Source organism: Denticeps clupeoides, chromosome 15 (assembly GCF_900700375.1).
Source record: "Denticeps clupeoides chromosome 15, fDenClu1.1, whole genome shotgun sequence".
Lineage (NCBI taxonomy): Eukaryota > Metazoa > Chordata > Actinopteri > Clupeiformes > Denticipitidae > Denticeps > Denticeps clupeoides.
Window position 1 is genome coordinate 12,691,982 of NC_041721.1, and position 121,896 is coordinate 12,813,877.

Consider the following 121,896-nt stretch of genomic DNA (forward strand, 5'->3'; position numbering starts at 1 on the left):
TCTGCAAGTTTTTACCCTCAGCTCCTTTCACACAGGCAAAAACACACTTTCGTCTTGCTCCACATGCACTGTCCGCAGTCCTGAGAGTGTGTGTGATCAACCCTCGCCTCGCCTCACCTCTCCTGTTTTAGCGCATGCATCATTCATGCCTCGCCGCTCCCATTCAGCTCCCCTCTGAGTAACTGATGCATACCTGATGCCACACCCCCCCTCCATCAGATGGTGACATTTTTTCCCTACATCACAGCACCTCCCGGGTTTCCTTGGCCAGCAGCAGTCAATGAACCGAGCGTGGACCTCACTGAGTGTTTGTGACGAAGCCGGCGGTGCGGCGGCGTGTGTTTTGTGTGTGTAGGAGGATTAAAACTCCAGACTTTTGGCGTCGCGCCTGTCTCTCCTGTCAGGGCGGCTGTGTTTTGGGCTGAGAGTCGATGTTTCTGAAGGGGAGATAAACCAGAGTTCCTGCGGAGCGCCTCGCCTCGCTGCCAAAAAGGCCTCGCTCGTGCTGCACAGGCACAGGTGCCTCTTCCCGCCACACTGCACTTGGCATCGCCCGGCCAACAGTTGTAAGTCACAGTGGGTGTCCGTGTGTGTCACGGGCCTCAATCATGAGAGAGAGAGAGAGTGTGTGTGTGTGTGTGTGTGTGTGTCTGTGTGTCACCTCCCGATCACGATTGTTGGTTAGTGGCTGTGCGCGTGTGTGTGTTTATGTGTCACGTGTGTAGGAGTCAGAACGCATCTGCGCTCCAAATCCTGCAGCATACATGTTGAATCAGGTCACACGAATGTGCAGGAATCTACAGCTCTCGGGTCAGTATGACAAGTTAACGTGAAGTGATTGTCATTGTGAAACGCTGCAGCACAGCGCACAGTAAAGACATCGAAATGTGTCCTCTGCTTTTAACCATCACCCTTGGTGAGCAGTGGGCAGATATGACAGGCGCCCTGGGAGCAGTGTGTGGGGACGGTGCCCCTCAACCTGCCCCTCGGTAGAGACCAGTAAATACGCATTATAGTGTACTGTACAAATGTCAAGCAAGGCTTCGTTTAAATACTTACATTTGCTGATTACAGTTGTACCCTACAATTGGCAGCAAATTAAATGATCTGACTGGTTTGAATTTGCTTTACAAGTAAAAACTATTTTCTGACCTGAAAATGTCTCAAAACTCCAAAGTAGCTGGAGAAGGTAACTGGCTGAGGCTGATGTGGACTTGACCATTTGGTGGTACATCTCTACACCATTAAAATATAAATTAAGAGAAATAAATCCCTGAGATCTGAGGTGAATGATCGTGGACATCTGGCACTCACACACTTTAATGTTTCTTATTCAATTCCTTCACGTTTCGATTCATTTAAATACACAGATTTTTTAAAAGTGACTTTGTTATACAATAAATGTTCCATTAGAAATATAACGACCCATTAAACGTTTAACCGAAATACATCATTTGCTGAACCCTGAAAACATGTCCACGTTTTTAGTGCCGGTCATGGTGAACCCCTGACATCTGCTGGCGCAGCATGAAACTACAACCAGAAACTTGACTAAGAAACCTAAAGGAGTCTCGTTTTTCTAACAAAAGAAATTCATAACTTAACTTATTGTTAAAGCACTATTGATAGCATCATCTTAACCTAATGTTCATATGGCAAAGGATAAGACCATCAAATATGATGTGCTGCAGACGCTCAGGCACAGCTCTTGGATCATAAACAGAGATGAATGTTCATATTTCCATAAAATCCATGGTGAGAAGACAAGAAATTACAGGCACAAATTAAAAGCAGATGTCACTGTTTGCCATATTACATCAAGGCAAGGATGGAGCTTGCTGTATAACTGATGCAAAGAGCCAGTTCAGAAATGCTAATGAAGAGGCGCATCAAGAACTTGCAATATTCCCTAAACGCTCTTCGGTAGCTGCAATTCCTCGGGGTGCACTTGATTAATGGAGTTTGGAGATTCCTTAGATGCCATTTTGGCTGTGCAGTAGGCACATAATTACAAGCAAATTAAGTGTGACCCGAGGAAAGTGTGCAGGAATTCGTGGCTACATTTGGCAACATTTCTTGTGTATTCATGGAATTCATGTTATGGCTTTATTATTTGATAAATGTTTGCAAAAATACTATATATATATATATATCAACCTACTCAGAGTGTGGACACACCACACACCATGTAGGGACAGTGGTGGCGCAGCGGTTAAGGACGTGGCCCCATAATCAAAAGGTTGCCGGTTCGAATCCCGATCCGCTGTGGTGCCACTGAGCAAAGCACCTCTGCCCGCTGCTCACAAAGGGTGATGGGTTAAACGCAGAGGATAAATTTCACTGTGTGCACTGTGTGCTGTGCTGCTGTGTATCACAAGTGACAATCACTTTGTTTTTTTTGTTTTTTTATTCAAACAAGAGCTCTCTGTAACCATATTTAATATATATAATTTATAATTATTTAATAGTGTCTAATTATATCACTGACAGATTTCAAAACTGGAATAAATATTTTTGCACTTTGACCTTAATGCTTACACTTACAGCATTTAGCAGACGCCCTTATCCAGAGTGCTTTACAATCAATAGTTACAGGGACGGTCCCCCCGGAGACACTCAGGGACACAACGGTATTAAGTGGGGTTTAAGCCTGTGACTTTGTCATCTTCTGGTTCATAGGCAAGTGTCTTTCTAGGCTGCGACCACCATTGACCCCTGAAAAAAGTTTGGAGGCCACCCTCCTTGACTTATCAAAGATGCTTTTTTTTTTTTTTTTTTGATCACGTGATGAACAACACAAGAAACAGATCACAGGTGGCCAGGGAGAGGGCGACAGAACTGAGGAAGAGGAAGAGTGTAGATTCAGGTTTGCTGTGTCGCATCAGCCCCACTCTTCAGCTTGACAGAAGCTTCATAAAAGACAGGAACCCTGCAAGGTGAAAATAGCATTGTACCAACATTGATCCTGACAACACGTTCTCCCCACGATGATTCGCCCTGCTGCTTCCTTCGTAAACATGGCCGATCAGCTTGTTCCTGTGGGTGGGGCGATTGGTTGAAAGTGGTTTTGACAGCCATTGAGAACACAGTCAGGGTTTGTGCTCCTCAATTTGGCTAGAAACCTCTCATTGGTTTTCCTGACTGCCATACGGGCCTTCAAAAATAAATGTGCTGATGGCGATATTAAATAAAGGCACAAGTGTGGTCTTGCAGAACTAACAACACGGTTTTAATTTTATTTAGTCATTTTATAATATTCTGTCTACTCTATATGTGCTTAAATACGGTTTATTATTAATATGAATGATGTCATCTGGTATAAAATTGTTGGTTTGCTATTAGATTAGAGTTTATGACGTTTTTCAATAAAAAGTGTCTTCATCGCCTGCAAACACGGAAAAACTCTCAAGATGGCATTTCCATTTCATTTGTTTGCCCTCAGGGGACCACACAGATCTCAGCTTCTTCTTCATCTGTGCTAGCCCAGTATGAGGTCCATATATCATGTTTCCCTGTAAAGCCAGTCATCTTTTAGGTCACTCAGATGGAAAAAATACCAGGTTTCCTCTAAGCCTGTAGGCCTGTTTGCATTTTTTCGGTCTGCATCCCAAGACCTTATTTAAACGCGCAGTGAGAAATGTGATATTTTCAAGGCCAAACGTGCTTTAGATTATTGTCACTCCCAGTAGGTGCAAACACACCCGTACATGTGGACGAGTTAGAGCTGCCAATTCATCTACACCTTTGGACGTTTGGTGGAAACTGGAGAACCCGGGAGGAAATGCACGGCAACACAGGGAAGACTCTGAGATTACTTTATTGTTGATATACTGTGCCTTGAAAATGTATTCACAACCCTTGAACATTCTGAAATTCTGCCACCTTACAAACACAAATATTTTTTTATTGAGATTTTATGTAATAGACAAACACAAAGTAGCACATAATTGTGAAGTGAAACATGATAATGATTCATGGTTTTCACATATTTGAGCAAAAGTGTGTCATATTATATTATTATATAATTATGTAGGGGACCATGCTGGGTGAATCTGATCATAAGCATGCACAGGTCATGTAGCAGGGATGTAAGAATCTTCTTTGAATATAAACCTAGGATCTGGAACAACTTCCCCTCTCCAACAGAGATCCAGAGCACTTAAATGCCCCACTTCCTCTTGTCCAGGGATGGAGCCCAGCCAATAAACCAAGCGTACTCTGACCTTTCTCTAAAACTAAGATCCCAAGGACCCCGCCATAAACCACTGATAAGGAAAGTGACCAGATGACCTCACACTTGCTTTTGATGGGATTCCTACACTCAGGACTGTCAGAAACTCAGAAACCTTGCAAATTTATCAGAACTGAGCCACTATCCATCAGCCATCGTATTTTTAATGTATTTTATGCTCTGTACAGAACTTTCATGGCCGGTGCTGTGCACAACTCAAAAACAAGGTTTTAATGCACAAGACACTAAAACAAAGAAGGCAGACATACCGGGTGATGATGAAAATGCTGGACCATTTATAACAAGGTGATATCAATTAAGGTACTTCAAGAACGCCTGGAAAACCGGGCCAGTTCGGCCAGGACAAAAACATTAATGTTTAGTACCATTCAGTCTGATAATGAATGGTGAGAATGTTAGGTGCAGTGGTGGCCTAGTTGTTAAAGAAGCGGCCCCATAATCAGAAGGTTGCCGGTTCGAATCCTGATCCGCCAAGGTGCCACTGAGTAAAGCACCGTTGTCACACACTGCTCCCCGAGTGCCTGTCAAGGCTGCCCACTGCTCACTCAGGGTGATGGTTAAAAGCAGAGGACACATTTTGTTGTGTCAATGTGTGCTGTGGTGCAGTGTGTGACAATCACTTCACTTTCACTTTTTTGTGTGAAAGAGAATAGTCTTCGAGCTAGATGGTTGTGGCAGGATAAGGGCCAGTGGTGGCCTAGCGGGTAAGCAGCATTTCACTACACATCATACCATGACAAGTAAAATTTAAATTTGAAAGGAAGCAGACCTGTAATTGGAAGGTTGCTGGTTCAAATCCCAAATCGCCAAGGTGCCACTGAGTAAAAGCACCATTCCCACACACTCAATAAGGTGATGTCGCCTTAGGGCTATGACCAATGCAGAAGATAAAAGGACTGACACACCTTCAAATGAAGTCTTCCATTCTTCCTTGTTTATGTTTTACTATTTTTTAGAAAATTGAAAATCCATGTTGTAGTGAAGCTATTTTTTAAACTATAATGCAGTCATTTAAATAACATTATAGGCTTCACTAATATAGGGCAGACGTTTATTTTGTGATTCAATCCTTTTATATGCATGGATATGTTCTTAAACTTTTTCCAACAGTGCCTACTGCTATCTATAGAGACATCTTCATTTCTTCCACATATTTTGTGAGCCGCTTTGAATAAAGGTATCTGATGAATGTTGGGTAATAACAATAGCCATATAGATTTAAAAGAAAACCTTACATTGCACTAAATATAACATTCATATAAAGGCATTATTACATATTCATATAAGTGTAGTGCTGTACAAAATGTAGTCAAACTTGTTCTCAGTCTCAATAGATAAGTAAAAGTACATAGAGGAAGAAAAAGGGGGGGGGGGAGAAGAGGGAAGGAAAAAAAAAAAAAAAAAAAAAAGCAGCAGCATCAACTGTACTGGAACGCTAGAGAAGAGATGGTGGGGGGGGGGGGGGGGGACCAAAGTGCGGCACGTGTTGAAATGGTCTCCAAGGAAACAGACATGCCGGTTTGTTTGAGAAGAGATCCTAGAACAGCAACAATGTCCATAAGGTTGACATACAACACACTGAAAATAGGTTTGAACAGCTCATTTGACAGATTTATTTAATATGATTAACAGCACAAAAAAAAATAATTACAGTATCACTCATTTATACATTACAAGTGACACCAAATAGGACAATGAGAGCTTAAAAGTGTTTAAGTAAAGAAAGATAGATAACCACTTTGTACACATTAACAAAATCAAACTATAAATTACGTAACAGCAAAGGAATCTTCATTTAAAATTCCCCCATGTCTGTCCTCTTGTCACGAACTTTGTTCCTGGCCTTGGTACGAGCTTTGAACACCGCTGCATTGTACAGATGCTGGAATTGAAACGAGAGACCATTACAATGCATGTCAGAACTTCTAGAGAAGAATTTTCCCAGAAATATTTCCCACAGGGTTTCTGCAGGCTTAAGGAAGCCAATTTTAAGCCTTTTTTTAAAGGCCACTATTCAAATTGAAGACCTTGCATCAGGATAGTAAACATTTGTCCAAGGGCCAGAGTTTTTTCCCTGTAGACACTGTGAGAGTCAGACGCCTTCTAAAACACAATATTATTTGATCTTAAGTATTAGATTGTTATTTAATATTTTTAGCCTTTATTTTTTAGTCGGTCAAATGTTACCAGACTCATATTGCCTATACTGCTGCAAGCCACTAGGGGGGTGACTGCAATATTTTCGGTTTGTTATATGAGAATGATTTCCAGTGGTGGATTTCCAGCTCTGGCTAAAGAGAATCAGAATTGTCACAAGAATTGTCTATGTGGTTTGTTGGAGAAGCGATATCTGGCTGGAAACCTTGGCAATGTGTTGGGGCAGGACAGCAGGGTTTTCTTTTTTTCTTTTTTCTATTTAATGCAGTAATTTAGGAAAATATAATTTAAGACTAAAAATCTGTGAGAATTTAAGACTATAAGGACAGTCCCAAAAGATAACCAAAACATACCCTTTCTAGACGAGTGCTCTTCATCTCCTTCAGGGTAGCAGAATCAATCAAGATGGGGGGTCCCAGATCAAACACATCCCGTATGAATTCATTTGCCTAGAGGGGAAGGAATAAGTGATTTTTACGTAAGTAGCCCATTAACAGAGTGTACATGCATACTATTTAAAAAAAGAATAGATAAAAATCTATATTCACATGTTCATTTAATGAACTAGCATATATTTTAATAAAAAACATTATTATAACCTCCTCTACAGTCACTATGCTTGTAGTCAGATCAGAACTTTGCTTAACGCTGATGCAAACATAATTGACAGAAGCGTGTGGAAAGAATACTTGAAACAAGCCCTGTTTTCTGTGCCCAAAGGATTCACGAATGAGCCTTTAGTGCTAATCTGTAATTTGCAAGAGGCAGTTGGCATGGGAGGGGAAGCAAAATCTGATTCAGAAGCCCTGGGCTCCAGTTTGGCTAAAACAGTGGTGCAATCTTCAAAATCACCTGAAGGTGGTAATTCATGCCCGAACCCACAAACTCTCTGAAGGCATCGTACATCCTCTTCTTCACCCAGCTGTCAATGTTCATGCGCTCTGTGCCGAACCGGATGGACTCTGTTTGGAAGTCTCCTTCCTATCATGAGACAAAATATACATTCACCATGGGCAATTATACTATATTACCAGAATCCGCTTTAATCGTAAAAAGATCTGTTACTGTTCCCTCACCTCCACAGCCTTCAGAACATCCCGAAAGACAGACCTCTGCTTCCTCTTGTCAGTCTTGGCACGATGTTTGTTGCAATCGGTTGCCAAAGCAGTCAGTTTCTCACAAAGAGGCTCCCAGCTCTCATGGTGAAACTCCTGGAAGCCAAAAGAAAATTATATTTATGCAAACAGGGACTAAGAAGAAAACTGAAAAGTTGCTAGTAGGGAAGCTTACTGGGTCAAAGTCCCTAGCCAGTTCAAAAAGCAGGGCAATGGTTTCCCCGGCAGCGATCCTCATGTTGACGTCATCGCTTTCCAACAGCAAGGGAAGCTTGGGAAGGTGCCTGAGGAAGAGCAAACACGTTACAGCGTCCAGAAGTAAAACACGGCGCCAAAGAAATAAGGAACTATGGCTGTGATCCGTGCTCACTTGTGCAGGATTGCTCGGATTTGGCTGCCGGTACAGATGGTCAGGAGCAGGGCCCAGGACAGGAGAGCGTTGGTGTGCAGCTGAGCGGTTTGTGGACTCAGACTGGGACGGCTGCCGTCGTCCCTCACGTAGGATTTGGTGAAGAGGCTCTCGAAATATTCCATGGTTGCATACACATCCTGAGGAGCACAAATATAATATATTTAATATATATAAATATATATATAATATACCGTTCCACGCATCTACAAGTGACAGTTCAGACTTAGTAATGCTATCTAAAGTCAGTGGGTGGAAAAGGAATTAAGTTGAACAAATTCACAAATGGGTTTACATAACCTGGATAAAACCCATTGTTGATAATTGTACAGAATTACACAACCATGGTCAATGGTCATAAAACGGCATTTTTATCTGGTGTCTAACCAAGTAAACATTTGGGGAGAAAAAAAAAAAAAAAAAAAAAAAAACCCTTCAGGAGGTTATTTTCCTTATCACAAAAGCCAGGAAAAGAAAACTGATATCCATGGGAGCAGAGTTTAGGGAGCACATGCTACAAATTACCAAGATATCATCTTCTGCAACCAGGGTGCACAGGCCCAGGCTTGTAGCACACTGCAACAAGAACAAAAACATTTTATTACAGGGACACCTCACACAGACAGATATCCTCTAGACATTAACAAATCTTGTTGTCCAGGCCACTCTACAATGACAATCTCAACCACTTGTTAATTTTTTTTTATTGGAAATTAGACCACTACATAAAACACTTACATTTACAACATTTATCAGACGCCCTTATACAGAGCGACTTACAATCTGTAGTTACAGGGACAGTCCCCCCCTGGAGCAACTTAGGGTTAAGTGTCTTAATCAGGGACACAATGGTAGTAAGTGGGTGAGTGTGTTACCCACTAGGCTACTACCACCCCACTTCATAAATACATTTGTTTAAAATAAATAAATAAATAAATAAATAAAATAAAAAAATTCAGATAAATAATAAAAATGTTGAGTTGGGAAGATGCTCTCACCGACTGTCTGGCCGAGATGTTAGCAGATCCATCAGACAGAATATTCTTAAATATGGGTTTGAGGGTTTTGAACACCTCCTCGCTCTCGATGCCAGAGCCCAGTTGAATGCACAGCAAACATGCCAACGAGGCAGCGGCACGCTGCTCCTCGCCTTTACCTGTCCGAGAAACGCTGAATGATTCCAAAGCTTTCAAACATATCATGTAAACATGAAGGGAGAAGATGGGAAAAATAAAAATGGGAACAGCAGCAATGCTCTGCAGACAAACCTTTCTTCAAGCAACGCTCAATGCTGTCTGTGATGGTCATCCTTTGCTCCAAGATGAACTCGTACAGAATCTTGGATGCCATGGCAGTCTTAAGTCCATCAAGAGCACCCTGTCTGGTCTTTGCACTAGAAAACAAGCAGGGAAAGGAGGAAGTCTTTTGCGGAACTGTGTTTGATTAATCTAAACTAGTGCTGCACGATTAATCTAATCGCAATCGTAATCGCGATGTCAGTCTGTGCAATTACATGAACGCAAAAAGCTGCGATTTAAATTATTAGTACATGGATTGAATCGGCAACACTCATTCTCTCAAAGTTTGAGAGCAGACTGAAGTCTCACTTCAGTTGAATGTGACTTGTTTGGTCACATGACTTTCGATTTGGTTCAATCCTCAATCCTTCAAACCTCAGATTCGTGACTCGCATAGACATATGGGTAGACGCCGCAAGCTATGCATCCCTGTGTCAGCCTCCAAACAACGTTTTGGTTAAACGTAAGAACTATAATATGGGATTTTATAATGGCCAAATATAATCAAGACAGTTGTTTAGCCTTACCAGGGTTTGTCGTTCAACAGTAATGTAAAGAGTTTTTTGTGATTAACTTTGCAGAATATTGTATTTTGAAAGCACTGGGCATTTCAAGTTATAAGTAGTTTGTACGTTTCACTTTTAAACTAAACATTTCACTATTAGTAATTTGTATGAGAAACTTCATTGATATACAAGCAAGTGTCCTTTATCATATCGCAATATTGATCTCAATAATTACAATATGTCTTTTTCCCCAAAACGTGCAGCCCTAAACTAGTCACAACTCAAACTCAAATCAAAACCTTACCTCTTATCCACAGTACTGTCAATGTAAACCTTCAGCTTGAACTGGAGGTCCTGAGTGGAATACTCAGCTGAGTCCACCCCTAGAATAAAAATAAAGAAATGAATGCCACGTGGTTCAAATGTTCTGACCTTCACGGTACACACTAAACAAACACCCTGCGAACAGACCACTGTGTGTACACACACACACACACACACACACAGACACACACACACCTTCTTCCACCACACTGGTTGAATCACTGTAGCTACTGCAGTGGCTGAGTGTCTCAACAGAGGAGTCCTCGTCGCTGAAAGGCTGCACAGCTCCATGCCGGCCCCCTTAAAGGAAAAAATATATATGTATTAATAATTATTATTTTAATTAATAATAATTTTACTAATAGTCCACCTTCTGCTGTGACAATGCAAGTTTCCCCACTTATGGGGCTAATAAAGGATCATCTCGTATGTTAAATATCCAGCAGTATTGACACTGGAAGGTTGGCCTTCGGATGAAATTGTACAGAGTGTTCTCCCTTCCTGTTGCAGGGACGCGGTGACGTCGTGCTCCTGACGCAAAGCGTGCAGTAGAAACACGGGACGGTTCCTGCACAAGGCTCTTATTAAAAAAAGGTTTATTCCACTAGTGGGTGAATTGGTGGACCGGCGCTGTCGTGACGCGCAGCGTGTCAACGTGGCTGTTGTCGCGCAGTCACGTGGCAGGCGGCGCAAACCCAGTGCGTGGTTTTCATTTTAGATCGTGAAAAAGATTGGCGTCACGCGCTTAGCGATTCGAAATAAAATATAAAATAAGAATTTGTTCTTATATATATATAGGCGGTTTAAGGGCCAGCGATGAAAAACTTATTTGGACAGGTCGTGAAAGCGAGACGCACCGTGAACCAAAACAAAACCAACAACCAGAAGACAAAGTAGCAGCACAACACGCAGTTCCCATGGCTGCCATGTTACTAAGCAAATGTTTCGCCAAATCTCGTGGCCGTATCGTAATGATCGGCTAAATAAACAACGTGCGCATGGGAATTGTAAAATACTACGGCGGTTTCATACTTCTAGTTGTCACATATTTAATATGTAGACTGACAGACGGCTGGCTTTTGTTCCTGACCAGCTAGCCAGAAGCTAGCCCCCTTAGACTCGGCCGGGCTGTCATATGGCCGACAGGCCGAGAAGCACTGGGGGTTGTAGTCAAATATGACAGAACCTCAAATTCACTTGAACGTAGCATGCGGGCGTACCGAACTACAATATCCACAATGCCCTTAGGGAACTTGTCCGAAAGGCCAAAATAACTGATCGTTACTACATTTGGCAAGAGCTTGCTTTCAGCATATTTTATAATGAGACATATTTTAGACAAACGGCCAAAATAAGATATCTAAATCCACGTACCTTTATTATTCCTCCTCTTGGGTCTTGGCATCTTCTTTTTCATATGAAACGGTAGATCCCAAAATCAGCCGATACAGTTTTTATCTGACCAATCTCTACTGTGATGTTTCCTAAAATAAAGTTGTTCAAATGTCACAACTGACAGGAAAGAGAAAACGATTCCGATAAAAGACCGTGAACAAAGCCGACACATTTTCCCTCAAAAGACAGGGCTGCGCCTCTTGCGTGCCGGGAAAGGCTTATATACGAACCGGTGTCACGTGGGGAAAAAAGGGGCGGTACCGATTCGTCACTACAGTCCCGTGGTGCGTCACCAACTTATGGAAGGCGGTTTTTTTTTTGTTTTTTTTTAACTTATAGCATGAGCAATAACAATATTCTCAAGAGTTTATAAAAGAAAACAGCTCAAACCAATCCCCATCTAGACCCCAATAAAAAAAAAAAAGAAAAAAGGAATATATATACACACACACACACACACATACATATACATACATAGAGATACTACACTAAAAAAGAAAAACAGCCTACAATCGCCCCCACAATCAACCTATGTAAAAATAAATTACTAAATTACTAAATTACTAAATAACTAAATAAAAATGAAAACCACCACTCCACCGAGACATGAACTGTATCTCCCAGGAACAGAAGGGAAATAACCAGATCGAGAAAAGGAGCCCAAATATTTTTTAATTTCTTAAGGGAACCCCTAAGTTAAAGTCTTAGTTTTTCCAGTTCAACGAAATAAAGAATATCTTGTGTCCATTGAATTTGGCTGGGAGGTTTAGAGGATTTCCAGTTTGTCATAATTAGTCTTCTCGCCAGTAAAGTAGAAAAGGCCAGCACGTCCCTTTGATGGGCAGACAGTGAAGGAGATGAGGAGAAAACCCCAAACAATGCCCCGAGCAGGTTGGGCTCTACTCTTTTCCCCACAAATTCTGACAACATGACAGATATCTCAGTCCAGTACTGGTGTAAAGAAGGGCAAAGATCTTAAACTGTATGAGGCCATGTCTAGCGCAAATGGATGATCCATGAACTCGCAGCAGAACCTCCTCCTAAATCTCATCAGGAATTGCTAATAAAACCTAAAATGTGGTAAGGCTAACCCACCAAGTTTTCTTGGCCTGTGTAAGTACTGTCTGCATAGTCTCGGAACCTTCTTGTTCCAGATAAACTTAGAGATCACAGAGTAAACTTTCTGAAAAAATGACTGAGGCAGAAATATTGGTATGCTTTGAAATAAGTAAGAAAAACGTGGTAGAATATTCATTTTCACCGTATGAACGTGTGCAGTCAGGAAGGCCGTTTGTATCAAAATTCACATACCCTTTAACAGGTGTTTTTAAAGGTCCCATATTATGAAAAATAGCTGCTTTTATATATGTCTTATTGGTCCCCTAATACTGTATCTGAAGTCTCTTTCCGAAAATTCAGCCTTGGTGCTGAATTACAGCCAGTCACACAATGAGATTTCAGCAGGATGCAGGGGAGGGTGGGAAATTTACTGGGCGGACAAAGCATGAGAAAGGGGAGGTAACCATTCCCATTATGATGACGTAACGGGTGACATTCCAGATACGACCGTTTGAGCTACCGCTCTCTGACCAATCGGGAACACCTATCGCAATAGGTGTGTCACCAATCCATTGGCCTGGATGCCTTGCCATATTAATAGAGATTGTGTCTTACCACCCTGGTTTTGTATTTGTATAATGTAATTGCATATCAATCAATCAATCAATCTTTAGTTGTATAGCCAGGGCTCTCTCACGAACTGAGCATACTTCAAACCTTGAGAGGCTTGTAAAGCACTTTTTACAACTTAAACTGACACAAAGTGCCTCACATTAGAACAGTGCTCAAGACCCCTAGTGAGCAAGCCAATTGTGACAGAGACATGTTCTTTTAGCAAATACATAAAAGCTACACAAATTATATCCAATTACCATAATAAACGTATTAATAAACATAAAAAAATAAATACAATGTGTTAAAATCTTTAATTTACCAAGCACAGGTTTATGTAATAACACTACAAATATGCTATGACAAGGAGGATGTGAGACCCTTTTCAGCATAAATCCGCAGCACGAGGATGTGCATACTTAGGGATTCACTCGCCTTTGCAAGCACTAAAGGTTATGCTGTGGCTGCATATGATGATAATTGGTGGCTACCTATGGCAAGCACTTCATGGATCTTCATCTCCATCCTATTCTGTCATAACCTGACTTTTCAGGGTGCTCTGGTTCTGTGTTCTGGACCGGAGATTTGTGTTCATTGTGCATATCCCTGTTTTTCTTCTTGTATGGAGGTGTTTGTAAGTGTATAAATATCTTGTCCTTGTTCAGTCATTGATTTTGCTATTTGTTGTGCCACTGTGCCATGTCTCCTTTTGTTTGATGAAATCCCTGTATTTGTTAGTCCTTTCTTCTCTGCCCTGACTGTTCTCGGACATATTCCTTCCCAAATCATCATCAGGATGTGCTTTTAGTAAAAAAATGTTCTTATAGTACTGCTTCTATAAAAATTATTACATGGCAGAAGTAACGCACTTCAGTTGCCACATTTAAAGGGACAGAGCTTCACATGGATGGGACGTCTGGCGACCTACAATGACTACTTTTACTCCATGTATATATGTTGATTTTCTTTAGCAATTTAGCTCATTACCCCCAGGCTGTCATGAACAAATACATTAGGAACATTTCTAAGGCATAGTACAATGGTGACAACTGTAATTCAGAACAATTCAATTGGTATTTAAATTCGAATCCTGGCCTGCCAAGGTGCCACTGAGGTGCCACTGAGCAAAGCACCGTCCCCACACACTGCTCCCCGGGCGCCTGTCATGGCTGCCCACTGCTCACCAAGGGTGATGGTTAAAAGCAGAGGACACATTTCATTGTGTCACCGTGTGCTGTGCTGCAGTGTTTCACAGTGACAATCGCTTCAATTTCACTTAATCTTTAGACTAGATTGAATTGAGAGCAATATAATGGTCATTCTGAATCAGCTTTCCAGAAATTAATATGCTTGTATTGTTTTGAAAATGACTACACACAGCAATGCAAAACACGAAATCCCAGTCTGGAGCACCACCACAAAGCTTTATTCTGAACCCAGTTTCTGAGTACGCATTTTATTATTGATTTGATAAATACGTTTTATTGTATAAGGACATTATTAATGTGCCTCCGAACCCAAATACTTGCCATTCAGGCAAAACACGGATTTAACAGAGCTAAAATTCTGTATCTCAAAACTTAACAAAGTGCCATTGTATCGCAAAGTGTAGTAATAACTGAAAACTGAAGTCTGTTACGTACAGAAAATTATAGAAAGCTAAAAAGAAAGATCCTTGCTCAACTTAATCATAATAATAATTCTAAATTAGTATGTGATTTAGATATATGGTGCATATTCTGTCAGCAGTTAACATCTGACATTTTCGCCCTCTCATGAAGCCATGGTGGCTTTAAAAAGCAGCTTGTGTGGCCAGCAGCAGCTTCCTGTGGCCTATCTCCCACTGCAGAGTGCCAAGCAGTGATTTATGACGTGTGGGAAGCACAAGTGTGAAAGGCTAAATGGTTCTCAGCAAGAGAGAGAGATTGTGCCATGTTGCCCCAGGACTGTGAACACAATAACTAAATCCATTTTAAAATGGAGTTTGCAGTCTAGGCAAACCATGTGAGTTGTTAGAGTTGTTTGTGGGACTGTTGCTTGCGGGACCGTGTGCATGTGATGCCGAAAACCAACGCTAGTTTGGAGGCTGACTGGTGTTTAGTTAATGCAAATGTCACTGTTCTGCACCAGACTAATCAAACAAGTCATGAAAATGTACGTGTTCTAGGACACATTTTAATGAAAGTTGAGGAAGATACATGCAGATAATATGAATGTTTGACTTTATAGTGGCCCTTCCAGAAATTGAAATAAGTGAAAAAGTGGCAAAGGCTGAATACTGAATAACACATTGTCGTGTATTCACTCATGAAATCAGAATACTCATTTGTTGTGAAACATGTGTAAAAAGGCTGTGATGTATCATTATTCACTTTTTTCTTGGTTATTTTCAGTATATCAGCATCCACATGAATTAAGCATCAATATATTTATTATTTAGAACTGCTTGCCATTGTAACATGACGCCACATCCTGTTTTGTCTCCCTGTTTTAGTAATTAGTCTGCAAATTAGACCTTCTACTTACATCCCTATCCACAGTCTCATCTATGGTGCATGTGTATATGTACTGTCTGAACTCACTTCAGTTTAGACCATCCTTTTAAGTTCATGTTTTCAGTTACTGTCTATGCATGCGGCCTTCAGGTGGGGTTTTTAGTGAGTTAAACACGATAGGGGAATTTATTGCCTTGTACAAGTATTGCATTGTAATTTGTAACCTGAATACATCACCTTTGTAGCCTGATTACGTATCAGTGTCACGTGTATTGTCTTACATTCCAGGTTCTGGGATTGTTGATCGCATTTACTTCTGCTGACACCCACCTGTGGCCAAAGGTTATTAAGACTGTTTCCTATGTGCTAAGGCTACAGTTTACTACCAGGAAAAACTTAACACTGTCAAAATCTAGACGGCATTTAATTCTGGATTTCTGTTTTGGGATTCAATAATGCTGTTAGTCTCTTTAAATTTTCAATCTTTTCGCAGTACTTTTTTAATTAGATAAATATTAATCCAGACAGATGCCTTAATTATATCTTAGAGAGACAGTCATATCAGTGTTGAAAGTATTCATAGATAAATACGGTTTAAATAAATGAGGTTTGTTAGAATTAGAATTATTTAGGCCTGTGGGGATGATTACATTTTAGAACATAAAGCAAATACCACACAAACATGTAGGATAGCTATATTATTTGAAACAGAATCATCTGGAAATACGTGGTAAAAAGAGAGCTTTGGTTGGGCCACTAATCGATTGCTGCTAATCTCAGTTTGCGGCTTTAGTGAACATGTGGCACTAGAGGGAGCCCTTCTTTAAAAGTCACCAGATTTCCCCAGTGCACAGCCAATTGAAGCTCACTGAAATGGAATGTAGATAGATTATACAAGTCAAAAGGACCTGTTAACTTTCTGGTGAATGTATCCATTATAATAATTTTTTTATTGATTAATTGTATATGCATAAATATTATATTTTTAGTGAAGACACAAAAGACTTGCAGCACTATTTTCAGTTTGCACACTTGGTAACCTACTCTATTGTCCAACCCAGCGGACCTTCTGCAGGGGGAGCTGTGTCTGTGTGCCAGTCACGTTTTCTTTATACGGGTGCCAACCCCCACTCAGGTGAAGAAAAGACTGGCTTTGGGCAAACAGGTCATGAACACTCAATGCATGTGATCTGTGTTCTATAATTCATAAGACAAACGCACATCAGTGTTTGGGGGTTTATGTATGGACCCAATCCCCCCATTTTAATTTTTTTTCATGCAAATACATTTATGTATATTACATAATATACAAAAAGCATTAAATGAAAATGAAAAAAGATTAAAAAAGCAATGTAGAGCACTGGTCACAAATGACAGACTGTATTAAATATACAGTATATTAAACGTATATATTAATACCTTGCTATACCTGTGTGGAATTTTAACAGACTAAAAAATATCAACATTGAAATCTCTACTTTATTACACTCTTCAATGCTCCTTTCCGTTTTAAAGTGCAGGGAAATTGCATGCAGATGGGATCTTTGCAACTGTGGCCATCTCCATAAACCCAATATTGGAAAATGATACTGGGAGGCTTGTTCAAATTGACAGGAGAATACTAATGTGTGCTCATATATTACTAACAAGCAGGAAAATAAATTCACATAATTAAGGGAATTAGCCTTAACCCTTGTCCCGCTAATTTAGATGTGTCTGCTTTTGAAAACACATTTTTGGCAGGAACATTTGGTTGCAGCGTTTTCCAGGTTTCCACAAAATGACTTTTCCTGGGCTGTGATTCAACGGCGGGCAGAACTGTGCTCAGCTCGGTGACTTCTATTTCCTCTGACACCCCCATCACTGGAATTTCCCCTTTCTTCCTCCCCTTCGTCTGCTTCTGCATGCAGCGCAGGAGCACGTAACCTTTGGCACGCTGAGTTCGACTTATTTGGACAAAAAAAAAAAGGTTAATTGAAAGTCAATCACCAAACATTTTATTAGCCGGTGCTGATGCTGTATTGGTTGAAGGTGGTTAGGTTTAACTATGAGGTGTTTGGTATTTGAGCTCATGGATGAAACAAGGAATTAGTCTCAACAGGGTTCTGCAGTCCAGATAGGATTGGAATAGCCAATCATAATTATATCCTGAAACCTGTTAAGCCCCATCACCAAAAATGAAAGGATTGCTAAAACCAGCATTTGCTGATTATTATGGTGACCCACATTTGTGTAGAACAGGCAAAACCATTTATGGCTTAGGTTTGCTTATGAGTGTAATTAAGTGTTTGCTTTTTAAATAAGACAAACAGCTGGTGCAAAATGACGATGCTTTTTCATACCAAAATAAGGACTTGCAAGGTGTCACCACAGAAGGTTGCTTAAGAATGCAGAAGAAGCAACATTTCTTTCTTTCTGCAACACTTACTTCTAATGATTCCTATACGTTAGGTCGCAGACTCTGTGCACATCACTACTACTTTGGGCTATTTGCTCTGCTTCTGGCTAAAAGTTACATCACCAGGGTCAGCTAAACAAAAATCTGTGAAATCTCTGTATAAACCATGGAAGAATCCCATCTCCTCCATCTGAATCGTGGCACCTGCCCTTAAAGTGGGGCGACTGCTTTATCTATCCATTTTTAAAAAGCTTGCCAGGATGGGGGGGTTTAATAATGCATTTCAAATGGATGCTCTTGTTCCATTTCTTTTCCATTTTCTAAGTGACAATGCAAGATAAAGACACTCGGGGTAACGTTTTTCATCATTACTTTAAATGTACATTTTCCACCGTGTAAAGCATTTAGAAAAGAGTTAATTTAATGTATTATAATAGGTGTAATTAATAAAGTATTTTTATTAATGACGCAATCATTATGGTTTCATAGATGAGATTCTTGCTTCCTGGACAGAATCGATTAGATTCTGATTGGTTTGACATTATTCACGTTGATTGGAGCCTTAGGACCTTGGTCACAGTCACACTGGCTTTCCAGTCTCCCTGCAGCTCTCAGGCACTGCACGACCTCCTGGTCCTTTTGGAAAGTGAGAGGTGGGAATAAATAAAACGGCGATTAACAGCATCGGTGGATAGCGAGGGATGAGCTGTCTGCTCCTGATCTTTTCGCTTTTTTGTCTTTACAAGAGACAGCGCAGTCTGTGGAATTCTTCTGAGACAGTTGTTCATTAGACACTCACACAGCCAGCGCTGGTCATTAGAGTAGATAACGTTGCAATATTTGCATCAAGAGAAAAGATCCTCTTACGGAGCCTTGTCTGTGTTCTCTGTCTGTCAAGGCGACGCCATGAAGTCATGTCATCTACTTTAAGGAAGCAGGAGAAACTCCATTTTCTATTTTGGTCCAGACTTCTCATTTCTGCAGAATTCCAGTCTCTCAGTAATGGGGAGAGAATGGCCAGGGCCATCTGAACAACTGGGCCATGATCCTCTTGACCAAATAAAGTTCCATTATGAGGAACTGAGAACACACTCACCTGGCTTTCTGAACAGGTCTATGACTGTTTCTTTTTTTATGGTGATGACATTGGCAAGAGTTCAAAAAGATTAGCACATGATAAAAAATATGGATGTGTTTTCTTCAGAGACAATACGCAATGTTGATTTTTCCAGCAGGAGGAGAAAATCTGGAAAAAAGAGCTGTCTCAAGCATGCATACACACACACGCAAATCACACAAAAACAGGGAAACGAACCAAGAGCGCAAGTGCATCAGAGGAAAAGAGTCCTTTCCAAACCTCAGCCATGGTTGGGGGCCTGTAGAGCACAGCTGCTGCCTGACCCCATCTGGCCCCCTCTCTCTTTTTAGAAGTGACTGGCGGTCCTGTCTCTCCAATCCAGAGTGTACGTTGTGCCAGTCAACCCGTAAGTTGAAATGGAAAGTCTGGCAGAGTTAAGCAGATGGGCAGATCTACAACAGACCTGTAAATAAAGTGCCATTCCCGTTCGAGGTCTGTTGTATAATGCTGGAACAAAGCTTTTTTTTTTTTTCAAATCCTATACTTCATTTTTTTCTCCTTCCATGCCCTTTTTACTCAGGCACTCTGGGGATAGCAGGAGTAAATAGTGATAGTGAGGGGAGGGGAGGGGTGCTGGTGGTGGGTGTTGTAGCTGTGGGCACTATTTAAATGAGTCTGGCAGTCAGCAAAACACAGCTGACTCTGAATTAATACCTCAGTGTGCCCGGCCGAGCTGTTTACTCTTGAGGCCGAGGCGGAACACTGGCCTCCCTGTAATCCGAAAAGACAAAACTGCGAAGGAGCAAGGGTACCGCCACAGCGTTCTCTCTCTCTCTCTCTCTCTCTCTTTCTATCCCCAGTTTTTCTCCAGACTTCTCTAACCGAATAAGACGTTGTCCAGGCACTGCTCAGTAGACTCCTTAACCCCTGGGCTCCCCTGAGATCACAGGCTCTCCCCAAATACTGATCAAGGCTGGCAGGGCCTGTACAGGTTCACGTCGGTTCACCCCAGAGGCATTATTTATGAATAGAATGGATAGAAAAAGTGTACACACCCCTGTTAAAATGTGAGAACACAATAGAAATGAGAACACAATAAATAATAATAAAAAAAACTTTAATGTTACCTATACCTTGAATAATTAAAAAGATATAAAGAGAATCAAAAATGTATATGTTTGTATGGTAGATCAGCCACTGGTGAAATGAGAAACCCTGTTGTGACACCTACGCACACACAGAGAGGACTAATTCATGCTCGCTAATCTCGCGGTGAGATTACTGCCCGCTGAAGACGTAATTCCACGATCAAGCCCGATGGTGTGAAGCGCCCGTAACGGCTCATTCATTACAAACTGACAATGGAGACGTCCCTATTCACTGAGCCACGCTCTTGCTTTAATGAAATGATGTGTTTATCTTCAGCGTGGTAACAGAATAGCTCATCTTAGTGGAATAACCTTCCATATGCCCCTATTACACTGGACTTACATTTAAAGTCTCTTAGTAGCAAGACCCAGCAGCTCAAAGACACCCCAGGAAATATATCTGTTCTGAACTGTTTGCGTGGGTAAGAAAGGCTGCTCTTATATATAAATATAACAGTGCTTCCATGTTGGCTGCCAGCGGTGCGTTCGCGGTAGTGACACTGCTGGGCCAGGCAGGAAAAGCGTCTGCAGGGTTTCCCTGTAAAACACCTGGGCGGCTATTTTTCATCCTGTTCTTATTGATCGGCCAGCCAACACAAACACAATACTCAAGGAGCGGCTTTCCTGCTCCCACAGTGTGATAGACCGACCCTGATGTTAGGATGCCAGCATGGGGCTGTGTTGAACCTAAAGCTTCCACAAAAGTGACCCTGTCATGTTTATTTTTCGAATCCAGAATACAATTTGGTGCATTATTGTGTTTTGGTTTAAATAATGCATGTTCTATTCTTGACAAGTTAGGCCTTATCAGGGCTCTTTGTTTTCTGACTCACAATCTATGGAAACCGAATGAGAACTGCTGGTGTCTTCTCCTTTTAAGCCGCTTTGGATAAAAGTGTCTGCCAAGTAAAGTAGAGTAAAATAAAGAATGTAGCTGCATATACCTTGCCCCACAGTGGAAATGGACAGTGCATCATTGATGAGAGAAAACGACGCCGATGAACATGTAACACACCAGGCAAAATTAGTCTGTTAGACTTTTCCCTGTCTATTAGAAATAATAGTGAGAATTGCTTTGGTGTGAGATTTCTTGCATGGCCGTGAGAGTGTGAGACTGATGGTGAGAGTCTGAGTCACACCAGATGCGTTAGAGTTGAGAAATCTTAGAATTACACAAATGTAAAAAATAAAAATAAAAAAAGGAAGAAAGCAGATTGTTATTCAGTTCGGCTCTCAGCCTATCATAAAGTTCAACCACCCCAGCATTTATAAGACTGTTTTTTTTTTTATATTTATTTAAAAAAGAAGAAGATTAATGACCGCTGAATTTTTGGGCCATAAATCTGGATTACGGCATAGATACATTTTGGATTATGTCAAAGATGAAAACATATAATGTCAGAGGGCAGATTACGATTTGCTAAACAGTCACATAATAACTGCAGTAGCCTAGTTATAGCATCTTGAAGAAGTGCTCCGTGCATCCATAATTAATCTTCTGCTGTCCCCTCTGAATAGTGGTGATGTGTGAGTCTTTTCTTTTTTTTTTTTTTAGGTAATGCTCCTACGGCTTCTATTTGAAAATCCACGCGACCTACATTTTAAAGTAGCAGACAGAAAAGATCAAGGCCAAAGGAGAATGTTTTGTGTGACAAACACAATTCATACGGTGTAAGCCTCGGTACAGTGTGCGCATGGCACAAAGGGAAACCGAACGGCGGCACAAACCATTTCATATCTCAGACTTATCAAACGCTGCAGCTTGCATGATGGAAGACAGCGAGAAAGAGAAAGATCTCACGTGAGACATATTCTAAGGATGCCGTCTAAGCGTCCCATTTACAGCATGTCTCACACGAGCACAGCACAAGAAGTCAAAACCGATTGATTTAAACACTTTACTTTTCCCACGCTGATCAAATACGTTGTAGGCACAACTCAATGTCAATCTTACACAAAAAGGCAAGATAAGGTTGGCAATAGAAGCAAATTCGGTCAAACCTACATCTCTGAGAGCTTTAGTGCACTCTGCTATTCTGTCTTCCACTTTGCCTTATACTAAAAATAGGATTGTTAGAACTACTCTCAGAATTTGGGTGCAGTTTAAACGGTACTTTGGGTTACAAACTTCTTCCACCTATGCCCCGCTGGCTGCAAATCACCAGTTCCCTCCATCTCTGGTTGATGATCTGTTCTCTATGTGGTCAAAAGCTGGCATTCACTCTTTTAAAGACCTATACATAGACAATGTCTTTGCCTCTTTCTCACAACTGCTTCAGAAATATTCTCTTCCTCAGCATCATTTCTTTAGATACTTGCAGGTGCGTAGCTTTGCTCATCATACCTTTCCCACATTTCCCAATCTACCCCCAGACTCTGTTTTAGATGACCTTCTTAAACCAACTCCATCTCTGAAAGGTTCGGTTTCTCATACTTACAATCAGATTTTTAATATATGTACTAATTCACTAACCCCTCTGAAGACACTCTGGGAAGAGGATTTGGGACAGGAAATTCCTGATGAGATTTGGGGGGAGGTTTTGCTGCGAGTTCACGGATCAACTATTTGTGCTAGACTTGGCCTCATACAGTTTAAAATCTTACACCGTTCATATTACACTAAGCTGCGGTTATCACAAATCTATGAGGGCGTCAGTCCTTTGTGTGACCGATGTCAGCAGTCCCCTGCCAATATTATTCATATGTTCTGGCTTTGCCCTTCTTTACACCAGTACTGGACTGAAATATTTGACATGTTGTCAGAATTTGTGGGGAAAAGAATAGAGCCCAACCCACTTGGGGCATTGTTTGGGGTTTTCTCCTCACCTTCTTCATTATCTGTTCATCAAAGGGACATGCTGGCCTTCTCTACCTTACTGGCAAGAAGACTCATTACAACAAACTGGAAATCCTCGAAACCTCCCAGCCAAATTCACTGGATACGAGATATTCTTTATTTTGTTAAACTGGAAAGGATAAGACTCTCACTTAGGGGTTCCCTTAAGACATTTAAAAAGATATGGGGTCCTTTCCTTGATCTGGTTAAGAATAAGAATTTCCCTTCTGGTCCTGGGTGATACAGTCCGCATGTCGGTGGAGCTCTGCAGAAGTGGTTTTAAATTTATTTACTTATTTATTTATTTTTGTATAGGTTGATGGTGGGGGTGGATTGTAAGCTGCTTTTTTTTTTTTTTTTTTTTGGTTTTGTGTTTTTTTTTTTTTTTTTTTCCCTCTTTTTTATTTTTTTTTTTTTTTTTTTTTTTTTTGGGTATATCTGAATGTGTATGTATGTATCAATGTGTATATATATGTGTGTGTGTGTGTGTGTGTGTGTGTATATATATATATATATATATATATATATATATATAATATTTTTATATTATTATTATCCTTTTTCTTCTGTTTGGTTGTTTAAGTTTGAGAGTTTGAGCTGTTTTCTTTTGTAACCTTCTGAGAATATTGCTATTGCCTATGCTCTAATTCTAATAAACAAAGTTTAAAAAAAAAAAAAAAAAAAAAAAAAGGCAAGATAATGAAAAAAATATTCTTATGGATAAATGTTTGTCATGTAATATTACATCTGAACGCGACAACGCAGTCAGACTGAACATACCGTAACAAACCTCCACGGCGTCCTCCATGATTGCCGGCCCCGCCCCGCCCCTTCCCGATTCCCTACAGATGGTTTCCGGGGCCTTCCCTGTGAACTCATGCTGTGTGGCCATAGGGAAGTCCATAGGTCATTAAGAGTCGGTGGGACTCTGGGGTCTGGTATATGTGTATGGTCGTGTGTTGTAAGAATGGACATCACAGGAGCATGCTTTTGTTTTGCATAGCGACCGTCTACAAGAAGATATGTGACATTCCTGTGCCAATAGTTGTGCGTGAAGATTCAACACCTCTGTTTTACATGCCTTTTGTCTGACGGCAACGTGTGAAGTGTCAGCCGTCAGGACCGCCCACTCTCTTTGTCTTCCCCAGATTGGAGGCACCGGGGGCGTGACATCAGAAACAACAGGTTCTGATTGGTCAGTGACAACTTCCTGTAGGCCAATGACAATTTCCTGTAGGCCAGTGACAACTTCCTGTAGGCCAGGGGTATAAAGGTCTGCTCACATGTGGAAAGGGACTGAGCTTTCTTGCTCAGGGTTTTTTCGATCGGAAGCCAGAAGGCTTCTGAGTCTTTTTCTCTTCTCATGGCTTTCTCATGGCTTTTTCTCTCTCTCTCTCCCCCTTTACTCTTTCTTCTCATTTTTATTTTCTCTGTAACCTTGGTACCTTTTTACATTCAATATTCACATGTAACTACATGTACTAATTATTTACCGGTGTTAATAAATTAGAAACTGTTCATTTTTAACCTCTATTGTGCCATGCCTCTTTCTGCCAGGTAACATCAAATTGGAGTGGTTGAATACAGTGCTTTGTGTGGAGGGAGAAAGAGTTTTTCTACACTCAGTTCTCTCACCCCACACCACACGGTCTTTTTTACAGTGTTAATGGGGTTGTTTGGTATTTTCAGGTGCTCTTTCCTTTGTCTGTTTCCACTTCCCCTTCCCCAAAGTTGTCTGTTCTTCCTGTGCTTCAATAAACTTTTTTTCGTTCAAAGCACCTGTGCCAGGGTCCTCCCCTTCCTTGGTGTTGTGACAATTGTTATCATAAAATCAAGCATAAAGTGTTTCCTTCCCAAACCCGGTCACCATTTGTGTCCACGTCAGAGCTTGGTTTTGCTATAATAGTCCAAAGACAAGCTTGCACACAAAATGGCAGTGCTAATTGGTCTCTGTTGTTGAATGCACCCTTCACTGGTTCGACCCACGACTTGGGGACTGTTCTGGCCTTGATTTCTGAGATAGGCACCAGCTTGCAAGTAACCCAGACCTTTAAGTCGTTTAAGAAAAATGAGAGCATAAATTGATTTCTGTATGGCAGTCTGTAAATTTTCTGTAAATTAAATTTGTATTGAATCATGTGTCTGGCATGTTAGGGTGTGAAAGTGAATTTAAAGTGAAGTGATTGTGATTGTGAAACACTGCAGCACAGCACATGTTGCACACAGCGAAATGTGTCCTCTGCTTTTAACCATCACCCTTGGTGAGCATTATGAAAGTCAATGAAACCCATTTTTACTTTTTTTGGACATGTAAATGTTTGACCTCATGTGAGTGCTCTGCAAAGAAACATACTGCATGACAGGTCTGACACAGAGAGGCTTTTGCACAAATAGAGATGCTCCTTGAAAGCTTCTGCTTGCCTTCTGTCGGGAGAATGCATATCAAGTCAAGTCGGGGGGGGGTGACAGCTGAAATGCATGGCCGGCCTGCTAAACATATGCAGTATGTGCAGGGTCTGATGCGTGAAGTAATATTTCCCAGTCTGATAAGTGATGTGCAGGGGCCAAAAAAAGATGGCATAAAAGATAAGACGATCCTTTATTAGTCCCACAAGTGGGAAATTTACAAAGGTGCTATTTAAATAAAGTCTGAATGATTTATTGATTCATGTCATTTGATAATCCAGGCTCCCTGCTGCCACGCTTATGTTTGTGTCTTTGATGTGTTTTTTTCTCCTAACAATCATGTTAGCATTGGCTTATCAAAATGGCTTATCAATGTTTAAAAGCCACATGGGGTAAAGATGTCTTTTTTTTTTCAACTGGGCATGTCAGACCTTTTCAGTGCTATTTCATCATTGTTCAGTGCTATTTACAAAGAACTTGTAAATATATAAAGCAGTAAACAGTTAATTAAAGCTCAGCTTCTCAGCCACTCTACTGCTAACCCTAATATTTAGGGGGCTGTGGGGTGGGGGGGCACTGATAGAGTAGTGAGATGTTACTGTGCAGAGGGTAGACGTTTATAAGTCACATTTCACATGCCACAACGACTGCATAGGTTCAACACCAAAAAATAAAGTCAAGTAACCGTCCAGGGGTCAGAGACTGGCCACTGATAAAAAAAGCTGCTCGCAAACTTTGCATGGACGGTCTGGACCATGTTCATTTTCCTCTACCAGACGGTATCATAGTTCCCAATGAAGTGGCCTCTGAGACCCTGAAAGCTGCAGGAGAGCACTGCCTGCAGGTCAAAGAAGTTAAAATTGCAAACCAGCAGACCACATGCTGTGAGGCCTTGCAATTAGTAGGGCGAACGTGTATTTAGGGTATTAGGTCATCATCTTACTAAATATACCAAATGAGGTGAGCCAAAACAAGAAAAAAAGCCTGCATCACAGAAACTGCCCGACCACTGTTATTTCCTGTTGTTTCCCTTCACGACAGTATTGACGTGCTGAATGAGCTGGTCTATGGCATTATGTTGACACAAACCTCCAACTGGACATGGGAGACAATGGTGATCCATTGATTGATTACATACTGCAAAGAGAAAATTCATGGCAGTGGGGGCCTAGTGGTTAAGGAAGCGGCCCCATAACGAATCCCGATCTGCCAAGGTGCCACTGAGGTGCCACTGAGCAAAGCACCGTCCCCACACTGCTCCCCGGTGTGGCCTGTCATGGCCGCCCACTGCTCACTCAGAGGACAGAGGACACATTTCACTGTGCTGTGCTGCTGTGTATCACAATGACAATCACTTCACTTTAAAATTCTGTCATTATCTAAATATCCCTCATGATGTTAGACCATTTTTTATTTTGAGCCATCGCTTTATTTTTACCTGTTGTTTATGTTATTTTACAGCTATTCTCATGTCTGCCTACTTCTCACACAAAAATTAGAAATCTACACCAGTTGCAAACGTGACATCCAGGGGTCATTGGGTCCACAGAGCAGACTACCGTGGGAGCGGGAGCCATCAGGACCCGATAAAAGCAGTAAGCAGCCACCCGTCATGGCGGCTGCATTAATGTGGAGAGACTGTCCCTACCCTCTGTTAAGTGCTGTGTTCCCCAGACGAAGTAGCCACACGCCTTGGGGTTGTTTTCAGCTCATGTATTGTTGTCCTTGGTTCTGGCCCACATGCCTGTTCATGTTTCCTTTTATTAAAAATCCTCGTTTTGGCATGTCCTGCGCTTCCTTCCGTGTTCAGCCCTCATTTATAACAGCGGGGCAATCGTCATGGATTTGCAAGTACCCCTGGGAGCTGCGAATAAATCCAGTGCACAATTGTATTTTTTTTTATGCTGAATAAATCAATTAAGAACTCTGTATCAAAGAACATTGTGTTTGCATTGTGTTTGTCTGATTTACAATTACTGCAAAAAGTTAAATACATTTGTAGTGCTTAACAAAAACAGTAATCCATGTATAAGTCTTGGATTTTTGTTGTGTTCTCTCTGGCCACAACAACGAAAAGCTGAAACTAAATAGATGAGTCTGAATGAGGAAGAAAGAAGAATAAAATTCAATGTTTTCCTACTGAAACGTGTGATCCATATTTGAGCAGACCATGGGACCACCTGCAGCTTGGCTGTAACCACGAACAACTTGTCCTGAAAGAAAAATATGAAGTTGTTTCAGGGCCTATATATAACATATGGTGTGTGCTTGTGTGTGGGTGTGGGTGTGGGTGTGTGAATATGCATCAGTTTGTGGTGTCCATGGAGAGCATCACAATGCATTTGTATTTGTTTGTGGAGCTGCTGTTTATCATATTGATAATTCAGCCAGTCCTGTACAAATGTGAGCCTGATGTCGGTAGCTGTAGAAAACCTAAAACCGAACACGGGATGAGCGATTCATGCTTCTCATCAACCAACCAGCTCTGCTCCGCAGTGGCAGCAAGCTGCATCGACAGGAAGCAAGCGGGTGCTGCCACTCGTAAAATAGAATTGCGGATGCCGCGTGAAAGCGTTGCCACTGTTTTCACGCTAAGCATGTAGAGCGGCAAAAACCCACAGCGGCCTGTGTCTGGTTAACAGGGCTCCGCTCTCTGCCCACAGCTATCAGCTCTGAGAGTGGCAGGTAATGTGGTGTTCACCAGATGTATGCTCACCAGCTTGTGTGAAAGATGAAAGGATGAACATTATCTGTAAAGCACACACACACTCTCATACACACACAAGCACAACATATAACCTGTGTAGGCTTCTAACATGTAAGCAGCAGTCATCAGACAAACATTTCTCCCCCCGATCTTTGTCCAAATCCTTGTGACTAGTTGTTACGTCCTGGTATATTGGGGTGTGTTTCTGTTCTGTGTTTTGTGTTGTTTGCAGGTGCCTGGTGATTTGTAAATTGAACCCACCTGTACCTGCTGTGGGACAGACAGAATAAAAGGAGCCTCAGTCTACATTTACATTTACATTTACAGCATTTATCAGACGCCCTTATCCAGAGCGACTTACAAATCAGTAGTTACAGGGGACAGTCCCCCCTGGAGCAACTTAGGGTTAAGTGTCTTGCTCAGGGACACAATGGTAGTAAGTGGGATTCGAACCCGGGTCTTCTGGTTCATAGGCGAGTGTGTTACCCACTGGGCTACTACCAGTCTCCTTTTTCGGGGCTGCGCTTGCCGTGCCATCCACCCACCCGCCTTCCTACCCTTTCCCTTTGACATCACTTCCGGTTTCCCCTGCGCTTCCCCTAGGAGGCGACGCAACTTGTTGTGTCGGCCTGCTTCGATGTTTGTCTGTTTTTCTCTGTTTTCCTGTTTTGTTTGCTGTTATTCGTTGTAATTCGTTTTGTATGTATTTCTTCTTTATTTATATATTTAGTAGTTAATAAAATACTTGTTAAAACTATCCGTTTCATCATAGTAGGGTTACATTTGTGTCCTTTCTTTTGTTACGGGCCGGAGCCCCTAGACCGGTTCGTAACACTAGTTTACAAAAAAAAAAAATATATATATGATGACTTTATATCAACAACACTATTCTTAGCCCAAATGCGGCCTAGTCAACAATATTATGTCTACATTATCAGTGATAAATGTAAGCATGAGAAGATGCTGATTAAGTTTTTTTTTTCTTATTCCATTTGTGGATAACCAGCAATCCACAAGAACACACACAAATGAAAGATTTCCTTACATTTCTTTTGAATGCTGTTATCCGGGGCCATAGGCATAGACAATGCAGGCAAAACGGCGCCACAAATGGAGGAAGAATAAAAGTGTAGCTAGCTATAAAAGTGTCTTGATATGAAAAGAACTAGAATTTTCTTAGCCTATTAAGTAGTAGTAGTAGAAATAATGATAATATATAACTACATTATAATACATAACATTCCTATGAGGCCCTGTCAGGGTAGATATGCCCCTGGATGAAAGGGGTGCCACCTAGAATCTTATTTTTGTTAGTCTGCTGTTATCTATGGCCTTGTAAAGTGTGGTACTCTGTAGTGCAGTATTGACCATGGATAATAGTCATAATGCTGGGGTAGTGGTTGTGGACCCGTAATCGGAAGGCTGCAAGTTCAAATCCCGAACTGCCGGGGTGCCGCTAAGCAAGGTACTGTCCTTACACACTGCTCTCCTTGCCTTTCTTCCCTACTCCCATCAGACTCCTTATTTTTGCACCAAGTCTCATTATGCTCATTATCCCCTCCATCTACCTCATAGTGTAATTTTCTGCTCCTTGCACATCTGCACATCGTACTGTAATTTATTTGTCTCTGTATTACAGTTAATATGTATTTTTTATCTGCACAATACTTCAGATCTCACACACTTTTTTATCTTTATCTATCTTATTCCTTGAATCCTTTCATGGCTGCCCACTGATGCGTGATGAGTTAAATGCAGAGGACACATTTTGTTGTGTCACTGTGTGCTGTGCTGCAGTGTTTCACAATGACAAAAATGAAATAATATTCCTATTACGAACTCTGTAAAATGTCTTCAGAGTTAAATAGGCCTGAGCTACTGTATTGTCATGTCGCCCACAATGGAGTTCCTCTACAGCATGCGGCAACTTCCCAGATCCTATTTTAAACATTTCCGATCCAGGAAAGGCTAAATCCACATCCTAGGGAGGATAGGAAAAGGGACATATGTTTTCCCTTGGCAAACGCTCGCAAGTCACAGCAAGCACGGCCAAGTGTTCCGAAGTGCTGAGACGCAGACACGACTCCGTAGCCGCTTGCTACCGAGCCCGTTTCTGTGAGGTGGAAACGTGCGGGTTTTTGTGCGAGCGTGTGGTGGGCGGGGAGGGGAGCTGGCAGGTGGAATGGCGGAGAGATAGATACGGGGATGAATGGCCATTACCAGCGAAGCCCCCCGCGGAGAAAAAGAGCCGAGGAGAGTGTTTGGTATTCATTGCCGTGCATTGACTGTCTCAGAGCTCCCGCAGCTTGGTGTGGATCACAGACTGTGCAGCCGGAGATGAAGCTGTCCTGTCCTGTCCTGTCCTGTTGGCTGGTTCGCTTCACGTCCCACGTGAAATTGATGGAAACAATACCAAAAAAATAATCGAGCTGGCCACAAGTTGACCTGTGACCATGGAGATGGATGGCCGTATTTTAACAGCGTGTGGAAACAAAGAACACAACACAAATTGGGCCATTGCATCGGTGCAAGAGTGAACTTGCATGATTTAGCTTAGCGAACGTTGCATTGTCATTCTTTTAAAATGTGTATTGATTCATTTATTTCTTCGTAACGATGAAATGTTATCTCTGAACAGTAACATGCTTGGCAGAGGCAGACCAGATTTTTGCTTTTCAGTCTCGTCGATCACAACTTTGTGTCTTTATGAGGACCATATGGCTCCGGGCTGGGATTTTAGTCACTGCAGTAATTCACACGGAAGCGCTGCAGGGCAAGAATCAGCATAATCTGAGTCTCTCCCTCTTTTCCTCACCCCATCATGCTCACGAGAGTTTCCTTCAAATCGGTGGGCTCTATTCTGCAATGTGTCCTTCCTCCCCTTTTCCAGCCATCTGCCCAGAAAGTGGAACGTTCTCCCTCCACTCCCTAATGTTTGTCCTCATTTTTGGTCTGCATTTTCCTCATTCCACTGCATCCTCTCTCTCCCACCCCAAACCCCTTTACAAACATCTTCACTCCTCCTCCCATCATTGTCTCTGCGCAGCAGTGTGCCTAGTCAGGCACATAGGGGCAATCTGCCAGAGGTTGTTCGAAGAACCAGTGTGTGTCCACTGCGGCTTGCAGTTCTCCATGGGGTCAGTGATGAAAGTTTCTCTTTGATGCAGAGGTAATAAGACATTGATGCTTCAGCCTGAAATAAGGCGATATATATATATATATATATATATATATATATATATATATATATCTATATATATATATATATATATATATATATATATATATATATATATAGCTATATCATATATATATATATATATATATATAGTATGTCCGCTTATATATATATATGATATATATATATATATATATATATATTATATATATCTAATAATATATATATATATTCTATCTCATTCTCTCTCTCATATCTCTCTTATTCTATCTCTCTCTCTCTCTCTCTATCTCTCTTATCTCTCTCTCTCTATATATATATCTATTCAGCTTGGTAGATCGATCGATCTACCAAGCTGACATCTGTCAAAAAAATAATCAATAGAAGAAAATGAGAGGGGTCAGCTGCTAGAACAAAAAGAATCATCACATGCATCGTAAATCGCAAGAGTAAAGATAGGTTACTGCTGCACTTCCTGGACAACTGTCTCGACAACTGTATTTATCTTAAAGTGGGTGTTAAGCGGAAAGTGGGATGATGCTAATCCTGTTTCTCCCTCCATCCCCCTACCTTTCCATCTTTCCCATCGCTATCTTATTCAGGGGTTAACTTGGATGCCATGGCAATGATTAATTGATATGAACAGGAGTATTGTGAGGTTATGTGACTTGGACCTTTATTCCGCATCCTTCTGAGAGAGAGAGAGAGAGAGAGAGAGAGAGAAAGAGAGACCAGTGTGTAAATGTGTGTTTAGTGTGGGGGTGGGCATAACAGCTACTGAGATGCACAGACATTCATCAATGCACAGTCACCTACTTTCTCATCTGTAGCACTGCTTAAGCAACTGTTTCGAATGAATACAAGCATTGAAAATAATTATACTCACATACTGCAGTAATGCAAGTGCAGCTTTATTCTTGAGTGTAAATCAGAATGAGAGAAAGAAGGAAATAAACATGTAAAGATTAAATCACATTCTGTTGCGTAGGTCATTGATGACAGTCGCTCATATTGGGGGAATCATGAATAAACGTAGAATTGTAGAGTGGCTGTCGGGAGAGTATACAACCAGACTTACTACTGTATTCCCAGACATGCATGGCTGTCTGAACATGCCTCAATTCAGACACATTCTCATATATTCTTCATGTGTCTACCGCACAGATGTGTGCTGCTGAGCATCACTTAACCCTTTGATGCAAAGAAGTTCGAGTCTGTGCTCTTCCACACAGAATGAACAGGGTTCTGTGGGGTGACAACAGATTTTGGATGGAAGGCATCCCTGTGTGCTTATGAAATGTTGGAGATTTCACATTTCATACAAATACAATATTTAATTCAGTAATATCTGTCAAGAATATTTTAAGAATATTGCTGCCACATTTCAGTAATATAATGTTATAACAGTGTTCAATACTGTCCACATTTTCTCTATCCTACTACCAAATAAAGCCAGGGTTGGGCAAAATACCATAAGTTCATTCAGTAATGTATTCTGTTACAGTGCATCGAAAGGTAAAATATTCAGATATTTAATGCAGTTATCATTATTTATTTATTTTTCTGTTGCCGTATTTAGAAATGAATGTATAGTTAATAATTAATATTACTTTTTCAATTAAGACGAAACTCAAAAAGCTTATAATTTGTTTTTACTTTAGACTTTTCTCGTTGTAGCCTATTGACTTGGAGGAAGCGGGTTCTTGATTCTGCGATATTTTCATGTTAAATGTTCCGGGGTTCGCCCCCGTTTCGCGGTCCAGTGAACTACAACCCCCACAATGCACCGCGCCAGCGGCGCCTCCGTCGGCGTGAACGCGATCGAGCGCTGTAGTTCGCTCCTGCAATCTGAACAATGAGCGCCGAGCGGCTGATAGGAAACCAGTAGAATGCGTTGCGCCGCACGGGATTTCTGTCTCTTCTCTCCGTCCCGACGTGTTTTTCCGATGCGAAACCCGTAAAAAAAAATGTGGATACCGACAGAACAAGAAAAATTCGGCGTCGGTAAGTTTTTTTTCCCCCTTGTCTCTTTTCACGGTTTATGATAGAACTATTTCCCCCTCACTGCGTGTGTGTGTGCGTGAATTCATTCGTTCTAGGACTGGAGGTGGGGAGAGAAGGATACGAGTTTGAATAGAAAATTGCGCCGCTATTTCAGTTCAGTTCCACTCAGTTCGTTTCCACGCACCGGGTCTGAGCGCGGTCTCCGTCCAGCTCCCCGTGTTCCCCTTCACTTGTTCCCATGTTTTATATTCATCAAAAAGCGAGCAACGTAACAGAATAGCGTTCGTCCCTGCAGTGAAATACCCCGAAACACGTACGGGCTGATTTCCACGCTCCTGTCTGTGGAAAATGAACCCATAAGGATTATAATAAAGCGGCGGCACCGGGTCCCGTTAGATTTACGCCTGCACGCCTCTCCGAACGCTTTGTTTGGGCTCGGACCTGGTGTCCCCGGTCCCCCCCCCCCCCCCCTCCCTCAACACGGCCGGTGACAGAACGCACGCGGGACTGCGACCCGCCGGGAGGTTATCAAACGCGTGGAGAGGGTCGTGCCAGATGTCGGATCAGCCAAGGGCTCGGGTTCCCGGACCTCGTCTCGCCGCAGACACACAAAAGGTCTCACTTACACGACGAACCACCTTTCGGTGCAGCCGAAATTGCAGTGGCCAGTGACCTTTGACCCTTGCGGTCCCTGTCACCCCCCCCCACCTTTTCCCTTTTCCCCTTGTGCGCGCGCCGGATTCTGTTCCACTCCTCCACTGTCGGACTGTGCTCAGTGGAGACACGTACCTAATATCCCCTCTGGCGTGCACCTGAGCCCCCCAAAAACACTCGCGGGTCTGTGTTTCTCAATGCTGCTCAGGTCTCCCCGATAAATAGTCTTATTGTCTGGAAATGCAAGTGTGTTGCGGCTAAGTGGATTAAGCCCGTTTTTATCCTGTTCTCGGTGGGAGGCTGAATTGGCTGGCCCCGGGGTGGGTTATGCATGGGGGGGGGGGTGTTGTTGTGACCTCTGAAAGTCTTGTCTGTGAAAGTCTAAGCTGCCGGAAGAGAGCTGGGATCAGAGTTCACCTTGCCAAAAACCAGCGTGGTCCCCGTTGGGTGCCGAGTTACTGGAATTTGCCATAAAAAAAAAAAGAAATCTGATTATCCTTCTCCCGTTCGTCCAGTTTTTAATTTTTCCTCGATTAGCGTACCGGTCTTTAAATGCGTTAAGTGCATTTTTTTAAGGAACTGCCGAGGTCGGCGTTTCACAACAACAAGCGTGCAAAAGCGTTTCATCATCGCGCAGACAGATCTGTTTTTCGTCGCAGGGTGAAATATCGGCGTGTCGGGAGGATCCCTGTTCCCCCAAGTCCGCATATATCAATAAAGCTGACCAGAGGCCACGACCACATATATTTGGTCAAGAGACATTCCGGCCACTGGGCTTCACCAGATAAAGTTCGCAGTGTCAACACGACTTCCAGTAACTTCCATTCATGAATAATAATAATAATAATAAAAAATGGTTCGCATCAATATTCCCAGCATTTGATGTGGTGTGACAGACAGAGGTGCGCGGTTGCAGCGGTTAGTTGGAGGCACGGGCTTGTGGGGTCTGTGGGTACGCCGCGAGCGGATAAGAACCCGGAGAACGGACGCTTGACGTTGGCGAAGCGTGGATGGTGCCCTGGGCAGTGGTGGCCTAGCGGTTAAGGAAGCGGCCCCGTAATCAGAAGGTTGCAGGTTCGATTCCTGATCCGCCAGGGTGCCACTGAGGTGCCACTGAGCAAAGCACCGTCCCCACACACTGCTCCCCGGGTGCCTGTCATGGCTGCCCACTGCTCACCAAGGGTGATGGGTTAAATGCAGAGGACAAATTTCACTGTGTGCATTGTGTGCTGTGCTGCTGTGTATCACATGTGACAATCACTTTACTTACTTTACTTGCTGAGTCGGCGTTAAGACACACGCGGAGCACTGATTTGCATCTCGTTTCTCCTTTTCCTAAAACGATATGCTGTGCTGTAGTTTGAAGGGCAGACGTTGCGGCCCGTGTGAGGAGGAGGAGGAGGAGGAGGAGGAAGTGGAAATCTTTGATAAGGAAGCTGGTTGCTGGAACCGCACTGTACTTAAAGTAAACGAGTCTCTGAAAAAGCACCTACTACACAACAGTGAAGCTTGTATTCCCTTTCCTTGTCCCTTTTGTACTGTTATGTGACATGTGATAACTGTGTAATGGTCGAAATACCTTATTTATTTTTTGTCTTGGATCTTGAATTGCAAACAATGTCTGATCGAGTGTGTCCCTAAATAACGCTGGATGAACAAGCTCATTATCTTGTTAAATGAACAAGCCTGCACTCACTGTTCTGATATTTACAGTCACTCGGGCATGTTGTAGCTCTTCATAATTTAAGGGGTCAATTAAAGGCTTGGACTGTGCACATTAGACCGAAATGGTCAGAATTCAGAGGGACCTCAATTAAACGTCCGTTGTGCTTGTTGTTATTACAATATTACTAATAATTCAGACTGGACATCACAAAAAATGCGTGTGTGAGTATATATATATATATATATTAAATAACAAAAACAACAACAGAGATATAGAAATATGTACAAATATCTACGTTGCGCCGCAGGATTCCGGCTGGATTTCTCTCTGGGGATAAGCAGGTTGTTTGGCCGAGGCTGCGGGCCATTCCTTCATTGCGGCCTCCGGTTATGGTAAAAAAGAGGAGCCCCGGGGCTCACCGACAGACGGTTGGCCTTCCAGCACGGCTCTTTATTGCTTATTCGCTGGTTTCAGCGGCGGGTTGCAGGCAGCACGGCCTCTCCAGTGGGACATGTACCTGTCGGGTTGGGGGGAATTTATTAATTTTGTTTTTGGTGGATCACTGGAATTTGAATGCTTGCCACCAAAATGGGACATGAAGTCTAGAGCCTAGTTTTATGTACTTCACTATTCTACTTTTTATATTAAAATATTCTACTTGTTTAACTGTATCTGAGACATATGATGAATCTTGAATGTTTTGCCTTCTATTCAACTGCACGTGTACATATTCTTTATATGTGTGTATTATTATAGTTATATCGTTATTTGCTTTTTACCGTGATTAAGGTTTACAATTATTCTACCCGGACAATTAAAGCATCCTGTGCCTCTAAAACGGCAGCATTTGCTCTCCGAGTAAAAAAAAAACAATTTTCCACCTCACCCGCCAGCGTGCCGATACCAATATATGCCCTATTTAAAAAAAACAAAACCCAAAAAAACTAGGGTTTTTGTCGGAGCACCTGGGCCTGGGAGGCTGAAGCCAGCCAGCCAGTCAGCTGATGAGGCAGGCATAATGAATACAGACTCCAGCCCCAACATGACCTGGGACTGCCCCGCTTCCCGCGTACCCCAGAGCCCCGCGCCGGGATCCCGGCGCAATTCCTGGCCGTCAGAGAAATGAAAACAGATGTGCGGGCGATTATTTTGGCTGTCGCGGTCACCTGCGTACGCGGTGGTATAAAGTAGAATCCCGGGCCCGACTAGCCGCCATGACGCTCACGGGTGTGTTCTCTGACGCGTCTCGGATTATTCGGTCGGGCCTTGCGATGAGCCGACTGACACATGGTGACATTATCAGTCCGGTTTGTCTGTGTTGTCCATGAGAGTAAGAGAGCTGATCTCTGTCTGGTTTTAATAGATTCTTTTGGCTTCTGTCTATTGACCTAGTGCACCATCTCAGGCTGGACCTTTGCCCCGAGTCCAATCCCTCTTGTGCAGAATTGCAGGTCGTTCATGCATCTAACGGTGCCCCTCCGGCCTCCATAGTTAAATTAATTGGTGTGCTATGTATGCATTATTAATGATTTCTTATTGCGTAATAAGAGGTGCTGGAGAACCCTGGAAGCTCTGCTCTGCGTGTTACGTGTCAGGAGGAGACGGGGCTGCAGATGCCACCTCCGCCTCCTGATGCCGGGTCAGCCTGGCAGGGAGTCGACTGTTTACAGAGTTTGGAGGATGCCTCGTCCCTCTCTCCCTTCTGTGTCTCTCATTGGTTTTTTCCTCTCCTTTTTCCCTTAACTCTACTCCTTCATTGCGTGAAATTTCTTTTATTGCTACTATGAAATTTATGGCATTTTATCAGACGCCCTTATCCAAAGTGACTTACAATCAGTAGTTACAGGGACAATCCCCCTGGAGACACTCAGGGTTAAGGGTCTTAATAAGGGACACATGCGTAGTAAGTGGGGTTTGAACCTGTGACTCTGTGATATTCTGGTTCATAGGCGAGTGTGTTACACAAAATTAAAAGTTTTTTTTTTTAATTACTTTTGTTAAGCTCAAAATACTGTCTAGGTCTGCCTGTCACCTTTTCATAATGAAAATTCTGTCTGTTCTGTTTATTATGCTGTGTAAAGTGCTGTTATTACTCTGTCACTCGGTGTAGTACCCAGCATGGCAGCTTTATTGCATGTGCAGTTCCAGTACCAGTCCAGTTTAATCCGCTGTATGATTCCAGAACCCTCAATCAACACTGCTGTCCTGCCATATACATGTACAGTGTTCATCTGGACAATCAGATTAAAATTTGATATAAATATTGGATTTATATCAAATTTGATAAAATATTGGATTCTATGTTCCTGTTTAAGTTCAGTAAAATGCATTGTGGTTCATTGTTAATTATTCCTTTTATAGTAGTTGATGTGCACCTCAACAACCAAGGATTTGTTTCCTAGAGCAGCTACACCTGGGAACATTCTGCAAACGAACATAATTAAACTGACGCATATACGATACTTAATGAACTATCTAAGGCATCATCATAGTGTGACGTATCCCACTGACACAGATTCCATGTCTTGATACAATCTTTAATCGTGATAAATCAGAGGATAATAAGCACAATATTATGACTTCTGTTATGTTTTGTTCTCCTCTCCATCATCCACGTGCATCATTGTGGTGTTCAGAGAGAGAGAGAGAGAGAGAGCGACTCTAAAGATGATAACTGTTCCGTGGCTGGATTATCTGTAATATCACAAGCCTCACATTGCTGTCATTACAAATGCACACCCCAGATCAGCTGGTGAGCACAGGTCCAGTCTGAACGTGGCATCTGGTTGAAAAAAGCACCTCTTTATTTATTTTCCCCCTTGTCGTAATTTGACTGGAGACGCTGACGCTCGTGCTTCATCTCACAGCCTTCTTCGCTGGATAATGATGGGCGTCTGCCTCGCTCACCGTAATCGTAGCCCTGCCATTACGTCCGTCCCTCCGCACACGTCAGGCGCTTGGATTCTGGGTAGCGCTCGTGTTGTTAAGAGTTTTGATGCCTGACTGAGCTCTGTTATCTTGTGTTTGAGTCTGTGTGTGTGTGTGTGTGTGTGTGTGTGTGTGTGTGCGCGCTACAATTTCCCAGTTGTATCATTTTCTCTCTCTCCACCCCTCGTTCAATAACAGTACCTGACCTGATGGGTCTGGCATCAACAGCTTTCTGCTGCCAGGCTTTCTCCACGGTGTGCGTAGAAGATGCCGGCGTATTGAACGCAGGTGTTTGAATCTGAGTCCGGAGTTGCCAACATACGTCTTTTTTTTTTTTTTTTTTTTTTTTTAGCTTTCTGAAAACTGCATGTAGGTTTCTGGTTACAAACCATACAGCGATTTGCAAAAAGTCACGGTTTTTAAAACCACACGAGTTTTCCGTCATATCCCTTCCAGCAGCGCAAGGTGTTTTTTTTTTTTTTTCTTCACCTCCAACCCCGAGCAGCCAATCCCCCATTTAATAAAAAGAAATTAAACCGACAGCTTGGAGAGGCACCACATATCACTCAATGTAAAGTCGTCTGCAGCCGCGAATGACAGTCTGTGACACCAGTTGACACCGTCGCCCGTGCCCTCTCTCTTTGTGCAATTGAAATTTTTTTTATACTGTTTTATAGATTTTTATAGTTATTTTTCACTTTGAAGAAATCGTTCACGATTAATGCCTATGTTTAAAGCTTGCTATAATACAGTTTAATAAAACGTTTTTCCAGAGAAAGCGGCTCGGGCAGTTGTGGCAGACTCACACGTAATGTTCAGGCCGGCGGCATCTGGGCATACATTCGAACGAAAGTGGAACGGTGTCCTGTGTTGTGGGCTCACAATGTTAATCCAACACTTCAAAACAACAAAAAATGGGCTTCTGTGAGTTGGCACAAGATGCAGCTTTTAAATGGAGCTCGGATAATTTACCGAGTTCGCCGTACCTCCCAACCGCTCCACATTTGTTCAAAAATTGCCCTTCTGGGACATTTCTTCTTCTAAAGTGTTTATCTAACCAAGAGCGAGCTTTTAGAAGATTAAAGGAAATACTGAAGATTTTCAGATTTCGCAAATTGACACGGCCACCCTCTTGTGACAGTAGAAGTTGTTTTGTCACGGAAGTGTTGCCCCACTTCTCTCTCATTCATTGATTGAATGGGGACGCTTCTCTCGCACAGTTCATTCCTGCGCTTTCCTGAATGGAAGGGCGTGTCGATCCTCGCAGATGCAGGAGCGCGGCCGGTTACAGGCCGTCGATCACCACTGACGACATGCCGGGGTTTTTTTTATTTTACGCCAAAGTTGTCGCGAGTGTTTTACGTCCCGCCCCGCCCCGCCATCTCCACCCCCCACCCAGGCTGGCTGCTGACATTTGGTCGCAAGCGAGGTTCATTTCAGTGAGACAATGCGCAGCGTCTGCGCCGTGACAGATGAGGCCACGGGCGCCGTCACACTGTACACGGTCGGGACATATTGCACGGGAGGGTGCGTTAAACTCCCGGCAAGCCATGTGTGTGGACCCCCCCCCCCGAGAACGTAGTCTACTGTATTCCACCGGGTCCCATGAACACAACAGTGTCTGCAGATGTAGGCTAAATGTGGTCGGCCTTCTCAAGGTCAGCTTCAAAAGCGAGGATAAATATAGCAGAGAGAGAGAGACACATTTCAGTTGCTAAAATAAAAGCCACTTACGCTGACGCCGGCGTCGTGGCGACAGCTGAAACATTACAACAACGTTCTGCATGCCGTGAAAACACCATTTTACCTGGCTGGTGAGGATGGCGCCAGGAATAAACCGTTCGCGTGCATGTCCGCCACGACTTTGGTTTTAGCTCAGTGTCGTAAAAGCGCGTTCAAAACGAAAACGTTCAACTATAGCTAGTTCACCTAAACGTTGCATTTTATTATTATTTTTGCTATTTTATAAGTTTGTCTTTGTCTATTTGCCACATGTTATCAGTAGCTCAAATGCAGCTCTGTAATATAGATCAAAATGACGCATTAATGTTTCTTTTTGATTGCAAGTAGTTGGCCGTTTTGGTTTTTACCGGATTATGTTGTAGATTTTTATGCAGGAATAATACGATCAGCTCATATGTATTTATTGTTGTTTAAAATAATTGAATAAGTAATAATTACCGTTGGATATTATGACAATGTAATATTTGCCAAATTTGTCAGTGGACGCATCAAGAATGCTCCGCAAATCTGACTTAATTTTGTTTTTGTCATTATTGTCGTTTTTGTGGTGGAATGTTTTTGACACCCCATAAAAGCTCCTCTGGTTTGCTCTTGGATTTGGGCCATAATCCTCTTTGCTCATGCTGGCCTGCTGCGGTACGAATCCCGGTCGCTGGCGGCACCCAGGAACATCAGCGGGAAAACAGCGGCTCCCTCTGTCCCATCCCCCTATCCGGGACACAAAGGGAGCCCATTAGCACTCAGCAGCCAGGCTTTACCTGCCGTCGCCTTTTGGGAGAAAGATGGGGTGGAGAGAAACAAACGAAAAACAGGGGGGATTACATGGTGTGGGACAGTCAGTGCCATCTGGATTTCAGTGTTGGCTTTGGTTCTCCAGCTGGATGGAAACCTTTCTCCTCTGGATGGCCCTTTTGGCATCTTTTTTGGTGTTTGTTGACGGGAGGGAGGATGTTGTTGGGATGTGTGTTTATGGGCTCAGTGGATGTAGAACCTCCGTGAAACATCTTAAATCGCTCCGGTGCGAGAAGAGATTTAGCCGTAGTGTATGGCTGATATGGCTTTGAGCTTGGTTGTGTGTGTGTATATATGTGTGTGTGTGTGTGTGCATGACTGAGACAGAAAGAGAGAGCCACGTGTGTTTTGTGGCGTTTGCCATGGCAATAGCTGATGCTTTCGTTACTACCCATCATCCCCTGGGGGGTAGCAAGAATGTAATGGATTGGGGAAATTAGGCCACTTTTTTTGTTCCGCTCGCCTCAGACTGTACAAAAACGTGGGGGTTGGTGGGGGGACCCCAGGAACCAATCACCCCCCAACTCACCCTTCCCAAAACACTTTGCAACTCGGCGCTGAGCCTCCTTGTCCTGTGTTATTTTAATTGTAGGAGATTTTTAGAGGGTGTGAATGACCCACTTCGGGGTGAAAGCTGGGCCATCCCCCCTCCCCTCACCCCCTCCCGGTCCATCGATTTAGCTTGTGTACAGCCCAGCATGAATAAATTAGCCCAGCTTAGCCGTTTCGACACACAGGCCTTGTGAATAGCACCATCCAAATTAGCCACAGCCTGCTGAACCATGTCAGCTTCTCCTCTCAATTTAGTCAGTGGGAGCATGAACGGCCGAACCTACATAACAGTTTCTTTGCCCTCGCCACCAACCCTCCCAAACAGCTGAACTGCACTTTATGTGCACTTGTGGTATTGTTTCGGTAATCTTTGCATTTTTCTCATTGCTTGTGCTTGAGAGACACCATGGACTGGAATTCAGATACAGAAGTTTATAGTTTATTTGGATTGAGCAGAAAAAAACTACTAGGGTGCAGGCATCAGTATCTGGGAGTGTCTCAATAGGCTTAAAACAAGAAGTTGACCCTGCAACCAAATTACCCATGATTCTCCACTGTTAAACAGAAATGAGCAGAAACGAGAAGTTTATTTGTTTATTCTTAAACAATTGCCATTACTTTATGATTAAATTTTGTGATCATTTAAAGTGAAGTGATTGTCACATGTGATACACAGCAGCGCAGCACAGCACACGGTGCACACAGTGAAATTTGTCCTCTGCATTTAACCCATCACCCTGAGTGAGCAGTGGGCAGCCATGAAAGGCGCCCGGGGAGCAGTGTGTGGGGACGGTGCTTTGCTCAGTGGCACCTCAGCGGCACCTTGGCAGATCGGGATTCGAACCGGCAACCTTCTGAATACGGGGCCGCTTCCTTAACCGCTAGGCCACCACTATAATATGTCTATAGGCCCTAATATAGACATACTTTAATTTATCATAGTGACATGGATTGGACTTCTAACTCTAATTAAAGTTTAAATGGTGCCACGGTTCCAACTCCTGTCACGGTTCGCTGCGTTCTTCATACTCATTCCCTCGATCCTTGATAATCTGGTCCGATCCGTGAGCAGCATGCCGGCTACAGGAGGGAAAAACTTTCAACATCTGAACTTTTAAGACTCTGAAGAATTTTTAACCTTCTTCATCAGTGACCTGGCACTCATGATAAGAGTTTGGCCCTGGAAGATCTCCAGTTTACTTAACTGGCTTCGGTTTGCTCCGTTGACTGTGAAGTCTGTAAGACCACCACTGTTGGTGTTCAGGGCAATCCTTCAGTGCCTGTGTGGGACCAGTGTGTATTTCCTGTTCTATTAACGATTTATTTGGCTTTCGGAGAACCCAAGGTTCTGTTACTTGCTAAATTGAAAGCCTGCTTCGAGTGCCCAGAAGCTTATCTGTCGACGGGTGCGAGTGGAGGTGCCGTTCATTGATTCTCCTAAGCTGAAGCAGATGTTGTCTCCCGGGCTGTGGCATGCCAGCGGCTTATGGCCTTAACCCAACCTTGAGCCGATGAACGCATTCTCCACATGGGGAAAAAATGAGAAGCACACCAGGCATGCTCATGTGGCCACACTCACTCACACTCGTGGTCGGACCTGGTTGGGTTGGAAAAAACAAGATGATGTGGAACAAAAAAATGAACTCTTGGCCTGAGGAAGTATGTTATTTAGTTTCTGTGCTAGGGGTCAGGACGCCATGTTTAACTTTCTTTATTCCGCAAGTTACAAACGTAAAACTGGCATTACGATAGATGGGTTCATTATCTGATTCAGGTAGCTGTACTGTAACTGGACGGTAATACTGTTAATAGAATAACTATATACAGTATGTTGCAGTTATGAACCCTGGCCTGGAAAAAACCTACACTGACCTACACTGATCAGCCATAACATTATGACAGTATGACAGGAGAAACGCAACTGCCAGTGGGTTGGACTACGAAGAGCATATGGAACTTTGACAAGCACCAAATTGTGGGGACCAGATGGCTTTGGCATAGCATCTCCAAAACTGCAGCTCTTGTGAGATGTTACCCGTCTGCTGTGGTCAAGACCTAGTGAAAACTGTCCAAAAGGTGAAAAACTGGCGAACTGGTCAACTAGATGATGTGTGGCCACCATATGTCACTTATCTCTTTTCAGCACCATGAAGCAGTTACCCACCAGCACTTCAGTGTGGCAAATGTGATGGGCATCACTTTCACTTGAAAATGGCCATATATATATATATCTATACATGTAATCTTTATAGCTTCACCATCTTAACATTCTAATATAAGTGGTCTGATGAAGTGGAGATCTTATGATGTGGATGTCTGTGCTCTTACTGAGCTGCAAACCAGAACTTGGTCGCGAGAGTCATCTCGGGCTGGTGCTGTTTGTTGAAAACGCTCTGCTATCTCGTGCTCCACTGATCGCACTTCCATCTATGCCTCAGTGACTGGCTGAGTCCCGACGCCAAAATAAAGAAGCCGTTTCGCAGCAGCCTGTGTGTAGCAGGGGCCGCGTAGCAGGGCTAGCTGGAGCGTGGCTGATGATGTTTGCAGTGATGGGTAGACAGGCTCCTGTGGCTCCAAGTTTCTCCGGCTCTACTCATGGTTGGCTGCACGGCGCAGTCAGGCTGGACGGATGTACATCGTAGTTTAAAAAAAAAAAAGAAAAAAGGCCCAGGAGGCTCAGCGTTAAATGGCATACTTAACGTTAAAAAAGCCGGACGCCCATTAAACATTTGCTTTTCCTGGTGGAACTGCTGATGGCTTAACCACTGCAATCCATCATCTGAGATTATTTCATGTAAACCGGGGACATCGTTTTGCTTTTCATGTGAATGATTAATCGTGATGGGACCTGCAATCTTGTTCACGTCTCATGAAACAGGAAGACATCGACAATGCAGTGTACAGCTAGGTTCCTTGTTCCACTGCGCCGCAATAACCCCAGACACAACCTTGTGTTGCAATTTCTAGAAGAAAAAGCAGGAAGCTGCAGTCATATTCAAATTTTAAATCAAATCCAAAATGAAATGGTATGTTTTTACACAACTCAAGTGTTCCAATGCTGAAATTGAAAATAGTTAAAAGCATGTTATGGTCTATGCAGTTGGTATTAGATATAGGTAAATCGTAAGGTTGGGATGATAACTGTGCATAACAAGTAATAAACTTTATCAAAATGCTAGTATTAAATGGATGTGTCATGATTTATTAAAATACACTGCCTTTTAAAGTTTTAAATTGTGCTTTGAGGGCTTTTTTCTTTAGAATATTATCACTGTTCTGCCATCGAATTATCACTGAATCAGCATAATCGCATTATTATCATCAATATTGTGGTCGGCTTTTTGAGATTGCATTAACAATAGACTAGAAATCATTATTTATCATAAATCAACCAGCCAACTATTTTATTGAACTTTTTATTGTGCAATAACATGTAATAAGTTTTTATGGTTATACAATTTGTGTGTTAATTATTTAAGGGGTTTTAAGCAAAAAAAAAAAAAAAAAAAAACCCTACCTCTGCAGTGTTGCTCATCCAACAGAGTCCAAATGTCAGGTAAATATTTTTGTCTCTCGTTTCTGTGGCGAAGTGCACGAGCGGAAATGCCACCAGCGAGTCTGACTGCAAAGGCTGCTTCACGCACCGCTGGTAGATTGACGCGTGTCGCACATGCAGTCCAGATCACTGATGCGCCTTAAGCAGGGAACATATGGCCACCCGGCCGCCTCACACGGCCAGAGCGCTGACCTGTTACTGCCTCTGCTATGTTGGGAAAGCATTCCGTTCACACGCTCGGCCCGTCCGCAGCTCAGGGCTGCCTTGCACAGAGTATTAGGTGACGCATCCCACCCCGGAGGGACTCGAGGGGGGGACGCTCGCCCTGCTTTTTTCCTCCCCATCCCTTTGTTGTGTAGATGTGATACCGAGGACAAGAGGTTGCCTGTGTTGAATCATAATTGCAGATTCTTCATATTCTGTAGGCCGGGTTGATAATGCGCTACACTCCACTGACTTATGGACGCCTGTTACATGCAGCTGGATTTTAATACATTATTAATTTTTTTTTTTGTTACCCTGGGCCCACCATCTGGGTCTTGAATTTCTTGTTTGTGTATGTATGATGTATGCGCGTGCAGCGTACTCGGCCGCCTTCGGTGTGCACTGACCCGGCCCGGTCGGTTCGCCGGGTGTGTGTTTGAGTGTCCGTGTGCCCTGAGCGATGAGCTGGAAGACACACACACGCACACACATCTGAAAACACAGTGCTCCTGCTCCTGCTGCTGCTGCTTCTGCACGCCTTTTGACCTGATAATGACGGATTTAAACACTCACAGCTTGAAAGCGCTTTCATTTTTTTTTTTGCATTTGACAGATATCTGATAAATATAGACCTTTAAATATAAATCAGTCATACACGGTTTATGTCAGATTATGCCATGTGTGAATGGGTCTTGAGATCAGATATGATGTCACAACTCTTTATCTTAAATTTATTTGTATATTTATACCAGATGAATGTGGTTATGCAGTTTTATAGGGGACGGGGGGGGAATCAAAATAATGTAGGTACTAACTAATAAGTAGTAAGTGAAGTAATATTATTGCTTTAAAAAAAGAGCAATTTCATTACTTACCCGCAACTGGTGACATTATTGTGATGCCATACAAAGATTATTCCTCAGACTTCCTCACCAACAGGACAAATACCAATAAAATATTGCCTCATTATGAATGGATGGACATGTTGGGTAAGCTGTAAGTTCAGATGACATAAACACAGAGTGGGGCTGTGATAATGACAGTAATACTACAGATTATTACTATACTTAGATTGATTATAACCATTACCCTGTACTTAGCTTGATGACAGTGATGGTTACAATGGTAGTTACCGTGGTGATGCAGCATGCCGCGGTGCATGTTCCAGTGTTTGGTGCTGATGGCTTCTCCTTTGCTGCGAGGGGCTTAATGCTGGATAGATGGCTATCTAATGATGCCTGGATGAGAGGACAAGGGAGCCCTCCCCCGCCAGAATGGGCTCTCCCCCTCTTGATAGACGATAGAACGGATGGGGGGTCCATCCTACTCATTACATCACCATCCCTCCAGATGGATGTCTGCTGATATGTGTGGGCTCACTGAGGCAAGGCTGATGTAATATGCGACCATGGACTCGTTAATGGACATGTGGCGAGGAGGGGAAATGTCAGCTTGACCTTTTCTGGGGTTAGTTTTTTAAAAGCTGAGAAGACTTCACCAGATGAAAAAAAGCAGGTTTGCGCCATAGGTGGTTCTGATTGTTTTTTTTTTTCCTGCTCTTTACAAAATACTGTATTAGAAAGCAAATGGATGATAACTAGATTACACAACATTCAGTTATTTTTTTCCTGGGTTTAATTTAATATGGTCTGATTGACTTTTTTTATTGTAGCTCTTTTGTAAATGAAATGAAAATGTAATTTTGAAGAAAAAAAAAACTGCTGTGTTTAGGAACATTTGGCAGAACTATATTCACTTTGATGGCTGAAAATAATTTGTGTGTGCATATGCTTTTTTAAATATAAAATGTCTACACAGTGTGTTTTGTTTATTTATTTGAGCAAATAAATACTGTATGATTTCGATGAAGATTGCTACATTTCAGAGGCCCTAAACAGCAGCGTCCCGCTTAGCTTCCTTTAGCAGCCGTACATGCTAATTAGCGAAGAACGGCCTCGTCGCCGCTGTTTAACAGCAGGGCTGTTGCGGCAGTAATGGCCGCTTGTGTTGATGGAGCCCGTTCCTCCGTTCGGCCGCGGCTCTCATTAGGTGCTCTGTGCACCTCGGCCATGTCTTTGAAGCCCACTGGCACATGGTGCTAATTACACGATGGCCGTTGCATTGACAGTGGCTTGGGGCTGATTTTCGGGTTTTCTCTCCGCCTGCTGCTGGGTGGAGATGATGAAGCACGCTTCAAAGGAGGATGACCTTGAACATACCATATTAAAGTTTTCACTTCAGGTTTTGACGTGAGGAGGAGCGCTGTACAGAACATTGAGAACAGGGCTAATTTACATTAGCTACCTTCTTAACGAGGCTATACAGCGGGCCGAATCAATATGCACAATGTACACGTGAAAAGAATTACACTAGTGCGCCATGTGGATGTGGTTACACACAAATGAAATGTTTCAAAATTTATGGAGAAAGAAAAAGAAACTTCGTCACATCCCTAGTAATCGCGACACGACTTCCAGTGTTTTCTCCCGGACCACATGGTGGCCTGCTGACGGAAGAAGTGATCTGCATGGAAGACCGGTGCAAATCACTTTATTGCGGTGCTACTGGCGTTACTTGGTTAGAAACCCAAGGCCTCGTCGTATTGTCCAGGTCCGCTCTCGTCTGAGCAAGCGCCTTCACCGACGGGCTGTCCTGGCTGCTGGAGTTCAGTGGTCACGTTGTGTTTGGCTATCGCAATGTTTCAGCTCCAGCAGAGCTGACACTGAGCGCGTGTCATTATATAAACCAGCCGCTGGAGCAAACAGTGACTGGCCTATTTGAGATTATATGCATGGGACTGTCCCGTCTCCCTCCCTCCCCCTCCCTCTGCGCAGACAGTGTCGGTTTGTTTCTTTTCCCTTCATCGCTGTCTGGGCCTTGTGGCTTGATAAGAAAGCTTTATGAAGTTGGTAGCACTGCTGGGGTTTAACATTAAATCAGAAAGGCTTCTGGTCTCACCTCGATGGTTTTTCATATTGATGAGGGTTTAAAATCAGAAGCGGCCAACCAGTTTGAAGAGGCTATATCACCAATAATCAGGAGGGCCAAACCTGATGGATGTCAGAATTAATCTTTTAATAGTCATGTTGATTTAACATTCTATTATTATAACACACTGCTCCAAAACCAACGTCTGCCATGTCCTGGTGCCAAAAAAGTTGATTCAGACACTTAAACAAGATAAGATAAGGTCACAGCAGAAAACGGATAGTAGAGGATAAGAGCAGCAACAATAAACAGAATAAAAAAACTTATACCTAAAGTACACTATCTGAAAAACTGAAAATATAAATAAGTATGAGTGTATTGAAAATATTAATGTATATATGTGAATGTGTAAAAATATATGTATGTATATTATGAGTAGCTAAATACAGATATCGCACATAAGTAAAACCAGATGGTGTACTGGATGTGGGTGTTTGTTAGTCTATGTGTGTTTGGTCAGTTGTTGTAGAGTCTGACAGCGGTTGGAAGGAGAGACCTTCTGAATCCCTCCTTCCACATCATGGATGCAGGAACCTGCCACTGAAGGAGCTGCTCAGTGTCATCAGGGTCTCCTGCATGGGGTGGGAGATGTTATCCAGCAGGCATGACATCTTAGCCATCGTTCTCCTGTCACTCACCACCTCCAGTGGTCCAGACGGCATCGTAGAACAGAGTTGTCCCTCTGGATGAGCCTGTTTAGTCTCCTTCTGTCCCGAGAAGAGATGCTGCAGCCATAAAGGTTTCATAAAAGGTTTTCAGGAGGAGTGTTTTGCACAACAAATAGGGCCCTATCCCAGAACCCAGCAAATAAAACGGAATCCCCTATAAAACATGGAATTTCTGGCCACTTCACGTGTTTCCGGTTGAGGCGGGACTTTCGCACACCAACACAATGTAAACACACGGCCAGCTGTGGCGAAGAGGCTGTCAGTGCCGAATCCGGACCCCTTACACGATCGGTTCCGTGCATGCGCACACATACGCAAAATTCTTGCTTTGCTCTTTTGTAAGAAGAGCATGACGACCACTTACAGCCAATAATTCATATCAGAAACAGACAAGAAATCAGCTGATTCAAAAAGGAATTTTATTATCATGGTTCCAGTTCATTATGCAAATGGAACACAACTTTCTTCTGGTATTCCAGGTCTCCCCAATGTTTTTTATGTTGAGGTCAAATGCAAAGCACTTTTATTTTACAGAAGAAGAACATGTAATATTGTGAACACATTATTTAAATGTAAATAGTTAATGCCCAAGCACTTTGTTGAACAGTGATTTAAATGTGATTTGTCATATTGCAGGTTGTTTAATTCAGAAGAATTAAAATGAAAAAAAAAAAAAAAAAAACGGAATTTAGGAAAAAATAAACCTGAGTTTAGAAAAAAATTTTTTTACGTATTTTATGGGGCCCTAAACCTCCGCAGCAGGTACAACCTGCTCTGTCCTTTTTTGTGTTATGAGTCAGGTCCAGTTTATTGTCCAGATGAAATCCAAGGTACCTGTAGCTCTCCACAGACCCTGTATGTTCTTTTTTGTGCCTGCGGAAGTCTACCACCCGCTCCTTAGTCATTCCTTTCTGGAGGTAGTTCTGCAGGTGCCAATCCAGAAAGACCCGAGTCAGTTTCCTGTACTCCTTGTCATCCCCATCGGTGATGAGGCCATGAAAACATTAAAGCTAACATAATCTCTCGCCTACTTTTTATTGCTGTGGTGTAACTGATTGGCTGAAGAAAAGCAGAAACAGTCAAAATCCATTTCAGAGCAAAGAAAACTGACGTTGCAATAGTTTCTGCTCACACACAAAACCACTAGTTGAGTGTTTATATGATGCTGAAGTGCCACCAAGCAAAGCACCGTCCCCACACACTGGTCCCCGGGCGCCTGTCATGGCTGCCCACTGCTCCCTCAGGGGATGGGTTAAAAGCAGAGGACACATTTCACTGTGGGCATTGGGTGCTGTGCTTTGGTGGACACAATAGTGAAAGTGCAAGAGAAATCTCTATGTGTCTCCCTTTATTGCTCTCTCTCTTTCTCTCTCTCTCTCACACACACACACACACACATACAGATTACATCCTAGAATGAGGTGAAGTTAGCAGCTTTTTTGGGGGTGGGATGTGGGGGGTTGGCGCTGACCTATATCCTCATTTAATCTGAGTCATGTACAAGTTCTTGTGCTTTGCCAACAGTCTGTTGCTATCTGAACCTGCCTGAACGATTTGATGTCTGTGTGTAACTGCAGTGTATTTCAGACTTTTACAGGGTCTCCATTGGCAGGTCAGTGGCTCACCAGTGCCTACATAGAGCAAGGGTGCATGTTAAGGTTCATTGCCCTAAGTAAATGTCATATCAGTATGAAAAGGGTTTATACATTTTGAATTGATTATTAATTACTGAGTTTGATATTAGTTGATGTGTGTATGATATCCATTATGTTAAGAAAAGAGCAAGAATAGCATGTTTTATAGATTTAGTACAAATTATATTGATGGCAATGGTGGACTGGTGTTAAACATAATATAGCACAATCTGAACATGCACAGCATATCTCACTGCATTTCTTGTATTGGTCCTCCCGTGGAGCTGGTGAAATGCCCCTCATCCTTCTCATCCTTGATATTTTTATTGAATCATTATATTGGCCAGCCATGTTTAGATGGATTCGACCATTTTCTTCAACCGGATCTGTGAAGTCTGTGTAGTGGCTGCCTGCCCTGGGGAAGACTTTTACCCGAGTAGGACCGAGCACTAATCAGGCACAAGGAGATCTGCGTGCAATAAGAACGCACTGTTCCGAGAAAGACTGAAGGACATAAGGGAGAGAGAGAGTCCCAAAAACAAGCAGGAGGGGCGAATGTGGATGAATATGTGAAAGTCTCTCCGAAATTGGCCTTCCCGTGCTGAATAGAAGAAAAGAGGCACACATAGAGACACATGCAGCCTCTCACCACTGATTTCCGATGTCATTTTGCTGTGAAATTGTGCACACAAATACACACACACACACCCACAGCCATGCCACTTTAAAGGTGTGATGAAAACCGAGGTCACTGCGTGACCTTTCCCCCACTCTGAAAATGAATCCACATGTCTTCTTGCCCGTGACACCTCAGCACCTGCTGTACTCATCTTAAGGTTTTTGCCACCAAATAAATAGTTCCATCTGTGAGACAGGCCACTGCTGGAGCTGTAGGTGTAAAACGGAATTGTTTATGTGTTAATGTCTCAGAAAAAAAAGCTCTTTGAGCTTTTTTTATTTCTGCCATCTGCCTGCCTGTGACTCTGTCCTCAGCGTGCTGCGATTCAGGTGCACACAAAGGCAGGAAAAGAACGGGGGCTGGAAAAGTGAAATGGGATTCAATCATGGGGGCTTTGTTGTCTGAATAGGTGTGCTTCATACAGACTGCTTGAGTTGAAAAGGTGGAACTTAATTTCATATTTTCTTTTGGCCATGTCAGTGATTATCAGTAATTGTTTTTCGGTTATTGTACATGTTGAGCAGTGGACATGGTTCCGAGTTACAGAAGAGGAAAGAAGGAGAGGGGCACTCGTGTGGGATGTATTGACAGGATGGAGTTTGAAGTGGGCTATATGGGAGCCTTCATCCCTATAGGCTCCTCCCCTTTGAAACCTTGTTTACATTTACATTTATGGCATTTATCAGACGGCCTTATCCAGAGCGACTTACTATCAGTAGTTACAGGGACAGTCCCCCCACAGTGGTAGCAAGATTTGAACCTGGTTCTTCTGGTTCATAGGTGTGTTACCCACTAGGCTACTACCACCCATATAAAAACACTATTAAAGTTGTTGCGGGTGTCAGAAATAACTGCACATCAACAACATGGACTTACTGTTGAACCTGAAGACGTGCTGGATGAGAAATTATTAAACAGTCATGTCATGCCCATGCCCGCTAGCTTGTGCGTGGTAATGGCCACATCAGGGCATAGATAAATGTGTTCATCTGCATTTGCCTACAAGCAAGTCTACATCATGTCTTGAGTTTGAGGTATACTGTTATGTGCTGTTCATTTTGTTCTTTGCTTGCGGAAATGGAGATCGTGCAACAAACTGCCACCCAATTCATCTTGGGTTTAACAGACACATCTGCCAAGAAAGGTCCAAGTTCTCAATTAAATGTCTCTTGGACAAACTTGCAAGTCTGTTAATTTATTGCACAAATGTAAAAAAAAAAAAAAAACATCCTCACTGTGATTTCAAAATGATCCTCTGGTTTTTACGTGAAACCACCGTCCCATCCCCCCTGGCCTCCAAAACATGTATAGCCCGAAAGTTTGACATTCTCTGTACCCTGTTATTTTTTTCCTTGAAGAAAGGAGAACTCTGGGGCTGTTTGCTCTGCCGCTGAGTCACCCGGCTTCGTCAGTAACATGCTGGAAATATCTGGGTTGTATTTTTGGACGCCTTCTTGCAATTTCCACATGAGATGCTTCAGTGGCGGCCCAGCATCGCAGCCATCTCATACCTCAACCGAGAACCGGTCCGCGTTTACACGAGACACAACCCGTGTACACCTTTCTTCCGTAAATCGTATTTAGCTTATTCGGTTGTTTGTGAGAAGCCTGCATCTTCCCTTATTTCTTCCCTTGTTTCTTGATGCACTTTCTTCTAGCCAGAAGAGCTTCAATTTCCTCAGCGCTCCATGTTACCGGACTCCACACGCCGCTCACTCGAGTTCTCGCTACAAGACCAGCAATGTTTAGGAGCCTCAAAATTGGGAAGCGGAACGACAACCAGAGCAGTGGCATCAGTTCCAGATCAGACAGCCCAATTTTCCGTGTCCTTTGTACGAAGCCCCCAGGACCATCTTTGGGACCAGAGACAGACTCTACACGTCCTAAGCCCAGTTGGCCCCGATATACAGTTGACTCTGTCCTCATTAGGGTCCAGTAGAAAATGAAACAGTGTCCTTCTCAGCCGGCCATTCACAATGGTTGGCCTGTGCCATGGCCTGTCCTCAGTCTGCGCCAGGGAGCGCATTCCTCCGGTTCAGAATCACGGATTATTCAGTCGTCTGTTACGGAAAGGATGGCATCATGAGCGTAACAGCTCAGCGTATTCCGGTGTTGGTTAGATGCCTGTGGTGTTTAATAAACTCCCCCGGGTTGCAGATATGTGTGCATGTATTTTGCACGTCTAGCTCGTATCGCTTACAGCTGATTAATTGTTTAGCAACTTCTGACCTGCTGCGAATGCTGAAGGATTTCCTTCGACTCCATAATTTATGAAGGCCTTTTGCGCGTTGGAGAATGCACGAAGAGCTATTAATAATTCATTAATATTGCATTTTTTGGCAGCCCGGTCATAGGACCACATATCAGCCCCCTCCTCGCTATAAATTTGCATACCAATGTTCTCATGAATAATAAATGCTTTTGTAGGGGGATAACTTGTAAAGGTTCTTGTCAGGCGATAGGATTGGGGGGCTTTAATGAGGTTAAAAGCACATTTAGACCTCATTTCAGTTCATTTTGCATGTTGTGCTGTTTAGCTTTAAGGAAAACTGAGCAGGATTAACAGCAACAATCGTCAAATCTAATCTAATATCTCTTTTTCAATTCACATCTTAGAAGCCATAAATCTGTATATGTGAAACATGAAGAAACCGAAGGCAGGTAGACTTTCCCTTGTTCAGGATTAATAGGGTTGTACAGATTTGACTGTATACATATGAACCATGTGAACCAGTAGGGCTGGGCCTGGAAAATTAACACAGCAATATGTTGTTCATTCAGTACACACTGCAGTTCAGACAATTAGGGTCATTTTGAAAAAAAAAAATCAAATCAGTTTTAAAGGTCCATGTAATGTTATATTCTCCAGTCATCGTAATGGTCCGATTAATGTATTTATTTTTTTTTCATTTTACAGTTGTACTTTTGCGTTTACCGCTGCTAATGAACCCACACATCATCCCCGTTTCCAGTTCTTTAACATTAACATTTCATCCGATTCCCTAAACATTGCACAATGTAATGAACAAGCTTTAGTTAAACGTATTCCGTTCCACAGTAAGTTGTGCAGTCGCCTCACAAGTTCATTAGTGGACTGGAGGACACTTCTATACATGGGACTCTGCACATAAATAACAAACGCTTGTTTAATGGTTAAGAGCGTGTTAATGACAAAGTGGGAGAGCAGGCCAAGCGTCTTGGCTCTCTGTTCCCTCTCGTGCTGGGCTTCAACTGATGGAGTGCCATACCGGTCTGTCAGTAACCATCTGCTTCAGGTCACCGGGCTCCATCCTGCCAGCACGGCCTGTCAGTACGAAGAGCGTGTTCAAAACGCAGAAATTGTGGTGGCTTTGGAGATGCAGGGCAGCTGAGCTGCTGGTCCCGGGTCAGGAACAGCGGACGTCTGTGGCGATTGGGGGGCGAGACGCCGGCCGTTGCGGGCTCAGCTGCCTCCGCGGAGCAGGTGGACTGGAAAAGATTTGCCTGTTGGTGATGAGATGAGCAGTCGGCAAATAAATCCATGCTGTCTGTGTATGTGTTTGTTTAGAAGTCAACACAACACACAAATGTCCCCATTATGCAAAAAGACAACAGCACGCCGAGTCTCGTGATTACAGCTGGCATGATGCGATTTTTGGATTGGTAGATGACAAAACGTTGATGCACATTGGATCATCTAAGATATTTCGACTTTCATGGGAATACAAGCGTGTTTTGGTGGTTGATGAGATATAAATGCTACCTGAATATGATCGGGGTCTGTTTGGCACATTTCAAGTGCCTGTGTGTTCCGCACATTTAAGGAGCAGCTGGCAAATGGATTAGAACTAAATGATATGAGTGAAAAACTAACTTGTGTAATTCATAAATCCATTTGATTTCTGGTTTTGTGTGTGTGTGTCTGTATTTTCGAGCGCATGTGTTGTCATAATTTTTGTCTGTTAATTTGTTATTTCTCTTCCTTTAATACTGTTGACATCTGAGTTGACCTGATCTGCAGCACATTATGACACTATATTGGGATTTTGTGTTGCTTGTCTGGTCAGGGTGCATGACAGGATATGATAATATCAGTATTAATATTTAAGAATTATGCGTTGATTCTAAATTAATACATGATGCAAAGGCTCTTCTGACATCATGTATTAATTTATAATCAACCCATATGTATTTCCTTTGTAAAATATATTTAAAGTGTTACTGTTTCGTATTCCACTCTAGGGGTGGGGAAAATACATGCATTACTATATATATATATATATATATATATATATATGTGTGTGTGTGTGTGTGTGTGTGTGTGTGTGTGTGTGTGTGTGTGTGTGTGTGTGTGTGTGTGTGTGTGATCTGATATATTCTTCCTTTGGTGTTTTATTGTTGATACTCTGATATCCAGTGACTTCTCAATATGTTACATTTTCTTGTCAAATTGCGCTTTGATGTTTCAAAGATATCACAATCATATCACAGTCTTATCCTAGATATCATAATCATATCATGGAGAACTGGTCTGTGTCAAGTGTTGCAGAATGTTTCATTATTGTGACTTACATATTTATAATATTAGTATATAGTATAGTATTGTATAGTATTGTGGAATTTTTTGTGATTCCCACACCTTATTGGTACTTCAACAAAGTAATTTCTGGATGAGTCGGTACTAATAAATGCTGATTTTGTCATATATTTTCATTCATTCGTCTATTAATTTGTTTGTTTTCAGTTGCAGTTTTTAATTTTTCCTCTGCGCCTAATGCAGACTACAAAAAAGATTTATCACACTTTTACTGTGTTTAACACAAAGTTAATTACATTTACATTTATGGCATTTAGCAGATGCCCTTACAATCAGTGGTTACAGGGACAGTTCCCCCCTGGAGACATTCAGGGTTAAGTGTCTTGCTCAGGGACACAATGGTAGTAAGTGGTGTTTGGACCTGGGACCTCCTGGTTCATAGGTGAGTGTCTTACCCACCAGGCTACTACCACCCCTAATTAATAGTTCCTCACGTCCTTCTTCTTCACCATTTTCTCTCGTTCCTCCTGCACCCCTCTCTCCCACCAGCATCTGGCTCAGATCAAACGGCTACTAATCCGCTGCGCTTTGACCTCTTTCCCACGTTAGCTGTCCTCATCAAAGCAGCAGGTTTAGCTCGGAGCCCACGAGCGCCTCGCTTCCAGGACGAAGAGAAGGCGGCGGGGGTGCAGAGAACCTCAGAAATGACTTTTCCAGCCCTCACGTATTTCTTCCCTCTGCCTTGATTTGAAAATCCCAGTGTCCCCTGTAGGTGTTTGCCTCTTTCTGGCAAATCCGTCACACGGCAGCACACAGCCTGGGGACGCGTTCTGACGACAGTAGCTTCGCGGTACCTGAACGTGACACTAAATTTCACTACTGGTTCCCACACTGATTTTCCGGGTTTTTCTCTCCTCTCCCCACTGCCGCGGTGGCTGCAACTTTTCACCATACTGTGAAAATGACGGACTTCCCATTCTGGCGTTGCTTTCTTCATATTTTTGTAGGAAAAGTAATAATCTTCTGAAATCTCTCTGCAAGAATGACATTATCCTAAATGAAGAGATTTCACAATATATGAAAATGTATGTTAACAATACATGATTATATCAAGTGCCAACAGATTAAAGCCATTCAGATTTCAGGAAGCCCCCAGTTTTTCATGTGAATTAATTGTTAGTTACAGTTGAAAAGTGAGATAAGAAGATTTGCATGTTTTTCTGATGTTTCAGTGCTGGCCAGCTTTCGTGGGACGGTGCAACATGGCTTGCCCCTGGAGATCGGTGACACGGTGCAGATCCTGGAGAAGTGTGAAGGTATAATGCACTGTTAAACACCTCCCCTCACACACACACACACACACACACACACACACACACACACACTTTTTTTTGCCCCGTTTGGACTTCAAAGGAGCTGCTGGCAGGGCAGGGACACTCAGGCACACTCCTGTTGTGCCGAGGTGGGGGTTTGGCTCACAGACCTTTGTGATTGAGATTGGCTTTCAAAGGACCAAGCGATCTGCCTAGAGGCTCGTGCCATTACAGCCTTGAAGCGAAGGAGGTGTGACGAATAGTTTTTTGCTAGGGTGCACACATGACACATACAGAGAAAAAAGGTCTGTGGTTTTCCTGCATCAAGATAAAAACAGCAGGTATCGCTGCATGCATACACACACACACACAATGTGGTCAAGTTTCACTTCTGAAAAGTGGTCGGGCATTCAGTCTTCCTGTTTCCATGGTGCTTTGAGGCTTAGAAGACGCGACCCTCTGCATGCCGGATGCTCATGCTTACTTCCTGTTTTTCACACTGGAAGAGAGGTTGAGCGACTGTCACTTTAAGAGCTGATACCTTCACCCGCCACCTTTTTTAAGACAATATGTCCCTTATGCCCGTTTGCCCCATGTACTATTTTCATGCCCAGCACAACTTGCTTATATAATCTGAAGACTCCCTCAGGGCCCTGTTATGTCTTGCAGTGTCTGCAAGTCTCTTGAATTTCCCCCCAGATTCCTGTTCACTCAGCAGTTTTTGAAGGCGTGGATGTGGCCCCTGCACACAGACCCTGTCGTTTATCATGATAAGGTGACATTGTAAGCATCTTGTTGTAGTAGCAGAGGCTGAGTGAGACATCAGAAATGTTCAGTGGCCTACCACACTTCATTTTCACTGGCCTGAATGAATGGAAAATTTCAATCCAACAGTTCAAATCAGTTTACTTGTCATCCTAACTAGAAAAAAAAAAACAGAAATTTTTTTCAATGACCACTGCTATGTAAACTCTGAATCTAAAGGTCGACTGAATCTGATCAAAGAATCATCTTTACATATAGGATACATATCTGATTTTTTAAAATATGCTTGCAGTTTGAAGCATGTTCTGTAGCATCAGGCATTGTGCATAAATGGTCCTACTATGAGGGTGATTCACACTAGAAATACTAGACATCTACATACACACATCTGTACAGTAGCTATATCAAGCATATAAGAGCACTATATTTTCTATATGTTTTTATAACCAATAGTTTCCCATATTTAAGAACATAAGTGATGATTTATTTTAAATATACGTCATTGGGGTGATACTATGTGCTGATCTTTATATGTGTGTATGTGTGAGTGTTAGAGACAGTAATTTCCCTACAATTATTTGAAGCAGATATTGAGTGTGTGTGTGTGTCGGAAAGGAAAGGAAAGGAAAGGAAAGGAAAAAGAAATGCCAACGCAAACACTTTCGTTTGATCAGATTACCTTCCAGGCTTTTGCCGCTGAATGTGATGGCAGATAGTGCCATAGAAATGTTGAATGAGAACGCAGACTGTAGCCTAGAGATTGAAATCACAGTGAACTTTTGTTTCCGCAGGTTGGTACAGAGGCTTTATCCTTAAGAATCCAAATGCCAAGGTAGGTGCCAGACTTTTGTGCTTTTGCCAAAAGTCATTTTGTTTTGTTCAAGGTGTTACAGGAATATCTTGTTATAGGAATAGACTTGTTATTACCAAGGCAGATGGCATTTTGATGCCCATGTGCAAATCCGGAAAAACTGAATAAAAGTGACTGTAAAATAATTGGTAGGCCATTTTCCTGCCATGTTTTAGGCCAATTTGTACCTGCAAATATCCAGAGCACAGTTACTGTGGATATTCTTGTGTGTTAAATTGTCCTTTAATTTGTGCGAAAATGAAATAGCGAATAGGTCTTTGAAGAACTGTGTTTGCGTTCCTGCTTAACAAGCTTCCATCATAGCTTGTAAAACATGCTATCTGTTTGTGGGCCTCTTGTGTATGTGCCAGGAGACCCTCAAATGCTGATGAGACTTCACTACCGTTGTCTGTTTCAATAGAGGGTGGCTGTAATTCTTAATATCTCTACGGCGCTACAGTATACGAGTTAAATATTCCAATGCCACCACTTTTTAACTGAAGTCGTTATGGTAGTACTTGAAGAGCCAGGAATTTTTGGAGGTGTGAAAGGTTTAACAGGGTTCTCAGTCACCGCACATGTCAGCACATTCAACTATGTGCAGTACAAAGTATTTCATAAGAAGGTTTCATTCATTCAGATCTAGGATGTCTTATTTTTTGTCCTCTTTAATTTTGCGAGCAGTGCAGATAATTACCTTACTTGTAGCCATTGAAAGTATAAAATTAAACAAATACACAACTGAGTGTTTATAACATGTCGTAACTTGTCAGAAGGTCTGTGTGTGTGTGTGTATGTGTGTGTGATGCATGAATATACAAATGCTCAGAGTGCACCATTCATTACTGAATCTCCTCTGTTTTTTCTTTCATTCTGCTGTCTCTCTCCTCCTCCTCCTCCTCCTCCTCCTTGTCCTCGTCCTCCTGCAGGGTATTTTCCCATGCAGCTACATTCACTTGAAAAGCGCTGACATCAAGAACAAAGGGTGAGTAATGAACAGAGCCCGTACAGGAAGGAAACCGCCAGCCACAGCCAGAAAAAAAAAAAAAAGAAAGAAAGAAAGAAAAGCGTTAGGTAAACATTTGATTAACGTCAGTGCCAAACAAAGGGGTTGATCGGCACGTGTTCTGCCACTATATCTTGGTTATTCGTGTTATTTTGTCTTGCATATTATTGCTGTGGGCTCCTGTGTCTATTTTGTTCAAGCTTATAGATGAGCAGAAATCATGCAAAAGATGAATGAAATAACAGTTCCTTTCTTAATGAAATAACCCCATTTTAAAAACATGTATAACAAGATTTCGTGTTGAAAAAGCATACAATATTGCAACCAACATAGAAATGTAGAGTAACTGTACTATGCTCATATGTAAGAACTGTATCTGTTTTTATATCCAGCACTTACCCAGGTTTTGGGGGTGTGAGTAGAGTGAATTAAGAACATAAATAATCATTTATTAGTCTGTTATTATTATTATTTTTGGTCTAAACCGGGGGTCCCCAATGATATTTTCATTCCGTTAATAATGGCGTAATTCTAATTATGCTACAATTGGGAAAAGTACCTGCAGCGGGAACTCCTGGTCTAGATCATTGGCCAGTATGGATTTTTTTAAACCAGAACATGCCTGGTTTGCAATCTTGTTTTGTGACCCCCTCACAGGCAGTTTGAAACAGTCATCCCAAATGAAGACTCGGTCATCACCGAGATGACCTCCACGTTGAGAGACTGGGGCTCCATGTGGAAGCAGCTGTATGTGGTAAGTAGGGCCTGTTTAGGTGGTATTCCCATCATAATTTGCTCCCATGGTAATAAGATGCCGTTGGGTGATGTTGAATTTGTTGTGAACTGTGAAGCAGAGCTAACAGTAGGTTCCTATGTCCTCCCTTCACCTCTCCGTTGGTAGCGGAACGAAGGGGACCTGTTCCACCGTCTCTGGCATGTGATGAATGAAATTCTGGATCTGCGGAGGCAGGTTCTTGTGGGTCACCTGACCCTCGACCGCATGAGGGACGTCAAACAGCACATCACCGCTCGGCTGGACTGGGGCAACGAGTGAGTGACTGTTGCATCACTGTTGTGTGTGTTTGAGTGTGGGAGTGTGTCTGATCGGTTATCAACTATAGTGTGTTGATTTGTTAATAATCCATGGATCAAAATTTTTTTTTTTGGTTTCCAATAGGCTTAATGTAAATGATTTATTCTGAACACTGTACCTAATTACATGTTAGATCATCACACTACTGTTTAAGCAGAAGGATGCTTCCAGGCGTCATGTGTGAAACTGTTAGGAAGCAGTAATAACCCTGTTGTGTCGGTAAGCACTGTAGCCCAGTTGAGAAAAGTTCTAAAATGGGTTTGGGGAGGAGCTTGTGGCGTGGTGTTCCTTTCCGCTGAAGAGCAGACACACACACACACACACACACACACATATATATATATACATACATACACATATTGTCCTGAAGGGTATTGCATTCATTTACTCACTCACTCGCTCACAGGCATTTGGCTGGCAGCAGCTGATGGGCCCTCATTACACACTAGGTCTGTCTGTGTCCTTGTCACTTATTCTGCCTCTGATTTGTAGGCTGTGTGTGTGTGTGTGTGTGTGTGTGTATTTTATCACTCAGAATGAGAGCTGGATGAGTGAGTGGAGCAGAAGTTATAGAGGTGTGACTCTCTCATTAGTGTGCAGAGCTTTGAGACCTAGTTGAAGGCCCAGTAGTAATATGTGGCTCCATAACTCTTATTGTTGTTATTAAACAAACAGTCTTCTTGATTCTTTTATATTGCTTTGTGGTGAGGATATTATTTTTCATCTGTCCGTGATTCTCTGCCTTTATTATTTCCACGGCTGTTTGTGTGACTGACATTGATGCTGATTATGTGTGTGTGGGCAAACTTTCTGCCCTTTTATATAGTAGGGGTGGGGATCATAGAGTGACCCCCCCCCCCCCTACAAAGTAATAATTAAGCATCAATAGTTGAGTGCTGTATCATGAGATGCTGACGCTGTCCTTACATGATGATTGAGTTCTGTAGTGTCAGCATTTCATGGTAGAGCACAACCTCGTGTGTGTTATTGTAATTATACCAGTGTTTCCCTGTTCATATGTTTTTAGAGAATTAGATTTAGCCTCCTTGCAGAGCTGTGTATTGCCAAGAATCTGACAACGCAATAAAACAGCAAAGATCCAATATACCTATACATAATACACAATACCCCACATAAGGTAGCATACAAAATTTAAATAAGTATAGATTGGTATCTGGCTTTAGTGCTTACTATTCCAATAAATTACACATTAAAAATTTATATTGTGAAAACTGACACACCTGAGAAATGCCTGACACTGAGATTACAATGTAATAAGATGCAATGATATTTAATGTCAAGATGTATCACGGTGCTGTTGTTTCGTTGTCAGGACTTCTTTCTGTCAATCATAATGCCACAATGTGTGTGTAATATGTTGTTTCATGAACACAAATGTACAAAATGTATTTGAGTTTTGGTGTGCATTTGTTTGAGAGCTTGTGACTGATGCTGGTGTCTGTGTGTGTGCTCAGGCAGTTGGGTTTGGACCTGGTACCCCGGCGGGATTTTGGCATGGTGGATCCGGATGAGATCAGTGTCACCGAGCTCTACAGGCTGGTACGTTCCACATTCCACTCCACCCCCATTCAACCCTTATGCTGTCCCTGTTACCTTAGAAACCGCATCCCCGCGTCCCCATCCTGAGCTAGAGAGGCTGGCTCCTCACAGGCCCAGTCCCAGCACTTAATCCATTTTTATCCAGAGCCAAACAAAAGGCGGACCGCTGAGGATGAAAGCCTGACACATGTCCATTACCAGGTTCTTGTGGTAAATGACAGTAATTCAGTGGTGGGAGAAAGCAAAAGGAAATTACGGTCGTCATGGATGCAAACAAGCACTATGGGAGGGGGGTGTATTGTTTGGCAAGATGCCCGCCGTGTTTCGTGTATTACCAGAGCTCAGCATACGACCCTCGACCTCTTCCTCTGGTACTGCCTGCCATCTTCACATGCCTACTTCTTAAAGACAAGGAACCACAATGACGGTGCTCACTCAGTGAGGAGTGTGTGTCTGTGTGAATGTGTGTGTGTGTAAGCGGGCATTCATTTAGAGTGTCAGAGTGGACAAGGTCTAGAACAGGTCATGAACTCCTTCAATTGCCAGCTTAATTAGCAGCCTAGGAAATAGACACTGTGTGGGTGTGAAAAATAGTGAGAGGATTCAAAACTACCGTCCCCTGGCCTCTTTCACTGAACTGTAGGAGGGGAAGATGGAGGCCACATTAGCCTTGGTAGTGTTCAGCCCCGTAATCCATAGCAGCCTGAGGATGACCCCCTTTTCCCAAACTCTTTGATTTATTGGCACGGTAGAAGCCTCCCTTAAAAAAAAAAAAATAAAAAATCAAATGTTGTCTGTGTGCATCGCGCCAGTGTTTAGCGTTGAATAATTTACGGTCATTAGGACAGACATTAAATGGCCAGGCGAGCTTGGCGGGAGTCTGACTGTGCCGAGGTCTCAGATCCGCTAATGAAATTTCAACAGAGATTTGCGTAAAACAGTTTGCCGCGGCCCGTATTAAAATGCGTACCCCTCTCTCGGTTTTCAGAAGCTCCTGACTGTGCGACAGGGGCAGTTTATTACGTGTCACATTTTATACCATCAGGCTAATGAAACCTCAACCGCATCCTTGATAACTTGTGAGCGTGGTGCTACGATGTAATCAGACAGCAAACTGAATTTAAACTGGCTGCAGGATTGTTGGTAACTTCATAGCATGTCTTACAAAATAAAAATATTAAACCAATAAATATAATATTTATAAAATCTAAAAACTGTGAAAATACCCTCAATGAGTCTTTTTTTGTGACTCATGGTGGTGAGCATGATTCTGGGAGATTCTGGGAAATTATCTAGTTCAAACTAGATAATTACTATGTAATAATTATTATGCATTAAATATAATAATTGTATAATGTTTGTAGAAATGCGGTGGCAATTTTTTGTACCTTGTCCTCCCCTCCGAGTAGAGGGTGAGTATATTTGGGAATCTGGCGGCCCTCTCTCTGTTGACCATCTGGAGGAAGACAGACACCCCCCCCCCCCCCCCCCCCCCCCCCCCCCCACTACCCACCAGTTCCTTATCTGCCAAATGGCTGACGCCGTGGCAACCGTGGCTGAAGTGCTGTGAGTGACAGGAAAGCTGTCGGCGCTGTCCTGTCTGTCAACAGGAGGGCTCTGTAGTGCAGTTGCACCCCTTCCTAATGTCACCATCTCTGCTCTCAGACACCTCTCTGTTTATTTTGCACTGACTGACTTCACGTAGTGAATAAGATGTGTGAATCTGATTGTGTGTGTGAATGTGTGTGTGTGTGTGTGGGTGGGTGGGTGGGTGTTTTTCCATGTGGCTCTAAAGTGGCCTGTGCATTAAGCGAGGGCCTCCAGATGGAAACTGAATATTCAACAAAACATGAAGGAAAGGTAGAAAAAAAAGAGTTTTTCATTTCACCTGTTATTGTAAATAGGAGCAAGAGCATGACGGGGAAAAAGGAAGAAAGCTGCATATGTTAGCATATTTTAACTTGTAGATGTAACCTCCACATTTATTGGCTGACCATTTTTCACTACTTCACAGGATTGAATGTCAGCCTGGATGAATGTATTCAGCACCTACTCTGTCCCTGAATGATTTTTACAGAAGTCAATGCAAATTTCACCCATAGATTTGACCTTTCACCCCAATCAGACTGTGCTGTCAGAAGTGACAGAAAAAAGCAGTGTGTGAAATTGCCACAGTGTGGTATTTTATGTGCACCTTTAATGGGCATAGTGGAGAATGCCCATATTTTGTTAAGTGAGTGATGGCTGTGCTCAATGTATAGACTATATGATATTTTGCGTTCTCTGCCCAGATGGAGCATCGGCATCGGAAGAAGGAAACCCCTGTCCCAGCCAGCACACATCACCTGTTTGTGCAGGCGAAGAGCCTGATGAGCACAAACCTGGGCGAGGAGCTGGAGGTCTTCTTCTCCATCTACGATGGTCGAGAGGGTCGGCCACTCAGGTATGACCACCACCAGTCATCTCCGGGTATCCAAATGTCTTCGAAATTATATAACGTCCCGTCTAAACTGTTTTCTGTTGTTGTTTTAACAAATATCCCACTTGTGTGTATATTGGTACTACAGAATTGAATGGGGCAGTGGTGGCCCAGCGAGTAAGGAAGTGAGCCCGTAAACGAAAGGTTACAGGTTCAAATCTCAAACCGCCAAGGTGCCCCTTGAGCAGTAACGCTGCTCCCCGGGCACCTTTCATGGCTGCAATGGGTTAAATGCAGAGGACACATTTTGTTGTGCGCACCGTGTGCTGTGCTGTGTATCACGATGACAATCACTTCACTTTCACTTTTAGAATGAAGTAAGTACTTTTGTGGTTTGTTAGTCGGTTTGAAAGTTTTTTTTACTGTGATTTAGTGCTGGGAAGCAGTGTAACGATTTGTAAACACGTTTGTTGAATATGTTAATTGGTGAGTGGGTCCTGAACAGCAGTTGCATAAAGGGATGGAATATATGAGAACAGGCTTGGATGGTGTGTTTTCTCTCTGTGGCCTAATTATGCAAGACGGGTTGCATTGTTGCCAAAAGCCTCGCATTTTATTTATATCGAAGGTCACAGGCTACAATATTGGCAGTGCGCACGATCAATTGTGCCTCCAGAAATTCGCACTTAAATAACTTTTGCCAGAGGCAGGAAAGGTGGGATTCGGTTTTATCCTAAAAAGTACTTCTGACATCAAGTTGTGAAAAAAAAAATCAGGGTTCCCACTTCCTTTATCCTCTCAAGGACAACTGTACAATAAAATGGCACTTTAAAACAAATATCGGGGTTCGTACCAATTTAATCTGAGCTTGAGAAATATGTATCTGCTTTCTGCCCCTTTAACCTTCATATATGTTTTTGTGGATGTTTTTTTATTTTTTATTTTTTAAATTAGAGGTAAATTAAATATATAATCCATCTCTCTCTCTATATATACACACATACACACACACACAAAAAAAAATAATAATATATATATATATATAGTACATATTATATTATATATATATATATATAAGAAGCAGTAACAAAAATCCATTTTCTTCTTCTCAGTAGACCAGACTGCATGTTGTAGAGCGTGACATTATGACATTCAGCCTTCAATTGATTGACAGCTTCCTTTATTGCAGCAGAATGACGCTATCCTGCTATTTTTACATGCAATTCCTTGCAATCGCGGTATGAGTCTCAGGTTGAGTCGAACTCCCACAGCATGCAGAGGTGCACTTCAGATGCTCACCTGTAACGTCGGGGGCTTTGAAAGGGGGCAGAGCCAATGCAGCTCAGCGGACTCTTAGCTCTGAAGTCGGCGATAATGCAGAGGTGTTTGAGTGCCTTTCTCTTAAATTATTTTAATAATTTCTTCTAAAGTGCATTTATCGCAGATCTCATTTTATCACCTTTCAGCATAATTGGAGTTCTAGTTATATATTTTATCCACATAGATTTTTTACCACAAAAGGCTCATTTATGTCTGAACAATGCATTATGATGAAATTATTCCTGGGAGGGATGTCACTTAGAATGGAGCTGTTTACTTGTTTAGAGCTATCGTAATGACTGACAGTTTCAAATAATTAATGAACGACATAAACAATAGCTCATATTTTTTTTAAAAATGGAGGAAGAATGCAGCATGCTTGACCAGCAGTTCCATAGATCGTTGCTTCCTCTTGTTTCTTTCGTGGTTTGCTGCTGTCTTCAAGGAGAATCGGTTAATGGCTGCTTTCCAAGCCCCTTTTTTGTGTCCTATGCTTGGCTCACTTCCAGCTAATTATTTCCTCCTGCCCGTCGTCTGTGACTGGCATTTTCTGACCACAGCCAGATGGGCGCTGCTCTTTTCCAGTCCTGTGTTAGGAACAAGTGGCCCATGAACTGGTGGGGAGGCCTGGCTCACACCAACGTGCAAGCTGCCGGAGTCTCGACGGACCATTTCACAATCCTTAAACTCCTCAAAAAGGATGGACGAGCCTGGTGTCTACATGAACTGGGCTTCCTTTGGTCCCTCATCTATTCAAAACTGCTTCAGCAATGGGAAGAGACTCTCCTACGAACAGGGGACCATTGTTCTTTGTGCCAATTGGACGGTGGACAAAACAAGCCCCAGTTTTCACGAAAATGAAACAAGATTTTGCCACTGATGACACCCACTGCAACGTGCCCAAATCTTTTTAGCCTTGCTGAAGGACCTCTGGTATCCCTGTCCACATGGTATCCGTTGCTGTGAGCCACTGCATTTTCTGCAGCTTTACCACAACAAAAGAGAAGTCTTTTTTTATGTCACAAAGGATCAGAGGGAGAAACCATGCATTAATACAGAGTTTAATACGAAATACCCCAAAGTCCCAATTAAGAAAGTCGGATCGCTGAGACCTTGTCCTTTACTGGAACTAAAACTAAGACCCGTGGAGAATGCTTTTAGTGTACATGGTGCTTTGCTGTCAGAACGGCCTCCATTCCACTTCAAAGTGAGGAAATAAAAAATTGGTTTTATTTCCCTTTCTATGTAGTGGTCAGGAAAATAGGACATCAAAAAGTACTTAGTGTGCATTAAAAGATATGAGACGTTAATTTGGGCATTTCAGAAGATTTTGTAGATAGATATAGTGATTAAAATGTATTTTCTAAAACATAACTGCATGTTATCTGCTTCAGACTTTTCTTTTTTTGTTGTATACATACAAATTTTTTTCCTGCTTTACGGGATTAAAACACTGAATGCCATGATTTGCAGCATACAGAACAAAATGTGCTGTATAACAAGTAATAGGGACCTGGCATCTGCTCTGGATTTGACCCATTCCAGCAACATATCATCTACAACCACCCCACACACCTCCCACACAACGGGAACCGGGTCCTTTTTTTTCAACACATCAGGAGTCAACGTTATCCTAATCATGTGACTTGCAGATGATGGAGATACGTTTTTCCTTTCACCTGTTCCTGCCGAAACAGCTTGAACTTGGAAGCGGCTCTGCCAGGCGCTCTGGATAAATTAATGCCGGAGACAAAGAAGCCGTGCTTCATTATTGAGTCATTTATTTATTTGCGCGCCTCTTCTAATTGCTCAGGGAGTACTCCGTATGTGCGTGGGAGAGCCGTTGCGGCCACATTTCCTTTGTTTGGAGCCGCCGGGAGGTTGTGCCCGGGGCTGTAATGACCCTCTGGGTAACACTTTTCCCTTCTTCTATTTAGGCGAGGTCACTTTGCGGCATGCTTCCTCCTGCCACAGCGTGCACAGGGATCGTTTTGTGGCAGGGTTAATTTAGTTCATGTGCGTAATTGGACCGTAAGTGTCTGTCTGCGTTTGTGTTTGCGTGTTTGTATGTGGCTCCGGGCGTGTTGGGGCGGGGGGGTTTGCACGTCACCACAGTCACAGATACAGCGGTGGCGGCCAGGGGAAGGCGTATCAAACGGATGCAGGGCCGTGCCGGGAATATGAGACCGTCGCGGGGTATGAGAGAACGGGGCTTGTGTCAAGTAAATGATGTCCAGCGATGGAGACAGATAGCAGAGGGAACAGGCGGCCCCACTGTGGGACCCGACAATCACGCCTCTGCAGATGTGTGACAGGGCGCGCTGGGACCTTCAGGAGTTGAGCCGGTTGTTAATTGAAGGCTGCAAGCATTCAGTGTTTTGTTAATTAATGTGTGTGTGTGTGTGTTTTTATAATTTATTCCAGTGGCATTGGCTTCATGCTATCCTAGTCCATGGCCATTGTCCCCTTTCCTTCGTGCATTACATGGCCTCCTCCCTGCTTACTGTGACCACTGTGAAAGTCAGCTAAGTGGATTAGTTAGGCCAGCTCGCTCAGGGCCGAGCAGGCACAGCACGGGGCCGCCTGCGCCGCGGAGATGGAGATTTCTCATTGTGTTTATTTTATTTACACCGAGCTGAGTTATTCTGAATTCCTGTCAGAACTAGCAGTGCTCTTCCCTTCCTTCTCTCCTTTATCAGTGGCAGCCAAAGTCAAAAACGTTAAATTCCAACTGCTCCGGCTCTGCTCCGGCTCTGCTCCGGCTCTGCTCCTGCTCTGCTCCTGCTCTGCTCCGGCTCTGCTCCGGCTCTGCTCCGGCTCTGCTCCGTGCGATTTCGCGTGCTCGTGGCGTCAGTCCTCTTTTCATGAAGAAATTTGGATTCATGTTTTTGAATAGGGGTTAAGTCCTCAGGATTATGACAGCATGGAGCAACATTTGAGAAGGGAGGAAAAGAACAGGCCAACAATCATCCTGTCATATTTACCAGCACAAAATTAGGAGCTTAGTTTCCTGTTGGCCGATGCACCGGAACAGATTCTGCAGACTCTGTTACTCTAATGAAGTGAGCTTTGTTAACATTTTTTAAAGGATGGTTGCGGTTACTACAGACTTAAGACGTCGTCACGTCATCGAAAGGAACTTCAAGGCTTAAGGGCCCTATTTTGGTGATGTGGGGTGTGCGTTTTTGCATTTTGCTTCGTTTCTCACCATGCGCCTGCTTGTTTTTGAGTGTACAGTATATTTTTTTTTTTCAACACAAGGTGCGGCTCGGTGCACTGTTGGTATTCTGCTATTTTAAGACTGTGAAATCTTTCCCAACAAATCCATGTTTAAAATTGGTTGTGCATTATTAAATAAAGAGCACTAATGGTATTTTGCTATTTTCTTTTGTTTCATTTATATACATTAATTACCACTAATCCATTCATGTAATTATATTATTTAATAATGTAAATAACATTAGCATTAAACTGGATCATTTTCAAAATCCTTCCCAGTCTATGAAAAGCCTCTCAGATTGTCCCGTCTTCCGTAATGGAGGCATCGCTTGTTGTCTTCCTCTCTTGTCTGTTATCTATGTAAGGAACGTTGTGTAGGACCTGTCCTCGGCCCTTCTCCCATCTCAACTCGACCTCTGTTTTTCTTTTTCTATCTCGCAGCGAACGCTTCTTTGTGCGACTGAACAAAAACGGAGTTCCTAAGTCGCCGGAGAGACAGTGCACCCTTTTCGTTGTAAGTGTTCTCCTCGAGGCCGATCACAGACGGCGTCTGTCAGCGCGTGCAGCTGCCAGTAGCCTAAATGTGACAGCAGCCTCCGTGCTCTGGGGACCCCCGTGTCTCTGAATGCCTCCTCACTCATAGCATCTTTCCTTCATTCTACAGGACTTGGGAAGTAGCGATCTAAGAAAAGACGTTTACGTTGTCGCTCACATTATAAGAATAGGTAAGAGTTTTGAGAGAGATTTCTGTGTATTGGTTGTCATGTTCGCTTGCAGTCGTTTTCTGTACCTTTTTTCTCATGTGAATGATGTTTAAAGGCCGTATGGGTGCTGGAGAGAAGAAGAACGTGTGCAGTGTTCAGTACCGCAGACCTTTCGGGTGTGCCGTGGTCAGCATTGCCGACCTCCTGACTGCAGACTCCAAAGACGACCACCTCCTGAAAGTCTATGCGTACGTGTCATGCACCCATCCATGCACCCATCAATCCATCCATGAATCCATCTTGCACAAGAGACTGAGGATTAGCACACTCCTCCTTACAATCATGTGAAGTTCGACACCTTCATCATACATTTTCACCTGCGACTCTGGAGAGTTCCTGAAGGCACCTAGAACGTTGGAGCAGGCGCTGCTGCCCTCTGCTTTACCCCACATCCTATAAGAGCTTCTTTGACAGCAGGAGTAATCTCTTGTGTCCCAACGGAACTTGGCCAATTACGTTCCTAGAGCCAGAGATGGCTGAGACAGGGTGCAAACCCTCCAGGTATATGGTGCAGATGTCTGCCTTACCCCAGCGCTGTTGGGCAGTCCCAACACCATGTCACTTCATCGAAAGTTTTAAATCACATTAACAGGAGCTGATTGCTCAGACCATCATTCATTCACGGTGCAGTATGAATAAACATCAGTTTGGCCCACATTTTTCTCAGACTGTGTCTGAAAAAGATGTCTTTATGTTTTGGGGCTCTGGAATTAAATGTAAAAGGATTTTTAACAAGCATTTTAATTACACCGAAGTAATCCAAATAATTATCAAATTTTCCCTATTTTGCTTTATATATTTTAAGTTTTTATGAAAATAATTTAAAAAAAAAAATTTTCTTGACAGGTGCAACACAGAGAGTGAATGGTATCAGATCCACGAAAACATAATCCGAAAAGCCAACGCCCGCTACAACCTGTCCGGCTCCAACACAGGTGAGGGCGGCCTCCCCAGCATGACACCTTAACTGCTAACCACTGAAAATGCCCCAAAATGACCCCATCATGTAAGAGTACTAACGTGACATTAGAGGAACAATACGTTCATCTGGCTGCTCAGATTGCAATTTGCAAACAACGCAACGTATAAATAGCTGGTCGTTACACTGACCAAGCTGTCAGATGTGCCTCCTAGCAACCAGGACTTCTATCTGGAACACCATCTGCATTTCATAAAATGCCGATATGCTGTTTTTTTTTTTTTTTTTGGTTGTCGGACGCGGTGTGAGGGACTATATTAAACCAGGCGTGTATGGCTGTGATAATGATGTTTTCGCCGTCTCTGCTGCGCCTGTGTGACATGAGCCCAGAAGTGTCACCAGCGTAGCAGTAACCAAATCAATATCTGATCTTTCCATTTGGAGGGAAATTAGAACAGCTAAAGATTTCACCGCAGCTGAAAGGGCTCCAGTAAAACCTGATGGCGGTGGCAAAATGACCCCTCAATCTGAACAGCAAATCGGCAGCCTTGAGCTCTTTTTCTTTTCTTCCTCCCTTTTTTTTCTTTTTTCCTTCACCTTCATCTTCAAAGGTCCCTAAATTGCACGCAGTGCAGTTGCGAACGGGGGGGGGGTATTGAATCATCTCCAGCGCCAGTGAGGGGGAACACATTAATTACGATGACTGACACAAAGTTTTTTTTTTCAATCTGCAGTCTGCGCTGCCTCCCGCTTGCCGATTTCAGACCAAAAAACAATACCAGTCATTGCAGCATCTGCGCTAAATCTCAATTGAAAGGCCTGCTATGGATTGAAATAAAGACCTCAGATTTACTCTTTGTCAAATTAATAAGCATGGAAAATCATAAATGGAATCCAATTAAGGAAGCAGGCTGGCGCAGACTGACGGCGAAAGACAAAGTGGCGCTAATCCTGATTTAAGAGATTTTTTGTGGCCGTAATGATATTAATTCCGATCCTTGTCAATATAGAAGAGCCATTTTTCTAAAGGACATGCTGCGTTGTTAAAAAAAAACGGGGTTTATTACAAGTAGGGTGATGGGTAACATGAGTAGCATTGAAGAGATGTAAATTAACGGTGATCTGTTACATGTTACATGAGGCAATGGTGGTCAGTTGCTGGTTCGAATCCCGATTCGCCAAGGTGCCACTGAGGTGCCACTGAGCAAAGCACCATCCCCACACACTGCTCCCAGGGCGCCTGTCATGGGTGCCCAATGCTCACCAAGGGTGATGGTTAAAAGCAGAGGACACATTTCGTTGTGTCACCGTGTGCTGTGCTGCAGTGTTTCACAATGACAATCACTTCACTTTCATGTTAAATGCTGTGTGTGCTCATTGAATGAGGTACTCTATATTGCTTGTATATGAGTTTATGGCAGATTTGATCTTCTGTCCCTGTTTAAAGAAAAAGACATGAATGCACATAATTTCTAGAGTAATCATGTTTCTACTGGTGAAATGAATGTGTCTTGAGGATAAATGACACTACATGATCCTTTACTCCTGATTGGTTCATCCTGTTACAAAAAGAAACATGACAAACAACATAGAAAAAGATGGCAACAAAAATGATGGACTGACACGAAACAAGCATAACGAGTTCCAATTTTTATTCTAGGAAAAAAAAAACACTAAAAAATGCACTCTTATTGGCTGTAGCTCATTGATGGCACAACCAGATAATGCTAGGGATCTGCATGCAACCAGCAATGAGTCGGCAAGCATGTTTGACCATATTCACATGCTGCTGTCGCCTCCACCATTGGAAACCTTAAAATCTTTCTTAAAATGATGTAATCGGAATTAGGAATTAGGGTTAGAGGACAAATGTCCTTTTTTTCCAGTAGAAAGATTTGCTTAAATTACAGAAAGACACTTTTATTGGTAATATTTGGAGGCATTGATGCCGTTTTTTTGTGTAAAGACTATATTTATGAATAAATGAGTAAAGTAGTAAATGTTAAGACTCCAAAGTGTATGCAGCCATGAAAACATAATTTTATGTTAATTAGGCGTTTCTGATACAGTGAAAAGCATAATGAGATCACAGTTTTAATGTGATTGGTCATACATCCCCAGTATCATGATGCTTTCATTTCATTCTGTCATCCTTTGACCTGACTCCAGTCCAGCCCTAGGGCACTATAACCTCATGATGTCATTGTTACACTTGGAGGGAAACAAAGTCACTGTGTTTAATCTTTCCCACTGCCGTGGCCATGTGCATACAAACAAGACAAGGTAAAAACACAATAACCAGATGGGGACTAGACACAATGTGGCTACATTTATACACTTAACATTAGGTGCACACTATCAGGGCATCAGGAACACACACACAGTCAACCCCAAACTCCGGATCGGAAAACTGTCAGGCCACGACAAAACCTCATCTCAGCTTTTTTCCCCAATCTGAATCTACTGCTGATTCAAAAGAAGTAAAATATTCTGGGTTTTATTGTCTATACTGTGTGCATTGTCTGCACTTTCATTTGTTTGCACCGTTGAGTAGCCCCTACAATTTCATTGTATATGTAGCATCCTGCTTCATTGCAATGACTAAATAACTAACTCAAATCAAGCTTACAAATGAAAGTTGACCCTTGACTAAAGAATTTTTGAGAGGAAAACCCCCTTTTCTTTCCCTTGTAAATTCCTGTCCTATCTTACTGTCTGCTATCAGATCCTGGGCAACGATCAGATGTTAGAGAAAGATACCTCTTAGATCTGAGGGTAACATGTCTTCTCAAGTGTATTAAATGTATTTCCTGATGTTGTTACTAGTGGTGTTTTCTTGTTGTCAACACTCGGGCTATACATTACACATTTATAAGTATAACTGAGTGTGTGTGTGTCTGTGTGTGTGTGCGCGCACCATCAGGGTCGCCATTAGCATTGTGTGAGGGTGGCGCTCCTCTCGAGGAACTGTTGGCGGTCATCCAGGAGTCAGAGAATTACTCTCCAATTAACCAAGGCTGCATTAATGTCACTCGTGCTACTAGTTACTAGTGGAGGAAGGAGGCTGTGCCGCCACTCCTGAAGACTGGAATGCGGAAAACAGTTACGGGGCACGCAGAGGTCTTGTCTTTAAATGCTTGAGCTTCCTCATTCTTGACGACGAGTGATAGGAAAGTGGAAAAGGGAGTACGCTAATGCAGTTGGTGACGCATTATTTGGCTTTGCTTCCGCACGCACCTTTGGGCTGTTAGTGGGCTGGTAATGGTAACACAGTCTGCTGCTTTTCGATAAAAGCAGTTCTGGAGAGGGTGTTGTGGCACTGTTTATCCTTACAAGTGGGGTGGCACGATGTGATCTTTACTGAGGTGCCATTGAGCAAAGCACCGTCCCCACACACTGCTCCCCAGGCGCCTGTCATGGCTGCCCACTGCTCACTCACTTCACTTTCCATCAACATCAGGATTCCAATATGATTACAGTGCATCTGGAAAGTGCATCACTTTTTCCATATTTTGTTATGTTAGAGCCTTTTAAATAAATTTGCCAAAACCTTTTTCAAATTGTTATTATGGGCTGTTGTGTGTAGAATTCTGCAAAAAAAAATGAATTTATTCCAATAACAAAATGTGGAAAAAGCGATGCATTCTTTTTGGATGCACAAAGCACTTTTAAACAGATCATGAACTTGTCTTTTAAAGCCAATGCTTCTGTTTTTCTGAAGCTCCAAAATGTCAAAAAGACATTTGTTTTTGGAAAGCTGAGCCATCATTTGGAATGTTCAGTAATACCACAACAAGTATGACTTCAGGATTTGCAAAAACAGATAAAAAAGAAGACAGGACTGCTTGGAAGTTTTCTGGATAGGAGGAACTAACTACTCTCAAAGTTTCATAATGTCTCATTCTGGACAATGTCTGGAACTAACAACGTCTGGAACAATGTCTGGAGCTAACTACTCTCAAAGTTTCATAACGATAACTCTGCTTACTTTCTCATTATGAACAATGTGACCTCTCATGTTAATATGTTGCATGCACAAAGTAGTGCAAATTAGGGCGAGCAGTGTAGCCAGTTTCAGCCCAGTGTCACCCAAAGCACATTTATTTCACGTCTGCAACAATGCAATCATTACGTAAAAATTGGATGTGGATAACACATCTGCCTATGAACCAGAAGACCACAAAGTCACAGGTTTAAACCCCACTTACTACCATTGTGTCCTTGAGCAAGACACCCGAGTGTCTCCAGGGGGACTGTCACTCTGGATAAGAGAGTCTGAGAAGTGCCACAACTGTATTTAAACATGACTGTGACAATCATATCCAGCATAGTTTTGTCAGAAAGGGGCAGACTTTGGTGCTGTTCACCTTGTAATGGCAGAACGCCTCGTCAGGAGCAGCGAGAGATTTCACTACATGGAACAAACGCACATTGCTGCCTGCAGTGAGGTGAAAGAAATCACGCATTTCCTTGTCTTTCCAAATGCACATGTAGCTCCAGACAGCAATGCATTTCAACTTAACGTCCCTCTAGGGTTTGTATGAATGGCCTCTGCCACAACATGACTTGAAAGAGTCTGGCACGTGACCGTGAAAGTCACTGCCCTTGCAAAAGATTTTCACTGAATCTGCAAATGTGTAATGTGTGTGTGTGTGTGTGTGTGTGTCCTCTACAGGCTTGTCCGTGTCACTGCAGCTGCTGCACGGGGACGTTGAGCAGCTGAGGAGGGAGTTCATGGTGCTGTTCAGCCGCGGCGTGTCCGTGACTAAGAAACTGGGCTTTTCTGACATCATCATGCCAGGTAGCCCCATTTGGAAAATGTAGCATCAGGAATCTGAGCTTCTGTTGTTTCCTGCTGTATGTCAGAGGAAGGTTCGTGGGCGCGGCTTACCGACACGCTTAGACATAAGTGTGCCTTTAGGCTGACTCTTTTATTTTTAGTGTTACCCTCTATGGGGAGACATCTTGTTAGGACGTCCTATTGTGTCTTTATTTCTGTGTTTTTTGTCACCAGCATCGCTGAGTTCCCAGTGGTTGCCATGGCAATGATGCACTGACATTTAGAATGAAATTAAAAAATAAAATCCTGAACATATGTACGCACGCACACCCTCAGTCGTATGAACGACAGCTTCTGTAACATGTAGCTAACCACCCCTCAGGCCGGCCGGAAGATCCCGCCTCTTCACTGCAGATGGCCCAATTGCCTCAGTATAAACTATTTATATTCCTCCGTTACGTGCGGCGCTGCTGGGCTGCTTCCTCCTTGACTGTGGCGCCTCTAACTCGTGTCACATCAGAGGGGTTGCTTAAGTCTGCTCTTCCCTTTTTAATCCCCCCGTCCCCCATGTGAGCGGAAGCTTTGGAACATTGTCAGTTGTACACATCCCTCTTCTTCACTGTAGCATATCTTACATCTTCAACCAAAAATAATAATTGAAAAAGTTTGTTCACTTTGCTAATGATTATTATTATATGGGATTGGTAGAATAAATGTAGGAATGCCTGGAGTATGCAGATGTTTTCAGAAAAAAATATTTTGTATATTGGGAAAATATAAATTCTATTATTATTATTTTGAAGTATGATGTTGTCTCAAGGCAATGTTTGCACACTTAAATGTTGCACGCTTCATGTCATTTATGTGACACATCTGTGAGTGTAATCTTTGACCCCCAACGTGTTAGTCATCAGCTCTGATGCCATGGTCAAGGTACGCTGAAGATGGGGGAGGTCTCTGCTTTGGCTTATGCATTACAGAGCACCAACAAAAAAAAAATTACAAATGTGTGATCCAGTTGCTTGTAAATGGGGATTTGGTACAACAATTTTGAAGATTTTGCTCTGATTATCCTGCGTAGACAGTGTTGTCTTGTAAACGCCACATCCAGTCTGTCATGTCGGTGGCCGACCGCAGTATATTGAAGGAGAATTGAAAGATGCTGATGCAGAACTTCCACTATCAGATGAGGGGGTTGGGGGGGTTGAATTTATGTCACAAGTCCATGAATAATGACTGGAAGCAATTTTCCCATCATGAATAACCATGCGCCTGAGCCCACTTATAACTTGTCTGGGTTCAGTCACAGGAAACAGCTGCCTCTTCTATTCCGATGCTGTTCTTTCGTGTAAAATATCTAGATTATTAATAATACTTATTTTTAAATTTATAATATATCTGTTTTGCAATTTAGTTGTTTTCCCATTTATTTTATGTATTTCACGCCAGTGCATTCCAGCACTACAGAAGACACTAAATGTTTTCTATGACATTCTTGACAAAGCAGGATTAAAAAAATGTTTTTGTGTTTATTCATATCATCAACATAATGGCAAAGGAGTCATGTGGAAAATCTATCTCTATCTGCATATATCTCTTGTGTCACTTTGTGTGCGTAGGTCTTAGCACAGGTCACTGAACTTCATATCGGTGATGGGCAGAAAGCCTATTGTACAGGAGCAGCTGTAATAATATGGATCGGTTAATTCTGCATCACTGGCCTGATGCACAGCATGGCTCAATGTCGCCTCATGATTTGTTGAAATTTTTTAAATGTTATGTTTCTAATGAATGTTTGAATATGTGTGGTTTTGGAGTGATTTGTAATGGTCTGTAAACTATGTAGGATCAGGCAGACTTAAGCTTTTGTAATATTTTGTAATGTTTTCTGTTAAAGGTGAAATGAGGAACGACCTGTACATCACCTTGGAGAAAGGCGAGTTTGAGAAAGGAGGGAAGAGCGTGGCCAGGAATGTAGAAATTACAATGTACGCCCTTGACATAGATGGACAGATTCTCAAGGTTCGTTTCACGCAACGTCTTCTTCTGAAAACATAAAATACTTCTGTCTCTTTGCCATCTCGTTCAGGGTGTGGCCTGAAAGAGAAATGTCTTTAATAGCTCTCCATGTCCCTCCTCCCTCCTTCTCCAGGGTCAGGTGGCCGCGGGATCGGGGGAGCCGGGGGCTGATGAGTACCACTCATTCGTGCTCTACCACAACAACAGCCCACGCTGGGCCGAACAGATCAAGCTGCCCATCCCTGTGGACATGTTCCGAGGGTCACATGTGCGCTTTGAGTTTCGCCACTGCTCCAGTAAGTGATGTCACGTCACCTTTTAAAGGCAGTGGTGCAAGACCTGAGGTGTAATGTTATTATAATGGGGAAATTATAAGATTAAACAGATCAGATTTCAGTAGAGGACACAGTGAAAATGCATGAGAACGTCATGCACGGGGGTCCCACTGTTCCACCTAATTATATGTGTCTGTATGTATGTATCCGTGTGTATGTAATTATTGATAATAAGGGGGTACAAACAACACCTTTCAAACAGTGTTTAACAATTCAGCGCAATGTAATTTCACTGCCTTAAAATAGCAACTTGCAGACACAGCACCCCTCCACCTCAAATATATAAAAAAAAAAAAGAAGTGTGTGTAAAACCACTTGTTATTTTGAAGACATGGCAAGAAAATGAGCATTGCACCACCATCAATTTTTCTAAACCCACTGTTAGACAGCACAAGGTGAGGTGGAATAACATAGATCACCAAAATAGAGCTTCATCCATCAAGCATAGAAGCATCTTTAGCAAAGTTGTCGCCACCTAGCAGATAAAGCGGATCGCTGATGTTCTCACACTGCCAAAGTTCGCACAGTTCACCAAAGCTGAGTGGATGCCACTTGCTCAAGAAGTGTCCTTAAGCCCAATAACTTGAGCAGTTGGTGCCTTGGTGGCCAATTTATTTATGTTGTTGCTTCCTACACATTTGACGTGTGTTTTGCTTATGTTGCATGATTACTATTCGGTTTATTTCCTTTTAGTAGAACTTTTCAAAATTGACCAGTGTTACCTGTGCTGGGAAACAGTGCAGCTCGCTGTGGCATTTAAAAAAAAACAAACTGCCTGAATCAGCATATTCAGTCTTCAGTAGGGGAATTTCTCTCTTGATTTGTGCAAATTTGGCAGTGTTTTTTTTCCTGTTCTCGACGGTGCTTAGTGGACCAGTTAGCACTATTGATTTGCGTCACTTTGTTCTCACTTGACTCATGACCTGAGAAAGTGCAGTGGCCCTTGGAGGATCACAATTTGTACAACAGATTGATGGGAAACCATAGATAGAAAAGATACAGACCTACCCCCTCTACTATATAATCACCAATACACACAAATATTACTTGTGTGTCTATTGTTTGGTGCATTAAAAAGATGTGAAGCTCCAGTCCAGACATTGTTCATGTTGTAAATGATTCCGGTAGCTGGAAACTTTAAAAGCTTCAGTCATTATTAGAAAACCCTTTTCAATCATCTTAGTCATCTGAAAAATATGAACATAATTATGCTGATTAAAGAACCAATAAAACAAATTAAACTCACACTTGTACAGTATAAAGTGCATCAGAAGATTTTATTCTTTTTGTATTTTTTTAATGGAAACAATAACCCTAAATGTTTATATATGTCATCTGCCAGCATGTGGGGGTTTGTCGAGGGAGTATAGGTTTATTTAGCTGTTTAGTAGTGGGTTTAAGTAGCTGTGATCGCTCCCCCTGTCCTGAGTCACTGCGTTTTCACCACCTCCATGGCCACAGACAGATCCCCATTTGTCACGCCGACTGCAGGGATAGAGGGAAATGTTGCCCTCCCTTCTCCGCTTTATTGAAGCATACAGCACATTCCTGTTCCAGGCAAAAAATATCGCATGAGTCACATATGCTGTTTCTGTCCCACATACTAAATGGCTTTGAAATGATTTCCTTTACAGTTCACCAACTGAACTCTTGGGGCAGTTCTCAATTTCTCAACCAAAATCTTTTTAAATTGACACCTGACCTAATAGCAATCTTTGTTTTTCCTCAGCAAAAGATAAAGGAGAAAAGAAGCTGTTTGGATTCTCCTTTGTCCCCCTTATGCAGGAGGATGGAAGGACTTTACCTGATGGGACTCATGAACTCATTGTCCATAAGGTAGCTGTACACGTGCTGACAGTAATGCACGCCACACCCTTTTTTAACCCAAATTCTCCTACGTCTATTAATAATAAAGATGTTTTAGCACAGTGGACTACCAATATGGGGGCAGTGGTGGCCTAGCGGTTAAGGAAGCGGCCCAGTAATCAGAAGGTTGCCGCTTCGAATCCCGAGCCGCCAAGGTACCACTGAGGTGCCATTGAGCAAATCCACCGTCCCCACACACTGCTCCCTGGGCGCCTGTCATGGCTGCCCACTGCTCACAAATTTCACTGCGTGCACCGTGTGCTGTGCTGCTGTGTATCACATGTGACAATCACTTCACTTTGATACAGTGGGACCACCAATAAAACTAGAAGGGCATCAAGTGATATCTATGCAACGTGACATTTGATTGGTCAAGTTTATTTTTGAAACAATCATGTTCACAGTTTCTGACAGCTTAAGTAAGATTATTATTTTGAGTTAATTATATCTTGATAACCTGCAGCATGTCATCTGTGACCAATAATTCAAGCAGACAGCAACCAGTATTATGTATAAGTCCTCTTTCGTTGTACATTTACATTTAATCTGAACTGTATTTTTTAGTATATCTGTATGAGTTCTTATACAGTTTCAGGAACGGAAAGTTCATAAAGCTTGTCTGATTGCCTTTATTCTTAAACTGGACTCCAGCCACCTGCACTTAACACCACATCCTGCTTTTGGTTCTACATGTTCAAGAAACTCCGCCTGCGTTGGCTTTTGTTTCCTAGAAGAGGCACAACGTTATATCTGTATTTCAATCGAAAAATGTGCATGCCCTATTTTTTTTTACCAAAGTAGGACAGTTTATTCAGCACAAAGTGATTCTGTGTTCCTAAAGTGCTTATGATAATCCTCAAGAGTCTGGCATCTGGATGTGCTGTTTTTCCCACCTTAATGATGCCTGCGTGTGCACATGTTTGCAGGGCATATGGTGCCACATGCAAAACTGACAATCAATCCTTTCAGGCACTCGCTAAAATAGATTCACATGTGCATTAGTGCTGAGTAACTTATATAAATATCAATACTGTCATGTACTGTAAATAATCTTGTCAGTTTTGATATTCTCTTGTTTCTGCACTTTAATTCTTGACATAAAGGACATTTTAGGCCCTGTTTACAGCTAATATATGCAGCACTGTTCTTCCAAGCAGCAAGCATTTCTTTAAATGTACCACATATACTCTCAAATACTGAATTAATTTTTTAAAAATGGACTTTGACTGTTTAAAAGAGTTGGGTTTGAGAGCCCAACCTTCACTTCTTCTAACACATCTCTGGATGTTAACATCAGAGTTAATAGCAGTCCAGGGACCACCCTTGGATTGAAGAAAACATGCTTTTGAATTTTAGCAGTAACACAGTGTTTAGCCACTAAGGCTCACATATCTGATTGCGGAACAAGACGTGTTTTCAGCACATTGACGTTCACTCTGCATGCTTGAAAGCGTGATGGGAGGGTTTCCCAGAACTGCTAGTAAGGATGCAGTGAATCTGTGCTGCTGTGATCAGGGCAAGGCGTGGTTCTTTTGATGAGACATAAACGGCATGCTGTTTAGGTGAGCTGAGCGTGTTAAATTCATGGCCTTGGTTGGTTCTGCTGGGATGGGCTCTGGTTTCCCTCGTGACATGGCTAAGCAGAAACTGAAAACGGGTGGATGGATTTACTCGACAGAACCTGCGAAATCGCTAATTGCTGCATTCGGTTCCAGATAATTGCCAACATCTCGTCATAACAGCTGTGGAACGTTTCCCGCAGAACATCACTAATCAGTACTCTTGCACATCTGCTTGGAGAACGTGCAGCGCTGCCTCATTACAGCGGCTTCAGATCTGTGAGCTATCTCGCCCGAGCAACCGACCTCGGGTCTGCCAAGCGCATGCATGGCTTTTTGGACGTCGTAGCCACCCCAGAAGACCTTGCGAAGCTTCTTGGAGACCTGTGGAGCTTCTTGAAATGTATCTGGAGTTTGTATCTGGAGAAAAAGAGTTGCTCCTGACTTCTTTTTTTTTTTTTTTGTTCTTTGTATTGCAGTGCGAGGAGAACACTAACCTGCAGGACTCAGCCCGCTACCTCAAGCTGCCCTGTTCCAAGGGAAACCTGCCTGGCAACAACCAGGCAGTGAAAGGCAACAAGGAGTCCTTCTGGATCACCTCGTTCCTGTGCTCCACCAAGCTGACGCAGAACGGTAGCGTGCCAGCGCACCTCAGATAATTAAAAAAATAAGAAGCTCGCAGATGTTTGCTCCTCAGTCGATACGCGGGAGGCAGGATATGTAAAGGCTGAGAGTTTTGTCCGCAAACTCTTAAGAGGTCCACGTACTTTTAACTGACAATCGCAGATACACTGTGCCAGAGTTTAGAATCACTAGTCCTTGCAAGCAGAGCAAAACAGTTTCTCAATCAAGTCTTCAACACTGATATTAATAGTAATGACAGCATTGTATCTTTCAGTGCACTTATTTATATTGTATATTATATTCTTTCAAACTTATTTATATTGTATGCAGTTATGCGACAATTTAACTTATAACAGGCAAAAAGATTGTATAAAATTGTATAAAATACACCATTATGACTTTTAAACATTCAGAATCAGGAAACTATTAATCCAGAAGGAAATTGATTAATTTTCTTTGGGATTAATAAAGTTTTCTGATTCTGATGGTTTACAGGTCATAAACAATGCTAAATAGCTGAGCATGATTTTATACGAACCCACAACAAGTAATGTCAAAGCGTATACCATCTTTAATGTGAAATACGACCCGTTTAATCAATTGAAAAACAAACAAAAAAGCATGCAATAAGCTAGCTGCATAAGTGGCACGCCCTTGAAGCACAAAGTGTAATTAGGGTTCTAGCTTACTGGGAACGTAAAAAAAAAAGCGTGAGAAGGGGGACATTGACCTCTGTTCCCAGGACACTGACATTAAAAGTTTGATAGTGGAGGACCCACTGACATTGTGTGAGTTAGATGGAGATGTGTGACTGAGAGGCTGGATGGATGAGTTGGACTCTCGCTGCAGGTGACATGCTGGACCTACTGAAGTGGAGGGCTCACCCCGAGCGCATCGGCGACTGCCTATCCAAACTGAAAGAGATTGATGGCTCTGAGATAGTCAAGGTAAAAAAAAAAAGCATTTTGTGATTGGTCAATGGGCTTTTTTTTTTTTTAAGCTCTCCTTCTTCATGATTCTTGACGTCTGATCTGGTCTCCCACAGTTTTTGCAGGACACGCTAGACACGCTGTTCGGAATTCTAGATGAAGGTGCTCAGCGGTACGGCCTGAAAGTGTTTGATTCCCTGGTGAGTAGAATGCTAGGCGATTTCTTTCCTGAATATAGATCGGTTGTAAAGCAGCCATGTAGAACCAGGGCAGCCAGGCTGTGGCCTGCATGGTTGGCTCTGCAGACCTCATTAAATCAGAGACCTGGCTGGCATGAGTGTGAACACTGTGGGCAGTTCGGGTCGAGGAGGATATGAGCTGTGTATGGATCTGGTCGAGAGTGGTCCGGCTCAATACAGCGATGCTTTACAGGGCCAGCCATGTCTGCTGTGCAGACCAGAACAATCAATAAGAAAGGATTTTTGAAATCAGCTTTTTTTTGGCTTCAGAAGAGTAGAACATTTATACAATATACTTCTGATTGTAATGAGTCACAATCTGTTGTTGATTTGTAGGTGCACATCATAAACCTGCTTCAGGACAGTAAGTTCCAGCACTTCAAACCAGTCATGGACACCTACATTGAGAGTCACTTCGCAGGAGCGCTGTCATACAGGTCTGTTGAAAAGATTTTTATGTATTGCAATTGACCCTTCAGTTTTATATTTTATTTTATAGAAATAAACACTATTAATGAAATTAACATAGTTGTATTCTTGAGACTGGCCTGGGTGGAGACCAATTTTTTTGTGGTCTTGATCTTGTCACGACACTATTTGGTCTTGGCCTTGTCTTGGTCTCAGAAATAGTGGTCTCCATTGTATGGGGAAGAAAAGAGAAAACAGAATCCTCACAGAACAGTATCATTATTTATTACAGGCCTCAAATCAAATTCTACCAGTCTGATGCATCTATTTAAAAATGTTTACATTGTATACATTTGTATACATTTATATTTGTATACATTGTATATGCCCAATCACACACATCATACGGATCGCATCATAAAAAAAAAAAGTGAAGTGATTGTCACATGTGATACACAGCAGCACAGCACGCGGTGCACACAGTGAAATTTGTCCTCTGCATTTAACCCATCACCATCAGTGAACAGTGGGCAGCCATGACATGCGCCCAGGGAGCAGTGTGTGGGGACGGTGCTTTGCTCAGTGGCACTTCAGTGTTACCTTGGCGGATCGGGATTCGAACCAGCAACCTTCTGATTATGGACCGGTTTCCTTAACCACTAGGCCTCCACTGCATCATAGTTAAAGCTTACAGCACCAGGTATTCCCGTGCAGTTTCCCAACCAAGTACTAACCAGGCTTAAGCCTTCTTAGCTTCTGAGATCAGACGAGATCGGGCATTCTTCGGCTGGTATGGAAGTTGGCAAGATATGTCCGCAAAGTCGTCAGTGATTAACTTAACTGGGAGTATATTTGCAAAATGACATGGGCCGTTGCTGTTTTTCCTTTTTTTGTGCGCACGTTTTTTTTATTGCCCGTTTGCGAGGTGCGCTTGCGAGGAGAGGGAGTGGCGTACGGGAAGGCTAGAACCGCGCCTGGCTATATGCCAATTTTGTGGTACCACCGTGATGCAGGCAGCTGGGACAACATCTACATTCACCAGGCATCTGGAGAGAAAGCACCATGAAATGTGATATAACTAACTACAAGATCAGTGACTAGCTCTGCATTAATTTTCATTAAATTATGAGGAGAAACTCTATGTATGCATGCATGGTACAGTTGTTTGTAGATATTTAGATATATTTAAGTAGATATATTTAGGTTTTGTGAACAGCTAGCTCACTACTAAAGAGACTCTTAAGTACCATGAAATGGAAAATAAATATACTGTGCACAGTTATTATTTTTTGCGCATAAGTTACTGTACCACAGTCTGTGGGCTCAAGTTTAGGACAGTGTCACGATGGGCTGGACATGGCGAGGAAGGAGGACGCATGCGCACAACGTCACATGACAGGGGTTAAATACTTAATGCACACGACAAGGGAACATCACCAGACAAATGACCCGAACAGCGAACAGACAGGATAGTTTTATACAATAATATAATTATACGCAGGTGAACACGATCAGGGAACATTACACAAGACTAACATGAAACTCCGGTCCGAACTCCGCAGCTGGACCGGATCATGACCGACAGTTATTTTTGGGGACAGTAGGCCTAGTGTGTACAGAAACGGACTCATAATCTAAAGGTTGCCGAGGTGCCACTGAGGTGCCACTGCTTCCCGGTGCCTGTCATGGCCTCCAACTGCTCACCAAGGGTGACGGTTAAAAGCAGCGAACACATTTAGTTGTGTGTGACCGTGTGCTGTGCTGCAGTGTTTCACAATGACAATCACACTTTTAAAACTTCTAAAACTTCTATAAAATAGCCCCCAATGAATCTCAGGTCACTGCTTGTTTTGTAGAAATTCAGACAAATGATTTTTCCTGAGAGGCCATCGATACACCTATTAATACACACAGCAAAAGATTTTAATTTGTCATATGAATCATTGCATATTAATTAGATCCCTTTGAGAACTGTCTCCTGTGAAGTTTCTGTTTACTGCTGTATGCCTAATTTGATTCTTAGTTCTTCTTTTTTTGCTTGTAGGCCATTTTCTCCGCACATCCATGTATAACCATGCTTTTCCCCAGACCTTGTAATTGTTCCTGGGTGAAGTCAATAACACGACCAAAGTCTGTGTAGTCCTTACATTTACATTTAAGGCATTTGGCAGACACCCTTATCCAGAGCGACTTACAACGTGCTTCCATGTTACAATCAATGAAGTGATAGTAATTCAATGACATTCCAAAATGAGTTCTCTACATTACTGTTATTACTTCTCACTATTATTTTCCATCAGGCCTCCTAACTAGAACAAATCTTGGAGATTGCATATGGACATATGGAGACATATGGACAACATAATTGCAAAGATAACATGAATATGATTTAATGAGTAATAACACTTTACAGCAATGCCTTTTATCTTTACAGTTGATTTGAGTAATGTGATGTTGATTCTTGCCATTGTCTGTTTTCGATCTTGGTCTTTGTCTCGCCTTACTGATTCTGGGTCTTGAGTCCCGACAAGGTTTGGGTCTCGGTTAATCATAATTAACTACCCATATGTATTGTATTTATGGCAATGGATTACATTTTTTAGCCATCACTACTTTTTGCCCAACCTGGCTGTTGATATCACACATTTTCTCTCTCTATCTATAATCCATATTGAGGAATTCGATTCAGCTGGAGTGTCATTAAAAGGAATTGTGTCAGGAGCGCAGCATGGCAGCAAAGCAAAGTGTAAATTTATCACGTTTGCGGCGCCCCCTGCCTGTTGCTTCAATTGCAGCACATTCCAAGCTGATCTCCACAGGGTGACACTGCAGTCTGGCACTTTTGTCGAGACTCTATCTCCCTTTTGTGATTTTTCCCGGGGAGCTCTCATGTAGGCAGTGTATCTGAAATGGGATCTTGCAGTAACACCGTTAATCAACAAGGTTCATAAATATATCCAAGTCTTTTTCTGAGTGTGGAGAAACAAATTCCACGTATTAATAATTAGACCATTTTTTTTTGTTCTTTTAAACATTAAGAAAGCTGGTGAAAGATGAGAAACAGCCTTCTTTGTAGTCATGCTTGTTCGTCCGTAATAATTTGCCCTCCAGACGGTTCATTGGAAACAGTTTTCTTTAGTCTCTGCCGCTTCCATTCTGCTTAATTATCTTTGAGGGAAAAAAAATGCTTCGATGAAGCTGCTTGGAATGCTAATGTATTCGCCTCCTGCATTTTGCATCAAGCAAACCGAGAGCGATCGCTCACCACGATCCCGGGGCTGTTCATCTACACTGCGCGGCCCGTTCCTCTCCCCAGAAATGGGGAGGGGAGAGGCAGCTGCCTTTCTCTTGTGGTTGCTTGAAGGGGTGGCAGACTTTCAGATTCCCTAATTTGCAATTTGACTTTCGTAACATTTTTTAATAATGACTAATATATTATTTTCTACTGAAGAAAACCTGATTTAAAAAAAAGTTCATGAAGTTGGTTTGATATTTTGGTCTCACCTGTTGTGCTTAGAGAAAGTCAATGAATCCTTTCCACAGCTCCACAGCTTTTGCTATTTAATACTTGTTATTCATATATGATGCATTATTGTCTGATGTATGGTTATAAGGTGACCACATCTCTTCGACATCATTTAAAAGAAAACAGCAGCCTTTATTCCTCTGATCTTTCTTTTGTTCTTCTTCAGGGACCTTATCAAGGTGCTTAAGTGGTATGTGGACCGAATTATTGAGGCAGAGCATCAGGAGCACATTCGGCAAGTCCTTAAGGTGCATATGCAGACCCAGAACGACTGGCTTGTGTTTGATTGTTCAACTCATTTGTAGTGTAAAAAATGTAGTGCGTTGTGAATGTGTGCCCTGGGCTAATGGGATTTCCATATCCCATGATTTTTAATGGCTCATGCATATCTAATAGGCAAGTATAAATGTTCTGTAGCCTCATTGAGTCCTTTGCCCCATGTAAATGAACCTTCTTTACAGCATCTGATAGTACAGAATCTTCCCAGAACATTCACTCACCGCTTGAGTGTCGTGACAGAAATGCCTCATGCTCTCTCTGTTTGCATGTTTATCCTGCCCCACAGGCCACTGAGTACATCTTCAAGTACATCATTCAGTCTCGCCGGCTCTTCTCCCTAGCGACGGGCGGACAGAATGAGGAGGAATTCCGCTGCTGCATCCATGAGCTTTTCATGTCCATCCGGTTCTTCCTGTCTCAGGAGAGCTCTGGCCCGGGGCCTATGAACCAGACACAGGTCGGTGGCAGGAACAGTGAACAGTAAAAACATTCAGACACAAGCAGGTAGCAGTAAATATGATGGAACGATGTTTGAGAATGATGTTGGCCAATCACAATGCAACTTTATAAGTGACACATTTTAAACAAAAGCAGCCATCATTAATATGCCAATCATTTAGGGCAAATTAAAGCCTAGACCAAAGGTCACCAAAGTTCAAAAGGAAGTTCCACAGAAGCTTCAGCACCATCACTCCACAATAACAGGCCTATGTCTATGAACCTATACACGGCAGGCAGTTTGAGGAGTGGTAGTATGTAATTAAATTAGACGCGGTTAATTATACAGATTTAGCAAGATTGCCCAAGCCCAGCCCTTTTTTTTTGTCTTGGTATTGGGGATGATATTCAGTGTGAGTGTTAGAGGTGTAGAAATCGAGCCAGACTCTGTGAGGGTTTGGAGGGGTCGTGTCTGCATTAAATGAAAAATCCACTCATTTGTTATATTTTGTGTTAAAGAAGAAATGCACTTTAATTGAATTTCTTGGCAGGACCCCTGAGAGGTGGGATCATTTATATTTCATGGGTGGTTAAGGTTTTCACCACAACAGCCTCATTCTCCTCATTTTTTAAAAAGTGAGTGACATAATGCATCTGAGGACACACACATGAATACACACTCCATTTAGAGAGAATGGAGTCTGTATTCATATAGTTCTTCATAAAGTTAATTTTGTTGTTCATGTTCATAACGTTACTAATTGACAACATATTGTTAACATTATAAATGTTATGTTATTATTTTTATTATTAGTAGTATTATTTTACACAGTTCATGATTGAATTGAATGATCCTCACAATGACCCATATCTTCTAACACGTGGCGTTTTTAGCTCCAATTTCCACTCATCAAAATCTCCTACCTTTTTTTTGAACGTGAATTTAATCTCCTCTGATGCCATTCTTTCGAAGGAGGGACACACAACAATAAATAAATAACTGTGACTTTAACACTTCACTTATGGTCACAATTCTCAAGAAATTACTAAAAGATACCAATGACTGATTAAAGGTGGTATGGCTGGTTACAGATCATTTTGATTGGTAAAAAAATTAATTAAATTAAATAAAATGTCATCCACATAAGCAGTAATTACTATAAAAAGTATTATATTATTTAGGTAATATTAGTGTCACAGTTTTGAATTAATATTGGCTATGGTATTATTTTTTATTTGCAGTTATTTTGTATTATCCTTCTTTAATGAGGATCTTTTGAGGCACAATTTGACATACAGTACAGGCTAAAAGTTTGGACTCACCTTCGCATTCAATGTGTTTTCTTTATTTTCATGACCATTTACATTGGTAGATTCTCACTGAAGGCATCAAAACTATGAATGAACACATGTGGAGTTATGTACTTAACAAAAAAAGGTGAAATAAGAGAAAACATTTTTTATATTCTAGTTTCTTTGCTCTGATTACTGCTTTGTACACTCTTGGCATTCTCTCGATGAGCTTCAAGAGGTCGTCACCTGAAATGCTTTTCCAACAGTCTTGAAGGAGTTCCCAGAGGTGTTTAGCACTTGTTGGCCCCTTTGCCTTCACTCTGGGGTCCAGCTCACCCCAAACCATCTGCATTGGGTTTAGGTCCGGTGACTGTGGAGGCCAGGTACCACAGCAGATGCTTTTTTTTTTGGGGGGGGGGGGGGGGGGGGGGGGGGGGGGGTGATAAAGCTTTTTAACTCTTATATTGAAGTAATAAATCCAGATAATTCCACAGAAATCATGCTGTGCCATTGGGGTGTGTGAATGTGTTAAGTCTGCAATAAAAGGGTCAAAGTTTTTGTTTTTAATCGATTTCAGCTCTGCGAGAATTTTGAAAGGTCAAAGTGGCATTTTTTGATTTTTTCCTGTTCCTGAACACAGTTCTGCTGTTGTCTGAATACCTGCGTTTCCAGAGCTGTCTCCATATGGCAGCGTATACTGTGTGTGGGCACAGGTACACATGTGGGTGGATGCAAATATTTGTGCGTTTATGGATGGGATGTCTAAATGCCATATGTTCTGTGTGTGCATTATTGTTGGGTTTGCATAGTCAGAAAACAACATGGCAGACAGAAATTGCTGTGTTTTGATCACGGGTTTAATATAAAATCTTCTTTGCGAGATATAGAGAATAAGAATGAATTAAAATAATTTTGGTGAGTTATGCGGTTTTTCCTCCCGTCCAGGTGGTGTTCCTGCAGACCTTCCCTGCGGTGTACAGCGAGCTGCTGAAGCTCTTCTCCGTGAGGGAGGTGGCCACGTTCGTCCGCGAGACGCTTGGGAGTCTACCCGCCACCCTTCACTCTGACTGCCCCCTGGAGGCCGTCAAGCTGCAGTGCATCGCTAAGACGGTGGAGAGCCAACTGTACATCAACCCTGGTAATCAAAGCAAACCCTCCGGACCCCGGTCATTCATTCAGACACCTCAGTGGCAGTGTTTCATGATGGATAATTAATGATTTGGTTAATAAAGAACATAACTCGTGTAAATTTACATTTAAATAAAAAGAAATGCTTATAGTTATATTGTGTGCAGAAGTTTATCCACTCTTTGTGTTTGAATATTTTAGCTGTGTGACTGAATGTCATTAATGTGACTGAATCATTAATGTGTGAGTGTTTGTGTGTTTTCAGAGTCCCGCTGTATTCTGCTGCCTGTGGTACTGAGGCTGCTGCAGGTCCACATGCAGGAGCAAAGAGATTTGGTCATGTGCGCCCATATCCTCACCAGCATGCTGTCTCTTCTAAAGAAGGATGACTCGGCAAGTCACTCACTTTTAATTTGGATGTCATCGTCTGCTGGAAGAGGAACTTTAATAACAGAGTTTAAAATAGAGATGCCCACTTCCTCATTCTGGATGAGGTAGACCTGACCCATTAATACACTGCATGTGCAAAGTAGCGCAAACTGTGTTGCCAGATAGCAGATTGCCTAACCTACCTCATACATATCTCACTGTCTGTGGTGGCATAGCGGTTAAGGAAGCGGCCCCGTAATCAGAAGGTTCGAATACCACTGAGGTGTCACTGAGCAAAGTGTCCCCACACACTGTTCCCCGGGTGCCTTTCATGGCTGCCCACTGCTCATCAAGGGTGATGGGTTTAAAGCAGAGGACACATTTCGTTGTGTCACAATGCTGCAGTGCATCACAATCACTAAAATGCCCTTAAATGCCAACTCTACAATAACCCGATCTGGCAACACTTTTTTTTTTCCTTCCTTCTGCTCAGTTTATTCATAAATTCGAAGTGTAGAACTGAGCATTCTGACATTTCTGAACACATTTTTATTAAATAATGCTTCCAAATCCCCATACATATTCACACACAAACACCACATAACACACACACTTTTACGTGTTTTGTGTCACTTCTCTGCTGGAGTGATCACCGTGGTCCGGCACTGTTGTATAGTCTTCTTTTGAAAAGGTTTCGTGCAGGGTGTGGGCTGCAGTGAAGCACAGAGCCCGAAGAGTAAAAAAAAAAGAATTAGAGACAAGTGAGATTCTTTTGACAGCTCCATCTCCACGGCAGGCTGAGGGAAGGTGACAGCAGGACAAGCCACAGAGCTGTCTGACTGCTTTTCTCATTATCGCGCTGTCAGGGCCAGCGTGTGCTGGGACACAAAGCGCCACCCACCGGCCCCTGCGTCCGTCCGCAGGTGGCCTGCAATGTCCTTTCAGGCATTTCAAATTTAGTTTTGATTGTTTACCTAACTTTCCCTTTCTCTCTGTTCGCGTGTACAGGAACAGCCGCTGTTGGAGGAGGTGGATCTGATAGTGGACAGCCTGTTGGGGGTGTTGTTGAGGACCATATTGGAGATCACCAACCGACCCCAGCCTGCTGGCAACACCCTGCGACTGCAGTACCAGGATGTCACCGTGAGTCACGACGGCTGCGCAGTGTTGCATTTCAACTCGGAAATGAGTGTCTGTTGAGTTACTTTACCCTTCTGCCTTTACTGCTACCTTCTCGCCTCTTGAGCATTTGCAATCGGGAGGGCAGGATGTCGGATTTGTGTTAATTGATTTTGAAGCCCCGCCGGAGAGTGTGAATTCTCACCTTGTTCTCGACCTGCTCTCATGATGTCTGCTTGGTGGGCCTGCAGGGGGAGTTTGTGGCGTGCCTCTTGGCCCTGCTCCGGCAGATGAGTGATAAACACTATCAGAAACTTCTGCAGTGCTTCACCAGCAAGGACGACCTGAGGGTAAGAGAAAAGCCTGAGTTCGATCAGGGATTATTTTACTTGGAAAAATGCAGGAATGATTTCCCCGCCATTTTCATAGTCAGATTATGGACGCAGCTTTACCTAATCTTAACCGGCATCACCGCTTGGGTATTACATATAGAACCAGGAACCCAAGGAATCAGCATATAGAAGCTATAGAACATGAAGAACCTGGCAGCTCGTTTTTCTTCTGAAGTACACAGGCATGGATTTGGTCTCTGAACCCACCAGCAGGTGACGAGTGACAAACTGATTTCAGACGAACATAAATGGGACGTTTAAATTTGAAACCAGGACAATAAGAAAACCACCACAGTGCAGCTAATCAGTATCTGTTTAACACCTCAATGCGCTGTGTATGATGGGAATTGGGTGCCGGACCTCAATTTCTTCTTCGTTTCCTTCCTCAGTGTGCAAATTAATCTTCAGACGGCATAAAAGGGCATTAAGCGTAATTAATGAGAAAGTGGTTTTAATTGCATCTTTCTGTGTCCCACAGGATTTCCTCCTGCAGATTTTTACTGTGTTCCGCATCCTCATTCGTCCAGAGATGTTCCCTAAAGACTGGACAGTGATGCGGTTGGTCACCAACAAGTAAGATACATGAATGAACTGGCTATATATTAACAAATGAAAGAGCAGCTAGTCTGGTTCTGCAACCCTTAATCAACATTCATAAGATGGTTTTGCAAGAACATCTTAAACAAACTCCTTGTGAATAATAGATTTTTTCTTAGTGTATTTATATATTTATTTGTCAGTGTGCACTGTTAATGCAACCAAGATGTTAGTAGCCTAGTGAGCAAGACACTTAACCCTGAGTGTCTCCAGGGGGGGACTGTCCCTGTAACTACTTGTTTTAAGTCACTCTGGATAAGGGCGTAAATGTAAATGAAAAGGGTCGTTGTCATAGAGGTCTTTTCTGCTATGTCTGTGTAATCTCATCGTAGTAAAATATTAAAAACGTCATTATTTATTTACTTCCTCCTTGACAGCGTCATCATCACTACAGTCCTCTACCTCTCTGATGCGCTAAGGAAGAACTATCTCAATGAGAAATTTGACTACAAGGTACGGCTGTTTTCTTCCTTAGTTTCTCTCATTCAGACATTCAAGCAGCTAGGAAAAGGTCTGAGGACAGAAAGAAAGCGCTTGTGCTGCCCTGTGCACAATCAAGTACTGTTTCCACCCAGGGGTGCTGGGACACTTACAGCAGGGGTGCAGGGACACGTACACTTGCTGACTCATCTCTGCAGATGTCTTCATTAACCCAAGTTGTCTTCCAGGACTGATTCAGGGCAACTCTAACATTAACAAATGTGACTTTGTCTGGTAGGTGTGGGACTCCTACTTCTATCTTGCTGTCATCTTCATCAACCAACCCTGTTTGCAGCTAGAATCTTTCTCCTCGTCCAAGAGGAAGAAAGTACTGGAAAAGTGAGTAAAAATCTGCAATCAGTTATGCAGCACACGTTACACAGATTTAAACAGAAAGTCAAAAATATTAATATAACACGGGAAGGGTATGATCAAGAAATTGAGAAAAGACATAACATAACAAAGATTAATTAAGATGTCCCTCGCTCTCTCATGAGAGGAATCAAAATGCGCCAGTAGTCCCCCAATAGTGAATACCGGTAACAAGCATCAGAATAAATAATAAACAGATGATAATTACGTGGAATTATGTGGCATATTGTGTAATATGGGTACCGGGTGCCCTGTGATGTGACCCTGATAAGGTGGATTTGAAAAATGGATGGATGGCCTAGAATGGCTGTGGAAATACTTTGACAATGTCTCAGAAATAATTCACACCATCTGTGTCCTTATAAACTGGCCAAATTTGGCAGCACACCGTGTCTGCCCTCAAATATGTGGAAGATGGCTGAATAAAATAAAACACCCACCTAACCACATTAAGAACCAGGCTGTCCAAAATAGAGAGTCTTTGGCACCATATTACATATTTCCACCAGCGACTGTCCTGCCAAATGTCTCTGACGGCACAGCTTAGAGTTACAACGCTGTGCGTAACATCCAAAGTTCTTCAGAGAGTTCTTTGCTATGGTATCAAAAAAAAAAACTTTGTGAAAATGGGACCTTTGGCCGAGTTGCAAAGCAGAAACCAGCAGAAATCAATGAGAATGCCATGGATTATGCTCAGCATTGTTTTTTTGTTTGATGTCATCCGTTTGGGACATGGTGTTGAACTGGGGAACAGTTCAAACCCTCAAATCTGGAAAAATGCATGATGTTCAAGGGGATTTTGCTCTAGTTAATGCAATAACAGGTTCTGGTTGAATATCATGAAATGAAACTAGTGCACACTACACAACTTTCTGACTTTATCTGGCGCTTCATACTTCACAACCAATTGGTGATGGAACAGCACAAAATGTTTCTCGTCTGGTTTCTGGTTCACCATAGTCAGACATTTCAGTGTCTTCTGCGGAGATCTTCAAATTCCTGGATACCACCATTTCTCAGGACCTGAAGTGGGAGATCCACGTCTCCTCCACCCTCGAAAAGGCCCAGCAGAGGATGTACTTCCTGAGGCTGATCCAGCTACAGTGTACATTGGGGCAGAGGATGGATGAGGAAACAGACCTGTAATCGGAAGGTTGCCGGTTCGAATCCTGAAATATGGAGCAGCCACTCAACAGAACTGGAACAAACTGTACAAAAGGCAGAAAAGATCACCAGAGTCCCCCTGCCCTCCATCCCGGGACCTATCTCCCCCTTTCAAGAACAAGGAAAAGGGCAGGGAAGATCATCACAGATCCCTCACACAAAGCCTGCAGAATAGGACCAACCAACACAGTTTACTTCCCCTCGCCATCACCCCCCTAAACAGCCACTGCTAAACACCTACAGCATTGCAACTGTACTTTATGTACACTTGTAACCATGCACAAGGAAGCAGAAATAGATCCATCTCGTGTAATCAGTATAGCTGGTCGGGGTGTTGAAACTAATGCAGCAGTTCACTGCAGAACGTAATCGATTGTATCATAATGACGTTGGTGATTTTTCTGGCGGTGGGATAAAAATTCTCGTTACAAAGTAGTGAGCCGGTAGTGATTGCGGCGGCCTGATCCACAGATGACGCTACGGGAAGGAGTTTCACGCTGTGCGGTGTGGATTATCAAATCGAATCGTGAAACCAGAGAAAGGTTCACACCTCTAATAGCTGGTGTTTTTTTTTTTTTTTTTTTTTTTTGGAAACATAAAATCCCTGTCTCATAGATTGTGGCTTGTTGGCAACTCAACCAAATATTGAGTTTGCTAGGTTATTGGTTACAGTTGGTGACAAGTTAGCAAGTGTCTCTGGCTACCTTCACAAATGATGATTTTGCATTGGTGGTCTACAACCTCATAAACGTGCAAAAATGTGTTTTCCTTTTACCAACATCTCATAACTTCTGAATAGGATAAGCAAAATCAAATTTTTTCTATTTTAAATGCACAGGTATGGAGACATGAGAGTGATGATGGGCTGTGAGATCTTCAGCATGTGGCAAAACTTGGGTAAGGCAAAAACAACATTCCTATATTTATCTTAAAATTCCACCCGCTTGGTGGGTGACATACTTTATGTTCCTCTTTTATTTCCATGGTTTCCTTGACCACATAAGGGGAGCATAAACTCAACTTCATCCCAGCAATGATCGGCCCTTTCTTGGAGGTCACACTAGTTCCTCAGCCAGACCTCCGAAACGTTATGATCCCCATCTTCCATGACATGATGGACTGGGAGCAGCGCAGAAGCGGCAACTTCAAGCAGGTAATGTGGCACTTAATGCCTCCGCTGGTGTGACATCCAAGTGACAACATTCTGATGACCTCTGACCTCATTCGTTTAGGTGGAGGCCAAGCTGATTGACAAGTTGGACAGTCTGATGTCTGAGGGCAAAGGGGATGAGACGTACAGGGAACTGTTCAACAGCATGTGAGTGGCCGCACCTACACACTTAAAGCTTCTTAAATGTGTTCCTAATTGACAATTGTCTGTAACATTTTGGCCAAGACCATTTTGTCCTTCCAGAAGCCCCAAGGAAGCAATTAATTGCTGAAAAATGTCTGCGAATGTTGTTGTGCGATCCTTTTTTCTGTGTCTGTGGGTGCCTTTCAACATTCAGAGCACAGTTCTTGTTGTCTTGCTTGTGCGTCATAGTGTCAGTGGTGGCTTTTGAAGGTGCGTTCGTCTTGCTTTACGTAATCACAGCTCTGTCGGCTTTAGCTTGCTGCTGTCAGTGTAACGAACCCTGCGCCACTTTGTAGTTTTGAGCATGACTGTGACCACGCTAAGATCAGGGCTACAAATCCCACATGGAGAGCAAGCTAACAAAAAAAAGCTGTCCTTTTGAAGTGCAGGCCTTGTGGGATGAAAGTGGCATTTTAGAAGGGAGGAAGGGCGTGGCAAGGGAGCGGTGTCTAATCGTTATTTTGCATCCGTGGAAAGAGTTCACCTTGTGTTGCTGGGTCAGTTATTCTGCATGTGGTGTGTTGTGGTGTGTGTTTGTCTCTGTCCTTGTAATCTTGTTGCTTTATACCCCCTGCAAGCCAGTTGAGCCCCCTATTTATCTGGATATCATGTATTAACCGTAGTCTGTGAACATTTTTCCACCAATCCATTTTCCTGTTATCACAATGATTAAATGTAATTTCTATATTTTCATAAAGACTCCCATGATCCTTTGGTGATTTTGGGCACTATTTTCAATTTGGCACTAAGTGCAGCTCTATACTCTATACTTTTTTTTAGTGCAAGTTCGAAGCTGTCTTCAGGATTTACATAAAGAACAGAGAAAGAAACTCTATCTTTGATGATGTTTGGAGATGTGATAGTAGTCTATTAAGACATTCACCTATGAACCAGAAGATTACGGAATCACAGGTTCAAACCCCACTTACTACCATTGTGTCCCTGAGCAAGTCCCTTAACACTGAGTGTCTCCAGGAAATGTGGGAGACACTGAGTGTCTCCTTAACTTGTAAGTCACAAGATAAGGGCATGTGATAAATGCTGTAAATGTAGATCATTAAAAACATCATTATAGATTGTGTTCTGGGTGGCTCACAAACAGAAGGAGAACAGTAGTTTTTAGTTTTTTCTTCTTCAAGAAACAGATAATTACCTAAGTGTTTCTTTCTTACTGTATCTAGTTATGCAAATCCTTATTGACCTCACGTTAGTGAACAAGCCCCACACTAAGTGTGTCGTGCTGCACTTAACACCCTTTCGAAAATAGTACCCTTCATATTTTGACTTAGGAAACCCTGACTCATTTTTTTCCTTTCATTACTAACATTGTACTAACACTGTGTGAATGGGTGCTGGTATTAATTTATTAATATTAATTCTTCCACCTATGCTTCCTGGAGTAGAATTCCTCTCTTTGGTCCATACCCTAGGTAAGAAGTGTTGTGTGTGTGTGTGTGTGTGTGTGCTGTGGTGTGAGGGTAGTGGTGCTGGGTTTTGCAAGTGAGGGAGTCAGGTGCCTGTGGGAGTTTGTTTTAAACCAGGTGACACATGCATTGTTGTCCTGATAAAGAACAGTTATCATATTATTTATTCTGCCATGCGCGTGTCTGTTTTTCTCTGTGTTCCGTTTCAGTCTGCTGAAGAAGATCGAGCGAGAAACGTGGCGTGAGAGCGGCATCTCGCTCATTGCCACAGTTACGAGGCTGATGGAGAGGCTGCTTGACTACAGGTAACCGTGGAAACAGAGCTGATAGTCAACCCTGTGCAGCATTATCTACACATACAGATGCACAGCAAGAAACCTGAATAAAAATACATTTCATTTCATTTCACTCACTCACTCACACACACACACACACACACCCACATACATTAAGTATTAGAAACTCCTGTAATAAAACATATCTGTGCACATAGACACACTCAAATAAACAGTGACGCACAGTGCCTTTAATCACAACTGTCACTTTTCTCCATTTCCCACAGGGACTGTATGAAGCTTGGGGAAGTGGACGGGAAGAAGATTGGCTGCACCGTCAGTCTGCTGGTTGGTCAAACCTTCAGCACACTGCACTGCACCAGCCTAAACCGATATCACTGTTTCCTTCGGGGGTCCTACCCACTACTTCCACCTAATGTGCACAATTAAAATAAACCCAGAACTCATGCAAATAAAAGTAGATCATCATTCTTCTATTGTTTTTCAGGCACATTATTCTAACCACATTGGGTGTTCTTTATCACATGCATAGGCTTATTTTATACTGCTCAAAAAAATTTAAGGTAACACTTAAATAACCCAACGTAACACCAAGTCAAGCACACTTCTGTGAAATCAAACTTTCCACTTAGGAAGCAACACTGATTGACAATCAATTTCACATGTTGATGGGCAAATGGAATAGACAACAGGTGGAAATTAAAGGCAATTAGCAGGACACCCCAATAAAGGTGTGGTTCTGCAGGTGGTGACCACAGACCACGTCTCAGTTCCTGTGCTTTCTGGCTGATGTTTTGGTCACTTTTGAATGCTGGCGGTGCTTTCACTCTAGTGGTAACATGAGAGTCTACAACCCACACAAGTGGCTCAGGTGGTGCAGCTCATCCAGAATTGTATATCAATGCGAGCTGTGGCAAGAAGGTTTGCTCTGTCTGTCAGCGTAGTTTCCAGACCATGGAGGCGCTACCAGGAGACAGGCCAGTACATCAGGAGACGTGGAGGAGGTCGTAGGAGGGCAATAATCCAGCAGCAGGACCCACCGCTACCTCCGCCTTTGTGCATGGAGGAACGGGAGAAGCACTTCCAGAACCCTGCAAAATGACCTCCAGCAGGCCACAAATGTGCATGTGTCTGCTCAAACGGTCAGAAACAGACTCCATGATGGGGGTATGAAGGCCCGACGTCCACAGGCGGGGGTTGTCCAAGACTGGCAAATTTGCACTGGTGCACTGTGCTCTTCACAGAAGAAAGCAGGTTCACACTGAGCACATGACAGATGTGACAGAGACTGGAGATGCTGTGGAGAACGTCAGTGGGCACCTCAGTGGTACCTTCTGATTACGGGTCCATGTCCTTACCTGCTAGGCCACCACTGCCCCTTTTTTTTTTTAAGTGAAGTGAATTGATTGATAGTAAGGACTGGCCCGCCCGTTCCCCAGACCTGAATCCAGTTGAGCACATCTGGGACATCATGTCTGTCTCCATCCACCAACGCCACATTACATCACAGACTGTCCAGGAGTTGGCCGATGCTTTAGTCCAGGTCTGGGAGGAGATCCCTCAGGAGACCATCCGCCACCTCATCAGGAGCCTCATGGAGGCCTCACTTACTACATCAAAGTTGGATACGCTTGAAGTCTGTTTTTCCACATGAATTTTGAGTGTGACTCCAAATCCAGAGCGCAATGGGTTGATAAATTTGATTGCCATCGACAATTTTTGTGTGATTTTTGTTGTCAGTACATTCAACAAGATATAAAGAACAAAGTATTTAACAAAAATATTTCATTCATGCAGATTTTCGTGTTTCCTTAATTTTTTTGAGCAGTGTAGTTGAAAGAGTGGAGAAAATCATTTGGAGTTGGATTATATGCCTTAATGAAGTTTATAGAATACAACCCTGAATAAAATTGAAGTAGTCTTCTCAGTACTAGTTATTACTATAATTATTAAAGTGAATCTTGAAGTGGTTCCACAGTACAGACAGCAGGTTTTTTGCAGGGATAATGGCCTCTCCTTATTTTTGTTGATAGGCCATGTCAGGATTAATTAATCAGCCCCATTGACAACCAAAGTTGTCTATTATGAGCTTGCCACTGCCAGGCTGTTTTCCCAGCATTCCTCTTTTTCTGTCTCCCCGGATCACCTTATGCAACAGCCCTTAAGCGCACAACAGATGCCCGGGCAGACACAAGTACCTGGCAGTGGCGGACCGTGGGTGGTCTGCTGTAGCCTCATTAAAAGTCCCAACCGCTGAAGCCATCAAGCACCAGAACTCTCTCGGCCTCCCAGACACACACAAAAAACACACATTTATTCGTTTCTTTCTCCGCTCTGCAGAATTTCTACAAAACCGAGCTCAACAAGGAGGAGATGTACATCCGCTACATCCACAAGCTGTACGACCTCCACTTAAAAGCCCAGAATTACACAGGTACGAGCAGGTGGACAGCTTCGTGTGTGGGTAATCCCTGTGGGTAGGCATGGTGGGAGGGAAGCTGAGAGCCTGTGGGCCCGGAGTGTTGTCGTGACGACCCGATTCTGACTCCCCCCACCCACACAGAGGCATCGTACACCCTGCTGCTGTACGACGAGCTGCTGGAGTGGTCGGAGCGGCCGCTGCGCGAGTTCCTCAATTACCCGATGCAGACCGAGTGGCAGCGCAAAGAGTACCTGCACCTCACCATCATCCAGAACTTCGACAGGGGGAAGGTATACACAGAACCAGTTTCTCGGTTCACCTTCCAGGAGTGTGTGCTAGTACTGCTTTATTAATCCCAAGCAAGAATAAATATCAACGCTCCTGTCACTGTATTCTCTTTCTTTTTACCTCCACAAACAGGCAATCAGTTATTTAATAATTCTTATTTTAAAATTCATTTTCTTCAGTCAAGCTATTCCTGCCTAGAGAAAAAAAAACCACATATCACAGTGTTCTGGCCGACTTTCTCACCAAATAGCCATCTGTGTCTGTTATTGCTCAGGGATTACAAAACAGCACGCTAGAAAGCCTTCCATTTAATTAGCAAGATGGCTTAGTGCTGTATGTTCATAGAAATCACACTCTTTTTGTTGGCCTCTCTGGCACAATCTTTTACTGCCCCCTTGTGTTTTAAAGTAAAATTGCACAGATTTCCCTAATTGGCATTCCACTACTGTTTTCAGATGCTCTTAGATCAAAAGCATGTAAAATATATTAAAGAATTGAAGGTGGAGATCATTTTCTTTTATTTAATCTAATAATTAGTATTAAATGTTATTGAAAAGGTTAGTTTAAATTTCAATGTTATTTTTATTTATTTATTTTTGGTTGAGCTGACCTTTTCTGAAATGTGTTTTGTTCCTCCGTGGATCTGTGCAGTGCTGGGAGAATGGGATCTTACTGTGTCGGGAGCTGGCAGATCAGTACGAGTCCTACTATGACTACAGAAACCTCAGTAAAATGAGGGTAGGTCCTTTCATCTGTGAGCTTTTAAAGCGCATTTGTTATTGTCACACACGCATGCCACAAGCTATTGATTTTGATTATATCAAATTTTATTCTTTACCCTCCCCACACACCTACAAATGTGTAATTGTGCTGTATTGGATATTGGTGTCATGTTATATAAGTAGAATTTCAGACATATACCCTAATGTAATACACATTTTTTTAACCCTAACAGATGATGGAGGCCTCTTTATATGATAAAATCATGGACCAGCAGAGACTGGAACCTGAATTTTTTCGGATCGGCTTTTATGGAAAGAAGTTTCCTTTCTTTCTTAGGGTAAGTAAGGAATGTATTAAATCATGACGAACTGAAAAGGTTGCAGAGAATATGTGTCTTTTTTAACACCACTAGATGGCATATTAATCCACTCATTTTGTCTGTGTGTGTGTTTCTTCGCGTGTATGCTGCAGAATAAAGAGTTTGTGTGCCGTGGCCATGACTACGAGCGGCTGGAGGCCTTCCAGCAGCGCATGCTCAACGAGTTCCCCCACGCTATTGCCATGCAGCATGCCAACCAGCCGGATCAGACCATCTACCAGGCAGATGCGCAGTGTATCTTACACAAGCAAACAGAAATGTATAACAGCAGCTTTCCAGCTACGGATGCTTTCATCAATGCTCAGCTCCTCCAAAATAGTCTGAAATGCTGTTGGCAACAAGTACCGTTCTATACAAAGCAGATATCATATATATATATAAATATCCATAGGTACATCCATACAGAACAGATTATATAGTACAGATCTGTGCTATTGGCTCTGTATAACATGTTATACAATCAGCATGCTGTACTGTAGTGCTAACGGACATGTTCACACTCCTTCAAGCATAGTATGTAGAGCCGTTTACACACAGAGACACACGGAGCTAACATACACACATCTAGCTCTCTAGCATGCTAAAACGAGTGGTCTTCACTCAAATCACTTACTTTGCATGCATCACGGTACAGATTGTACACACATGCTCTTTCTCTGGATTGTACCATTTCTCCTCCGAATGTCAGCGCACTCCCTTTCTGTTCTGACGCCAGGGCGTTGTAAATAACATCCGTGCATATTTACAGGAAATCGATCCCTCGCTCATAACTCCGTAGCTTGGAGGAGAGAAGGCGGCCCGGTGACAGTGGACGGGCCACCTTAATGACTTTGTGCGACGGCTAGGACAGCTGTTAGGAGGCCCGGCGATGCACCTCGCTCGATGGAATATGTGACTTTCTCCTGAGTGCAATTAGAGCAGACAGGGCCGGTCAAACAGCATTAGCATAGCGCTTTGTTATCCTCACACGCAATTAATCAGGGTTCCATTCTTGGACTGGTGCCCTGTTCAATTCATCAGCTGCTTATGATTCTTCATGGTCCTGAAGTGATATAAAGCTGTGTCTTTTTCCATGTAGTTTATGACTTTGTCTGCAGTCACTTTTTCCCCTACTTGAGTGGAAAAGATCTCGCTGCCTATTCAAATCTGCTTGAGATTTGGACAGATAGATAAATATATGCCTTTATTGTCACTATACAAGTATAGCAAGATAACGCTTGGAGCAAACCAACAGGTGCATATTTTCAACCAAAATATTAGTAAAAATTCTAGACTATTTACAATTTAAAGTAACCATGCAGATAAGATGATAGAGCAAAAAAAGCAAAAAGGTGTGATATTGCACAACAGTTATTGCAGTTCAAACTGTTATTGCACTTAAACAGTTATTGCACTCCAAAGTCACATAGAATGAGGTACAACTGTTAAAATAAAGAGCAATTTTTAACACAGCAATAAAAAGACAGAGCAGTTTTCAGATCCACTGGCTCATGTGGAGGAGGCTTGGAGTCAATTGGGAAATATCGAGAAGTCCTTTTGGGTCGTTGTCCTTAACGTAGACCTCTTTAGATCTCCAGATTTACGCAGTCAGCCCCATTCCAGAAAGCCAGGATGTCCTACAGCGGGATGGAGTTCCTGACAACATCAAGAGCTTCTACAAGGTCAACCACATCTGGAAGTTCCGCTATGACCGACCCTTCCATAAAGGGACCAAGGACAAGGAAAATGAGTTTAAGGTAGGGTGACTTTGAAAGTGAACACGTCGTTATCATGCATTGATCTATTCCAGTATTCCAGCAAATCACCATTTTAATATTACTAGAGGAGCAGGCAGACATAAAAATTTGCTGAGAAGTCATTATTGAAGAATCAATCATTTGAAAATTGAAAACCACAGTGATTTTCCCTCTCTTTATAAACCATATGCATGGATGTGCTTTATATACCACAGTGGTCTTTTGTGTTTTTTGTAATCAGCATCATCATTATCATGACCAAGACTATAGTGTAACTGTACATAATGAGCCAGTACATGTCTATTCAAGTGCAGCACAGATGGAGCATCACAGCTTGGCCAAAGAGTACCATGTATTATTGAGAATAAAGTGATGGTAGATATGTCATGGTGGCTTAAATGTTAATTTAGTGTGGCGGGAGAGGGCTACAGAAGTCTGCGGAGAAGTCCGACAGCCTAAGGGTAGAAGCTGTTGCGGAGTTGGCCCAGATACTGCAGTACCTTTTGCCAGACTGCAAGGGTGCTTCAGGTCTAGGGCTGGGGTAGAAAGGGTCTTTTACCATGCTCGAGGCTTTTTGTGAAAAGGTCCAAATGTTTACATCAGGGTATTCAGTAACACATTGGCATTATAAATTGATATCTGTTAAACAGGACGATTATTGCTTTGTTTATTTACATGAAGATCAGATTACATGATTTTGCAACTTTTTCCCCACACTGGCAACATTCTACATGACCCTTTGGTTGGTTACAGCCTTCTGCAAATACCTAGTAAAATGCCCATACCTGTGTGTGTGTGTGTGTGTGTGTGTGTGTGTGTGTGTGTGTGCGTGTGTGTGTGTGTGAGTGTGTGCACCTGCTTGTGCCTACGTTCATGTGTACGCCTGCAATGCATTATTCACTCGGAGCCCGGTGAGGCTAATTAAAGTCAGCGGTGCCAGAGGATCGTCTCATTCCAGCCACAACCCCCATTTCCACTCAATCTCCCCTCTAAAAAGTAATATAAGCGAAAAGAGTGAATCATATCTGCCTGGGGAGCCGAGGTTTCACGCGGCCTCTTGCGGGCATGGCGTTTGAAAGTAAACTCTTTAGCCTGGCAGATATTGCATTTTAGCGAGACACAGGGGCCCAACTCACCGGTGCACTTACCCCTGCACAATAACAGCACGAAGGCTCACGCGGCGGCTAACTTTATGACAGAGCTGAAGCTCCGTGCCTCCATCCAGAAGGCCTGCCTGTCTTTTATTTAATCGGGTTTTTAGATCTGTGTTAGAGCCTCTTTTTTTCCCAGAACAGCAGCATATAAAAGAGCTCCAGCACACAATGTTCTGGTAATTGTGGAGGATGCTTAAAACTGTATTCATTGAGAATTTCCTGATAGGAATACTTCCAATCAAAGTATTCATATGTACAAAGCTAATAGCTGTATAATTGCATGCTGTGTTTTAACACCGTGAATCCTGGCCAATTTCCAACTTTGAAAAGTCCAGTAAATGGAGTTGCATACAGAATAGGACTTGGCAATATATTACTTAAAATGCGTTTAATGGAATAATGATAGCATTGTTTGAACATTGGGAGTATTATGATGTAATGTACAATAACAGTCAAAAGAGGCAGTTATGGAGCCATTTTGAAGAATGCAAAGAAAGGAACATTTCACACAAGAGTGAAATACTGCGGTCACTGCAAAAAGCTTCCTGCTTTGGAGAGACTCAAATATTCAACTTTGTTGCCTCGTTTGCTATGTAAAAAAGGCAATACCCAAAAATTATTAGGTACGTCCAAACCTTTAACTGGTAAATACTAGTGCTATATGAATTGAGACTGAAATTCAAAGTGACAGATTCACGATACACACATGTTACCCTTACAGATGCAGCCTGCTCTCATTACGTTACCCATGCAATAAAGCTGACTTGTCTCTATAACACATGTAAATCATGAAATCTTTATTCTGTTTAGCTAGTAAGTTGATGTAGCAGTTGGGGGAATTTTTGCTAATGTCTCCTACACTAACGGCTGAATTAAATCGCTCACAATCTGTCTGGACGCTTGGATTTATGTGTTTGACTTTCACTCACACACTCACATTTACATGGCTCTGAATGGCGGGCGGAAACCGGAGAACTCGGAGGAAACCCGCGGCAACACAGGGAGAGCATGCATACTCCGCTTACACAAGGTCCGAGCCAGGATTCACACTTTGGATGCTTAAAGCCACGTCACTGACCACCGCATGGCTATGTGGCCCTTTTCAGAGAATGGCTGATCCATTTATTTAAAAATATATAATACCCCTAGTAAAGACTATTAACAGCTAAGTAGCAAGCCAACCCTTTTCTTTTCTTTCTCTGTGTAATTTTTGTTAATTTGGCCAAAAATGTATACTCAAAATACATACTTGATATTAATAAGCAGGCTAAAAGGTTGCGATGCAGGAGGAGGCAGGTTTGTTCACCAGCCGTTGGCTCTTGTTTGGCTTGTTGCCCCCACTTGGAAGGTTTTGTTTTTGCAGCGTCCAAGTTTGTTGTCTTGACTTGGATTAGCGGCTCCACTTTGTGAAGCAACCCTCCGGTGGCCTGGAGAATGGCTTCATTTGTGTTTCTATTCACAGAGTCTGTGGGTGGAGCGGACCACGCTGACCTTGGTCCAGAGTCTTCCTGGGATCTCCCGCTGGTTTGAGGTGGAGAAGAGGGAGCTGGTGAGTGCTGTCATTCCCCACCCACCTCCCATTTCAATGAGGACATCTGCATTGGCGGTCGATTGCATTTGAATTTTTAATAAATTAAATACACCTTTTTATTGAAATTTATTCCGCAGCCGTTTATTCAATCAGAAAAGGCGGAGAAGTTTCCTCCATTAAACAGAATTAGACAGCTGGCACAGCTCAGGGGGAGCTAATGAAATTGATCTCCTGTTTGTCAGCGGGTCGTGGGAACCCCAGGGGTTCTGAGGCATTGACGGGCTTGTGTTTGCGTCACAGGTGGAGGTGAGCCCCCTGGAGAATGCCATCGAGGTGATTGAGAACAAGAACCTGCAGCTGAGGACCCTCATCACCCAGTGCCAGGCCCGGCAGATGCAGAACATCAACCCCCTGACCATGTGCCTGAACGGAGTCATCGACGCTGCCGTGAACGGAGGCCTTGCCCGCTATCAGGAGGTTGGCACCCATGTCCGGCGCATTTAGTGTCAGTGCTAATGGAAACTAACTCTGACGGTTATTCTTGGATTAGAGTGGGTTTAAGTATAGCAAATATAAAAGTCTAACGGATGGGCGTAAGTATAATTAGATTTTCTAACTTCATTTTTGTAGTTTCTTCTGCAAAATATTAAATCTTAACAAGCCAGAAAACCTTGAAAATAGATACAAAAGATGAATGATTTTACAAATTTTATAATTATTATTAAAAAAATATACATTTTTAGATAAGTAAATTGTTAAACTATGAATATATGCCATATTGGCAGATAATTTTGCGTGATTCCAGTACATGTTTATCCAGGGGTGGCCTAATTGGAAGGTTCGAATACCGAACCGCCAAGGTGCCACTGAGTAAAGCACCGTCCCCACACACTGCTCCCCGGGCGCCTGTCATGGCTGCCCACCGCTCACCAAGGTTGATGGTTAAAAGCAGAGGACACATTTTGTTGTGTCACCGTGTGCTGTACTGCAGTGTTTGACAATCACTTCGCTTTCATTTATTTGTTTAGTTGTTTGTTTTCATTTAATTTGATTGAATTGAATTGATCTGAATGTCGGGTTTATTAATATGACGTTTATTAATATGACGTTTATTAATATGACATCTTTAAAGGGGAAATGCTTAGACAAGTGTCATGTATGTGATATATAAAGACATTAGAAATATGAACTTTACTTAATTTCTTTATCTCAATGTGCATTCCATTTTGTTGCGACTTCTCGTAACATAGAAGGGCTGCCCGAATGTAAGCTATTCCATGATCTGCCACAAGTTAGAGCCATAAAATCCACAGTCCAAAAAGACATCTTTTTTGAAGGACTTGCACTCATCCAACAGTTGCATAGCAACCTAAATTTAATGCCAGCAATTTCACTTTTTCACGGGCTGTGAAAGGTGACGTTACGAGATCTTCTGCTCCTCTCTCCCCCAACACCTTTTTCCATCCATCGCATGTAGGTGTTTATGTATGAGTGTATGCGTGTGTGTTTGTGAGTGTGTACACTGTATACGTGACATCACTTCTGAATCTGTTTGTATTCATCTTTGAGTTTAACCTGCATTACAGCATGACTAACAGGTCACTCGCCTGTCATTTGGCTGCCACTGTTATTGGTGCGGAGCTTTGTGAGGAGATGCCATTTGCAATGTTTAATAAATCCGTTCATTTATTCACATTGCACTAATGACGGCGAGGGCAATTTGTACGCAGCTGAATGGAGCAGCTATTGACATTAATATTTAGATGCATGGCTTCAATTTGAGTTGAGCCCTGAAGGAAAAATCCGTCTGATTCTCCCCTGTTTCCCTTGCTTTTCATTTTTTAAAATGAGGTCTACTAATAATTTTTTTTTCCGCCACACATGACGCCCGGGTTTAACCACGGATTCATCAATATTTTAAGTCACTTAATTTATAGCTCCTCTTTCTACCTCATCAAACATCTCAGTGTTATCACTGGCACATGGGCAGTTCATTTTAAATAGGAATTGGGGGAGGGGTGAAACAAGCACTATGGCAGACGGAGCTCGGTCCCTAGAAAACTGATGTTTGTGTGCATGAATTGAGAATATAACCGCTCATTCGAGACGAAAAAAATATCCATCTTTCTCTGGGTGCGTGGGATCTTTTTTTTTACGGTTGATTTTTCTCTTTGCTACAGAAGCTCTGTCGTGTTTGTGACCACCATTCAGTTTAAAAAGGTTAAACAGGCAGGTTTAAAAAAGAAATCTAAAAATAAGTAGGATATGGGCTGTCCATAATATTTTAAAAAGCATCAATAAAGTGCATGATTTGGGTGTTAGAATTAAGTACAAACCAACCACACAGATGACTAACTATCAACCCTTGCATACTTGATTTTATTTCTGTAAGTCCAGTGACTGTGAATGGTACTAAGGAGCAGACATGCCCAATTCACTGCGTTCTATTTCACACTAACGAAATACAGTTGTAAAATTATTATTAGCCCCTTTTATGGAATCAGACAACATTATATATTTCTCCATGAAAATGACCATTGAGAAAAAAAATGTTCCTTATTTTGTAAGCAAATGCTCTATAAATATCATACTATTGACACATTGTGTTCAAACAAGCAAGGGCAAAAATTAGTGCCCTGGCCAGTAATAGTCTGTTCCACAACTGACACCAATCTCTTAGATTGGGACAGATCTCCTGAGGGATTTTGGCCCTTTCTTCAATTGCAACTGTTGGAATAATTTATGCTTTGTGTAATTGTGTTCTTGGAAGATGATCTAGTCACAACCTAAGCCTAGTTTATGAGCATATTTTTGCATGTTCTTCCTCAAAATGTCAACATAATTTTCTTTGTCATGATTCTATGCACCTGAACAAAGCTCTCTGTGCCTGAGGCTGCACAACAGCCCCACAGCATGATGCTCCCACCACCATGTTGAACTGTGGGAACTGTGTTCCAAGGGTTGACGGCCTCTCCCTTTCTTCATTAAACATTAAAGCAACATTCGGTTCCAGTTCAGTCTCATCAGACCAAAGCACAGACTTGACTTCCAAAACTCATCTTAATCTTTTAAATGTTCACAAGCAAACTTCAGTCAGGCTCTGATGTGCCACTCTTTCAGTGAAGTGGTTCTTCTGGGAGGATGACCCTGAAGCCCACCACAATGAAGAGCCCTCACAACTGTGTTCCTTTAAACATTGATTCCAGAAGAGGCCAGATCAGCAACAATCATCTTGGCACATGTCTGGGGCTCCTTGCCCCAGAGTTTTTGTAATCTTGCACTTACGGCCATGGCCAGGGTTATTTCTTACAGAATTCGTAATTATGCAACGTACAGAAGTTCTAGACACTGTGAATCGCTTGGAGATGGGAGTGTAGCATGAGCCCCTGCGACCTTCTTTCTGAACTGATTTCCTTTGTCTTTAGACCACCCCATTTTTTACAACATTTGATACAAAGCAAACCTAAAATGTATTTTATATTATGAAATGTAATTAAAAAAACAACTAAATAGCACTGGTGAATGATTTTAAGTTTCATTGCTGCAAACATTAGGAAGAAGTTTAGAAAAAAGTTCCAGAATTCCCGTGGGAGAGCTAATAATTTTCGCCTAAACTGTATGTCCTTAACTCACTTATTAGTAGGAGCATCTAAAGTGTTAAAAAATATGGTGACATTGAGGATGCCCTTAGTGTGGTTTGTTTCGTCTTGTGTGTAATCACCCTCGGGATTGCACCAAAACAACCCACAAACGGAGGTGGTCTCGATTCGAATCAAATCACAAACTCTAGTGCAGTCTGCCTGGTGAGAACGCGTGTAATAATATAAAATCAGCAAAAACAGCAAATCTGCTTCCTGTATTTACTTTGGTTGTTCCTGTGGCGTGTTCACCTTCCTAGAGTACATTTACAGCATTTATCAGACGCCCTTGTCCAGAGCGACTTACAATCAGTAGTTACAGGGACAGTCCCCCCCCTGGAGCAACTTAGGGTTAAGTGTCTTGCTCAGGGACACAATTGGTAGTAAGTGGGATTTGAACCTGGTTCTGGTTCATAGGCGAGTGTGTTACCCCTAGGCTACTACCACCCTAGAGGCCTCCCATCTTAAATTGTCTGTAGAGTGTCCCAACTTAATCAGTGCTCAGGTACCCAATTTCATGTACAGGTACAGCTCATTTCATAAACTGTCACTCATTTCATAAACGTAAATATTTCAAGCTATTTCTTATTTCTTTTTCATGTTTGATGATTATGGCTTACATATAATGAGAAGCCAAAATGCATTGTCTCAGAAAATGTTTATATTATGTAATATTTTAAACAGAAATGTCAGGCTTCTGAGAAGGATGTTAATTTCTATGCATTTCTATTGACTTGGTTGGGCCTCATTTTGCACGAGTGTGTGCATGTGTATTGATATTTGACAGCCTTGGCAGCTCAGGCATTGGGGGGCAGGCAGATGGGTGCAGATGGGTACAGTCGAGCTTCAGATTCCGATGCCTGGCAGAGTTCGAGTTGAATAGAGTTTTACCATCTGGGAAGGAGACAAAACATTGCCTCCCACCCCCCGCCCCTCACCGCACCTGGGCTTTGGGTGCTTCTTTAGAGATAGACGCTCTTGTTGTCTGTGACGATGTTTCCACTCTGCGGTTTTTCTGCTCTCTTCCTCTCTATACTTTTCTCTCTCCACTTCGTCTCTATAATTCTCATCTGTCTTTGAAAGGATAACGTAAAGCCTTATTTTCAGTGGCATATCTGTGTGTGTGTGTGTGTGTGTGTGTGTGTGTGTGTGTGTGTGTGTGTGAGAACTTCAAACATGCCTGCATGTGCGACAGCCTCCTTTGTGCTTCATTTTCCATTCCAAGGAGGATTGTGGTGGCACTGTGCACATCAGGGAGTGCAGCAGGAAAATCAACAACTCAAATCACATTTCAAAGCCTGCGCTTGTGTTGTCTGCCTTGGCACTCAGCATGTAATCAAGTGAGGAGTGAAGCATATAAACACACAGATGCGAACAGCCAGCTTCTGGCTCACCTCGGTGCGGCGCAAGTTCTGGAGAATTCCACAGTTCAGCTTTAATTAAGGGGGGGGGGCGTGTCTAATTAGAAAGACTCTCGCACTGTAGCCGGAAGGCACGCCTCCTACAGCACTGAACAGGAAAGAATATATATATATATTTTAAATGGATTCTTTTCCACGATTTCATATGAGAAGTGAGTGTTAAGATGTTACTTGTTCCTGTGGTTGAAGAAACTATTTGATGGTGTCTTGTGTGTGTGTGTTTCCTTCTCTCCTCCAGGCATTCTTTGTGAAGGACTACATTGTGAATCACCCTGAGGATGGGGATAAGATCGGCCGACTGCGCGAACTCATGTTTGAGCAGGTGTGTGTGTGTGTGTGTGTGTGTTTGTGCGTGTTTTTTATACAAACACACCTCAGGGACGCAGGAGGCTTGCACGCTTCAGGCGGATGCTGTCCTCTAACCACTGATCTAGTACCAGATTCCCGTTCCGGACTCGCCGACCTCAGCGCCGCCGCTCAATAATAAGAGCGAGTGGCAAACGTCACGCTGAATCTGCTCCTGCGGCAGAGTTCAGGGCTGAGCTGCATTTCTCATAACCCTTCAACTCCTGCAATCCGCTGCTTAATCTGTCTCAGGCAGGAAACACTGCAGTCAAGGCCTTAATGAGTGCACCAATCCAACAATTCGGGCCCCAACCTGGTCGTATTTTCACCTTCAGTGACCTGATCAGATTTGCATTAACATATCATGCAGCACTAGCAGAAGATGGGTAGTGTAACCCTTTTTGAAAGAATGCATTGCTAAACAGGTCTGTTTGTGTTTTACATGTATAAATATGTATTTTAGGCTCACATCCTGGAGTTTGGCCTGGCAGTTCATGAAAAGTTTGTCCCTCAGGACATGAGACCCCTCCACAAGAAACTGGTGGATCAGTTCCACCTAATGAAATCCAGTCTGGGGATACAGGTAAGCTCGGTGTGATCAAGCGCCTCTCGGTCTGCCCTGGTTCTGTGGCCAAAATGCAACCCAGGACATCATAACTGTGTGTGTGTGTGCATGAGCTGTGGGGGCTTCTTGAATTAGAAGAGTAGCCGACACCGGAGCAGTGGGAATGGACATGTAATGCACATTTATGCAGGATATTTGTAATTCATGAGGAGATTAGGCAGTTCAGGGGTAAATAGCGTAAGAAAAGTTTCATCACTCGCTGATTGGAAACAAAACAGAGAGAGAAGGAATAAATTCAGACGCTCAGTCCCTCCATTTCCCCTCACCACTTTTTTTCTCAGGTTTGGTAAATTGGATAATGCTTCACTGGCATGACTTTATCATGGTCATTAACGCCGGTGAAAACGATCACCAGCAACAAAGCAAATGATTTGCATTTGAATAATTTATAGATTTATAGCGTTTTTATATTAGCTCTCTCCCTCCTCTCTTTTTATCTAGGGGAGGTGGTTAAATACATGCAGAAAAACCTTTTGATAGCTTTTCATGGAATGAACAGGTGGCATGAAAAAAAAGGTGTTCTAGTGATAAGAACTTGATTGATTGAAGGGGATTCAATGAGTTGAGTTGCGCTTTACTGTCATTTCAGCTACATACACGTTAGAGAGTACATATAGAAACGAAACAACGTTTAATCAAAGTTACATGCGTGTGCAACACAAACCGGGCTACATAAAGTGCAAACGGGACACAGTCAGTGCAAGAGTATCACTTAACCGTAAAACACGTAGACAACAATGAGACAGACAGCGCTCAACTAGTGAAATTAATAATAAATGTGCAACGTAAAAAAAAAAAAAAGTGCAAATACTGCTGTGCAAAACGAAACTGACGCAATAATAAATAATATTGCTCGATATAACAGAGGTAGTGTGCGTGTCAGTCCAAAGGGGAAAGGGGACTGAGTGTCCGGTTGTCTGGAAAGAAGCCATTGCACAGTCCGGCAGTGAGGGCCCGAATGTTTCGGTAGCATTCATGCTTCAGTAGCTTCGTTGATTTCCGTTTTTGTACACTGGGGCCAAATCTTGAGTAAATAAAGTGTGTGTTTGATAGTTTGCACATTTCAGTCCTCGATCAAAGCATGATTTTTGTGCATTTTTACAGTACCGTGGAGCATTGTGCTAGATTTATTTGGAAGAAATGTTGCTATTTGAATGTTTTTATTGGGGGAGTATAATACAGGAGTTTTCTCCGTGGCAGGAGTTCCCAGCGTACGTGCGCGCCAGCCCCATCCACTTCACCAACGGCAGCCCGCGCACCTGCAGGAACTCGGTGCCCAACATCCTCAGTCCTGAGGGCGCGCGGCTGGTGGCCCGGCGCAGGTGAGAGGCCGGGTGGGAGGGGATGAAGCATTCGCCATCATCGTCCACACATCCGTCTCTTTCCCGTACTCATTTTCTCTTTATTTTCCTCTTCACTCTGTCCATCCGTGTCTATGTCCCATGGTACCACACTGTTCTCAGTGTAGTTGCTAATGCCTGCTGACCCGTGTGCCCGCAGGGCCCATTTAGGCATGAAGAGATTAAAGGCCAGTCATGTGGAAGGTGTTTGTCGTTTGAGATGATCTCTCCAGATCGTTCCTGTCCGTTTTTTGGGCCTTGATATAAAAGATGATAAAAAGAGAAGTAACCTCAAAATGGCATATGTTGCAAAAAAAAGTGTTATTGTGTTTTTCAGTCCCCTCACCTACCCGGCTGTCAACAGATACTCGTCGTCCTCGCTGTCCTCTCAGGCCTCTAACGAAGTGAGCAACATCACGGGGCAGTCGGAGAGCTCAGACGAGGTCTTTAACATGCAGGTGAGACCCGTCCTACTCTCACTCTACTCCTCCTCTCTGCTCTTTCATGACTTCTGCAGTTCTTACTACAGCTTCATTTGTGTGTGCGTGCATCTCGATTATCATTTATGATTTGGGGTATTTATTCCAGTTCCCCTGGAGACACTTGGGGTTAAGTGTCTTGGTCAGGGACACGATGGTAGTAAGTGGGATTTCAACCTGTGACTTTCTGGTCTTCTGATTCATAGGCGAGTGTGTTACACACTATGCTTTTACCACTGCACAATGAATCATAAAGATCTCACTCAATAACAGTGTTCATTCTACAGAAATATTTTTACCACACAGAATCCATGGGAAGGCCTGTGAGTACACATTGAGCGATGAGATTGAGAATGTTAAAAACTTACATTTACACTTTATCAGACGCCCCCCCTCCTAGTGACACTCGGGGTTAAGTGTCTTGCTCAGGGACACAATGGTAGTAAGTGGGATTTGAACCTGGGTCTTCTGGTTCATAGGCTACTACCACCCAGCCATTTTGCTTCTATTATTGTCAGATGCTTGGGAGGTTGATTACCTTAAGTACCTTGGGACCTTAAGTACCTTAAATAGAAAGTTCCTCATCTCATTCCTGCACATTGCAGCAGCTTATAAGCTTGTATTTGTACTGAACTAATCATCTATATGTTATAATGTACAGAGCTGTTGCATATAACAGTGGGAAACATAATCGCAGTTCAAACCCAAAGGTTCGGTCATAGACTGTCACACACTTTGGTGTCTATTAGTATGAAGTCTGAGTGTGAGGGGAACACTGAAACTACAGAAACCTACCCAGACAATTTATTGACTTGACTGCATTTATCTGTCCATCTCCCTTCCCAGCCAAGTCCATCTACCTCAAGTCTAAGCTCCAATCACTCTGCCTCCCCCAATGTAACCAGCTCAGCGCCGTCAAGTGCCAGAGGTGAGAGCTCAGTAATTGTCAGTAAGTCTCTCAAACAGACATATTAAAATAAGAGCCCATTAAAGAACCCACTTAAATTCACTCCAGTTATGCTTTTTTGTTGTTCATTCTGGTTTTATCATAGTGGATTGTGTGTAAAGTAAATGTCGAATGCACAGAATGGCAAAGCAGCCACATTTCACCATTTACGAAGCGAGTTTTGTAAAACAATTGCTTAAAATACAGCAGTTTATTTTTTTACAACAAAATGCCGTAAATGCCAGAACACCATTTTTGTGTTAAAATACACTAGCATAATCAGGCATGCCCATGAAGTGTTTAATCACCAAAAAAAGACAACTATAAAATGCTCCACAAAATACCAAGTATTTGGCCATGGGCTGAGTAACATTACCAGTGATTAAACATACTATTATTTTTATGGTAAATGAAATAAATAAGGAAAACTCACATGTTATTAATGCAAGATTAATTTATTAATTGGAATAATGTCATTATATTTGGGGGTTATATTGCCTCCCTACCCCCAACAAATTATGCCTATGTAAGTATGAAATAACAGGAGGGAATAGGATGCTGAAGCCTTTCCTAGGCTGTGAGAAGTAGAGATTGATTCTTATTTCCAGACCCACCATATGAACATCTGCCACAGCAAAAGTCCAATTCTCTCCTCAGTAGGGGAGAAGCCAGCATGGATCCCATCTTTCATGTGCAGGCAGATCATTCTGATTTTGAGGGTTGGAAGCTTTGTGTAATTTTATATTGTGTGTGTGTGTGCATGCATGCTCATGTAGCCTCCCTAAGAACCTTTTTTTGTGATCGTCCTCTTCTGTACACACATTCCCAGGATCCCCGCAACTTTTGGACAAACACAAGCATTCGAGAGACAACGCCTGCCTTTCGCCCCGAGACCGACCCTGCAGTGCCATCTACCCCAACCCTCTAGACTCTACACAGGTGAGCAGCCTGACAGACCAAGCCCACTGGAAATAAGCAATGAAGGACTAGATTAAAATGTGCCACAAACCTGTAAAAAAAAACATATGTCACACATTTAAAAAAATACTTTGATATTTGATATTTACATTAACATTCTACACCAGTTATCCAGAGCGACTTACAACCTGTAGTTACAGGGACAGTCCCCCGGAGATGTTCAGAGTAAAGTGCTAAGGGACACAATGGTACCAAGTGGGGTTTGAACATGTGACCCACTAGGCCACAACCACCCTTATATTTGTTAGCTTGTATAACAAAAAAAATTGAGAAAGTGAGTACTATACATAGAGTGGAGGCATGAGTGGGGAAATACAACAAAATTAGGTGCAGTCCCTGAGCCGGAGAAGAATCTAGAGGAGATATCTAGCCTAGATACTAATATAGTACAAAATATAATACAAATATAATACAAAATATAAAATTATAATTGAAATGAGGTAGGTAGACAATCAGTCTGCATGAAACTTTATTGCACACGAACCCTCATTGCAATAGAAATTGAATTGGAGGTGAAAATTAAGTGTCATTCAGTGCCCTAATGGCAACAGGGTAGAAACTGCTGTATAGTCTGTTTGTCCTTGTTTTAATGCTTCTGTTTAATGGAGAAATTAGGCATCCTCTCATGTCTTATTTTGTCTGTGGTTATTGTTAACTTAAATGTAAATGATTCTGCTGACTCCTTTGCATTCCTTTCTCCTCTAGAGAATGATTCCACACCAGATTGGTGATTCCACATTACCCCGCAGTGACCCCAACATCGCCACCCCAGACAAAGGCAAGACCCCGACCCTCTTTATTTCTCTCACGGCCCCCACAGGCTCCAAAACGTTCCCAGCGGCGTCCGCAGAGCGATTATGTGATCCAGCGGGTCACGCTGCAGTAATTCTGATGGAGGCCGACAGCTTGACCAGTCGGACTGTGCGAGGCGCTGCCCGGCCGACAGCTGTTCCCGTGATGCCGTCTCACCAGATGGGCTCCTCTTGCACTTCCATCATCAGTATTCAGCCCGTTCAGGGCCGGGTTATTCAATTACTATTTTTTCATCTGTTTGTCCGTCCACTCGTTTAAAGTCACAGCTTTATGCCAAGGAACTGGAAGAAAATGGTTTCTTAAAACTCAATAGCAAATATTATTTTTTCATTTATGTATAAATCATTGTGGCTATTTCGTCCCCCTTCCACTACAGATTGCTTGTTTTTTTGTTTAAAAAGCATGTTTTTAACCATGAACATTTATATCAAGAATATGTAAGGCAGCTTGATCGCATCTGGAACATGTGTATATTAAAAGCAATGTGAACTGACCTAAGCTCTGATCCATGTTCTGTACACTGAAGTGGTCAAGCCTCTACCAAGTAGCTGGAGTCTTGACAGTGGAAAGGACGCTAATGCTCAGCTCCCTGACAAGTTCTTAGTGCCCCCCGTACCTCCTAGGCCGCACCGTTCAGGTAACAAACGAATAACCCTATCAGCTACCTTCAGATGCCGCACTAACATTTCCCGGGCAGCCGCCGTCATTCCTGGGTTCAGCTCCCGTCTCTTCCTCCTGCTTTTCTCTGCTTTTTTTTTCTCAGCACCTGTGATTTCTCTTGCTTAGGGTTGGGCAGGTAATCAATATTATCGTAAGATTTCCACAAATGAGAAATGAGTTCAGTACAGTTCCCACGAAATCCGTCGTTCCTCCAGCAGAGCTAGAGGAAATGGGGATTTCCTGCAGTGGATGAATTGCGCTGAATTCATATACAGGCCAGAGGTTTATAACCCCAATGAACAATATGCTGCTCTTTTACAACATTGCTCCAAGAAAACACCAGAATAAAGTAAATCACATGCAGAAGGCTGGTTGTGTAGAGTAATACCCTGTAAGGGTGATTGAATGGATGTTAAAGTTCATTACATTATCAGCCCAACCTTACCCCTTGATCCTTCAGTTTCAAGCTTTTCTGAGTTTGTTGCAGTGAGACACTACAGAACTGTTGCTGAACAGTATCATTTTTCCCCTCTTGGGAGGAGCCACTATTTGGAATCACTCCTGCCTGCTGTTTGCTGTATGTATTTCTTCAGACCAGTGAGACGCATGAAAGCTCGGCTGTATAAGTAAATATGACACGGCCGGGGGAAGAGAACACACACACACACACAGACACACACATCATTTCCGAGGACACCTCTTGTTTATTTATTTTACTCATTTCGCTCCTCTTCGCTTCTCGTGTCCTTGACTTGTCATAATCCTGGGTTTTCCTGCAGGAGATCAGCAGTCTCCTACCGTTCCTGACGTCCCCTCCCCTCCCACGCTTAATCTGCATGGCACCTCCGGGTGCTATTAAATCCCGAAATGGCCGCCTAATACCGGACTCTTCCTCTCTTTAATCTTCCCCTCCGCTTAAAGCCTGCCCTGTCACAGCGCTTTTCATTGGTCCCAGCAGAGAGGACAATTTTGCTGTCTGCTCTCCCTCTGCGCCCCTGTAAAGTGGTCAGGCTGGCCGTTAATGTTGAACGCTGTAATATGGTGTAAAAAAGCAGCTGTTACTGCTTAAGTGGCTTAACTAAAAGCCCGAGCTGCAGACCGCGGCTTTCCTGGCTACTCAGAGCCGCATTTCAACCTTTGCTTGGATGATGTCACTTTCTCGGCTCACGTTGGCAGCGTAAATATCGATTAGTTATTGACCATTGAGTTGATACATGCTCTTTTTCTCTTCTTGTCTTTGGACAGGATCTCCTGCCAAGAACACAAGATCACAGTCCCCTGTCGCTACGCCACGGTCCCCACAAAAGGTTTGACTCTTTGTGTTTAAATTTTTGTGTGTGGGAGTGTGGAACAGTGTGAAAGCCGTGTGAAGAAAAAAGTGGCTCCAAAACTCCTTCACTATCCATCTCCATCTTCATGTGGGGATTGTATCTTGCTCGGATGTCATAGGTCAGACCCCGCACAAGAACGCATTTACTATTTATTAATTAACAACATTAATAACCATGTACATTACAATTTGCGATCTTTTACATACCCATGTCACGCCTCTTCTCACCTCTCTCCACTGGCTCCTGGTAGCTGCTCGCATTGAGTTTAAGTCCTTGATGCTGCCTACAGGAAGTTCACCCTCCTGTATCAACACACTACTAGCCAGCTACACTCCTGCACGCCCTCTCAGATCTGCAAACGAAATGAGACCAAAAATTCCCTCTTCACGGGGTCTCCGATCCCAATCGACTCTGTTCTCCTTTGTAGTCCCTGGCTGGTGGAACAACTTGCCCTGCTCCATCTGACTAGTCGAGACTACCACCACCTTTAATAAACTGCTGAAAACTCACTTGTTTAAAAACGACGAGTCAGACGAGTCTAACATTAACATATGCACACACACTGCACAAAATATATATATATATATTTTTAAATGTATTTCATCTAGCACTTTACAATTCCCTAGCATGTTCTGTTCTTGACAAGTTAGGCCTTATCAGGGCTTTTAGTTTTGTAACTTAAAATCTATAGAAACCGAATGAGAATTGCCGGTGTCTTCCTCTTGTAAGTTGCTTTGGATAAAAGCGTCTGCTAAGTAAAGTAAAGTAAAGTAAAGTAAAGTAAAGTAAAGTAAAGTAAAGTAAAGTAAAGTAAAGTAAAGTAAAGTAAAGTGTGGACCACACAGAAGAATAGAATAAACAACTCTGTTGTCAATGCAAACTAATACATCTTCTTAAAGTGCTGCAAAAGTGCCAGGTGGGCAAGATACTGAATGTGCAAAACAGTCACGGGTGTAATGAGGCGAGCGCGCTGCAAAGGACTATAAAGGTGTCCCCGTTCGAGGGCCTGCTTCACTCTGCACCTCGTCAAAGGCTCCTTGCAGCGTCCCGTCATCTGAAAAAAAAAACGCTGCCGGCTGCCTCCGGTGCCATACAGCTATCATCACAGAGCAGCCAATCACAGTCGGCGACTCCCTTCAAAAAAAAGCCCGCTGCTTTGACTTTTAATGAATACGCTTGTTAGCACAATGGTCCACTCTTATCTGGGCTAATCTTTTATAATGGTTTAAAGCAGGTGAGGGCTCTTAAGAGAGGAGCGAAGCCATTAAACGAAGCCAGCCATCACCATAATCTCCGCCTTTGGTGTTTCCTCATGATCTCGCACTGTCTTGCATATTGATTTTGCGCACAGGGGCTTGCTGGCTGTCAGATGCATTTTCTTAATCACCCATTTATTTCCCGCCACCGGAAGCAAGGGTGCGAGATTCTTAACTAGACGAGAGGATTAAGCAGAAGTTCCCAAAATATGTTAAAAAAAAGTCGACAGGGACACCTTTACTAATCACCGAGTGAATGAGGAACGGTTGCCATGGCTTCTCCGGAGCTCAGATAGTTGACTAAACAGCCTGACCACCAGGCTTTTGCGCTCTTCATGTTTCTTTTTATTTTTTATGACTGTACGTCTGTACATCAAAATGAAAACATTAACACATTTAATACACATTTTCAAACGCGACCACATAAATTAGAGGATGCGACCATTAATTAGTTGTGGTGAGTAGTGATGTGATGATTAGTTGTGATGAGTTTTCATTAGTTTTACAAGAAAGCTGTTTATGTTTTTCATAAAAGCATTAATGCATCAGTTTCATCTTCCATATTCACTACCCAGCGTAACTAACAAACCTCTCTGGATGTGTTCGCTGTAGTCTGACGCCATTTTTACTGTGCATCTGGAACTTGATTATTTTAGGCAACAGCATATGGCACTTACACGTTCCATTACACACTTGTACCCTGTCTGGTGGAAAGATTACAGTTTGCCGTGTGTGGCGCTATATCGTTTGCACATATTTTACTGGTTCAGTAATGTGCTGTGATTTTGTTTCCGTGTGTGTGTGTGTGTGTGTGTGGTAACAGAACCCCGCACCGCCCTTCACTCCGTCGCCCACCGAGTGCCATTCTGCAGGGCTGGTGTCCAATTCGCCAGTTCTGTCGGGGAGCTACAGCAGCGGAATCTCCTCTCTCAGCCGCTGCAGCGTCTCCGAGGCCTCAGGCACAGAGGGCCCGCCCATGTTAGGTGTGGCCAGTGACCCTCCACCCCCTCACACATCCTCCCACCTGCCCACCTCAGCCTCCAGCGGCTCGGACGAGCTGACAACGCGGCGCGAGAACAAGACGCCGCCCCCCTACAGCGTCTACGAGCGCACCAACCCACGGCGGCCTGTGCCCCTCCCCCACAGCCTGTCCATCCCCCCGCCCACCGAGCCTCCAGCCCTGCCGCCTAAACCCCACCAGCTACGCATCGCCAACAAGCTGGACTCCGACCCTCGGCGCCTGGAACAGCCCCCACGGCCACGGCCTCTGCCTAGGAAGGTGTCCCAGCTTTAGGGGTCATGGGTAATTTTCTCTGAGACCACAAATGGCATTTGCACTTTTAAAAAAATAATCCTTAAGGTTTGGCGTTCCCAAACTATCCCTAAAAAAAAAAAAGAATTAAATACAAACGTCTCTTTTTGATGGGATTCCATCGGGGTATGAATCTGCACTTTTAGCTCGGGAAGAGTAGCACCGCGTCAAGTATTGGTTATTTCTTAAAATAGACAATATATCCCAAAACAAGTGTATATATATATATAGTTTAACTACACTGATGTGATGCCTTAAGTAATACGTTTTTATTTAGTACCTTGTTTTTTGTATACTGCCAAAAGGTGCTAGAAGTTCTCGAAAATGGTTCTGCCGGAAGGACA

At 42.7% G+C, this 121,896-nt stretch overlaps 2 protein-coding genes across 5 annotated transcripts; one reads left to right on the forward strand and one right to left on the reverse strand.

Annotated features, from left to right (window-relative positions):
* Positions 1-5,851: 5,851 nt before the first annotated feature.
* On the reverse strand, positions 5,852-11,673 carry ifrd1 (interferon-related developmental regulator 1). Its single transcript, XM_028954831.1, has 12 exons — positions 11,436-11,673; positions 10,257-10,361; positions 10,042-10,120; positions 9,202-9,326; positions 8,932-9,089; positions 8,459-8,509; positions 7,895-8,073; positions 7,700-7,808; positions 7,486-7,620; positions 7,262-7,390; positions 6,763-6,858; positions 5,852-6,134 (listed from the first exon to the last, which is right to left on the reverse strand). The coding sequence occupies exons 1-12, from the start codon at positions 11,476-11,478 to the stop codon at positions 6,048-6,050; spliced, it is 1,296 nt and encodes a 431-aa protein (XP_028810664.1). The 5' UTR covers positions 11,479-11,673; the 3' UTR covers positions 5,852-6,047.
* Positions 11,674-33,225: 21,552 nt separating this feature from the next.
* dock4b (dedicator of cytokinesis 4b) lies at positions 33,226-121,677 on the forward strand. 4 transcript variants are annotated; one of them, XM_028954171.1, is made up of 53 exons: positions 33,226-33,377; positions 57,190-57,273; positions 58,827-58,867; positions 59,815-59,870; positions 60,549-60,645; positions 60,793-60,941; positions 62,460-62,544; positions 64,836-64,987; positions 69,944-70,016; positions 70,167-70,227; positions 70,322-70,454; positions 71,113-71,201; positions 75,861-75,986; positions 77,863-77,987; positions 78,118-78,280; positions 80,049-80,155; positions 82,224-82,377; positions 83,218-83,315; positions 83,414-83,497; positions 83,873-83,973; positions 87,637-87,718; positions 88,036-88,206; positions 90,426-90,618; positions 90,874-91,001; positions 91,986-92,120; positions 92,348-92,446; positions 92,967-93,061; positions 93,463-93,538; positions 93,804-93,904; positions 95,940-95,998; positions 96,106-96,254; positions 96,334-96,419; positions 97,859-97,885; positions 98,089-98,184; positions 98,442-98,502; positions 100,516-100,609; positions 100,739-100,887; positions 101,537-101,623; positions 101,841-101,945; positions 102,080-102,221; positions 103,557-103,723; positions 106,340-106,426; positions 106,709-106,885; positions 111,706-111,789; positions 112,276-112,395; positions 113,638-113,759; positions 114,115-114,235; positions 115,103-115,184; positions 116,032-116,141; positions 116,886-116,958; positions 117,520-117,630; positions 118,899-118,960; positions 121,064-121,677. In XM_028954171.1, exons 1-53 carry the CDS (start codon positions 33,341-33,343, stop codon positions 121,532-121,534), a joined length of 5,937 nt encoding a protein of 1,978 aa, XP_028810004.1. In that variant the 5' UTR covers positions 33,226-33,340; the 3' UTR covers positions 121,535-121,677. The 4 variants fall into 4 exon arrangements, 3 of the variants coding, with proteins under 3 accessions (XP_028810004.1, XP_028810006.1, XP_028810005.1); XR_003742515.1 differs by lacking the exon at positions 121,064-121,677 and having other exon boundaries at positions 116,886-116,907; positions 117,001-117,630; positions 118,899-118,935; XM_028954173.1 differs by lacking the exon at positions 117,520-117,630.
* The last annotated feature ends 219 nt before the right edge of the window (positions 121,678-121,896 follow it).

What these genes read in the sequence shown, in the direction of transcription:
- ifrd1 (XM_028954831.1), bottom strand. Translation starts at nt 11,478, where the DNA reads ATGAAAAAGAAGATGCCAAGACCCAAGAGGAGGAATAATAAAG. An exon ending in GACAGTACTGTGGATAAGAG is followed by an intron (nt 9,327 to 10,041) that starts GTAAGGTTTTGA and finishes CTTGTTTTCTAG; the next exon opens with TGCAAAGACCAGACAGGGTG. An exon ending in TTGCAGAAGATGATATCTTG is followed by an intron (nt 8,074 to 8,458) that starts GTAATTTGTAGC and finishes TGTGCTCCTCAG; the next exon opens with GATGTGTATGCAACCATGGA.
- dock4b (XM_028954171.1), top strand. Translation starts at nt 33,341, where the DNA reads ATGTGGATACCGACAGAACAAGAAAAATTCGGCGTCG. An exon ending in TGTGGAAGCAGCTGTATGTG is followed by an intron (nt 60,646 to 60,792) that starts GTAAGTAGGGCC and finishes CTCCGTTGGTAG; the next exon opens with CGGAACGAAGGGGACCTGTT. An exon ending in CAGCATGTGGCAAAACTTGG is followed by an intron (nt 95,999 to 96,105) that starts GTAAGGCAAAAA and finishes TGACCACATAAG; the next exon opens with GGGAGCATAAACTCAACTTC.